Source organism: Balaenoptera borealis (genome assembly GCF_965194805.1).
Source record: "Balaenoptera borealis genome assembly, chromosome: 15".
Taxonomy (NCBI): Eukaryota; Metazoa; Chordata; class Mammalia; order Artiodactyla; family Balaenopteridae; genus Balaenoptera; species Balaenoptera borealis.
Genome location: NC_138871.1, coordinates 67,269,095 through 67,393,265, shown reverse-complemented (window position 1 = coordinate 67,393,265; position 124,171 = coordinate 67,269,095). Strand labels below are relative to the sequence as shown.

At 44.2% G+C, this 124,171-nt stretch overlaps 1 protein-coding gene across 1 annotated transcript; it reads right to left on the bottom strand.

Annotated features, from left to right (window-relative positions):
• Nucleotides 1-3,187: 3,187 nt before the first annotated feature.
• Nucleotides 3,188-57,456, bottom strand: CAPN13 (calpain 13). Its single transcript, XM_082357364.1, is given in 23 exon segments — nt 3,188-3,900; nt 5,880-5,948; nt 7,573-7,631; nt 7,726-7,783; nt 11,003-11,046; nt 11,049-11,064; nt 12,461-12,757; nt 14,814-14,825; nt 15,575-15,778; nt 17,005-17,137; nt 17,139-17,169; nt 19,276-19,421; nt 20,460-20,534; nt 24,556-24,641; nt 29,725-29,799; nt 30,732-30,848; nt 30,851-30,908; nt 37,187-37,320; nt 42,460-42,486; nt 42,490-42,575; nt 43,734-43,812; nt 52,587-52,627; nt 52,630-57,456. Coding segments are annotated over 23 exon segments (2,340 nt in total). The 5' UTR covers nt 52,784-57,456; the 3' UTR covers nt 3,188-3,561.
• Between the last annotated feature and the right edge of the window lie 66,715 nt (nt 57,457-124,171).

Here is a 124,171-nt window from a genome sequence, read left to right as displayed (position 1 = left end):
CAGAGAACAGGAGGTAAGGGGGGGTTGGTCAAAATGGGTGAAGGGGTCCAAAGGTGCAAACTTCCAGTTATAAGATACAGAGGTTTTGGGGCTGTTAACATACAGCATGCTGACTATACTGTGTTGTAGATTTGAAAGATGCTAAGAGAGTAGATTGTAAAAGTTCTCATCACAAGAAAAAAAAATTGTAACTATGTGAGGTGATAACCAAACTTGTCATGGTAATCATTTCACAATACATACATACATCAAAGCATTATGTGGTACGCCTAAAATCAACACAGTGTTAAATGTCAATTATATCTCAATAAAAAGAAATTTTAAAAAAGAATTCTAAATCCCTCCCTCATAACCTCCAGGCCACACTCTCTCATGGATGCCCCTTGTCCTACATGACTTGGATGAAATCTGCAGCATTGGCCTTGAAACTCATGGGCCAAGCAGCTGAGCCTTGGCTCACATAGAGAAGGGCTCTGCAATCTCTGGGGAGGCTGCCCCCAGGGAGAGAGTCTTGTGTGCAGTTCCTGGAGGGGAAGATGCATTGTGCCCCTGGGAGGAAATGATTCTAAAGCTGCATCGTCTTATCTGGGCTCTGGGGTCTGGTTCATCCAGTGAGAAATAAGCATCCTCGTTACAACCCAACTTTAAACTAGTTAGCTTAACACAGAGCAGGGCAAATGGTACCCTCTTCCCTTGAAAGATCTCAGTCTAGTCTCATCAACCTTTTCCAGCTAATTCCAACCCAAGCAGGAGGTCTCAGCCCTCTATTACAGCATATCTTCCGCTGCTCCCTGAATAGCCAGGCACTGAGAGGGACAGCTGAGGTCAACCAGCTGGCTGGGCCAGGAGGCTCTTTCTAAAAACTCACTGGGAGTAAGTTTAATGTACAGTGAGCTCATGGGGCTTCCCTGGTGGCACAGTGGTTAGGAATCCACCTGCCAATGCAGGGGACACGGGTTCAAGCCCTGATCTGGGAAGATCCCACATGCTGTGGAGCAACTAAGCCCGTGCGCCACAACTACTGAGCCTGCGCTCTAGAACCCGCGAGCCACAACTACTGAAGCCCGCGTGCCTAGAGCCCGCGCTCTGCAGCAAGAGAAGCCACCGCAATGAGAAGCCGACGCACCGCAACGAAGACGCAACGAAGACCCAACGCAGCCAAAAATAAATAAATAAAATAAAAAAAATTTAAAAACCAGTGAGCTCCGCAGGTGTTCCTTAGTTCCCTCTTGGATTTATGACTCCCACACAATCCTCTGCTTTATTAAGCTATTGGAAAAAATAAAATCTGTCTGCCAGGATCCTAAAGCAGCCTTGGCAGCCAGCAATATATAAAGGCAGTAATTGGAGGCAGGGGGTCTGGCAGCTTGGCTGGCCTTTGACAGACTGTTCAATAACCTCAGAGAGAGAAATGCCCCCTGGAATCAGGTGAGGAGAGGTAGCCTGGGGTTGTGCCCTGTCTCTGGGAGGGGAAGGTACCTCACTTCCATTTCTGTCAGGTAGAGTCCTTTTCCATCCTCGGAGAGGTTCTGGAACGCTTCTAGGGTAAAGAGGAGGAGAAGAATCAGGACAGGCCTGGGCCCACGTGCGATGAAAGCCAACGTGGTGATTCTGTGCGAAGCCCTGGAGTGTGCTCGGTCTCCCCTCCATTCCAGCCAAACGTGGGACAGCTCAGGCTCAGCCCTCAAAACAGCCTCCTGACTGCTCTGCGCCACACGCCCCTGCCCCCTGCAGCTTCCTTGCACTTTGTACTCTCCACACTTGGCTGTGGGGATGCGGGGGTTTGTTTTAGCAGGTATCTCGGGGCACCTCCCTCGTCCAGCTGCGAATTCTCTGGAGCAAGACTGTGCCTCTGGCTTCTCCTTTACCCTCCCGGCGCTCTGCTCTCTCCACCTTGTTAACTGCCTGACTCAGAGCTGTGGGGTTAGTGCCACATGGCAGGGGCGGTGCAAGGACGTGAGTGGAGGCCAGATCCCACTTCGACCTCAACCACAACAGCTCCATTTGGAGCTATATTGTGGCTTGGGGTTTCACGTGAAATGTCATTTTAAACAAAGGGGTGTGCTGCTAAAAAGTGTCAAAACCTCTGGCCTACATCGCTGGATTTCTGAGGCCTTGGGGGGGACCTCCTGCTCCTACCTACTCGCTGTGTGTGCAACACTTCAGCAGCGATCAAACCATTCGTTGCATGACTAAAGAATAGGTTTAGGGCTTCCCTGGTGGCGCAGTGGTTGAGAATCTGCCTGCCAATGCAGGGGACACGGGTTCGAGCCCTGGTCTGGGACACAGGGGGAGCCAGTGAGCGGGGAGGAGGCCGGGAGTTGGGGTGGTCCTGTCCTCAGAGCAGAGAGCTCAGGTGGTGGCCTCAGGTGGACGGGAGAGAGCTGCCTCACCCTCTTCGAGTCCTGTGATCGTGCATGTCTAGTTGTGAGCTCCAGGGGGGCACTGACCACAGAACCAACAACGGCAGACTGAAAACCAGGGGGGTCTGTGCACCCCGGTGAGCCAGCAGAACACTGTACACCAAACCATCCATCAAGGGGACAAGACTGGTGGCCTGTGGGCCCCATACAGCCAGAGACACGTTCCGTTTCTCCTGCAGAGCTAATAAAATGTGAATTTGAATGCCTTTAGATAGGGCATGCCTCTGCAGCTTGCATGTTCTCAAATTGCCCCCTCAAATCACATCAGCTCTGTTGCCCCTTTCAGTTACCGGACTGGCCCCTGCCAGCTTTTCAGCCAAATTCCAACTATTCTCTTTCTCCCTTTTATTATTCTGGAGTCATTAGTGAGGTTCTCCTTTAAAGGTTTCACCTTTCACTGGCCATTCAGTGGTTCTCAGAGTGTGATTCCCCAGACCAGGAGCTTTGGCCTCACTAGGGAACTCGTCAGAAGTGCCAATTCTTGAGCCCCACCCCAGTCCTCCTGAAGCAGAAACTTTGGGCAGGTGGTGAGGCTCACCATCTGCACTTTCACAAGCCCCGGGGGGTCCTGACGCAAGTGTGAGAACCACAGCCCTCGGCTGTGAAAACGTAAGGCGAGGAAAGAGGCTGGAGCCGGGGCGGGCGGCAGCTCAGGTTTCTACCCGCTCAACAGGCTGAGAGCCCCTGGGAGGGAGACCCATGGAGGCTGCCCTTCCAGCAGGCGACCTGCAGGAGCCTGATTTTACATTTTATTCAGGAAGGCGGCAATTTCCTGACTTACCCTTTTTGTGAGCCATTTCCCCCATGGGTACAGTGAGGATAATGACTCCTGTCCTTCCCAAGTTCCAGAGCTGTTGAGACAATCAAATGAGGTGACGTGAGTGCAAGTTCTTGCTGAAATATGAAGCATCTGCACCCTGCGGTGTTATTATCATTCTCCCAGGACTGAAAGCTCTTGCTTCCTTGAAGCAGACAGAGGCCATCTGATTTCACTTAGCCCCAGACCCTCTGTAAAGAGAGCACATCAGCCCACCTGTGGGTATTTAACCCTGATGGCCCGGATGCTGAGATGGAAGCATCTTCAAGGCAAGCTAGATTTCTGGTAGGGTACCAACCATGCGGGGTCATTTTTACACAATTAGAGCTGCGCTGGGGAGAGAAGGCAGTCAGGAGAATTGACTGGCAGGCGAGAACTCGGGCGGGGGAGGGTGGAGTCTGCGTCTGGAGCCAGGAGGCTCAGGGACCCAGTGCAAACCAGGGGAGGGCACAAATACTGTGCTCTGCTCTCCCCGCCCCTGCCCGGCACCTCTCTACCAGCCTTGCCTACAGCATGCTGGGGGCGAGGGCAACACACACACACACCCCACCAGTCATCACGGCTCAAAGGGTCGCCTGCTTTACCTGTGTCCTTTATGGCCTTCCACAAATCCGGACTCGGGAAAACTCCAGAGCTCTTCCGGGAGTTCTGGAAAACACTCTGATATGGGAGAAAAAGCAAGAAGCCCGTGTGAGCCCCAGTGTCCACCTGGAAGAGGATGTCCTGGGTACCTGGGTAGAGGGAGTGCCCGATAAATCTCGTTCCCAGCCCTGGAGGCTGCTTCACTAAAACACGAGTGGGCCCAGCTCAGAGGTCGGCAGGGTGCATAGCTGAGGCCGGGGGGTGGGGAATGGGCTCTGCTTGATAAAGCTGCCTGCCTGGCCCTCAGGTGCAGGGCGGCGGGTCCCTCTCCCAGGCCCGCACCTTCCCCCCCGCTCCCCCAACCTGCTCTCCTTCCTCTTCCTCACCCCCTAGACTGGGCTCCTGCCGCCCCAGGAGGCTTCCTACTTTCTAGGGAGGTAGAGAGCTCTCTAGAATTTGCCTAGGGTGGGGTTAATAGCACAGACGTTACAACCAAATTGTTGAGTATAAATCCCAGCTTGACTATGTACCAGCTGTGTAACCTGGGGCAAGTGACCTAACCTTTCTAGGCCTCAGTTTCCCCCTCTGGAGCACAGGGCCAATTACAGTACCTACCTCACAGGTTCGCTGCAAGGAGTAAATGAGCACATCTTTATAAAGTGTTTAGGAGCGTGCCTTGCACGATAGTGAGTGCTGTGTAGGCAGCTCGGAAGGCACGTGAGCATTGCGCCTGGGACCAAGCACGGCCGTGGTGTGGAGTCACCTGAACACCCCGATTTTGTACAGGGCGGCTCTCCGTTTGCCCGAGACTTTTCTCCCTCTCCCTAATTCTCACTCTAACCCTGAGGCTCCTCCTGCTTCCTAGGTGAGGACACAGGTGGGTGAGTAACTTGCCTTGAATGAGGCAGGCAAGCACCGCAGGACTGAACCCGGGACTCCTAATGTTGGCCTAGGCTCAGCTGTTGCCCAGGAGCTGTTTTAAAGCAAAATACCCCCAAGCAGGTGTGCAGCTGAGGCAGATCGTGGGAGCCGATCACTGTGAAACAGCGGCTTAACAACTTTTTTCTGGCCTTAGTTGGCTTTTGTGAGTTCAGAGACTTAGCGTGTTCTCAATTAGGTACGGACTCATTCATTCAGTCATGCATTCGTTCGGTCGTTTGTTCAGAACTCTTGAGTGCCTTCTGTGTGCTGGACACTGTGGAAGGCCCTGGGGAAAAGGATGAATATGAGGGATTCCTGCCCTGGAGGACCCTGCAATCTAATGGGAGGACTGTCAGCCATTGCAGTGCCTGGTGAGAAACCAAATGACCCCAATCAGGGATTAGGTGATATAAATAAATAATATGTAAACAGAAAGTGTTTTTATTTCATTGTTGTGGGTTCAAGTGTTAGGAGCTGAAGGGGGACTAACTGGGTCTTAGGGGGGCGGGCAAGGCCCTCAGGGGAGGCCCCGCGGGGAAGGAGTTTTGGGGCTGGACCCGCAGGCTGGGTGGGCATCAGGCAGGCTCTGAGTGCAAGGAGTCTCATAGCTGGGGTCCGATGGAGGGAGTGGGATGAGGGAAAGGGCTTCTCCTGGACCCCAAAGTGGGTCCCAACTCAGAGGATCTCATGTATAGCTGATGAGTTTCGACTTTGTCCTGAGAACAACAGTGGGGCCACACTGAGGCCACAGACCACAGCTGTGATTCTGATGTGTGTTCCGGCAGATGGAGGGGAAGGGGATGGGGTGAACCAGCGGCCTAGGGGATGCTGCGGTGGGCCTGGGGGGAAATGACGAGGGCAGAGCTAGCTGGCAGTTTTAGCTACAGTCACTGTGACCCGTTTCTCCTCCAGCCTCCTAGAGCCGTCCTCAGCCCGCCACCTGACCGGGCCTCGCCTCGTACCTTCTAGTGGTGCGTGTACAGCTCCCCAAGCAAAACAGGGGCCCTCCTTGAGGGTGGGGGTGAGGTTCCTCTTCTTTCATAGCCCTCAACCCTGGTGTAGGATCGGGCTACCCAGTAAACATATGCTAAACCAGACAGAATAAGAGTGCTCGTCAAAAGGGAACACGCAGGTACCTGGCAGTGAACAAGACGGCTCCACAGCCTTGAAAACTCCTCTTGGTCAAGCCGCCCGTTCACCTTTAGCTGGTGGGGAGTTGAGAGTCAAGCAGTCCTTCGTGCAGTGAGCGGAGGGGCTGCAAGGATGGAGCAGCTCCACCCACCACCGAGCAACACAGTCAGTCCAGCGTCACCTGGATGTGGCCCTACGCCAGCCGGCTCTCGCTGCATCTGAAAGGGACCTGGCTTAGATTTATTTCACAGCGAAAACAATCCATTGGAAGGAGAAGGCAGCCCTGAGAAAGGAGAGCCAACATCACTTGCGCCCAGGGGAAGAGAGCGAGCCCCAAACACAGCCTTCACCAGTTGGGGTGGGGCCCCTGGCAGGGGGGAGTGGGGAGCAGCTGGGGGGAGGAGAGCGCCTTGCAACTCCGGAGGCAGCATGAGAGGTGAGCGCGCCCGCTAAGCGTGCGCCAGTGGATGCACCGCGCTCTGTGTATTCAAGTCAGCCCTGGTCACTCCATACGATGGGTTTCATGAAAACTAGTGAAAAGAATGGATCTCTGAGGAACTGGAGGGGAGCTGGTGGGTGAGCAAGAGGAAGGGTAGAAAAGACCTGTCTGCTTTGCAGGGGTCCTGCAGACATGACCTCCCCTAGGGTTGCCTGCCCCAGGACGTGGGGCTGCCGTGGGCCATTGGACTCATCCGCAGGGATGAGCAGTGTCTCTGGGTGATTCCAAGCCACAGCCAGCAGAGACAGGGCCTGACTGATGATTTCATCAGGAAGGCCTCTTGTTTGACAATGGCTGGCTTCACATCCCCAGTCGAGCCTTGTTAGGAGTGAAAGAGCCGGGGGATCCGTGTCACCCCAGGGAGACAGTGCACACCCGAGGGAAGAGCTGCAAGGCAGCAGCTGGGGGATACGCCCACGAGGCGCCAGAGGGGAGATGGGGCGGGCAGGGGAGAAACGGCTCAGGGGAGAGTGGAAGTCAGGACGGGAGGCAGGAGACCCGGGGCTGGGTTCCAGCCCTGCCACTTGTGGCCACGGAACGTGGGCAAGTCACTGCACTGTCCCAGCCCAGTCTCATCTGCAAGTGCAGCACAACAGTAATAATGGGGTGTAACTGTCGTGCAGACCGCAGAGTTCTCTACAAGTGTTGGTGGTTGTTATCTTTATTGAACTGGGGGCTTGTTGAGCAAGGAATACATAGTGAGGACTCCTCCAGTGGTAAGGAGAGGGGTGTAAGGAAGATAGTTCCCATTGGTGCTACAAGAAGGCAGTGAAGGATAATGTTAGAACACAGACTTTGGAGGCTGAGAACTCCAACTTCAAATCCAGGCACAAATTCTGACTAGCTGTGCGATCTGGGTTGAACCCTTGTTTCTTCCATTGTATCATGGGACAATACTTCTTATATCACAGGGGTTATCGCAAGAATTACGAGGAAAAAAATATCTATCAGTACAGTTCTTGGCACGCGGTAGACGCCTGATAGGTGGTAAGTTTTGTTATTGTTGCTGTGGTGGTTCTGGAGAGCGAGTTGGTACAGAATCCCCAGAAGCCCAGGCTCTTTGGTGAGCCCTTAGAACCAAGAAAGAAAATAATGAGGGTGAGAAAAGTGTTCCCCAATGTCCTAAATAGACCCCAGGGGAAGCCCACGAGTAGAGAGGCGCTTAGAGCTGGGGGAGGGGGAATGACTGCAAAGGATACATCCGTCAGAGCCACCATGCTCCGGAACTCATCCAAAGAGAATGTGTCCTCTGGAGGTCCTGAGGGGGAGAACAGGAAGGACTGAAACGTCAGAGAGGGTGGCATAGGACTGGCGTGGCCATGCGGATGGGGTTGGGGCCAGCAGGTTCTTACCTTTTAGGAATTCCTGGTTGAGAAGCCTCTGAACCTGGGTAGCATCAATGTCCAGCCCCTGATCCAAACAAGGAAGGGATGCAGGAATCACATCGGTGCCCAGGAGCAGAGGGGCACACCTGCCTGACTATAAAAGCACTGGGATTTCTGAGCACTTGGTTCCCATCTCACCTTTGCCATGAAGCCTTCCCTCCCTCCCTCCCTCCCTCCCTCCTTCCTTCCTTCCTTTTTTTTGGCTGCGCAGCGTGACTTGTGGGATCTTAGTTCCCTGTCCAGGGATTGAACCCGCACCCTCAGCAGTGAAAGCGTGGAGTCCTAACCACTGGACCACCAGCGAATTCCCATGAAGCATTTCCTGATTGCTCCAGGCCCTGGTGATAACTCCCTTCCTGAACATCTGTAGTGCTGATTACTCCTGACATTTGATACCTGGTGTGGGTCACCTTGCATTTCTCTCTTTATTCATTACTGGGCTGAAAGCTGTGTTTGCTTCCTCCCCACCATACCTGGCACTGGGGAGCCCCTCAGAAGTATTGTTGAATGATCAATTCAGCCCTGCAGGTGTGTTCCCCCATCTGCTTGCAGAAAGGAAGTGAGAGAAAACATGACATGTGTGTGTGTGTGTGTGTGTGTGTGTGTGTGTGTGTGGTGAGGGGAGATAAAAACACCAGGAATCCAGGCTAAGACAAGTTGCTCTAATTGAGCACATAACGTAGTATTAGTCTTCCCAGCCACGGAAGCAGAAAGGGAGACATCATGTTTTTCCTTGGATAAAAAACGGGAAGCAGCTGAGGTTGAGGGGAGAGAAACTTTTCCTGGCCTGAACTTCTGAAGGTGTTAACCACCTTCACTTTTCTGTTGGGGACACCGACCAGTTTTATGGGCAGCAGATTCTGTGACGATTTGACAGAGAAGCAGAGCTGTTCTCCACGCAGCTGTCTCTTTCACCCAGCCTGGTAAAAACCTGAGGGCATGATGGGACATCACCACCCTGGGGAAGCTTTCCCACAGGAGGAGCTGGAGTGAGGGCTCCCAGCAGGTGGCTTTGTAGAGTGGCACTAGGTCAGGCGGAAGGAGGTGCCTCTTTGGGGTCTTCTGAGAACGAGCACCACACAGACAACAGATAAGCAGTCCCCAGGGTGGCCTCACCACCCAGAGCAGAAAGCAAAAGCAGCCCTACAGTTTGTCCTTACTGGAGTCCTTTAGCTGGAAAAATTACCCCCAGTGATGTCACCAGTGCAACACATCCTGTCAGCATCTGAAATTGGCCCTCAGGTCATCCCTCCAACGTCTCACTCGGTGGTTACATCAGGGAAGTTGGTGTTGTGTGCCCGCCATGAACTCAGTTTTTTCCTCGAAAGAATAATGGTACCTCACTATAAAGAGCGGTTGCCATGGTGAGGAATGCCAGCTTACATGGCGTCACAACGAGAATGTAAGCAGCTGTGGCGCACGGATCACATCCCCCACCCTGGGACAGCCCCTGACCTGGTCCCTGCGCCCAATAAACACCAGAATGTTGGAAAAGATGAGGCTAGGAATGGAGATAAAGGTTGCCTGAACAAAACGCCCAAAGAATCACACGTTGGCCTCTACCACCTCAATGGAAGATGCCTAAGGACTGATGCTTTGCTTTCCTAAAGCTGAGCAGAGTCTTGGAACATCCTAGGGTATTTGTACATGTTTGCTGATTGAATGATAGATGATGGATGTGGCCTGTCCCAAAGGCCAAGTGTGTCCTTCCTTTTCCCACAGGCGGACCATGGGTTAGGGTACCACCACCACTACTATGGCTGATAGAGGGGTACAAGAGACTGGGAGACAGGACAGAGTGAGTACATGGACGAATATTTTGCTCTCAACTTTCTTTTGAGGACACAGCCTCTGGGGATAGTTTGCAGGTTGTGCAGAATGATGCCAGGTTGGTCCTGCTCAAGGGTGTCCACCAAGGGGTGAAAAGAAGTTGGAGTCCAGTCTGGGTTCTGCTCTCGAGCCATGCACCTTGGCACAAAGCTCCATCTCTCTTCTATTCTAATTCCTGCAAAAGCCTCATACGGACTACCAGTTACCCTCTATGAGAAGACATTTGGTTGTTGTTTGGAAAAGTCCTGATTAGAGAATCTGTACCATTTATCATATGACAAATTATATTTTTTATTTCAGAGGTACAGGTTCACGGACCACGTTGAGGATTTTGCCACCTGCCCCTGAAGGAAGCTTGGTCTCAGGTATCCTAATCTGGTCCTGCCGATCACCTAAGGGGAAGTAACCTTAGCTAGAGCATCTGCTCTGGGGAAATGAATCTGTCTTAATTCAGTGCAAATTGATTGAGCACCTTCTCTGTGCCAAGGACAGTGATAGTTATTGGGGACAAGGAATGCATACGATGTCATCCCTGCCTTCAGAAGCTCACAGACTGGGGACATTCACCATAGTAGATCCTGTTTTGCATCAAGTGAAGTGCTTTCTGAGTCAGCCCAGATGCGGGCCTGAATCCTGGGCTAGTGCTGATTTCAAGGAGGTTCATACTGAGCTGTTCCCTATAACAACATGTACTCTCATGCCAGCCGCATTCTTCATCTCCCCTTATTTTTATCTCTGGGCCCAGGCTACCTGAATAACTTCCCTTTGGGCTGCCTCCTGGTTACCAATGCCCTGTCAGCCTTCTGAATGCCTCGCATCTTCCTGTCCTTGGCCCCTGCCTGCCCGAGGCCGGAACAGTACACACGATCATCTATATGGCTTTCCGCTTCCCACACCGACATGACGACTAATGGTAAAAGGCCCATCGTGCAGAGCCCTTGGCAGCTGTTTTTTTCCCTGACAAGTCAAGGAGTTCTTTATAACGGCTTATTAAACCATTAAGAAAATCCCCTGTGCACGTAGGTGGCTTGGTAGGAAGAAGGCTGTTGGTGCTTTCTGAAGCTGGCCAGCTCCAGAGAGGAAGGATGCCAACGTTGGTGGGAGGTGGCAGAACAGGAGAAGGAAAGATTTCAAGGGGTATTGCCAATTGCTTATTTAAAGATTTAAAAAGCTCACTCCCCTATAATCAGGCCCTTACTTTCCAAACTACACTTCACCCCAGATGTCACCCAGGTGGGGCGCCCCGTCTCTCCAGATCAGTTCTGGACATGCAGGGAGAGAGGCTGACATGACCACCCATCAAGTCATCTTCCTCTCTCTATCCTGATAAGGACCTGGGAGAGGTTTCCTTCCCCCTGGCCCCTCCATCACCCGTCCTATGTAGGGCCTCTTGCCGTCATGCTAAGTACTGTACCTGCTGAGCATATTTGTAGAAAATGCTTCGTTGGGAGCCATTTCTGGAAGACTTGCCTGGATCTAAGGAAGAAGAGCCAACATCAAATTTCTGGGGAAGGAGGCTGCCTGTCTGATATGGTGAGGGCCCAAAAATCTTCCACCTGGATCTGAGACAGAGGCTTCATCCAGCAATTGGATCAAACCTTTTTGGGGAATGGGAAAATGGAAATTTGTGGAAGGAAGATGGTTGGGTCCAGCCTGGCCTTCAAGGCCTGGTCTTCTTACCTCATCCCTGCCCCTTTGAGCCATCACCAGCCCACTGTGGTATCTGTGCTTTCATTGGTCAGTGGTGAGGCAAGAAGGAAGGGGATAGAAGCTCTTGGGGAGGGGACGTGACCCAGTGAAGTTTGCCAACCAAGCCTTGCCACGCACTTACCTGCAGTGGTCTGAGGTTGAGATTATCGTCCAGGTTCCCAGAAAATCAGGGGGACAGTGTGACAAGGATGACCAGCTCACTATTCAAAGGAGGCTCACGCTTACATGTGGCAGGCACCCCTGCAGGCATTGGGCATCTACGCCAAGGACACACGTGGAGAGCCCTCAGCACAGCAAGCTGTGAAGCGGGCAGCCATGGCAGTCAGCAGACAGATGAGCATCGTGACCCCGTGTCCAGTCTTTCGGGCGGCCCTCCCCTGGTCTTCAAACCATTTGTAAACTGTTCCTTTCACAACCAGATATACGTGTATCGTAACCCCCATTGCCAGGATGGCAAATAAGATTTGTCTTAGGTTCCAACTCTGAATGGTGGCACAGTGACCATCTGGCACGCTGGACTGAGAAGCCCTCGTCCATGCCCAGCTGTAAAGACTGCCATGACTGTAGCGATGTCTGCCTCGGGGCCAAGAAGGCATGAGGTGCCCAGCAGGGTGTGTGCTTGTTGATCCCAGTCTTGACTGCCGACTTGGCAGTGGAGACCCTCCACCATCAGGCTCTATCACTCAGGCCCGTCTCTCACTGTCTCCCTGATGATGTACCCCACATTCTGTCCACATTTCAGACAATTGCCGTGCATGCCACGTACCACCTTCCTGTGTGTACGGACCACATCGCTCATTCTTCAACGAGCCCCATGCTCACCCACTTCCCTGCTTCTGCTCATGCCTTTTTCCTCCACCTGCACTGCCTTCCCCTGGGAAACACTGTTAGGTTTTCCATCAAGGACTAGCTCACATTCCATGTCCCCCAAGAAGCCTTCCTCTGTCCCTCTTGCCAGAAGGGAATCCCTCCACTCTGTCCTCCCACTCTGACCCCGCACTTCCATGAAGCAACGGCCCCATCCTGTTTGTGGTCTACTTACTGGTCCACAGACTCTCTCGCCTCCACTTGTGCTGAGCTTCTCGAGAGCGGGGGCCGTGCTGTGTCCCCTGCTAACAGAGTGCGTTGCTGCACAGAATGATGCAAGGTGTTTTTATAAAATTAAGTAGAAGAAAACGTTTAGAATCCCAGAAGTTCTGTACCTGTCACTGTCTGGCATCTTTAGGAAGATTCGGAGCAAGAACTCAACTGCTTCTCTGACTGCGGAGACAACCACCACATAGGTCCCAGGGCTCAGGCTGAAGCACTCTGTAAGGTTGCATGTGGTTTCAGAAACGATGTCCTTCTCAGCAATTGTGAATTTGGAAAAACAAGGTGGACGGCAATCTCTCTCTCGGAAATGCTGGAACTGGAAGAGACGTGATGATGGTGAGAAACCCCCTCTGTGCATGGGCCCCAGCTACCAGGAGAGACCCCTACCTCCCAGACCCCTGTCCATCCACCAAAACAGCACTACAGGCCCTGAAAAGGGAGACACTGCTTACCCGAAATCTCGAAATGCAATAGAATTCAGACTGTTATTTAATATAGATGCTAACACTACAATGAATGTGGGGAAATATGATACATGGTTTTACCTCATTAAATCTTACAAAATCCTGGGCTTCTGGGTTTATCTCTCTGCTTATATACAAAGACGAATCATGAAAACTAGTGAGATTGTTCCAATACTGAATTAATTCAGTAATTCAAAACGTAATTCAGTATTGGAATTTGGAGCCCCTAAAGTCCCTTCTCTCTGGACCCTTTTGCAAAGCACTCCTTGGACCCCTGCAGCACCGCGGGGCTGGAGTCCTTTCACTCCCTCCATTTCTTCCTTCCAGTAAAGCCCTGAAATGCCTTCTCACTGGAGAATAATAGGCCCTGATCATTTTCCTTTTATTTCAATATTTTCTTAGAGATAAAACAATAAATATCATGCAGTTCCTATTACCGGACGTCACATACATATTACATGATAAAAACCCCTTACTAAATAAATTTTCCCCAACACAATTGAGATGGGGATTCCATTTAGAATGGTCACGCAGCATGAAATGATTGCTTGTGAGCTCTGCCTTGGGGGGAAACAAGGAGGCGGGGAGACAGTCTTTTCAAGGGGTGGGGACCAGGCTGGGCTGCAGCGGGGCGCGGGGCAGAGTCTCCAAACCGATGCTGCTGACATTATCAGCAACCCCAGTGTCTCTGGAGCCTGACTTGCTTGGCCCTTTCTGGCAAAAGCAATGACGAGATCAGTTCTTCTCCAGAGAGTCAGCACTGTTCTGTGTGTGTGTGTGCGCATGCACACGTGTGCACATGGGGAGGCACTGTGTACAGACGGGTGTGGGCTTTGAGCCTCCTACAATCACAAGACCTGACCCTCTATTTCTAGGGATGCGGCTCACGCCTTTTGTTCGATCAAGTCCTCACCTCGTTCTCCAGGTCTGGGAACTAGAACCCTGACTCGTTCCTTGCACCTGACTGCTTCCTTTGAAACCCTTCCAGAAGTTCTCATTCCATGACTGGTGTGATGAGAACCAGAGTTGGATCCTAAACCCAGCTCTGTGGCTGGGCCGCCGCTGTGACAGGCAGACCTCCTTGCTGTCTGCTTTCTGCCTGGGCTTCTGTGTATCCCCTGCTCAAGGACCACCTGTCCCAGCCTCTGTCTCCCTGTTGGGGGACGTCTGGAAGGCCCGGAGGAGCTTCCCTGGACCTGCCAGCAAGCTGCAGTCACCACCTGTTGGCTGTGGCTACATCCGGCTCCCTCCCTCTTCCCTTCCATCCTTGTCCTGGCACATGTACCTCCCCTTGGGCAACAGCCGCATCACAGAGTTCACATCTAAGGGGGTTTGAGTGCCTGTGAGGTTAGGTTTCCCAAACTCCGTCTTTCCTTCTCCATCCTTACCCATATTTTGGTCACCTTTCACCCATGCCAAGCCAGAATATTTACTGGCCGGGGGTGGGGAGGGGCAGGTGGTAGGGGGTGGCAGGGAGGGTGGGGAGGGAGGGTGGTGGCAGTGAAGTGGCTGTAAGAAGAGTTGGAGGATGTGCCTTGAACTTGCATTTGCATTGCATGCATCCTGCTTGTGGTGGGTTTGGGGGCTGACAAAGAACACAGGAGGCTAAAGATCCACCCCCCGCCCCACCAGGGACCCATGAGCCCTGTCTCTCATCTGAAAAGGAACCGGCAGCGTCAATCTTATCTACCAGGGGATAAATGCTTGAGGATGGTTTCATGGCTGCATTCCCTCTGGAACGTCAAACCAGAGAACAGCCTAAGGGATCCAGCTTTAGACAAGGACAGCTGAAATATTCCCTGCATTCTTGACCTGTTTGGAAGTTCTAAGCTTGTATCTATTACAGGACATAGCAAGACTGAACTGGCAGCCACGGAACAGCGAGAGACACGTTGAGGTCAAGGGTGTTGGAAGAGGCGTAACAATACCGACTGACGGCAGCGGGGGTGGTGGCCATACCTGACAGTCGATCTGAGGGAAGAGAAGAAAGGCAGGTTCAGGAACCCAAATTAAAACCCAAAGGCGAGCAGATCTGAGCAGCCTGGCTCAGGGCCCTGCGTTCCTTTTTGTTGCACTTTCAGCCTGTTTCCTGGAACACCTGGGCGTGAACAGGGACCATCACTCATTCTCTGTGCAGAGCTGTGACAAGGGAAACCCAACTGCTGTAGGGAGCATGAAGGGGAAAGGAAATTGAAGGGGGAGGAAGGTGTCTGAGAAAAGGAGACTCTCCCTTCCTCATCTCAGCTTGGTAACTCTTCACAGCAGTGATGATAAAATTGGAAGGAAAAGAGACAGTGATGGGAACTGGAGGTAAGACAGAACTTGGATCAAATGTAAATTTCCCAGAGTTGGAGCTCCAAGGAGAAGGAAAGTGTTATTCCATCAGACCACTGTAAAGCACGATGGGAATTTGTTCTAGCATTCCCCTCCTCCCCATCACTGTACCTCAGTGTTTGTGGGATGTATGTGAGTGTCTGAATGCGGAAATAGCTGTTTCAGTCTGTCCATGTTGCATAAGGAAGCACCGAAGATGCAGTCCCATTTTTAAGCCACTTCATGGTTTGCAAAGTATTTGCATGTAATGTGTTGAGTTGTCATAGTAATCCTAAGCATATGCTAGGCTCCCTATTTTATGGGTGTGGAAACTGAGGCTTTGCAGTCTCAGTAGCAGAGGTGAGAATAGAGCAAGCTGTGTTGCTTCCTTTGTAATTAATACCCACCACCTCCATGCACTGTCTTCCACGGTTGGCATGGGTTTCAGTTCTATCCCACTGCTGATCCTGGGCTCCACGTAGGTGTACAGGCCATTTGATTTGCCTGGGCAGACTTATCTGGAGATCAGGAATGAGCTGCACCTTGGGCAGGTCATTCACGCTCTCTGACTTTTGGCTTCCACATCTATAAAAGCAGGGGTACCGGGGTTTCTGAGACAAGGAATGTGAACATGTTTGGAACTCTGAAGTTCTCTATCAGTGAGGCCTTCATATTAGAGTGAACCACAGCCAGCGCACAGGACTGTTTCAGGACCCGGGAGTCCTGCCCGTCCATGAGGTGTCTAAGGCCCTAGCTGTGAATGTTGCCTTAGTCTCAGTGAACATTCCTGGGATCCTTCCTAGAGATGCTGTAATCAGAGCTCCAGCCACACAAGTGATGGGTGTGTTTCACTGAAGGCTCGAGGGACATCTGGCACCCAGTCCCCAGCTCTGCCATTAACTCTGACTGTGTCACTTCACGTCCCTGGGCCTCAGTTTCTTCACCTCTAATATGGGGACAGGGGATCCCAGCATTTGATGGTTGCACAATCTTAGTTATCCATGTTCGTGCAGAGAGGCTGTGGGGTGTATGATTTGAGAACCCTTCACTTTATCTGTGGGATGCATTAAACTATTTGGGAAAGGAGCAGGGAGCACAGGTATCAGATTTTCTTTTGTAACTCCTTTCTTTTGCATGGTATTAAAACAAAACAAAACAAAAAAAAATAAGGAATTCCCTGATCACCTACTCACAGTTAGGGTGTGTGCAGGTGAGTGTGTGTGTTGGGAGGTGTGCGGCGGGATGGCCCCTTAGGAGCTGAAGGGCTGGCTGAAGAGCCATCAGAGGGAAGGGGAGGCTAGGTGGAGAGGAAGACCTGGCCTTGGATGAGTGGCCAAGCAGATGCTCGTAAGCCAACCATGGAGCTTTGACTGATTTTGGTGTAAGCATAAGAGAAAAACGTACCTCCCGGCTGTATACCCAGGATTGTTTTGTTCCTTAAACTCCTCCCAGAGTTTAGCCAATGATTCTCAAACATTTCTGTGTGTAAGCAGTTGCTGGGGAGCTCATTACAATACAGATTTTCAGGCTCTGTCCATGGCGAATGGGACTCAGAATGTTTAGGGGTGATCCCAGGAATCTGCACTGTTGCAACAGCTGGTCTTGGACCAGACTACTTTTTAAGGAACAAGCATTAGAGTCTGCACCAGGAAATGCTGACAAGGGCAGGAGGTGTGTCCCACTGTAATTTCCTTTGTCAGGTTTTCCTGCAAATTTAGAGTTGGACCAACTGAACTCTATCACCCATTGGGTTTTATTTCTGAGTCTGCAGCTGGGTGAAATCTCCCAGCCTAGCTGGTTGCTTTCTCCAAGGTGTACAGAAATGTCCTCAAAGGGCAAGCCCAGAAGCATGCTGCCTTACCTTGAACACCTCGGACTTCAGTGGAAATGTCCTGTCTTTTGCCTTTAAATTTTGTGGCATGACAAAATTGAAGGACATGATGACATTGTTGTTTTCCATGCTTTCTGGCAGAGAAGATGTACTGCATGTCCCTCTGGGGTCCTGCAGGAAAAAGGGAAGTAATTGGACTTCAGCTCGTCTCTGGCATTCCAGGATGGGACCGTGACCACTTCAGAGAGCCAGTTCAATGGGTTGTGATGGAAACTCTGGATTTGGGCTAATAGACCTAAGGCCCGGGTCCCAGTCCCCACAGTTACTAGTTGTGACACAAGCTTCTTTGTGAGCCTCAGTCTCCTCCTCTTAAAAATAAGGAGGGAAAGTATAGTTCCTACTTGGTGAAAATGTTTCTTACACTGTAAAGTTGAGGGCTATTTTTATAATAATAAGTGGAATTCCAGAGGCCTCAAGTATGCATTGGTGACAACCACAGAGCCATGAAATGATGTCAATCCCCCAAGCATCAATGGAGACAGAGGAAGAGAGGCAGAGAGATGGCAATTCATAGAACTCTGCTACCCAAGAGTCCTCACCAAAGCCAGAGGGAGACAACTAACGTGAAAACCATTAGATTCAAATGCATGAGAGGTCGGGACTTCCCTGGTGGTCCAGTGGTTAGAAATCCGCCTTCCAACGCAGGGGAGGCACGTTCAATCCCTGGTCGGGGAACTAAGATCCCACATGTCGCCGGGCAACGAAGCCCACGAGCCATAACTGCTAAGCCCGCGTGCCTCAACTACTGAGCCCGCGTGCCACAACTACTGAGCCCACACACAACTAGAGAGCCCACGTGTCGCAACTACTGAGACTGTGCACCACAGCTAGAGAGAAGCCTGCATACTGCAACAAAGGGCCTGCGTGCTGCAATGAAAGACCCGACACAGCCAAAAAAAGCAAAACAAAAAAACACAACCAAATGCATGAGAGATAATGTATGAAAAATAAATGAAGATGAGTCAAGCTAGAAATGAATTAACAGACATCAGAAGGTTGGGGTACAATTGGGAAGCTCTGAAAGGGGAATAGAGAGACATAGAGACCATCTCGGTCATCAGCTTTTTGTGAGGATCAAACAAGATGACACACTCAGGTGCACTTAGCAGCACAGAGCAGGTGCTCGCTGGCTGCCTCCCTTCCCTCTCTCCCTTGTAAGGAATTACTAAAGATGGCACCAATGTATAATTTTGGTCAGTTCATCGATCTGCACTAATATCTGGGGGTGTTGGCCCACAGTCAGACAGGTGCAGCTCAGGAAGATGAATCAGTAAACCTGCTGCCCGAGCAACTCAGTGGTTTCTTAGAATCTGTCCGTGGTCTCCTGGTGACTAGGTTCTCTGACCAGCAGAGTGAAGAGCCTGGAGGCGTGGGGTCACTCAAGCATACCATTCTCGACAGGCTGGTGCCAAGGAGAGGGAATGCATGTGTCGAGGTGCACACACACACACAGACACACACACAAACACACACGCACAAATATGTTGTTTGCATAGCTTTTCCTATCCAGGATGTGTGAGCACACTCAGGTTCATCTTCAGAGGGTGATATTTCACTCAACCATGTCACAGACGGGGAGCCGGAGGTGCCGTGAGAGTATGTCACTCACTCTCTTAAAATCACATCAATAAGAGTCATCTCTCGGGAGCCCAAAGACAGGTTCTGAGGTGCCCACCTCTGAGATCTCAGTATGGTGCTGCAGGATACATCAACCAACATGGGCAGGAATATGCTCCCTGATGCCTGGATGGTGCTTTGTGGCTTCAAGGGGCAGGTAGAGATGACTAATTCCACTATTTACAGTTGGGGAGACTGAGGACAGAGAGACCAGAGCCACAAAGCCAAAATGTGGCAAAAACAATGGTTTAACCCAGGCCCTGACTTCTGTCCAGTGTTGTTTTCATAGCTCCCCCAATGTCCTGGATAATTATTGAAGAGCAGTGGGCCCGTTCTACTCTTGGGAGGTGGGTGGAGCTTGGTAGAAGGACAGTGGGAAAGCAAGAAAGCAGGGGATTAACACTGGAGATTCTCCAGCCCACCCCCCTCCCCCAGCAATCATTTCCCCTGGAGAAGTATAGCTGTCCCTTTGGGCTGACAAAGTCCTCTTCTTCTTCAGGCTGATGGTCTAGAATCGAGGGCCATTGAGAGCTGAAGCTGGGATAGGGCACAGGCTGGCAGCTTCCCATCTGGCAGAATAATTACCAATGTCATAACTACCTTCGGCATTTCCTGGAATTAAGTGGTTCTTAAACATCAGTTGGGAGCATCTTTCAGGGAGTGTGTTTCCATGGTCCAGGCTGACTGGAACTTGGTTACATATAAATAGGCAGAAGAAGTTATCTCGGAAATCTTGACATGACATCCTGTTATAAAGAGAGACACATCACTTAATGACCACGGGTTTGTCCCATAACTTCACCGTACCTTTGCCTGTCAACTATAGTATCCATTGATTTGCCACTGTCCTACCCAAAGGCCAGAGCCCCATTCTGGTTCATTCGTGGTCAGATACACTTTTGATGTCTCCAGTGGTTGGGAGGACCAGGACAGAGTCAAATTATGAGTTCTTCAGGTCCCTCTCATGGCCAGCAAGACGACTGCCAGTCTCTTTCTGTTCTGGGTCCTACACACTGCTAAGAAAATCACCTTTCCCTAGGGCCCTTTGCCAAATGCACTGTTGGGGTCTTATCAGAATACAGTGGATTCAACACCTAAAATCACACCTGTGATTAAAGTTGCGATACTGGAAATATTCTTCCTCCTAATTTATATTTGTCTCTCTGATTCTTAATTACTTAGACCCAGTCTCTTTTTCACACATGCTAAATTTTATTTAAGTATGTCATTGAATAAACCAGACAACCCTTCAGAGAAAATGTCCATCTTATCCTTTAAGATGTGAGCATAGGGCTGGGAATGTGTTGTAAAACATCTAGTCCTACATAGCTGCTGGGTGATGACACCGATGTCTCACCCAGAACTCTAGAGTCAGGGCTGGGAGATTAACCCCCATGTTCCTCTTTTGCGATTCATGCCAGGAAAGACTGTGGCGTTCTAGGGCTCCAAAAAAGATGGCAAAAGAAGTTACAGGCATGATAACCATGCATCCTGGTTTCCAGGAAACTGTTGGTTTCAAAGCTTTGGTGCCAATATTCCCTTTTACCATTAACATCTCTTGCAAGTTCTAACATTTCAGAGAGGAAATACCTTTCAGGCAAAGAGAGAACACACAATTTCCTTTTCAAAGCTTTTGTGTCTTGGTGGAGAAAATAGCCTCCTTCTACCTAGGTCTCTGAAAAGCGAATCTTTATTCTCACAAAAGTTTAGGGAAAAGGGTGGGGATTGAGGGTTTGGGCAATAGTTAAAGATTTAAAATCTAATTTTGAAAAAAGAGTAAGTACCAAAACTCGCCGTCATCCTTATTCTCATACAGCTGGCTTTTCCGTTGGTCGTGGGTTTCCTGCCACTCCAGAGACCTGAGCATGGAGAGACAGACCATAGGATGAGACTTCCTAGGATGTTTCATCTCAACCACACATGGCCCGACAGGGGCCCTTTGCACAGGCCTCCAGTAGTTTCCGGGTGCGAGTGGACAGTGTCGTTCTACCTGGTGATTCTAAGCTGATGTCTTCCAAGCTGTCCCCCAGCCCCATCCTCTTTCCTGAGCTTTAGATGGATACATGCTATGGTCCATTTCTTGTCTCCACCAGAGCCCCACCGTGACCTTGAAATCAACGTATCCCAAAATGTACTCATCCTCTGCCTCCTTCTATTGCCCAAGTGAGAACATGAAGGGTTATTCTCTCTCATACCCTCCACGTCCAAGCCATCACCAAATATTAATGATTTATTGATTCTACCTCCTAAACCCCTCTCAAAGCCATCTAATTATTTCCATCCTTTGCTGTTTTCAAGTTCAAGAACCCTTATCTCCTTCTTGGACTTCTCACCCGTCTCCCGGAACTCAGTCTGGCCCGCTTTCCTATTCATACTCCACACCTCCAATCAAAACAATCTTTCTAAAACAGAAGTCTGGTGAGGGCACTTCCCTGCTTAAAACACATCAGTGCTGCCCTTTTACTCTCAGGATGAACTTCAAACTCTGAAACAGAACTTGGCCTCTGCCTACCTCTCCAGGTTTACCCGAGCAGCTCCCTGTCCCCCTGCCCTTGAACTGTACACTCCAGCAATAATGAACATCTTCGTTTCCTTAGAAATACCTGTCTGTCTGGTGGCAGTGGCAGCACCCAACCCCGACCCACCTTGGCCTTCACCATGATGCTCCCTCTGCCTGGAATACACTTCCTCCTTTCAGTCCTATAACCCAATAACTTGTACTCATCTTTCCTCCTAAAGGCACTTCTGCTGGGAAACCTTCCTCGTCCCCCCTGTGGTGCCCTTCCTTTGAGCCCGCATGGCACACTGTACCACTCCAATCTCAGCACTCAGCACCCTGTGTTACTAGTGCTTATTTCTTGCTGTCCCCCATTAGACTCCCAGTGCCATGAGATCAGTGACCTTGCTCACCATTATATCATCCGTCATACGGCTTTAACACAATGCCTTGGCACACAGTAGGATGCCATAATTTTTTGCTGGCTTAATTAATTAATAATTAAAGCTGTCTACTTCATTGGGATAATGTGTTCCAGAAGCTAGTCCTAGAGTCTGCGGTGAAGGAGGGAGACCTCACGTGCAGAAGGGAGCATCTGTCACTTCCCAGCCTACTCCTGAAAATGGAGGCACATTCATAGGCGACGGGCCGCCAAGGCACAAAAGTGTAATGAGATCCTTCTCTGGGACTGACTTGCATGGAGGGCCTGGGTCACCTCTGTGCCGGGAGAGCAAGGCAGGGACCACTCAGGCTTCTGGCTGCAGGCTGAGCCAGTCAGATGTGTTATTGTAAAAAGACCAGTTTATAATTAAGTGATAATTACATTTTCTGCAGTGTGTAAGGGAAAATAAATGTAGTGTAAATCAATACACTATTGATTCATGCAAGTTTGTCTTTAAGTGTGTGTGATTGAAATTTCCATTATAGTTGAGATTAGACCACCCCCCCTCCCCATCCGTCTCCACTCCTTAAAACTTAGGGAAGGGGCTTCCCTGGTGGTGCAGTGGTTAAGAATCCGCTTGCCAGTGCAGGGGACACGGGTTCGAGCCCTGGTCCAGGAAGATCCCACATGCAGTGGAGCAATGAAGCCCGTGCGCCACAACTACTGAGACTGCGCTCTAGAGCCCGTGAGCCACAACTGCTGAAGCCCCCGTGCCTAGAGCCCGTGCTCCACAACAAGAGCAGCCACCGCAATGAGAAGCCCGCGCACCGCAACAAAGAGGAGCCCCCACTCAGTGCAACTAGAGAAAGCCTGCACGCAGCAACGAAGACCCAATGCAGCCAAAAATAAATAAATAAATAAATTAATTAATTAATTTTAAAAAACGTAGGGAAGAAATCGACCAGTGCACGGAGACAGTGATGATGCGGCCATATCGCTTCCTTCCAGCCTGGTTGCTGGTGGGGAATGGGGAGCCTCAGCCCTCAGCTGGGGTACGTGATCCTCCAGAGTAGGTGTGGAGGGTCCATCCCCCGTCCCTGCTCTGCACACTTCTCCTCCCTGCTCGAAGGCCTTTGTGAACCCCCATGCCTGTAGGTACAAACCCAAACCTCTCAGCTGGCACCAGGCTCTCTGGCTCCAGCCCCCGACACATCTCCCCCAGGTTGCTCTGCCTCAGGCCAGCTTCTTGGCCCTGAACACACTACAGATGTTCCCGGCTCAGCGCAGCAGCCGACACTTCCCGCCTACCTAGGGATGGCTTTCAAAGTGAGTCATACTTTTTTTTTGGTTGAACTCCAGTTCAACCCCATTCATGAAGCCTTCCCTGAACAGGCCCGCCCATGGGAAGCTTCTCTTCCCTGACCTCTGGGGTCCCTTATTGCCTTCACTGGTCATTTGATCTTTAGCCCGGGGGACGTGGGCAGAACGTCAGCTCACGTGAATTTCTTGCCTCTTCTACTCAAGGGGGCTGTGCCTCTGACATCTGCCCTTCCTCCACTCCTACTGCAACAGCCAACCCCGAATCAGGGATTCTGGCTGATCGGATCTGCCCCCCCCCGCCCCGGGCCATATTGGGCAGCTTGGGGTGATGATTGCGAAGGAGGGCCATGGATATCCCCAGGGAGGAAGAAACACAGAGGCAAGATAAAAGGAGAGAGTGCGGCGGGGAGTAAAAATATTGTCCAGTGGTTCGTGGTTTTGCAATTTCATTCCCCTTCTGTGCGGGAGGAGGGGATTCAGCTGCCCTGCTCTCCAGGGGGCATCTGAGGGAGGTCACACCCAGGTTTATTCTAAGAATTCATGTCTCTCCCTCTCCCTCATATTCCTACCCTCCAGCCCCACCCGTGCAGGCACCTCGGCTGTTGGGCACCGCCCAGCCTGGGGCATCAGGCTCAGGGCAGGGACAGGAGAACTCTGCATTAGCCTCCAGAACACGCTTCTCCCTGTATTGATTTCCACCGCCGGCTGGGTCCTGTTCTCCTGCTTGAACGTAATGTATTTCCTTTCAGATCATGTTCTCCTTCGTGCTAAGCTGCCACGGCTGGCCAAGGTGTCTCGACTCTTTCCGTGGATCTAACACAGGCCCTCAGAGACCTGCGGGCAGGCTGGGCCTCGCTGACTGCCGAAAGGAGCCAGTGCCCTGTGGCTGGCCTGCCATCCTTCTCAGGACTGCCATCTCGTTCTTAGTCAGCAAAGGGGTGGGGACCAGGGGTCAGTCCTCCTGGCAGCTGGGAAACACCAGCCCAGCTCTCCAGGAACTACAGACCACACAGCGGGGGCCCCATAGGTCAGCTGGGTCAGCGAGCAACTGCCTGGGACACGGCCAGCAGGGGCATCTGAGGCCCACTTAGCTTTGTTCACTCCTACCACCAGCAAGGCATCGGCTGCTTGTGGGAGTCTGGACCAATAGGGCAGGATGGACGACACAGGTGGACTGAGTCAAAAAATCAGCCAGATCTTTGCCTCAGCTCCCCAACTCCCCCTAGAATGAAGTCTTTTCTATCCTGATGACATGGCATCATCTGGATCAGAATCCCATGGGATCCTTTTATGGAAGGCGACTCCTTCTCTCCATCTCTGTCTGCCAAGTAGAACTTGACTCCTGCCCTACCCTACCCCTCTTTTAATTTTGTACTTATTCTAGGAATATGGGTTCATCGCTCAAGACTGTTCCCTTCTGGAGGACAGACACTGTCTCTTGTCATCTGTATGCATCCCACAGCACCCACCCAGCACGGTGTACTTAGTCCAGAGTACACAGCAGGTGTTTAAATGATGCTTGGTGAATGGCATCATGGGAGTGTGAGTTCGACTGAAAGTCACACACAGGTGTGAGCTGGACAGACCTGCAGTGAGATCCACCTGCTGCCCTCATGGGCCAGAATGCTCTCCAAACACCGGGTCTCCATGAAGGAGAGAGAGAGGTTTCCAGAAGCCATACCTGTCACTCCTGCACCCTCTCCATTCGCTCTTGCTCCAGGGGTTCCACAGGCGGATAAGATATTCCCAGCCGCTCCTGTACTGAATCTGCAAAGAACAGAAAAGGAAAACTGTCAGTGTTCTCCAGCAAAAGTCAGCAGAAGGGATATGAGTGCAGCTGCTTTTCACCTCCAAGGACTAATTTAACTTCTGACCTCATTTGGCTGCAGCCAGGGAAAAAAAATGGAAAGGCAAAAAAGTCAATGTCTCTGCCTGTGTGGAGTTGGAATGAGACCGAGGAGAAAACAGTCCTTTCTGTGCAGCACCTTGAAGGGCAGGTGCAGCTTCCTCAGTCTGTACGACTGCATCCTAAAACCTGCGCCAGCTGAGACAACAGCAGATAAATAGATGGTGCCATGGGCTGCAGAGGGGAGATCTTTACGGGTCTCCAGCCTCCTCCATGCCCTGTCACAGCCGGCATCTCTATTCCACTCAAATAGCTGTTTCCTTGCTGGAGGCCCCTTGGGAGCTGTGCTGGGGTCTCTACAGCACTGTCCTGAGCAAGGCCAGTAGGAGGCTGATTTGAGCAAGACAGGACCTTTGAGGCCTGGGAGTGGAGCCCTCCTTGCCTGTGGCCCCGGGGCTGCACCCGGCCCCCCGGCAGCCTGCCTCTGTCAGCGAGCAGGGCATCTCCGTGGCCTGAACGTTCCTTCCTTCCCCGGGCGATCACATCATCATCTGTCCTAGATACAGAGGCCGGCACACTTGCTCCTTCAGACCACTGAGGCCAGAGGGCAGAACTGTTTGTTGAAAAGTTACAACAAAACAATCACAACCCTTTGAACTTATGTTCCTGGATCCAGGAGGCCGCCGCCTGGTGAGAGGAATTAAAGCATGATTGAGTTGTAGCGGCAGTATTGATCTGTGCTAATGTCATCTGAGGAGACAGAGGCCTGGAGGGGTGAGGAAGGGGCGGACTTGTTCACTGATTCCAGGTCACAGGAGAAAGTCCCGAGTGGAATATTCCCACGTGGAAAAGGAACCCGTGGGTGGAGGCAGGGCTTGGAGACAGGCCTGGCTGAGTGTGTGACGTGCACTACGGCCTTCAATCCTCTGAGGTAGATATTCATATAATCCTCGTCTTGCAGAGGAGACTGAGCATCAGAGAGGTTAAGCAACTTTCCCAAGGCCACAGGGTAAGTGGCAGAGGAGGAATTCTGATCCCAGCCACTGTGAGTCTCCAAAGCCCAGGCTCTTAATTTTAGAATTGGGAGTGGATAAAGGATACAGCTGCTCCAGGGCCCAGCTCATTCTCACATGTGGATGAGACCCTGACCTTGCACGTAAACCCTGGGCCAGCACGTGATCACCAGTAGGGCAGTGCCATGAAGGAGCGATGTGGTCAGACAAGGGCCCAAGAACCCAGCTTGGGTATCGTTCTTTTCTTGTCTACTTCTGTCTAGCTGACACTGCAGTGGAAGGTACTCTTTTAATGCCACATGGGATGGGGGTGCCCCCTCTGACCCCACCAGGTACCCCAGGCTTTGCACACAGTGTATTATTAACTGCCAGCACGTGACGGAGCCCATGGAACAGGGACGTGAGAAACGGTCGCCTGGTGGCCCAAAGAGCTTAATGAGCCACCCTCAGTGCCTAAGGGACAGTCAGGGGCTCAGGCAGGCACAGGGGAGAAGAGTGGCCAGTGGCGGGAAGGGGCTGAGAGCGGGGCTAAATGAGGCATGCAAAGAAACACGCACCCCTGGCCCCGGGGAGTCACTGACCCAGCGAGGTGCATGGTATAAAATGCCAATTTCATTTATCTTGTTGTCTGTGTCCCACCCAGAGGGTGGATGTGCAGATTACAAAGCACACTGCGTTTATGGGCTGGTTTAATCTTAGCACTTGTGGTCAGAGTTATAACCTCCTCTTTCTGCAGGAAGAACCTGTAATCAAGTTCTTGGGCTCTTGTCTGACCGTGTCACTTTTTTTTTTTTTTAAAGGAACTCCTTTAATTATTTATTTTATTTATTTATTTTTGGCTGTGTTGGGTCTTCGTTTCTGTGCGAGGGCTTTCTCTAGTTGCGGCGAGCGGGGGCCACTCTTCATCGTGGTGCGCGGGCTTCTCACTATCGCGGCCTCTCTTGTTGCGGAGCACAGGCTCCAGACGCGCAGGCTCAGTAGTTGTGGCTCACGGGCCTAGTTGCTCCGCGGCACGTGGGATCTTCCCAGACCAGGGCTCGAACCCGTGTCCCCTGCACTGGCAGGCAGATTCTCAACCACTGCGCCACCAGGGAAGCCCATGTGTCACTTCTTTTTGACAGTGCTCTGCTGGTGATCACATGGGCCTTGGCCAAGTGCCTCAGGGGTAACCTTCGAGGCCAAGGTCACAGCTGCATCTGAGAATGGGCGGGCTTTCTTGCTTCACTCTCCTGGCTGCTGACGGTACCCTGGCCCTGGTCAGATCTCTCAGAAAGGGTGCCACTGGGAAGAGGTGATCCAGGTTATCTATCCTAGGATAATAATTCCTTGAAAGTATTCTCTTGAAGGCAAGTTGCAGAGGCAGTTAATTGTTACTCCTAGAAAAAATAAGGTTTCATGGCTAATGGTAGATTAAAACCAAGCTGTACTTATATTGTTAACACAGGCCTTCTCAGAGCCTTTAAAACGTTAATATCCAAATACCGCTTTCACAGAGCATCTCAGCAGGCCGGTGCTCCTTAGAGCACAGGCTGGGAAGTGTCAGCAGCCACAGAGTGGCAAGAATGGCGGGTCACGCGGGACACACGGTCTTCATCACCTACGGTCACAGGAGAGTGTCCTGTTTAGATTGCTCAGTGTGTTATAAGAACAACTCAACGTGTGTGCTGTGGGGCAGGAAACATCGGGCTGTGGATAGAATCATTGGGAGCCCAAACCCCAGCCAAGCCCACACTTCCACTCCCCAGTTCACCTCCATGACCTTGGCCCTAGGTGTTTACTTGGCTGCTCTATAAGCCGGCAGTCACTGCCATCCCCACGCCCAGCCTCTGCGGGACTCACATTCCGTGGCCGTCTGGACCTCTGGATACACAAGTCCCTTCTCCCCTGCATTCAGAGGAGAAAGAAAGGCCGTCTCAACGTATAAAAAGGGCCTTGCCAGGAATGGCCAGCACATCACGCAGGTACCATGGCTCCTTCCTTCCATGCCCAGCACAGATATCATTCATTGATCGCAGCTCTCTTTTTCCAAATCTGGAAGCAGAGCCAAAGTCTTGTCAACACAGTAATCCAGGCAGCATTGCCTGGATGAAGGCTGGCACACAAGAAAGCTGACCTTCTCTCCCTAACCTAGACCTGTCCACGTCTGGGATGGGGAGCTACGGCGAGCAGAACGTCCATCCGTGGCCAGATGTGATGATGGTATTGCCTGTCTCCACTGAGAATTCAGGGAGGGGCATGGGAGGTTCCAGAGGAAGAGCATCTGGAGCCCCTGGGACTGGGATCTCCTGTGGCTTGGGTTTATCGGGGCCTCTTCCTTGCTTGTGGGAAATGTCATTTGAGCTCCTCACATATTCTATGATGGAGAATCCGTGATGTCACCCTCATAGGCCAAGGACAAATGCATTCATTCACTCATGCAAGCACACTCACCCATTGATCCTACAGGCATTTATTAGGTGCCTACTCTCCTCCACTTGCTGTGCACAGGAAGCATTCTGGTACTGATTTCCTTAGGGAGGAAGGCGGGAGACAGAAAATATTGCCTCTGTTTTTTTTTTGTTTGTTTGCTTTGTTTTGTTTTGTTTTTTAACATCTTTATTGGAGTATAATTGCTTTACAATGGTGTTAGTTTCTGCTTTACAACAAAGTGAATCAGCTATACATATTCATATATCCCCATATCTCTTCCCTCTTGCATCTCCCTCCCACCTTGCCTCTGTTTTGCAGATTGGAACATTCACCCAAACACAAAACGATGGAGTAACTGCCCTTAGGTCAACGGACAGGAGAGACAGATTGACACGCAGAGAGGGAAGGCAGGTATGAGAAACATGCCATAAATAGAAGCTGATACTCTACGTTCCTTGGCCCATAAATACCTGTGAAAAATGGACCCTGGGGTTTGCGACACTGTCTCTTATGACCTAGAAGACATTATCAGACCTCGAGAGTTGTGAGAACTACAGAGATGGGGGAACATTTGTGGGAAATCATCACAAGGCCAGGAAGTGCTGTCCCTGCACGGCTGCGTGATAAGCATAGATGGGAACTGAGGAGTCGTGGTGTCTGGGCCCAGCCATTTCAAGCAGCTGTGTCACCCTGACCTTCCCCTCTCAGATGTTGGCTTCTCATTTATGAATGGAGGAGGCTGGACTTCAGTAGTGTATTCTAGACCAAACGCTACTGCACACACTGATGATATGCATTTTTGTCCACCCAAAGTCGGTTGTTGATCAAGGGGAAAGACTGTCTCCCAATAGCCATCCTCCCCTCATTCATGGGAATAAAGTTCTAGCTGGGCATATGGCAGCCCGGCTAGATGGTATGTTTCCCAGACAACCTTGGGCCTCAGGGTGGCCCATGACTAGGTCCAGACTCCTGGGATCTGAGAGGAGATGGTGTGTGCCTTTACTGATACGTGCCTTCCTTAGGGACGTATAAGTGTCCCCGGCCTCTTTCTCGTCCCCCGGCTGGGAAATGAGGGGACCTGAGGCAGCTACCCTGGGCTCACAGATAGAAGCCCCATGTTGCAGATGGCAGAACCAGCTACCAGCTCTGGAATCACGTGCCTAGCTGAGAAGTGAACTTGATCTTGTTTGAGCCCCTGTATCTTCGAGTGTCTTTGTCAGAGCAGTTTAGTTGGTATGTAACAAATAAAACCCTTTCGGGGCAAAATTTCCTCCCAAGTCAATTGGGTAGTTAATTCTGCTTTCTTTTTGGGCTAATCCCCCAGCCTACTTAGACACTCTGCCTGTCTGAGGCCATTCAAGGATATTAAGATTTCTGGTGGGTCCCTGGGGGGTGAGGATACTGGGTGCCAGAACTTCTGAATGAAGAGAGGGAATGGGGTTGTCCATGACGGGCCTGGACATGGTGGAGGCAAGGGTGATCACTACTTGTTTCAGCTTGCTGGGCTCACTGAGGCAAGTGATTCTGACTCCTGTGTAGGGGAGCAAAAACCCTGGGGCACCGTGTTCATGGGGAGCCTTACCTGCTCGGCGCCAGTCACTGTGTAGGCACGCCGACTCACCAGTCCGTTTGCCATCCTCGTGGACTCACTTGTCGGCTTCAAAGGAGGAAAGCAGACCAAGCGTTAAACATTCACACATTCTTCAAAAAGATAGAAAAGCACTATTCAATCAGCAGCTGGGCCGTGGCCAGATGAAAAGCATCCCACTGACTCACGTTGGAATGGCATGTGTTCCTGGATTTCTTTCCTAGAGAGGCAGAGTTTGAAGGCTGTAGGGTGCTTGAGGCCCCAGCATTTCACACCTCAGGAGACCACCCCATGACAGACAGAAGCCCACCGAGTCCTGAGGACCTGGGCTGCTGGCTTCTCCAATTACTTGCTATCAACGAGACACAACACAAGACATAACTTCTGGGCACTTTGTGGGAGTCGGGAAGACCTACCACCTCCAGGCTATGAGGAATTGGGGTTTAAAGTGCATTCTGGTTTCATGTGGCATTTCAGACTAGGGCTGTGTGACTCAAAGCCCACATGGTTAAAGAGTGAAGGAAGTGTCCTCAGGGATACGGTGTTGGCTGTCTCAGAACAGACTCAAATAATTTGGAGGATCATCCAGGCTTTTCAGAATGGGGCACTCTGCCTTTGGGATGCTGCCTTTAAAGCCAGTGAGAATCAAAGGGCCCCCCGATCACTCTGGACCCCACTGCTTCCGGTCGCAGGGAAGCACTAGGCAAAGGCTTCAGTATCAGACAACAGCATTTGAACCCCTGCTCAGCCACTCACTGGCTGTGTGATGGTAAGCATTTTACTTAGTCTCTCTGAGCCCATTTCTTCTTCTGTAAGTGAATTCTGCAATCCCTATTTCAGATGGAGGGCTACTGTGAGGATTAAATGAGGTGGTGTCGGTGAAGCACAGCATCAGAGCTCTATGATGGTCACTTGGCCATTCCCCTGAATGGGCCAGTGGCTGACCGCTCCTGGGTGAGGAAAGGCTCGAACCAGTGCAGCGAGATTCCTGGTCTACTCACCCCGGCCAGGGTGCTGCAGGTCATCAGGGAGCCCGCCTCGGCTACCATCTTCACCATTGTCATCAGGTCAGATGAGGAGGAATGCAGGCTGATGTTGGTGACCACCCCTCCCGTGACTGGTCCACCAGGGCATCAGGGAGGTAGCCATAGTGCAGGTTGACACAGGACGCATGAAACCTGGGAGGGAGAAAGGCAGATCAACCCCTGTGGTGACTTTGGTGCCCCCAGAAAGGGAGGTTGTACCTGGACCTCTGCATATTTCCCAGGAAATGGACTTCCCAACCACCCCCGGGCTATGGCAACCTGCCCACCTTCTGTTCTCCTGGATAAAGAATCTAGCGATGTGCCACCATTACCACTTCCTTCCCCTGGTCTCCTGGGTCTGGGGAGCCCCACAGGTGGCATTATTGTATAGAGCTTAGGAATGCAGGTGCTGGAGCCACAGGCCAAGGGTTCAATCCCAGTCTCACCAGATATTTAGCTGCTTGACCTTAGACAAGTTACTTAACCTCCTAGGGCTGGGCTTAGCGTAGTGCCTGCCACATGGGAAGTCTTTAATAAAGACTGGCTATTATTATGATAAGGATCCACTGTTTCAGTACGGAGGTTCCTTAAAAAACTAAAAATAGAACTACCATACGACTCAGCAATCCCACTACTGGGCATGTACCCTGAGAAAACCATAATTCAAAAAGAGTCATGTACCACAATGTTCATTGCAGCTCTATTTACAATAGCCAGGACATGGAAGCAACCTAAGTGCCCATCAACAGATGAATGGATAAAGATGTGGCACATATACACAATGGAATATTACTCAGCCATAAAAAGAAAAGAAACTGAGTTATTTGTAGTGAGGTGGATGGATCTAGAGTCTGTCATACAGAGTAAAGTAAGTCAGAAAGAGAAAAACAAATACCATATGCTAGCTAACACATATATATGGAATCTAAAAAAAATAAAAAAATTAAAAATGGTCATGAAGAACCTAGGGGCAAGACGGGAATAAAGACACAGACCTACTAGAGAATGGACTTGAGGATATGGGGAGGGGGAAGGGTAAGCTGGGACAAAGTGAGAGAGTGGCATGGACATATATACACTACCAAACGTAAAATAGATAGCTAGTGGGAAGCAGCCGCATAGCACAGGGAGATCAGCTCAGTGCTTTGTGACCACCTAGAGGGGTGGGATAGGGAGGGTGGGAGGGATGGAGACACAAGAGGGAAGATATATGGGGACATATGTATATGTATAACTGATTCACTTTGTTATAAAGCAGAAACTAATACACCATTGTAAAGCAATTATACTCCAATAAAGATGTTAAAAAAAAAAAAAGATCCACTGTTTCCTGTTTAACAACAGTGGTAAGTATTGGCTGTGTGCAGGGTACCTTGCTAGGCACTGAGCGTTCACAGATGGATGAGACCCTGTTCCTGCCCTCCAAAAGCCCACAGTCAACAACTGTGATGCTCGCTGTGGCCATAAGCAGCCTCTATTCTTACTCTGTGCGAAGCTTGACCCAGAATCCCCATTCCCATCCTCAAAACTAACCCACTCCCCCCAGAATCATCAGGGAGGTGATGTCACTGAAGGTAACACAGGTGAGGGTGAGGCTTACATAACACATCCCCAAAGCAAACCACCTAGAACTCTCAGACCTGTTCTCCAAAATGCCTCTTCCGGGACTTCCTTGGTGGTCCAGTGGTTAAGACTCCATGCTCCCAATGCAGGGGGCCCGGCTTCGATCCCTGGTCAGGGAACTAGATCCTGCGTGCCTCAACTAAGAGCCCACATGCCACAACTAAAGATCCCATATGCCACAACTAAGAGATCCCGTGTGCTGCAATGAAGATTCCGCATGCGGCAACTAAAGATCCTGAGTGCCACAACTAAGATCCGGCTCAGCCAAATAAATTTTAAAAATAATAAATATTTTTAAAAATGTCTCTTCCCACCCTCCCATGGAGTTTCTGCTTCTGGACCCACACCCTGAGAAATGCCCTGTCTTATTGCCCTATCTTGCCCTCCTCCCAGTTCTCCCCCCGTCACCTATTAGACAGGCAGATAGTCTCCAGATTCAAGAGTCAACCTGCTCAGCCCTACTGCTGGCCTCCCCTCTCATGAGCTCTCCTCTCGGGCGGGAGGCTGAGCTTTTCAAGGCCCCCTTTGCTCCTCTGGGGAATGGGCTCTTGCGGTCGTGCTGCCAGGTGAAGCGCGCACAGCATGGGGAGAGGGTCTGGCTGGTGGAGGTGTGCTTGCTGTGAGCACGATCAGGACAGCAAGTCCACGCTCACCTGCTTCTACCGCCACACTCGTCCACCCCTCCACAGCAGCGCTCACCACCCACATGCTCTCCCCTTAGAAGGACACGTCGGGCTGCTTTGCCTTCCTTGGGTGTCTATTTGCTGTGAGAGCGCGTGGATCACCTTGGAACAGAGAGGAAGTAACTGGGGGTCCCGGGAAGGCTTCTGAGAGGTGGCACAACTCTGAACTGAGTTTTATCCAGGTCCGGACAGTGGGACGGACATCCTGGGGAGGAAGGATCAAATCAGGGAGGCTCCAGAGCCAGAAGAGCGTGGTGGAGTGGGGTTGATGATGGACTGACTGGTATTCCCGGGAGAGAGGGAGGATGGATCACTCACACGGAGAACCACTGAAGCAGGGGCCAGAGGAGGTCAGATTTGTTTTGAGAACTCAAGTTCCTGTCGATGGGGTGAACTGGAAAGGTTCCCATGGGCTCCTAAAATATAGGCAGGGCAAACCCACAACAGCATGGAGCTGAGCCAGGCCAGGCAGGAGACCCTGCCTCTTGGTGTCAAAGCTGTCCAGTGGGCATGTTCCAACACCGCCTGGTCACTCGGGCCTCCAGCCGGGACCTAAGCTTTCCTGTCCCTGATGGGGAAGCAGAGGCCAAGCCCCATACAGGTTGGTAGCCGCAGGAAAGCTCCAGCTGCAGCTTGCTTTCTGGTGATGCAAAACCACGTGGGGGTCAGGCGTGGGTCCACCCTGCTGCCGCCTCTACTGGGGCCCGAGGCCTCAGACAAGACCCCTCCCGGTCCTCGGCCCTTCACCTGGATCAGCTCTGGGGCCCCTCAGACACCCCTCTCTCACCATACTTCCACCTCTGCAGTTCTCTCCTCCTGGGGTCCCCCAGAATTCATGTAAACTCACTTCAGCAAATACAGATCAAGAAGCTGCTCTCAGCAGGACACCTTCCCAGGCACAAACACCATGGACAGCTTAAGAGAGTCTTGCGTTAATGAAAGCAAAGGATCCACAGAACCCAAGGGCCATTCTACAGGAACCAGGTGGCAGATGGATCTCAACTTGTTATTTAACTCGTTCTAAACCTTATGTTTCTGTCTCTCCCTCTCTCTGACCAGGGTTGTCTGGTATTAGACTCTTATCTCTGCAGTGTTTTTAGTCAACTGCAAAGCTTCCCTTTGGTCACGATCGTGCCTAGGTAGGTCTCAGCGTCTGACTCACTTGATTTTCCACATGTTTTCTGGCTCTGGGTCCTAGATTAAGAGGACTTTGCTGAGGGTGCTGGAAGATCACCAAGACTAGGGTTCTGGAACCCATTCCAGAGCCCACCAGCATGACCTCCCATGTTGCCACACCCCCTTCTGGCTTCAAATAGAGCTTCACCAGAGCCACACCAGGAAAGCAGCTGTTGGCTCTGCCCCGTCACTTCAGGGCCACTGCCTCAGTGTCTGCGGGCCTCGTCTGATGGTCTGATGTCATGCACCCCCCCACCCCACCCTCTGCAGTCACCACAGAGACACCCAATGCAAGGGGAGGGACCCATGGCCAGTGCCCCCCTCTCGGTGTCTTCCACAGCCTTCTCTCGCTGCGCCTCCACGATGCCCACGAAGCCTGTCCCGGCAGCAGCGGGGTGTTTAGACAATGAGCTCTCCCTCTCTGCTTTACAAACACGAGCTCAGAGATCCTGCTCATGCTTCAGGGACAAGTCAACTCTTCCTAGCTCCCTTTGCTGCCAGGAAATAGAAAGGGAGGGAGAGAGAGCCCTGTGTTCGCCACACCTGTCACTACGCGTGTCACCTGAACCCAGGAATTCTGAGAGCGCCTTGTTCTCAGCCCTCGGCTTCAGCCTCATTTTGGGGAAATGTCTACGTGCCTGGCAATGATATGAGAGAGGGAAGAATTCAGATGTCAAATCGGGATCCAAAAAGGACGCTGAAAGTCTATAATTCTGAGCCACAGAGATTCCAGAAAGGATGCTAGGCAGCTTACCAGATCTTGTCTCCCACTCTCCTATTTTATGACTTCTGGGGAAAAAAACCCTGCAAACAAAGATTTTTTTTCCCTCCACATCTGACTCACTTGACCAATTCATTTCTGACTCCCCAGCTGCAAGAATGGTTGAAAGTTTGGGATCCACATGTTCACTGGGTATTGCCTACACCCTTGGAGGGAAAGAGGACCATCTCCACCTGGACAGGTGGGTCCTCTGTGCTCGTGCTGTGGTCCCTCTGTGCCAGACACTGAGTTCCAAAGAAGCAAAAAGACAAATCATTTTCCTCTAGGACTGACAGTATCAAGAAATGATGGAAAAGCACGTGACTGGGGAGGACAGACCTGATCCCAGCTTGGCCTCAAACACGGTGTGACCTTGGGCAAGTCATTTCACCGCCCACCGCCCCCCCCACCCCGAGCCTCAGTTTCCTCATCTTTCAAAGAAGGTAGGGTTTGATGCTGACAGAGGCTCCATCTAGCTCTGATGGGGTATAATTCTATTTGATTTCCTCCTGCATTCTATAACCCCCTTCTTTGGATGGAGGGGAAAGCTTTTAAATAGCTTTGGAGTTTGAAACATTTTCTCCTGCACTAGATTTCTTCAGGCAGTGGAATGTGGATTCTGGGTCCAGTTTCTCATTTCTTTTCAAGCTGAATGATTGCTTTAGGTCAGCTGTTAACAAAATCGGGTCAAAGTCATCATTTCATCTGCGAGCTTTCTAATTCTCCAAGTGAACTGCCATGCTCCCCCCTTTTAATAAGGAAAAAAACGAGGCCCTGGAGCGGTGAGCACTGAATCCACCCCGGAAAGATAATGGCAGTGTTTGCATAAGTAGCTTAGAAGTGAATTAACCTCCCCAAACATATGGATTGCTTCATCCACTCGCCTGTTTTCTGGGCTTCATTCTCAAATGCTAACGACCAGCTCTTCCTGACACTGGAAATGAGCAACAGCTTTAGTTTTGCACAAGCTGGCTCAAAAGAAAGAACGCACAAAAAGAGCCCTTGAGATGTGCCTCCAGAAGGACAGGGGCTGGGGTAGTCTGTGGGGTCGTAACCACTCCACAGGGCCCAGGATTGGATGGGGCGGGGTCTTCCGTCTTGCCAAATGATGTCACCTGGTCAAACGACCAAAAACCTCAGGAGACTCAGGTTAATCGCTTACACCTGCCATCATATCACTATTCAGAGACTTGGCTTCCCCATTTGTCATTATGAGGCATTGGTTAGGAAGATCTTTGGGGAACCTGATTCCAGGACACTCTCCACTATTCATTTTTCTCCTGAAATGTGTGGTCCCCTGACCTTTTGTCTCCTAGCATTGATTTCCAGCTCTGATGTGTCCCTCACTTGTGTGGGTCTTGATGACAGCGACCTCTTACACACACACATACTCTTGCACACCCCACCTGAGCTGGCGTGAGCGTCTCTTCCAGCGCCCAGCACGGTGCCCGGACTATGATTAAATGCACCATACACATCTGCTGAATAAAAGCAACCCAAATTGTCTAAGTGAAACAGGTGACTTGGGGAGTTTGTAAGTCCTCGAGCTTGTTAATACCAGAAGGTAGTCCCTGACTCACGGTGTTTGGACCATATAATAATAAGCAGCTCCCGCCCTGCCCCCAGTCATAAATGCAATCTCACGGTAGCCACACCAGGTCCCCACGTGTCCCGCCCGGGTCACTGCTCAAATCACTCCCCCCCCCCCCAATATCTCCTCTCTCTCTTCTGAAATCCTACCCATCCTTCAAGGCCTAGCTCAACGCCACCTCCTCTGTGCAGCCCCAGCTGAGTCTCTGTGAGTCAGAACTGCTGTCTCTCTCCTCTGCTCTCTCTCTCCTCTCAGCAGACTTTGAACATGATACTACATTTTATTTGGGCCTATACACCAGCCCTTACAATAATACCGTTGTCAGTGCCCATCTCTGTCCAGCTCTGCCCTGCCCACCCCTCGCCACGTGTCTCCGGATCCCTCCACTGGCTCCAACTGAGCCTTGCGCACAGTGATTATTTACAGAGGATGCCCAGCGAGGTGGCAAAGGCTCTGGAGCTCCCAGGGGCATCGCGTGCATTGAGCAGAGCTGCCAAAAGCCTTAGCGCTGGCTGGTGGGGAGCATCAGTCAGGGCAAGTGGCTGGGCAGGCAGGGCCAGCATCCAGGGCCTGGGCAGAGGGGCGGGCCCATCCTTACCTGGCGCAGGCTTTCTCCAGCAGGCTCGGCCAAAACTCTTGTTTGTTGCGAGGATTAACAAAGAAGTACTCATTGTTCAGGACAGGTAGGCAATCGTCAATCACCACTTCCACCCACTGGCCACACTGCCAGAACTGGAGGAGAGAGAGAGGAATATACACCCTAGTAGAGTTGGGGCAGGAGGGAGGTGCTGGCCCCCCGACCCAGGCCAAAAGATAACCACCATCACCACTTGACCACCACAGCGCAACAAGGAAGTCTATCCAGACCAAAATCCCAGCCCAGGTTGGCGGACAGGGGACAGGACTGTCATCTCCACTGACAGGTGAGTCACAGATCAAGTTAATCAAGGAAAATACAGCAGGGAGGAAGGAGTCTTGGGCTCTAGCTGGACTTTATGGCTAACTCCTGCCTCACTTTGGCAAGTCCCTTGTGAGATTCAGGCACACTGAAGACTCTCCGGGTACATCTTGTATACAAAATGGCAGTAGGGGGAGCAGATGCTGAATAGCAAAGGAGAATGGGAGATACAGAGTGTCGTGACGGGGAAGGAGAGCCTTTGGGGAGCTGAAGGCTTGAGAGAGGAGGCAGGATTCCAGCAGGTGGCGAGGAGCAGGGAAGGCAGCCCAGAAGCGGCGGCGACAGTGTGGGCGGAAGCCTGGGGGCCGAACGGTGAGGTTGCTCGGGAGGACTGAGCACTTACAGGCTCGCCCTGGGCCTCCTCTCCTCACGTCCAGCCGTCCCTGCCAGCCGAGCAGCAGCCATGAAGCGGGCTGGCACTGTCACTGCTAAGAGTGCAAAGGAACCAGATGCTCCTCTCCAACACAGAGTGCTTTAATCGTCAGCATTCAACTCTTAATGGTTCACCCGGGGGCACTGCCAAATGAGGATAATTGATAACAAAGCCAGCTTTTTGGAGTTGGTTTGCTGGTCTCTGGATCAGCAACAGGGCTTCTGGCTCCAGGCCTGCGTCTTGACAAGACTCAGGCAAGCCTCCGATAGCTGGGCTTGGAGTAAAGCTGGGTGGATGCAATCCATCATCTGCTCGGTGGTGACAGGGAGCCTGGCCCACAGCTGGATGTCCCAGATGTCGGGCTTTTGCATACAGATGAGGATGCACTTTCGAAGCAGGGAGGGAGACCAAGACAGAGATGTCAGTGGAGACAAGACAAAGAAGATGTCCTCGCAGTCTTTAATGAACCAGCGCACTGGAGCTGGTGTTGCCCCAGCTGTGGATCTGCGTCCCGACTACAGTAAGATGCACAGGAGGGTGAGTCTGGGAGCCAACAGGGATGCTATCACAGTGAGATCGTGAGACCTGGCTGAAGCATCAAGGAAGCTAACTCTAGCTCCTTGAAGGAGGATACTAGAAGCACAGACCCATCTGGATTTTGGGTGTAATTGGATAGCAAAGTGGAGTAGGCGGTATCCAGTCAGTGGAACTGTGCTCCAGTCTTGGTTTTGTCTTTTTGTCCTGAGCAATAGATATTGGATAAGACACTTAATTCTCTGTGATTCAGTTTCCTCATCTGTCAAATGGTGGTAAGAGTAAGAGCTACCTCCTTCTGTGATGGGATCAGATGAGTGTGTGAAGGTGAGATCACAGTTTTGAAAGTAAGAACTGTTTTTCGATAGGCTTTTCGTTCAGCACTTAGGACAGTGCCTGGCACACAGTAGGCCATAAAGAATGAGTGAGTCCTGGCTTGAACGAGATCCTCTTGTTGGTTCTACCCTCACTCACATCTTCCCACACCAGTAATGCTGACCAGACTTGTTCTCCCTATACATAGGGAACCTCAGATAAGATCATCGTTCCCAAAAAGGATGAAAATGGCCTGACTGGTGGTCAAGAAATGAGGCCACCGATCTGTGTTTCCTGGTTCACTGCTCTGGGTGAGGAGGGCTGGCACCTGGATAATGTCTGCACCCTTCAAGAAGCTGGCTGGTGCCATTTAGACAGCACCCAAGTGTCTGAGGGAAACCAGAAGTGTTTTGGGCAAAGCATGCAAGTTGCCCAGGCACTGGGCCCTTTCCAGAGAAGAGTGCCCAAGCTCAGAATGATGAGATGTACAGAGGTCAGCACTTGTAGCTATTTCTGGGGAACTGTGGGACTATCTTCACCACCCAGAAGGGCAAAGCATGTCCAGCCTGGGCCTCAGTTTGTCCTGACTACCTGTCACCCCACCAACACTTGTACCCTTGAGGTGAGCCCAGACACAGCTAAACACTGCACCCTCTGGCTAACTCCTCAGTGTGACCCTTGGACCAGCAGCATCATCTGGGAGCTTGTTAGAAGACCTAGCATGCAAATAATTGGACTTCAGGAAGAGAGAGCAGGATAAAGAAGGACACCCAGAAAAAATGGAGGGAAACAGCTGAGCAGAAAAAGGAGGCAGGTCTTCAGAACGAAAGTGCTCACTGAATTCCAGGCAAGATTAATCTTGCCTGGAATTCATACATCTGGACATTTCTAGAGAAATTTCTGAGCCAAGGAGAGAGATCGCCTCATATAAACTTGCAATTTGAGAGAATATGTCGCATACAAGGTCAAGAGAATAGATTAGCATTGGATTTTTCTTCTGTAACATTGGGGAAGGTACAGACAATGGAGAAATGTTTACAGATTCTTGAGGAAAAGGAATGTAATCCAAAAATCCTAAACCCAACCGAAATATTGTTCTTAAGTAAGAGCAAATGAAAAATACTCATGTAATCTGAGGAAACTATTCAAGGAACTACTCCTACCAAATGTGGATGAAATTAGAACAAAAATCTTAAGAGGAAATGAAGGCTGAAAGAAACAATGGTGAGTAATGAGTTTTGAATATGCTTTGGACAAGAAATATACTGGTAATGTAGTGAAAATGAAATTGATAGTGAAAGGATGAGCAAAGATATAATAGGGAAATGTAAGTAACAGGAAGCTGGAGTAGCAATGTGAATATCAGATAAAGAGGAATTCAAGTTCAGAAGCATTAAATATAGCAAAGAGGGATATTGTGTAAGCTTTATTGCAACAACTGGAGAGCAAGAACATAAATATTTGGGCACCAAAGAATATAGCAGGAAAAGTATAAAGCCAGAACATGAGGACCCCTCCAAGCTATAACTTTGGGGAAGAACTTTAACTCACTTCTTTTAGAATATGACAAATCAAACAGACAAAAAATAAGCCAAGATAGAAGAGATAATTGCAGATTATACAATCTGCAAATCAGAGAGCTTGATTCCATATATCAGGGATATATTATCTTGGATAATATATACTCTTCTCATATGTCCATGAAGCAACTATAAAAACTGTTGTGGACCTGGCCATGAATAAAACTTTAATAATTTCCCCAAATGTGAGAGTTTATGAATTATATTCTCTGATCATCATCTAATAAGTCTAAAACTCGACAATCAAGAGATGATCCTCTATAAAACTTAATCAAAACTAAAAACATCATAAAAAACCTAAAAACATATTAACTTAAAATTAATAAGACATTTGATATTAAAATCGATGGATACAGATAAGATCTGCGAAGGAAAATTTTAGTCTTAAATCTTTTATCATGAAGAAAAAAAAGAAAGAATATTAAGTGTATAGTTTCAGAAAACAAAAAACCAATAAAATTGACCAAGAGAAAGTAAATGGGAATTAATAAAAATAAATTGAAATTAATTATATGAAAATCAAAACCCTAAAAGAAAAAGAATAGAAAGAACAATGAAAATTGAAAGTTGAGTCATTCAAAAACCAATACAGTAGATTGGTTGGATTAAGAAGAGCTGGATTAAGAAAAAAAGGAAAAATAAAAATATAGTTTAGGGATTAATAAAGTTGACTTAATCACAAATTAGAAGAAATAAAATAAATTTTCAGAGAATTATATAAGCAACTTTGGGGCAATAAATTTGGAACTACAGAAGAAACAGTTGGTTCTCTTCGCAAAATATAAATTTCAAGAATTAACTCTAGAAGAAATAAGAGGCCCAAGCAGATCAACAGCTATTGAACACGTCAGAAGAGTTTAAGAAATCATATTTAAAAAGGAGATAGGTCCAGATGATTTAACTATTGCCTATTTTACTTTTAAAGAACAGATAATCAATGGTTAACAACCGTTTTACAAATTATTTCAGATCAAAGTAAATCTCAATAGGTTCCTATTAAAAAGCAAGCATAACTCCATAGTAAAAACAACAAACAATGGGAAGCCAATTCTACATGTGATATAGATGTAAAAATTCTAATAAAAATTTTAGCAAATTTAATCTAACAGTGTTTTTAAAAGAATGACAAACCAGGAAAGTACGTCACTAAAACCAAGAGACAGCAGGATTTTGCTTGTCACTCTTATTCAAAATTGCAAACTTCTAATTAATGCAACAAGGCAAAAAAGCAAAATAAGCTCTATAAATAGTAAAAGGAGAGACAAAATTATCTTTGTGGATAGTATTAGATAACTAAAAAAAAAAATCCAGACACTACTAAAGAAAAAAATTAGAACTAATAAAAGAATTTGGTAAGGTGGCTAGATACAACTTAATATAAAACAAGGAATAGCTTTCCTCTTTTTAGCACCATCTAGTTAGAAAAATCATTCATATTAGCTACAAACTTGTAAAATATCTGAGAATACATTTACCAAGAAAGGTATAGCATGAATATCAAAACATAACTATAACATTTTACTGAAGGGCATAAAACTAGTTCCAAATAAATGGAAAGATATACCATCTTTTTGGAAAGGAATAACTACAATAATAAAAGTTTGATTTTTCCAAATTAATACATAAATTTAATGCTGCTCTATTCTGTATCACAGTGGCTTTTCTTTTTAAATAGACACAATGATTTAAAAATTCTCATAGAAGAATAAATGTGCAAGAATCACCAAGATAAAATATTTTTGAGGCAAGGATAATGAATAATGAAGGAGAACCTATGCCACCAGATATTACAACTCATTCTAAAACTACTGTAATCAAAATAACAAGATATGGCATGGGAATAGACAGACAAAATCTCAATGACGTACAGGGTTCTTGATGAATGACTCTTTTCTTTTGCTGATTGTTACTGCCATTCTTTACATTTACATGAAAACATTTTAACTCTCATCCTCCATATGTGTCATCAGGTCACGAGCCAACACAGAGTAACTAACACATAAGTGTCTCTTCCACATCTCGGGCTGCCAGACCAACAGAACTTTCAAGACGGTCGCCTTCCTGTGCTCACAGAGAATCCCATTTAAGGAGCATCCCAGCAGCACACTTACCGGAAAACGGAAAATCCCCGCATATTGTTATGAAAAGCTTTGGTCCATTCGGATCTTCTGCAGGTGCTGTGGGTTCTGTGTCAAGGAGCCCAGTGCTGCCAGGAAGCAGCAATCTCCTGGGAGGGGACATAAGCCATGAGAGCTGACTGGACACAGCTGGAAGCCCCATCCCATGTACTGCACAGAGTCAGCATACCTCCTTCTGAATAATGTATTTTTTTCTGTCTGAGAGAGGAGAACTGGAAGAAAGATTCACTGGGTTCAGTTTCAAGCAAAATAGAGAAGGTGATGGTAGTGGTTATGGAGATAGTGGTAGTGGTGAAAGGGGTGATTGGGGTAGAGGTGGTGATGGGGTGGTGGTGGTGGTGATGGGAGTGATGGGGGTGGAGGTGGTGATGGGGTGGAGTAGTGATGGGGTGGTGGTGGTGGTGATGGGGTGATGGGGGTAGAGGTGGTGATGGGGTGGAGTAGTGATGGGGTGGTGGTGATGGGAGTGATAGGGGTGGAGGTGGTGATGGGGTGGTGGTGATGGGAGTGATGGGGGTGGAGGTGGTGATGGGGTGGAGTAGTGATGGGTTGGGGGTGGTGGGGGTGGTGATGGGGTGATGGGGGTAGAGGTGGTGATGGGGTGGAGTAGTGATGGGGTGGTGGTGAAAGGGGTGATTGGGGTAGAGGTGGTGATGGGGTGGGGTAGAGGTGGTGATGGGGTGGAGTAGTGATGGGGTGGTGGTGGTGGTGATGGGAGTGATGGGGGTGGTGGTGGTGATGGGGTGGAGTAGTGATGGGGTGGTGGTGGTGGTGATGGGAGTGATGGCGGTAGAGGTGGTGATGGGATGGAGTAGTGATGGGGTGGTGGTGGTGGTGATGGGAGTGATGGGGGTGGTGGTGGTGATGGGAGTAATGGTTTTACCGAAATAGCAGATACAAAGTATCTAGCACAACCTTGCAGAAGTTCAATTAATGTTTGCTTCCCTGATGCTTCTCTCTACTCAGTGCTCAGATTAAACTCTGTGTCTATTTGCTCATTTTCTTTGATAACTGCTCTCCCCAAAGGGCTCTGCACCCCCACTGCTGAGCCGACTTCCAGGCTGAGGGTCTGGGCGTGCATAGTCCGTCCACAGCAACACTGAGGGTGCCAGCCTTGCCTCCTCAGAAGATGGGGCAGCATTCTGTGGGTCTGGGTGGGCACTGCTCTTGACCACCCCCTACTCTGAGGCTGACTTTGGGCAGCCTGCCTCAATCCAGGGCTGGGAAGGAAAATGTTGAGTTCTTACCTGCCTCCCCCTGTTGGATGTCAAAACTGCTCGCACCTTCCAGGATGAAGTGAGGCTCTGATTTACCCTTCAATAAATCCTTAGAAAAGAGGGAGAAAAGCCATAAGCATCTTTCATTCCTCTATCTCCCAGTGTGCTACCCAAGACATCACTCTCCTTGTCTTTGAGGGGTAGAGGTTACTTCTTAAATAGGTGTTTAAAATCTGAGCTAGGAAAGCTGCCCTCATTCTTCAGGTTTTATTGCTAACAGCAAGGCAGATGTCAAAAGGGTGTATCTGTAACTGACCAAATAGGCAATAAATGCATAAGCAATCTGTGCCAAGAGATAAGGACTCAGGATCCTTACATCAAATGATCAGCCATCCTGGTACCAAAAGCACTGTTTCATTGAGAGTTTATAAACAACCAAAAAAGAATAGGATGCATTTATTAGAGGAAACTTTTATAAGCATAACGACGCTTTCCTTGTGAAATGTCATCTCTCAGAAGTCAGCGTAGACATTCTGAGCTCCAGGTTCAAGTCTAGCCATGCGCTGTACAGGATAGAGGATGTGCATTACTCAGGTCTTTGTCCACTCCCTGGCTAACACACAGACTGATTCTGGAAGACCCCAAGCAGCCTCTAGGTTTTCCTGCTACCAGGAGCCCACACGATTATCCTCAGCATCTTCTCTGTGCATCTCTTCCTGGATTTCCACTGCGTGGATTTGAATAATTTGGTAACTGTTCCTGTATCATTTCTTTTCACATTGACAAATAAGTTCCCAGAGAGCAGGGTGGCAAAGTAGATTCATCTACTCAACAGCCATGAACGTGTGGAGTCCTGTATCTTGTGAGACCTGTCAGCCCTTCGTATACTGCCGGCCAGTTTCCTGGTGGAGCCGCCAAGGGGCAAACAAAGGCGTGCGTGTCTGCAAACAAGTCAGCCAGCCCACCTCACCAGGTCTCCTCCCACCATCTTCTCTGCACATAACCAGCCCTCTCTGATGGCCAGGGCAGGGCGCTCAGCCCCAGGCCCTTGCGATGGAGGCATGCAGCTGACCCTCTGCCCTACCCTTGGCTGCTCAGAACTCGGGGTCTCTCCCAACACCAGCAGGAAGGGCAGCTCTCCGCAGGGCCCTGGATGGAGCGACTCTCCCAGTGTCAAAGCAACTTGGGGCACTTCAGTGGCTTTAGCTGTCCCCTCACCTTCTACTGGAAAAGGGAACTCAAGGTCTCAGTGGAGGCTAGCTGGAGAGCCTCCACTCAGGAATTAAAGAAGAGGGTGGGGCCATCAGGTTTTTGGATGGGGTAGAAAAGACAGTGTGGCTCAGCTTTCTTGACCCAGCACAGCTGTAGCTTCTTCGTCGTTTACCCCTGGTTTACCCCCATGATGGGCAGAGGAGGGGTACGTGTGCTCAGAGTGAGGGAACCGAGCCTGGTGTGGAATCCTGCCTGCATTGTTCCCTGGGTGACCTTGAGCAACTTTCTTTACTTTGCTGAACCTCAGTCTCTTCATGTGTAAAATGGGAGTCAAATGAGAAAGCCATTGGTGCCCTGGCTGCTGTTACCAAACCCTTGCCGAGGACTAGATGCTCCATTCGCAGTGGTCGCCCGACAGAGCTGCAAAGCAGGAGTCTTTGCATTTTACAAAAGAGGAAGGATGTGAAATACTTAGTGTAGCATCAGACGAGGGACCTGTTCAATAAATATTGATTCCCTGCTTCTGTAATATTTGCAAAATTAAAAAGACCACACTCACGGATAAACCCAGCATCTCAAAGGCATTCATTATTAAACGAGAGAGAATAAAAACGTGGATAACACAGTCAACTTTTAGATATTAGAAAGACAAAAAGAGCCTCACAAACATAGGCAGAAGGAAATGATAAACAGAACAGCTGGTGAGTTACAAAATAGAAACACAGCAAGATCAGTAAAGCAAATATTGAAGACATTGTATTTGGGGAGAAGGTTTACTTAGACCCAACCTTTGGCTAATATGCTAGAGAAACCCAAATAAAATTAGAAATAGAAAGGAGGTTTTAGCAGTATAAAAACATGACGTAAAATTCTATACTAATCAGTTTAAGCATACTGATGATTTTCTGACCAGAATTAACATGGCCAAAATGATCCAACTTGGTAAATAACCTGAAAATCAATAACCTTGAAACAGTATTTTTAAATGATCAAAGAATATCTCCCTATTATCTCTGTCAAGGCTTCTAAGTACACAAAATTTTCTTGCTGAGTTCTCTCAAACTTTCAGGAAATAATTCCTGTGTTGCTTACAGTTTCAGTGTTTAAAAAAAGAAAGAATCCTGCCACCGTTTATTTTAAGAAGTTAGCACAGCCTGGATGCCCAACCTGAGAGAGAGAAACACATACGCGCGCGCACACACACACGTACACACACACACACACGTACACACACACGTACACACACACACGTACACACACACATACACATACACACACACGTACACACACACATACACATACACACACACGTACACACACACGTACACACACACATACACGTACACACACGTACACACACACGTACACACACACGTACCCACACGCACACACACACGTACACACACACACGCACACACACACGCACACACACGTACACACATACACACACGTACACACACGTACACACACACACACACACACACACACACACACACACACACACACCACATCACAGACTGATTTCATCTATGGAAGTATACTGAAATAAATACCTGGCAAATGAATCAACGATAAATTACACGACTAACCCACTATCATTAAGTAGGGTTTGCCATAGAAGTGCAGGATGCCAGGATGGTTTCCTATCGGGATATCTAATGGTATAAAATACCATTTACATGGGCCAAAGGAGAAACAGTTGCTATCTTTCCAATAAATGCCTTGAAGGCATTTGATAAATGCACAAATTTCTGATTTACCAAAATAACAAAATCGAAAATGAAAAAAACCAAAACTTTAGTTAATTAGGAATAGAAAGATACTTTAATTTATGAAAATTAAAGGATAATTATTTCAAATAAAAAATCAATTGTCAACATCAAATTTATGGGCAAACACTAGAATTGTGTGCATAGAAGTTGGGCACCAAACTAGCATTTTTTATCTCCTGTCCTGAGCTGCCTGTTCCTTCCTCACTCTGGGCTTTAGAGGGGTCCTGGGTGATCCAAAAAGAGCAAAGGTAGAAGGAGACAGAAATTATACCCAGAAGCATTTCAGTCTGCCGGGCTGACTTTCTGAGACCAGGCCCACAGAGAAAATAGATCAAGATGGTTGGAAGATGAAAATCCCCTGGCTCTGGGCAGGTCCCCTGTCACTAGGTGGGCTGGGCACACCAGGGCAGTGAGAGAGTGTGGTAAGGCTGGTGATGGGCAGTCTCTACCCCGAGTGTGACTCAGAATCACGCAGGAGCTTCGCAGACATGGAGACTGCTGGAGGCCGCCCCCCATGACCTGGATTTAGTAGGGCAGATGGAGGTAGAGTTAAGGATCCACACAGCTCCTCAGGTGATTCTGAGGCCCAGCCAGGGCAAGGAGCAGGTTCAGAGAGGTTGAGTGATTTACCCTAGGTCCCACAGGAATCAGGCTGTGCATCAGGCCCTCCGCTCCCATAATGCCTTCCCCATGGCCCACACCGGCAGGCAGGGTCTTCAGTGTTTTCTGACTCTGTGAGATGGATTGGCCCTTTGAGGTCTCTGCAACATCATTTGTACAGAAGGAAGCTGTGATAGTTCATTTTATGTGCCAATTTGACTGGCTCATGGGGTACCCAGATTTTTGGCTACACATTATTTCTAAGGAGTGTTAGCATTTGAATCAGTGGACTCAGTAAACAAGATTGCCCTCCCTAACATGGATGGACATTATCCAATGTATTGAGGGCTTGAGTAGAACAAAAGGTAGAGGAAGGGAGAATTCACCCCTTCTCTGCCTGACTGCTGAGCTGGGACATTGGTCTTCTCCTGTCCTGGGACTGGGAATTACATCATCAGCCCCCTTGGTCCTCAGGCCTTCCCACTTGGACTAAACTACACCATCAGCTTTCCTGGGTCTCCAGCTTGCAGATAGCAGATCTTGGGACGCCTCAGCCTCCATAATTATGTGTGCCAATTCCTCACGATAAATAAATCAATAGGATATATCTATATAGTTCCTGTTGGTTATGTCCTATAGGAGATCTCGACCTCTCCCCCTCCTCCTCCCTCTTCCCCTCTGCATCCACACCCATAACCCATATCCGAAGTGGTACCGAACCAGGCACTGCCCTGCAGTTGTCTCTGGAGGTGTCCCTTCTAACACGGCATCACTTCCTATGTTTTGGACAGTGATTCCTGTGTTCTTGTCAAAGGCTCCTCATGCCCTCCCCCAGATGGTGTGCTGCTCTTGGATGAGGAAACACCCGGTTTAGCGTGTTGGTCTTCAGACACAGGCCCTTTCAGCTGGTGGCCAGAATTCAGGCTGGGCCAGGTGGCAGCGTCACTCCCTTTTCTATTTTTGCTAGAGAACTTTGCTTTATTGGAATCAAAGTTCTTTGGCTCAGTGGCAATTGGCTGTTGGCGTGCTCTCTTTCTGTCACTTTCTGCTACCTGTTGCCTTCACAACCTACATTCAGAGCTCCACTTTGTTAACCCCTTCCTTTCCGGAATAACTCATGCTGAAACCAAGGTGAATCATTTATAGCAAATGATCCTTTCAGAAACTCTGCTCTGGCTACTTGGAAGATGAACATCGGTGTCTGGGTAGGCAACACTTCATTCTGGGATGGCCACAGGCCAAAATCCACAGTGGGGCTGGGTGCTAAGTCCTGAACATGTTTTGGGCCCCCAGCCCATTCTTCAGTTGAGAAATGAACATGTTTTTCACTAAAGAATGGGGACAAAGATGAAATTTCAATCCCTCAGTCTGACACAGCGGCAACTCTGCTGTGAAGATCTACGTCTACAATTCTGTGTCTTCCAATATGGTAGCCACAAGCCATATTGGCGACATACATTTAAATAAAATAAAATTAAATTAAATTAAATCAAATCTTCAATACCTCAGTCACACTAACCCATTTCAATTGCTCAATACCAACATGTGACTAGTGACTACTGTACTGGCAGAAAGGACAGTTCCATCATTGCAGAAAGTTCTATTGGACAGTGCTGATCTACTAAATGAGGATAATAATATTATCTACCTCATAGGCTGTTATGGTAATTAAATGAAATGTTGTATGTAAAGTGCTTAGATTAATACCTAGCATAGGTACATGATTGATAAATGGAATTTGTTATTATTCATGAAATAAAATCTTTAGAAGAAAGTGACTCTAAGTGCCAAATTCAGTTCAGGGAAATATCACATAGAGTCTCCAGGTATAAGCGTAATTCTCAGCACTGTCTCTTGCTGAGGCTGGTGTTGCAGAAAGCATAGAGGAGGATGAGGAGCTGGATCCTTTCAGTGCCATTTGCTCCAGGCACAGTCACAGGCATTTCCAGAACCTGACTGCCTGCTGGTGGGGGGAGGGGAGGGTGTGGGGAGTGGGTTACCAATTCCTCAAACCCAGAAAAGCTGAAGGAAGCAATAGAAGGAGCTTGTACAGCAGCAAAATGGATTAGGGTTAATTGTTAGAGAGAGGGAAGATAAGAAGGAGGAAGAGGTAGGCAAAAGGAGAGAGAGAGAGAACATGAACTATGGGATGCGAAGCAACTTTTCTTCTTCATGGGGCGTAGAAAGCTGAGCCTAGTTTCATGCCCCTGACTCTTGCATTGTTGTTGAACCTACCTAGCCTAGATGAGTATGCGAGGTAGAATGATATCCATGATGGTTTAACAGTTGCCTAGAGTATGAAGCTTTCCCATTATCTAGAAAGGCCTAGAATGCAGAAATGGCCTAAGGAGCCTTGGTGCCACCTCAGCCATTATATAATTGAAGTTTAGGGGATGCCAGTCAGGCCTCTGGTCAGGCACTGAGCAAGCTTTAGATTGGGAGGCAACCTTCTAATAGTGATAGGCGGCAGAATGTGCGAAGAAAAGCACTATGCACACTCCCGGCCAGGCTACCCTGGCCTCCCCAAACGCTTTCCTCTGACCCACATTTCTCCTTAAAAGTGTTTGCTGAAATTGGCTGAAGACTGAAGATGCAATGACTGGACAGTGAAAGCCCAAGAAGTCCCAGAGGATGGCCCCTGGGGCTGCTACTCTATGCCATCCCTCCCAAATTAGTCAGAGTAAAAATAGCTAGTGTTTAGTAAGTGCTTACAATGTGCTAGACAATGTTCTAAGTATTGTCTTCATTTATTCCTTAAAATAATCTTGTTAGGTACTGGTACCATTTTTATCCTCATTCTTTTCACCTATAAAAATGGAAAGAAGGGCAGAAGATAGACAGGGATTGATTCCTGTTACCCAGACAAAGTAGGAGATTCTATTGGTGCACAAGATATTATTAGCAGCAAACAGGAGCCTAAAATACATCACGAGCTTATGATGAAGCCTTACAGAAGGCGATACAGTTGTGGTGTTAGGAATATGTCTCAGAGCCAGACTCCAGGGTTCAAATCCCAGCTCTAACACTTTAGGCAGGTCACTTAATTCTCTGTTTCTGTTTCTCATCTGTAAAATGGGGCTAATAATAGTACCTACTCATAGAGTTATTATGAGGATTCAGTGAGTCAAAGCACCTAAAGCCAGGCCTGCCATGTGGTCAGCACTATCTAAGTGTTGGCCATTACAGGTAGGATTGTTCCATGCTGGCTGGAGCTTCTCTTTCAAGGCTCTTTTTAGTCGCAGCTGTGAGCTGTGGCAGTTGAGGACGTCACCATGTTTAAGGGGTGACTACATCAGCTTTCTCCTCCACCATCTTACTTGGAAAACAGGTCAACTCAAGAATTCTCTATTATACATGTAGAGCTTGAAACCCATTTCAGGTGCCTGTGGACAGAGTCATTCATTCACTCACTTATTCATTCACCCAAATCCTAACAGAATCCCGTGGGGCACACAATCTTATGTGAGGAATAGTACAATATGTGGAGTCAGAAATTTTAGTTTAAATCCTGGCTCTTTCCCTCACTAACTGTGTCACATTGTGCAAGTCACATCACCCGTCTGAACCTGTTCTCTCATAAAACTGGGAAAGAACGTGAGACAAAGTAAGAGAAGACACATGGAAAGCTCTGGAAAATACTATACAAGCGTAAGTGCTGCCAGTTGTGATAAGGGATACAAAGAGATACGACATATCCACATATACATTTTAAAAGAAATGTTGGAATGAAAAATGACCCCCTGGTAGAGCTTTTGGATGGGTAAGCTTTCGGATGAGAAGAAGAATGGGAGTAAAAAGTATCTGGCCCCTGGCTGCCTCTATTTTGGGTTCCTGGAATGATTCTGTGTGAGTCATTTCATTTCTGTTTGCCTCAGTTTCTCCTGGACCTCAAAAGACATCACAATTTGAGATGTTGCTAGAATTAGAGAATAAAAAAGTCTCAACCCTTTCTAAATAAAAATGTTATAAAAATTCTTTAACACTATAAATATGATCTCACATCTATTGCTCAGTACCTTGTGAAAAAAAAAAAACATTCTAAAAGAACCTCATCTGAAAATAACAAAGGGAGAAAAATATAATCCTTCCAAGCTTTAAATAGAGTTCTCTGCTCAGCTCTCCGTAGGAGTGAAGTCCAGAAGTAGGGAGTCATTGTTGGGGACTTACTGCCTCTGGATGGTAAGATGGATTCTAGAAGCTTGGAGCACCCTCATCTTAACTAAGCAGCATCCTAAGCCCCACCTGATCCCCACTCACCCTCCCCTTCCCCAAAGCTACAAATTGGTCCTGAGTTAGGACAAGAGTTCTTACCTCCAGAGTTTCCGTCTTGTTCTACGTCATCAGAAAATACCTATTCTGCATAACCTAACCTGGCTTTATTGAGTGTGTTACACAGAGTGCTTGGCCGTTCATTCACATTCAGTAATGCTTGCTGATATTATAATCATTAGCTTACTAGACATTATATTCTTTCCTCTTATTCTAGGTTCTGCTGGCTGCTTTTGGAAGCATGAACAGGAGGTTTGAGCAACAGGGCCCTCCAAGTGGCCCTTAGCCAGGTCCTTTGCATCAGTGAAAATGATATTATGAGAATGCTTAGTGGGCTGAGAAATTTCCCTTGGAGCTTCATGCCCTGAAACTGAGATAGTTCTAGAAAAACCAACAGGGCTCACCTGGCTTCAAGGTGGAGTTAGTGGTCGTCTACTGGGGTGGGGGAGTCAGGGGGTTTGAATATTGCCATGAAATACCTCCCTAATTTTATAGCTGATGTTTACAACTCTTTTATAGGTGATCAGCCTTTACAAGATTGAAAATACACATATACATGACAGAGGCAAGGCAATTGTTGAAATTCATCCTATTGTATAAGTGACTGACATGTTATCTTCCCTTCGAGTAAATTCTAATAAGGAAAGAAAAAAGATAAAGACCGTAATACCTGACAGAATAAAGAATGATGAAGACTGACAGAGGGGCTCATTTACGGAGATTGAAGAGACCCCACAGCTACTACTACAATCCTCCTACCCATGCATTCCCATTTTTAATGTGGGAATCCTAAGGCATGTAATCTAGTGACATGCTGTCTTAGAACTGGGATCCTGCTTCCTGGTACAGGGTCATTCCATCCCACTGTGGATACAACACTATAGCTGAGGGACCAGATGAACTTCAGTCTCCTTCCAGTTTAGTTTGGGCCAGCCCTGAAAACCAGGTCTCAGGCCCGTCATTTCAGGGGGAGGTGCCATGGGAGGCACCATGTCAGAGGGTCCAGGAGCTAGAGAGGAGGCTCGCTTACCTTTGGCCGCATCCAGCTTAGGCTGGAGAGGTTTTTCCCTTGAGCAGCTGTAGACCTATGGAATAAGTCTCAGCAGGGAATGTCTCATCCTCAAACAGCAGGCCTCTGTTTAGGCAATAATCCCGCAAGGAGTAAAAGTCCTGTTGCTTGAACTTGGTGATGGGGGTCTTGGCTAGAAGTTCCTGGTTGTGTGCCATGACTTTTCTTGGAAGAGGTATAAGGTCTTTCCCTTTCAGTGAGAAAAAAAGATATTTTTAGGGGCAAGCCATCAAGTCCTTTGCATCATTAGATGTGAACCCTTGAAAGGCACTCAGATGTCCCCCACTTTTACAAGTGAGGAGACTGAGACCCAGATCAGTGCTGTCCCTGGTGACACAGCCAGTTGGTAGGTGAGCCCAGACTACAATCCAAGCATCCTTCCTTGTAGTTCAGTTTTCAGTCTGTGGTACTGAACAGCTTCTCAGGATGCTCTTACGTGCGTGAGAGACTATTCATACATTAATGAACATTTATTGAGTACTGACTTTATACCAGGTACTTTTCTGAATGCCGGCAATCCAAAGATAAATATGACATGATCTTTATCCCCTGGGGGCTCATTATCAAGTGGGAAAAATAGATTAGACATTTCAACAACTAGCTCTCATTCAACAGAAACGGTCTAATTAAAAATGTGTACAGAGTCCTGTGGATGGATATAAAGAGGAGGAGCTAGGAACTGCCAAGGAGTGTCTGGGGTGGTTCTCCCACAAGCAGTGACATTGGAATTGGCCTTGAGGGAAGAAGAATCTGCCAGGTGGAGAACTGGCAAGTAGGTTAAGAAAAAAAAAAAAAAAGTCCCTCCAGGTGCCCTGAGTAGCTAGTACATGGAGGACCAGGAGCTGGATTGGAGAAGTCATGGGTGTTAGAGGGGGTGGGAGGGGCTGGAGAGTCAGTGGGGTGAGGGTTGGGAGTAGAGAGTTTTGGCAGACAAGGCCAGGCCAGGAAGGTAGGTTGGAAAGTTGGATTGTTTTCGTTTTATACCCTGCAAGCACTTCAGGGCCACTGAAGAGGTGGATTATGATCCAATCTGTGTATGGGATTGTGGAGCAAGTTGGAGACCACACAGGGGGATGGGGAGGGTCTGAGACAGGGCAGAGGCTTGGAGGCTGCTGCATATTTGTCCACGGGAGAGACAGCATTAGAGCAGTGGTAGTGAAGATGGTGGAGAGACAGATTCCAGAGTCACTTTTTAGGTAGAACCCGTAGGATTCGATGATGAATATAGGGGCGGGAGGTTGAGGATGTGGGGGAGGAAGAAGAAGAGGCAGTGCAGTGAACAATCAAATGAGCTTTGAAGTTTGCTCTCTGCTCTCACCACCTACCTACCAGTTCTGCAATAGTGCGTTAGTATTCAAGCCTGTGAACCTATCTCTCCACCTGTATGGATTAATGATACCAACCTCAGAGGGTTTATTGCTGTATTAAATGAGGTTGGACCTAACAGACTGAACAGAGTGACTGGCAAACAGTAGCCACTCAGTAAATGTTGGCGCCCTAATTTCTCTAAAGAGCAGTCAAGGTAGCCTGGGTTTTCTTGTCCAGGAAGCCACAGGGGTGTAACTGATGCCATTTACCAAAATATGCATCACATCCTCCATCTGCAAGGCAAGCTGGCTTGGATCTGAATCCTAATCCACACTTACTAGCTGTGGGACTTGAAAAACCTCCTTAGCCCATAAAGTCGTGCTTTTCAGTCTTCTTTGACCAGGGTCTATAAAGGTGACACAAAAGACCGAAAGGTCCGTATGTCCTATCCATACCCACTTCACAGCGAAAAAGGAATCAGGTAATGCTAAAGAACTGGAGAGGAACATGAAAGAACAACTCATAAAGAAAGAATATGAGCTTACAATCAGGATCTCGGATCACAGAAAAAATATGCAAACTTAAAAAATAACTTACAATTTTCTTACGATTAACATATAATAGTAGTATGTTGCAAATTATTTAGATAACACAAATTCATCGGCAAAATAGCACCAATAAGTATCATTGTACACACATATTTGGAGGGAATGATGCATACAATTATCTAGCAAAAGAGATAAGAATAATTTATATTTGAACTATTAGGTTGGACCATATGAAACTGTCATTTTTATAGGTCAAAAATGGTTGAATATAGTCAGTATCATACGGTTTAACCTAAGGTAAAAATGATTGAATATGAGCAATTTCCTTTGGTTTAGCCCAGTATGATATATACAGTTCTTCAATCTAGTTCTTGGAAAATAACAGGTGAAAATATGTCAGTGTACCTCACCACTCCCTATAGGGTTAAGAGGAGCACCTACAACAAACTACATAAATAGTGATAAAGCTGAAATAACAGTAAGGTATCGTTCAAGAACAAGAAAATGTTAGTAGAAATTGGCTGCCAATTGAAGACAATGGCAATGACACCTGATAAGGGAGAGTTGTGAAAACTGTGGGTCCACCATCTGTACACATACTTAGGGATAGCGGAGCCAATACCGCACTGCCAAGCCACCCACCTACAATTACGAGACTGTTATTAAGCAGCCCTTAACTGCAGGTAAAAAGGAGTCTGAACAGTTTGGCTTGACTTCTCTATCAGAATCTTGCAAAAGGGCCTTATATTTGGGGATCAGTTCCCAGGCTCATCTGCAGGTCCCCCACTGCCCACCACTGGCCAGTGCACCAGCTGACTTTAGGAATTCCCCTTCTAAGACTCACTTCCCTCATTTGTGAAATGGAGATGCCATTAATATGCATGTTATAGAGTTGTTGGAAGACTCAGACAAAACCATGCCTGTCGAATACTTAGCACCGTGACTGGTGAGCAGAAAGCAGTCAATCAACAGTGGTTATTAGTATAATTAACATTCTTATCATTCTGGCCATGAAAGGATGGTGCAGAAGCCCCACACCCTCTAAGAGGAGGACCTGCACTTATGAATGACAGGCCAGGCTCAGAGGGGCCTGCAGGGGTGAAGGCCAGGGGTGGGACATCAGACCTGTGCCCTCAGCTCTGCTACTGCTCTGAGAGCTCGGAAAGGAAGGAGAAGGCTCTGGGGGACAGGAGGCAGGTCTGGGTGTCCACTGCTGGAGGAGGTGGTCTGCTGCTTTGGGAAGGAGGAGAATCTTGATGTGGAAAAGAGAAGACAGGCTGGAAAGGCAGCCTCCACCTGCACAGACCTCACACCTACTGGGCCCACCTTCTTGCTCTCCAAATTGCTAATGGCTTTACCAGGGAACAGCCTGTAGACTCACTTTCTCAGGCAGGAAGGGTTTACATAATTTGACAACATCTTGCTTGTGTGTGCAGCAGAAAAGGCCAAACAATTTTCCCACCTGTCACTTTGGGGAGGGCTCTTTGGCTTATTTCTTTCCTTCTATGTCCTACTCGCCTCACTTTGCAAAAAAAAACAAAGGCAGGAGAAGACTCTGCTCTCTTGATAAAGAAAGAAAGATAGAAGGTCTACCTGATATTCAGGATAAAAACCAGTCTTGCTGCTGGGGTATCTCTTGGGTCTAGTGAGAAAAATGGCACAGGAGGAGCTAGAAAAACGGCAAAAAGAGTTGATATCAAGTTATTTTTTTAAATTGAAGTACAGTTGATTTACAATATTGTGTTAGATTCAGGTGTACAGCAAAGTGATTCAGTTATATATATTTATATATATATTAGATTCTTTTCCATTATAGGTTATTATAAGACATTGAATATAGTTCCCTGTGCTCTACAGTAAATCCTTGTTGCTTATCTGTTTTACATATTGTAGTTTGTATCTGTTACTCTCATACTCCTAAATTTATCCCTGCCCCCTCCCTTTCCCCTTTGGTAACCAGTTTGTTTTCCATGTCTGTGAGTCTGTTTCTGTTTTGTATATAGATTCATTTGTATTAATTTGTAGATTCTATGTATAAGTGATATCTTATCACTTAATATTTGTCTTTCTCTTTCTGACTTACTTCACTTAGGATGATATTCTCTAGGTCCATCCATATTGCTGCAAATGGCAATATTTCACCCTTTTTTATGGCTGAGCAATATTCCATTGTATATGTATATATCTTCTTGAACCATCTGTTGATGGGCACTTGGGTTGCTTCCATTTCTTGGCTAATATAAACAGCAGTGCTATAACAGTGGGGTACATATATCTTTTCGAATTAGAATTTTCATCTTTTCCAGATATATGCCCAGGAGTGAGATTGCCAGATCATATGGTAGCTCTATTTTTAGTTTTTTAAAGAACCTCCATATTGTTTTCCATAGTGGCTGCACCAATTTACATTCCCACCAACAGTGTACAAAGGTTCCCTTTTCTCCACACCCTCTCTAGCATTTATTATTTGTATACTTTTTGATGATAGCCATTATGACCAGTGTGAGGTGGTACCTCATTGTGGTTTTGATTTGCATTTCTCTGATTAGTGGTGTTGAATATCTTTCACGTGCCTGTTGGCCATCTGTATGTCTGCTTTGGAGAAATGTCTATTTAAGTCTTCTGCCCATTTCTTGATTGGGTGTTTTTTTTTTTTGATATTGAGTTGTATGCAGTTTGTATATTTTGGATACTACCTGTTAAAGTTCTTAAGGTGAGAACTGTGTGACCTAATGAATCAAGCCTCAGAACTAGGATGAGAAGCAGGTAAGAGGTATATAGTTGGTGGTTCAAACCTATTCTTCTGCTCCCATCAGTGTCTATAAAATGAGTTTGATTCAGTCCTTCCCTCTGTCCTCTACTGATATGGGCAACTGTGTTAGTCTGCTCTGGATGCAACAAAATGCCACAGACTGGGGGGCTTAAACAACAGACATTTTCTTCATCACAGTTCTGGAGGCTGGAAGTCTAAGATCTGGAAGTCTAAGATCTGGAAGCCAGCATGGTCGGGTTCTGGTGCAGACTTCCTTCCTGGCTTACAGACGGCAGCCTTCTCGCTGTGTCCTCACGTGGCAGAGAGTGGCAGAGAGAGAGGGGGACCTCTCTCTCTCTCATTTTCTCTTCGTATAAGGCCACAGGCCTATTGGAGTAGGGCCCTAGCCTTATGACCTCGTTTAACCTTAGTTACCTGTTTAAACGCCCTTTTTCCAGATACAGTCACATGGAGGGTTAGGACTTCGAACCGAATTTGGGGGAAACACAATTCAGTCCACAGCAGTGACTAACCCCAGGCTGTACAAACAACTCTCACGACCCCAGCTGCATATTTCAGGGAGTGTGTGGATCAAAGAGGACCTGGGGGCCTACCAATACTTAGATCTTAGTATCTTTGGTCTGCCAGCACCTCGTGCCAGGCCTGGCACACAGTAGGTATTCTATAAAATTCTTATGAGTGTTGGTGGAATGAATGTCACATGTCAACTATTCTCAAGCGTGTTCTGTGGAGAAGCCTCCATGAATAACAAATTATGAGGTCAAACTGTTTTGGAAAATATTTCATATTGAATAGACTTTATGAAGATTCACAAAAGACTCCAAGAAGTCCTTCAATAAAGAAACTAATTTAAGTTTGCTTTCAGTGTTTCAGACATATATAACCAGCAAGTCTTTTTATTGGAAAGTTCTTATTAATGTGTGGAGAAGATGGACAAAAGTTAAAAGACCTCAGAAGAAAAAAAAAGCCCCAAAGTTAAATGACTGCAGAAGATCCCAACTCAAGTCCTTATTCTGCCCCTTAATAGCCATATGAGCCTGAGGAAGTTTTTTAAGCACTTAGAACTTCAGTTTCCTCTTCTGTCAAATGGGTACAATGATACTTTGTTGAAAAATAAAATGAAAAATATGTGGGAAGGGATTTAAATAATAAAGCATTATACAAAGATATTATTTATTTCTCTGACTCCAATAATCTTGTTCTAACCTTTCTTGTATTGCTCCCACTCAGAGGTGGATAGTTGTTAAGAATACACAGGTGGGGGCTTCCCTGGTGGCGCAGTGGTTGAGAATCTGCCTGCCAATGCAGGGCACACGGGTTCGAGCCCTGGCCTGGGAAGATCCCACATGCCGCAGAGCAGCTGGGCCCGTGAGCCACAATTACTGAGCCTGCGCGTCTGGAGCCGGTGCTCCGCAACAAGAGAGGCCGCGATAGTGAGAGGCCCATGCACCGCGATGAAGAGTGGCCCCCGCTTGCCACAACCTAGAGAAAGCCCTCGCGCAGAAACGAAGACCCAACACAGCCATAAATAAATAAATAAAGAGTAAAAGAGAGTCAAAAAAAAAAAAGCTAAGACTACACAGGTGGATGATCCAACTACTTCTGCCTGGACACAAGATTAAGGGCATTTATCCCACAGACAAGACGCCCCCCCCACACACACACACACAATTGTGTTGGTGTTCTACATGGAAATTCCAGACTGGGTTATCTTTGGAAATGGAGAAGATAAACATGTATGGGTGTGTGTATAAATGCTCTTACAAATAACTTTTTTTTTTTTTTTTGAAGAGTAGTCATCGTCCTCTCAAGACAAGTGAGCTTCAGACATATTTAAAAACAGGATTTTTTTCCCCCAGTGGGTCTCTCAGTTAATAGAAATCTTCCTAAGGATGGTTTAACAATAGGTAACCAAACTCTTTAAACTATACAAACCAACACATTCTTTAATTTTTAAATTAGGCCACTTTTGATACATATAAGAGAATATGTAAGCTATATAGGTTATAAAATATCATAATCTCATGAACACCCATGAGCCTACCACCAAGGTTATGAACTTACCAATACTTAATGAAGGTACCTGTGATTTCCTCCCTGATGCCACTCCCTCACCTCCCCCAGAGGAGGCCAACACCAGAATGTTGTGTTTATCATTCTTTTGCTTTTATTGAAAAATAGCTTTATCACATATTTATGCACCTCTACATTGCCTTGTTTTAATTTTGCTTGCTTTTCAGCTTTTAAAAATTATACAGGAGTTCCAATTCCTTTATGGCAATGTAAGAAGCCCCCTATACAGCCCTCCTCTTGAGCTGATTATAGCTATAACCTCTGGAAACAACTACCTGAGAATCTGAAAACAAAGGCTGGCAAATCATATGGGGGAGTCAAAACTTGGAGAAGAAACAAGCACGAAGGTGAATTTCCAGGTCTTTGATATTTGTCTCTCACATTTTTGCCATGAGGGTGGGCCCCAGTCATGAAGTGGCCTGGTGCAGATGACTGAAAGAAACCCTGCCATCTTTCTGGGAAAGGAGTTCCTACAGACCTCGGGGGAGAACACCAGGGGAAAGAAGCAGAGTAGAGAGGGCACCAGAGAATGAGATCCTCTAATTATGTAAGTAAACTTGCACAAGTCTTGGCCTAACCCACCTGTATTACAGATGTGTGGTATGTATCCAAACCAGCACAGCAGAGGCTTAAAGAAACGAATTGAGATTGAATTACTTCCCACAGAAGGTGAGCTAGAATGCATAGTCTGAACTTAATCAGGTTGATTCCTGCTTTAAAAAAAAAAAAAAAAAAATCAACATTCCCCAGAGGATTATAACAGAACACAAAGTCTACCCAACATAACATTCACTTTGTCCAGGATATAATCCCAAACTTCTCAAAATAAAAGAGTAAGAAAATGTGACCCATTCTCAAGAGAAAACACAACTGACAGGTGCCAACACTGTAGTGACCTAGATGTAGAAAATTATAAGAAAAAGATTTTAAAGCAGCTACTAAACTATGCTCCATGAGATAAAGGAAAACACACTTGAAATGAATGAGAGGATAGGCAATCTCAATAGAGAAACAGAAGTTATAAAAAAGAAACAAATGGAGACTTTGGAGTTGCAAAATATAAAATCTGAAATAAAAAAATTCACTGGATGGGCTTAAGAGCAGAATGGAGGTGACAGAGGAAAGAATAAGTGAAACGAGAGGAAAGAATAAGATCAATAAAAAGTATCCAAGTCAAGAACAGATTGAATAAAACATTGAAAATAAAGAATAGAACCACAGGGAGACACGTGATGTGATATCAAAAGGTCTGACTTATGTGTAATTGAAGGTCCAGAAGGAGAGGATCAAGATATTAGGGCAGAAAAAGTATTTGAAGACATAATGGCCCCAAACTCCCCAAATTTGATGATAAATTTATGAATTCAAGAAGCAAGTAAAGTCAAGAAAACCATAACTAAACACATCGTAATCAAGCTGTTGAAAATCAAAGATAAAGAAAAAATCTTGAAAGAAAGTAGAGAAAAATAACACATTAAATAGAGGGAACGATGGTGACAATGATGACAAATTTGTCATCAGAAGCCCTGGAGGACAGAAAACAGTGGAATAACTTTAAAGCACGGAAAGGAAGAAATGTCAACCTGGAATTCTATATCCAGTGAAGATTTCAAGAATAAAAGTAAAATAAAGACATTTCAGATAAACAAAAACTAAGAGAAATCATGTAGAGACATGCCTCAGAAGAAATGATAAAGGAAGTTCTTTAATTTTTTTTAATGTGGTGGAAAATTATTTTATTTTTTTCAGTTTTACTGAGCTATAATTAACAAACAGCACTGTATAAGTTCAAGGGGTACAGCATAATGACTTGACACACATATATTGCAAAATGATTACCACAAGAGGTTTGGTTAATGCTCATCACCTCATACAGTTATAAAAAATGATTTTTCCTTGTAAGAACTTTTACTATTTGCTCTCTTAGCAACTATCAAGTATACCACACAGCAATGTTAACTATAGTCATCATGTTTTATATTACATCCCCAATACTTACTTATTTTATAACTGTAAGTGTATACCTTTTTACCACCTTCTTCCAGTTCCCCTAATCCCATCCCCTGCCTCAGGTAACCACAAATCTGGTCTTTTTTCTATGAATTTGGTTTTATTTATTTTTAGCTTCCACATATAAGTGAGATTATTTCTCTGTCTGACTTATTTCACTTAGCACAATGCCCTCAAGATTCATCCATATTGTCACAAATGGCAGGGTTTCCTTTTTTTATGGCTGGCTGCAAAATATTTCATTATAGATATGTACCACATTTTCTTTATCCATTCATCTATCCATGAACACTTAGGTTGCTTTCATGTCTTAGCAATTGTAAATAATGCTGCTATGGATGTAGCTATCTTTTCAATTTACTGTTTTTGTTTTCTTTTTTTCATCTTTATTGGAATATAATTGTGTTACAATGTTGTGTTAGTTTCTGCTGTATTAACAAAGTGAATCAGCTATATGTATACATATATCCCTATATCCCTTCCCTCTTGCGTCTCCCTCCCACCCTCCCTATCCCACCCCTCTAGGTGGTCACAAAGCACCAAGCTGATCTCCCTGTGTTATGCGGCTGGTGTTATGCGGCTGCTTCCCACTAGCTATCTATTTTACATTTGGTAGTGTATATATGTCAGTGCTACTCTCTCACTTCGTCCCAGCTTACCCTTCCCCCTCCCCGTGTCCTCAAGTCCATTCTCTACCTCTGCGTCTTATTCCTGTCCTGCCCCTAGGTTCTTCAGAAGCTTTTTTTTCTTTTTAGATTCCATATATATGTGTTAGTGTATGGTATTTGTTTTCCTCTTTCTGACTTACTTCACTCTGTATGACAGACTCTAGGTCCATCCACCTCACTACAAATAACTCAATTTCGTTTCTTTTTATGGCTGAGTAATATTCCATTGTATATGTTGTATACATATATACAAAGAAGATATATATAAAGAAGATTGTGCCACATCTTCTTTATCCATTCATCCATCGATGGACACTTAGGCTGCTTCCATGTCCTGGCTATTGTAAATAGAGCTGCAATGAACATTGTGGTACATGACTCTTTTTGAATTATGGTTTTCTCAGGGGATATGCCCAGTAGTGGGATTGCTGGGTCATATGGTAGTTCTATTTTTAGTTTTTTAAGGAATCTCCATATTGTTCTCCATAGTGGCTGTATCAATTTACATTCTCACCAACAGTGCAAGAGGGTTCCCTTTTCTCCACACCCTCTCCAGCATTTATTGTTTGTAGATTTTTTGATGATGGCCATTCTGACCGGTGTGAGGTGATACCTCATTGTAGTTTTGATTTGCATTCCTCTAATGATTAGTGATGTTGAGCATCCTTTCATGTATTTGTTGGCCATCTGTATATCTTCTTTGGAGAAACGTCTATTTAGGTCTTCTGCCCATTTTAGGATTGGTTTGTTTGTTTTTTTGATATTGAGTTGCATGAGCTGCTTGTATATTTTGGAGATTAATCCTTTGTCAGTTGCTTCATTTGCAAATATTTTCTCCCATTCTGAGGGTTGTCTTTTTGTCTTGTTTATGGTTTCCTTTGCTGTGCATAAGCTTTTAAGTTTCATTAGGCCCCATTTGTTTATTTTTGTTTTTATTTCCATTTCTCTAGGAGGTGGTTCAAAAAGCATCTTGCTGTGATTTATGTCATAGTGTTCTTCCTATGTGGAAGTTCTTTAAGTTGAAGGGCAGTAAAATGGGAAAACTGAATTTTTGGAAATGGCATATAGTAAATACCTGAATAAACATATAAGACTATTTTTCCTCTTAAATTCTTTAAAATACACACATGTGTTTAAAGCAAAAATTATAACATTGTCAGGAGAGGTTTCAAATATATGCAGATATAATTCATATGACAACTATAATGTAAGGAACAGTAGGAGGGAATTAAAGGGACCTATATGGTTTCAAATTTTCTGTATTTTACAATGAAGTGGTACAATAGAATGTGAAAGGTAAGGTATGTGCATTCTAATTCCTAGACAACCACTAACAAAACAGGTAAGTTAAAATGGAATACGAACACATATTCAAATAATCAACAGAAATCAATTAAGGCAGAATAGTGGATAAAACAAACAAAATGGACCTAAATCCAAGCATATTAATAATTAAATGTTAATTTAATTCCAATAAAAGGCAGAAATTGACAAAATTGATAAAAAAGCAAGACTCAACTATATGCTGCCTATGAAAGACACGCTTTAAATATAAAGGCATAGGGGCCTCCCTGGAAGTCCAGCGGTTAAGACCTCACGTTTCCAATGCAAGGTGTGCAGTTTCTATCCCTGGTCGGGGAACTAAGATCCTACATGCTGCATGGTGCAGCCAAGAAAATTTTAAAAATAAAATAAAATAAACAGCTGTTTAAAAAAAATATAAAGGCACAAATAATTTGAAAACAAATAGATAAAAAGAAATATACCATACAAACAGTAAGCATAAGAAGGCTGGGATGAACGTTAGTAGATTGATTAGTCAGACTTCATAACAAAGAGTGTTACCAGGGATAAAGTGGGGCATTTAATACTGGTAAAAACACATCAGGAAGAAATAAAATCATAAATCTGTAGGCACCTAATAATAGAACCTGAAAATATATGAACCAAAACTTAACAGAATTAAACGAAGAAAGGAACAATCCCACAATTGTAGTAAGAGATTTCAGCATGCATTTTTCATCAATTAATAGACAAACTAGACAAAAAAAAGTTAGTGAAAACATAGAATATCTGAATAACACTATCCATCACCTCAATCTAATTGACACATATATTGATACTACACTACATCTATAAACTGCAGTATATACTTTCTTTTCAGATGTATGATACACATTCACCAAAACAGACAATATGCTGGGCCATAAAACAATATTATTTCCAAAGATCAAGTCACATAGGGTATGCTCTAACCGCAACAGAATTAAAATTAGAAATCAATAACAATATTTAAGAAAACCCCAAATATCCGGAATTAAACACACTTCTAAATAATCATGAGTCAAAGGTGATATCATAAGGGAAATAAGAAAACCTGAAACAAGTAGAAATAAATAAAGAGCAGAAATTAATAAAGGAGAAAAACAGTAGAGAAAATTAACAAAGCAAAAACTGTTTCTTTGAAAAGATCAACAAAATTGACAAACCCAGAGTCAAACTAGGCAAGGAGAAAAGAGTGAGAACACAAATCACCATTATCATCATTGATAAAAGAGTTATCACCACATATTTTATAAACATTAGAGATCTAATAAGAGACTACTATGAACAAGTTAATGCCAACAAATTTTGTAAGTTATATGACATGGATAAATTTCTTGAAAAATATAAGCTTACCAAAGTTGACCCGAGAAGAATCTGAATAACCTTATATCTGATCAAGAGATTGAATTTGTTATTAAACGTTTTCCAGGGACTTCCCTGGTGGCACAGTGGTTAAGAATCCGTCTGCCAATGCAGGGGACACGGGTTCAAGCCCTGGTCCGGGAAGATCTCACATGCTGCGGAGCAACTAAGCCCATGCACCACGGCTACTGAGCCTGTGCTCTAGACCCCATGAGCCACAACTACTGAGTCCACATGCCACAACTACTGAAGCCCGCACACCTACAGCCCGTGCTCCGCAACAAGAGAAGCCACCGCAATGAGAAGTCTGCGCACCAAAACGAAGAGTAGCCCCCGCTTGCCGCAACTAGAGAAAGCCCGCATGCAACAATGAAAACCCAACGCAGCCAAAAAAAAAAACTAAAAAAAAAAAAAAAGCTTTCCAAAAAGAAACCCCCAGACCCAGGTGGTTTTACTAGTGAATTCTATTATACCTTCAATGGAAAAATAGCACTAATCTTACACACTCTTCTTCAGAAATTAGAGGAGAAGGGCAACACTGCTGAATGTATTTTATCAGGTCAGCATAACACTAACAACGAAGCCTTATAAAGGAATCCACCCCCACCCTGCCCCGAAAAAAAATTATGAATCAGAGTCCCATGTGAGCAGAGATGGCAAAGATCCTTAACAAAATTTTAGGAAACCAAATGTAAAAAAGAAAAAAAACAAGGATAATACATCAAGACTAAGCTGGTTTTATTTCAGGAATGTAAGTTTGGTTTAATCCCACAAAAAAAAAAAAAAAAATCAGTGTAATTAGCCATATTAAAAGGCTAAAAAGAAAACCAATAATTGAATTAGGATTATTTGACAAAATTCAACACATACTTATGATAGAAACTTTCAGAGGAGAGTTACCTGAAAGAGTAGGTAATATTCTCAAACTGATGAAGGACATCTATGAAAAATCTACAGCTAAAATCATACTTAATGATGGAAGAGTGTGGTTTTTTTCCGCTATGATCATAATTAAGGCAAGAATGCCTGCTGCCACCATTTCTATTTCACATTGTACTAGAGGTCCTTGCCAGTTCAATAAGAAAATAAAGAGTAAAAAGATGTGAAAGAAGAAAAAAATGGTCCCTATTTGATATTTGGATTGTAGAAATGAACTACTAGAATTAATAATTGAACGTAGCAAGGTCACAAGATACAAGCAGCAAACAATAGGAAAACAGTAGCATTTTATTAAAAATGCTTGGGGAAAAATCTAACTAAAGACATCCAAGCTCTCTATATTGAAAACTAAAAAACACTGCTGTGAGAAATTAAAGACCTAAATAAATGGAGAGATAGATCAAGTTCATTGCTCAGTATTGCAATTCTCTCCAAATTAATCTATGGATTCAATATAATCCCAACCAAAATTCTAGCATGCTCGTCTTTTAGAAATTGACAAGCTGATTCTAAAATTTATATCTAAATTCAAAAGATCTAGAATAAGCAAAGAATTTTGAAAAAAGAAAAAGAAAAAATTGGAGGACTTAGCCAACCTGACTTCAATACTTGTTATAAAGCTATACTATTGGCAAAAAGATGGATGAATAGATCAATGGAGCAGAGTAGAGAATCCACAAATAGACCCAAACATATATGGTAAGTTAATTTTTGACAAGGTTCCAAGGCAATTCAATGGGGACAGAAACATCTTTCAAAAACTGATGCTGGAGCAGCAGGATATCCATGTGGAAAAAAGATAAACACGAACCCTTACTTCATACCATATACAAAAATCAGTCAAAATGATCACAAACCTAAAGATAAAACTTAAAATTATAGCACTTTTAGAAGAAAACATAGAAAATATTTGCGATCTTGGGGTAGGTAAATGTGTCTTTGATAGAACACAAAAATGAGCCTTAAAAGAAAAAAAAAATGGATAAATTAAACTTCATGAAAAGTGTGAAAGACACCATTAACAAAAAAGCAAACGATGGACCAGGAGAAAATATTCATATGTAGCACATATATTAGGCAAAGGACTTGTATCCAGAATATATAAAGAACTCCTATAAATCAATAATAAGAGGAAGACCACTGATCCAAAATGGTCAAAAGATTTGAGCATTTTACCAAGAAATATATAAAAATAGGCAATAATCAACATGAAAAAATGTTCCACTTCTTAAGTCGTCAGTGAAATGGAAATTAACACCACGATGAGATACCACCACACAGGCAGTAAAAAGACTAAAATTAAAAATACTGACTACACTAAGTATTGGTGAGGCAATGGAATAGCTAGAACTTTCATTTACTACTGGTGCATATGGGAAATGGCACGACCACCAAGTACCAGTGGTTTAGCTTTTGCATATATTCAACTTCACTAAATATACCACAGTATTTTCCAAGATTGTATCAACTTATAATCTCACCAGCAATGTAAAAGAGTTCCCAGTGCTCTATCTCCTTGCTAACACTTGGTATTGGCAGGATTCTTATTTGTATGCATCTGGTGGGTGTAAAGCGGCAACTCCTTGCAGTCTTAATTTATGTCCCCTTGAAATTACTGGTAAGACTGAGCATCTTTCAATATAATATTCTTCATTCACATTCCCCCTTGTAAGAAATGAATATTCATATCTTATGCCCATTTGTCTGTAAGTTATCTTTTTCTTATGGACTTGTAGGAATTCTTTATTTACTCTGGATATTCATATTTTGTTGGTCATATGTGTTCTAAGCATCTTCTCCCAGTCTGTGGCTTATCTTTTTACTTCCTTTACAATGTCTTTGGATGAACAGAGATATTCTTCACTTTATACAAATATAAATGTGTTATGAATCTTTTCTTAGAAGTTTCATTTTTATAAGTTGAGCCAAATGTTAATCTTTATGGGAACTTAATGTAAGAAACTTTGTGATTCTCTTTTTATAAACAGAAGGCTTATTTGTAATTTACACATTCATTCTCCCGAAGCATTGGTTAAAATTTTTTATAGCTCTATAATAATATTTTTAAGAAGTATGATATTCATAGCAAAATTCTGAAATGGACTTGCAAAGAAACACTGAGTACTTAGGAAATGATGTGTGTATTTCTAGAAGCAAATATAGCCTTACCAAAATAAGTTACTTAACTTTCCCGCTCTTTTTTTTTCTGATTCTAAAAATAGAGTTCCAACTCCAGAGGAACAGGAGAATGCCATATATATGGTCATATGTATTGATTTATATAAATACAGATAGATAAAATATCTTGATTTTTAAAAAGTGTTTGATAAAATCACCCTTTATTCCTTATATATAAGATGGTAAAACCAAACAAGACCACTAGACTGGGTAGGTTATATCCCACAGTATTGTACATAAGTACAGTGTAGAGTAGCACCATAAAGTAAAATACAGTAAATATAATTCACAGTTTGAACCAGAGATCATAGATTAATGATTCTGGATTATCTTAGAATCATCATACTGTAATAGTCACAGAACTCTGTCCTTTGCACTAACATTTTTAATCTTGGTCCTGGATGAAGATGTTGAAATGAAAACGAAGTTACTTTTCAACGTTTTCATCATTTTTAATGATAGAAAGAAAACAAGAACAATTAACCACGCAGATGGCAGAATCCAAATTCTAAAGGACCTCAAAACCAGGAAGATGGAATTTAACCAAAGTAACTGCAAATCTGTCTTCACATTTAAAAGTTAACTGTGCAAGTGAATAGTGAGTGGGTTCTGCCTTGGCTAAATTTCATTTCAGAAATATTTTGTGTGGCTTACTTGAGTTCCTCCTTTAAATGAGGCAATGTGGTGAAAAACTTGACACAATCTGAACTGCGATCACAGTAGTAAGGGGTTGCTCTAGACAGGATAGCTCCAGCCCCCTGTACAAAGCTGCTCGACACCACATGGACTGTTCAGTTCCGGGGGCCACATTTCAAGAGGTACATCAACAACCTCAGTGGTGCCCAGAGAAGGTATTAAGAGTAGCATAGGGCTGCTTGCAAGGATGGTTTCCTGGCATGCGGTTATAGCCACCGGGAAAACGTGATGACTTTTTCTAATTGGCACAAACATGCCATCAGCTAAGCATGCAAGGAACCTAGAGATTACTTCCTGGGAAATTGGAAATCTAGAAACGTTTATAGGGAGAAAGACAGACTGAAAGACTTACAATGACTGTCAGAGCCAGCCCTGCAATCCTGATCCCCAGCCCTCTACAATAATCCCGGTCCGAGAGAGCATGGATTTAACCACCTCTGGTCCCACAGTTGGGCTCCTCCTTGCTGCTTCTCTAACCCCCAAGGTAATACTGCCTTTCGGAAAACTGGGCTTTGCCTTGTCTCTTAAAAAAAAAAAAAAAAAGACATCATGGAATGGTGGTCAAGAGCATGTGGAATCAGGCTGAAACTTTGGTTCAAATCCAGTGTGGCTTAGTGACGGACTGACTGAGCAATGCCAAGCCCTTAATATCTCTGAGCCTCCTTTTCTTACGTATAAAATGCACTGGAGGTGGTCGTAGTAAAACCAGCCTTTTAGCACTAGGTGGGTATTAAAGGAGAAGCTTCTTGTAAAGGGCTTGGCATGGAACATAATGAAGTCTAGGTAGGTAGGTCTCGTGACCATCACCCTGTCAGGATCTCCCCAGGTGCCCACTGCCCTGTCCCTGTGACAGGTGGAAGCACCCCAGGCATTGGCCAGTTACTCCTGGACTTCCAACAGGTCTCCTCAGGTCCCCAAAGTTGAGTCCAATAGAGTAGCCACTAGCTACATGTGGCTTTTGAGCACTTAAAATACGGTAAATGCAACTAAGGAACTGAACTTTAAGTTTTATTTAATTTTAATTAATTTACATTTAAATTTGAATACCCATACACGGCTAGCGGCCACCTTATTGGACAGAGCCGAGAGTAAGAGCTGCTAATGGCAGCCATGACCACAGAACGAGGAGGGCCCTGAGCACCCTTCAATGGAGATAGTCAAGCTGAGGTTGGATGATTATTAAAGGGGGGTGCAGAAGCATCCCTGAATTAGACAGATCCTTTCACTTTGACCTGCTGGGGTTCTCTGCACTCAGCTGCTTTTCTTCAACATGATATTTTTGCCACCAAACCACCCAGTTGCTTTCTGTCAGTGACACGACAGGACAGACCTCACAGTGACAGGTGCAAGGCTTGCCCTGGTGACCCGGCCTCCAGGCTGAGCTTAGAACATCCCAGCCAAAAAGGGGGATTCTCTTTGCATTTTGTTTTCAATCCGCTAAGAAACAGGAAGCAGCGTTCAATTGTTCCCTGCCCCGGAATGATGCACACCGCTCTCTCCTGGCTGGTGTTTTCCAGAACAATGGAAATAAATCTGATGTAACGTAGCAGAACACGACAAGGGACAGTTTTCCCCTTAACAAATACTCATTTGAAATGGTGCCCACACCCTGCACGAGGAGCGATCTATTTCCCACAACAGTGTTCCGGCAAAACCCATTACTAATTCCACAACTCAAATTAAAACTAACAGAGCTTGAAGGCTGGGGCTAATGTGCTCCCTGCCAACAAGGAGCGAGGAAGGGTGGGGGGGAGGGGCCCGGCGCATTTCGTGCGTATGTGTTTAATTACACTGTTTAAGCATCGAGAATAATTTAGCCACCGGAGTGGAGAAAATAAGGCACTTAACTGCTCTCTGGAGGAAAAAAGCCCCGTGCAAACCACTCTCAGCTGTGTGATACCTCGCACACCTCAGGGCTTTGGGGGGCGGGGAGAGACAGAGGAAGAGAGAGAGGGAGGGAAGGGAAGGAGAGACAAAGAGAGGGGAGAGGGAGGGAGAGAGGGAATTTTGTGCATGTGCAAATCTACTCTGAGTTGGGAGGACACGTGACGATTTCTCAAGGAGAGCTGGTATGCGGTGGTGTAAAGGTGAGAATGAACATATGTTTTAGGTTTTAAAATTCAACTTAACACCTAGACCAGTGCTTTCCCTGGGTCACTCTCCCACTTCAGAATCATCTCAGTGAGATTCCCTGCCTTGGTGGCCTGAAGGCCATGAGTGAGGTTTGTGGCCCCCAAAAAGGCAGTCCTCAGAGGAAGTCTACCCAGGGCTCTCTTTGCAGAAGGGGAAACTGAGGCTTAAGATCAAACAAGAGGCGTTTGGACAGTGCTTGGAGTAGACGGCTGTCCAGCCCCCAGCTTCAAGGCTGGTGCCCTGCCCTGGACGCAAAGCTTGTCCTAGTCCCTGCCAAGGGGCACCTTACTTTCTGTTTCATTAGGGCTGAGAGGGGTCTGAGAATCTCTGATCCAAGGGCCACGGGAGAGGGAGTAACGAGAGAAGCCTCTCACGTGGCTTCAGATACACAGTGCCGCAGCGCCCCCGATGGGGAACAGGTGCCAGAGAAGTGAGTGCTCAGAATAGAACTATCCATGGCCTGCCAGTGACTCTGGGTTCAGGGCCAGCCCGACTGCCAAGGAGATGAACAGCCTGGCAAGAGAGAGGCAAAAAGCAGAAACCGCTTTGCATGGCCCACAGATGATGCAACCCTACCCTGTTCTCTCTGCTGGCCTCACCATGTGCACCCAGCCTCCTTGGGGACTCATGGCCTAAGGGAGCTCGGAGACCTCAGCTGATGGGTCCCGCCCAGGCACCCTATGGGGTAACAAAGAGAACGCCTGCCTGGCAGAAGGGAGTCTGCACTGCTCCACTAAATTTGTGAGCCGCGCCTCTCCTCTGGCCTCAGGTTCCCCGTTTGGAACACTGAGCAAGTTGGATTTACTCTTCCAAGTGCTTTTCAGATGTAATGTTCTGTGTCACGGGAACTGAGAACGTGAGTTCTTACGCACCCTACGTGATACTGTTGAGCAGGCAGTGAAACAGGGATATAGTATTCCTTTCAGTTAGGTTCGCCATGTGCAAACACAAAAAATCAGAACGTCTTTGCATGAAATATTCTCCTTACCATCCCCAAAGTGCTTTGGTATGTGTCATTCAATTACAGAAGAGGCCTAGAAAGTTCCTGAGTAGACTGTCAATGTATTCTGAGAACAAGGCAGAGTGTTCTTTCTGGGTTCTATAATTACATGTGTCCTAGAAACACCGTGTAATATTCGGTATGATCTTGGATTTCTGGGCATGTTTCTTTTTTTTCTCCCCATCTATAAAGAGAGGATATACTTACCATTTAGCTAATTCAAGCTCCCTCTTAAGCTAATTAGGGGGATTTAGGAAGTTGGGGTCTGTCATGTATCAAATGATAATCTGGTCTTAAGAGCTACTATTTCCAACCCATCCTCCCCAGGCCGCTCCAGACGGCTCACCTCCCAGCGGCAGGAACCAGAGAGGGCTAGGCAAGCACCGTGCTCACTGAGTTTAGGGCCTTTTAAATAATTTCTTTGGAAGGCGATACCACATTTAGACAATCAGCATATTCTCAAACGATTTCCTCTTGGCCTATCTTCTTAGGCTTTCAATGAAATGAGACAGAGAAAGAGAAAATGGATAAAACAGAGAGACAGGGACAAAGAGACCCAGACAGACGGGGGCAGAGAGACAAAGACAGAGACAGCCAGCCAGCGGAGACGGAGATGGTGATGAAGAGAGTGGGAGGAACAAGATGGCCAAGACATGGAGAAGGGCAAGTCCACTAATAAAAAGCATCCATGTGCAATGCCAGCATACGACTGTGCTGAAATCACACCCAAACATCACCATGCTTTCTCACCCCTCAGACGTGAGCACTTGAGGCACACCTGGAAAACAGATGTGCAACGGCTGAGACTCCCTGGTGGAGCTCTTTGAAGTTCCCTCCTGCTGTGACAGAGCCACACGGGGAGATCCAGGGGATCACCCAGGGGAGAGAAAAAGGCGGACAGCAGCAGTTGGACCTCTGGCCAGGTTACCTCGAGCATCCCGGTCTGTACCCGGCCACCCCTGGGCATCTCAGGCCTGTGGAGGCCACAGAGGTGAGTGGGCAGAGCCTTGGACTTGGGCCTGCTTCTGGCTCTGCCAGTGTCCACTCCTCACTGTGGTGTGAGGGTGCAGGTGGGGAGAGAGGTACACTCGCACCAGCACCCAAGCACTGTGAGGGAGAGACTCCCTTTTCTGACCAGCTCAGGGACATAAGATGATGGTATGTCCCCAAAAGGCCCAGGCCAAGCTACTTGGTCTGAGACTTTTCTGAAAGCAGGCTTCCATCCAAGTGGATGGAGTCATGCTTGTGGGGTTGGGGACAGGGTACGGGTCAGCAAAAGGGGAGAAGTTTTTTTGAAATTAAGAGTTTTCTGAGGGACTTCCCTGGTGGCGCAGTGGTTAAGAATCTGCCTGCCAATGCAGGGGACACGGGTTCGATCCCTGGTCCGGGAAGATCCCACATGCCGCGGAGCAACGAAGCCCGTGCGCCACAACTACTGAGCCTGCGCTTTAGAGCCACAACTACTGAGCCCGTGTGCCACAACTACTGAGCCCGTGCACCTAGAGCCCGTGCTCCGCAGCAAGTGAAGCCACCGCAGTGAGAGGCCCCCGCTCACCGCAGCTAGAGAAGGCCTGTGCACAGCAACGAAGACACAACGCAGCCAAATAAATAAATATTTTTAAAATAAAAAAAAAGAGCTTTCTGAATTAATTATGTTAAAGAGCATCACAAAAGAGAATGAACTTAGAACACGACTCTGTGTGTGAGCATGTGTATAAACGTGTGTATAAGCGGGTGAGTGAAGCAGTTTTGAAACGCAGGTTGAGGGGGGTTTTAAGCCTCTCAGGGCTCCCATACTCTTTTCTTCACTCTTAAGAAGCAGAGACAGTAGGAAGAGAGAGGAGCAGAAATGGTCTAGGAGCCTGCTTGGAGGCGGGGCCGAAGAGGAGGTGGTGGGAACGACAGGCCAGGTGGGAGCGGGACCGCGCCTCCATCCCTCCAGCGCCTCCATCCCTCCAGTGGAAGACAGAATGCAGACGCTGCCACAGGAAACCTCGGCCTCCCTTCCGCTGCCTGGGCTGCAGGCCAGAACAGGTGAGGGGGGCAGGTGAGTCCTGTGCCCATCTGGAGGAAGCGACCTGGTTGAGGAGGTAGCCAGGGTCCTCAAACAGCATCAGAGGGGGACAGCGTCTGGATCAGGACAGACTCCGAGGCATGTGCCTGCGGCCCAGCTGCTGGCCCGTCCTGAAGGCCTCTGCCCTGAAGTTCTCCCCCCAGCAATGCCATTTGAAAGTTTCTTCACTTTGGTTCCTGAAAAGAAGCCGAAAATTTCAGACATGGAGCGTTATGATGTAGCTCGGCTGGTGGGCAGCCTCTTCTCATTAAGGATTAGACTGGGGAGAAAACAGAACATTTGGCTAAGAGACCCAGGGAACAATTCCTGTGACCTCTCCTACCTCAGGCACTTGAGAACCAACTGGATCCAGATGTGAGTCATCGGCTGTGCCTCCAGAAGGCAGATGTGTGGTCTGTCCGGATGGAGACAAGCCCCCAGGGTCTCTAGTCCCCAGGCTGTGATGGGGTCTGGCTCAATTCTCTGAGCTGTGTGGGAATTCTTGGTCAGGCTGGATCCACAGGCATGGCAGGGCGGACCTAGCCAGTGATCAGAGGGCAGAGTACTGCCCAAGGGACCACTCTTTCAGAGAGAAGTCAAAGTTCTTGGCCACTTTCAGTTTTAAAGGTCCCTTGTGGCCGATGTGGCGCAGTGAGAAAGTTAACCCCAGTGCTGCAGCTCTCTACCAGCCCAGGGACTCAGAGGCAGCCCATCACCAGGGTCACTCCCCTTAGTACACAGTACTTCTCTCATCTTAGAAAAACTCTACCAGAGGGGGCGGCAGTGGGGCAAGTCTTCACTTCCACATCATCGCTTCAAATTTTGCATTTGTTTATTAGCTAAATAGGTCATCTCTGAGGCAGCTCAGGAGCTGGATGAGATGACCTTCAGCTGCCTTTCAACATGATCCTCACAGATTACAACGGTTTGGAAGGCTCCTTAGGGAGCATCTTATTCAACTACCTTAATAATTAAGATGAGGAAATTGTGTTTGGCCGAGATTTTCCTGGTTTTTTATTGGGAGAACAAGCTTTGCAGACTAGTGAGCACGCATGGTAGAGAAGAGCTTCCTGAGAATTCAGGGATAGAGACAGAGAGAGATGGAACCCAGGGTCGCTAGGGTCCAAAGCAGTGCTCCCGACCGGTGTTGAGTATGGGAATTGCTGATGCACTCAGTTCAACCAGTTTCTTTATTTTGCCTTCTCAGAGCCTTTTATGTGAATCTGAGTCATGACTCTCCCAAGAGGGGAAGGTAGGAGGCAACATTCACCCAAATGTTTGATCACAGAAACTTTATATCAAGGAGCTCCCAGCAATAGTTCCTAGAAGTAGTGTTCCATGTACCATGCTTGCCCAAGAGATAGAGTCCCCAAAGGTAGCAGAAAAAAAAAAAAAAAAATCAGCATTCGGCTCCTGATTCTGTTCTGCTTTTTTGCACAGCCGTAGACTTTCTCACTATCAAAGGATGCTCTGCCTTATAAAGGTTTGGGAAAGTGAAGGATGTACTCAGTCTGACCTCTTCCAAACACTGAGGAGAGATGGGATAGACCTGAGGACTCTTTCATGGTTGTCTCATGGGAGAAAGGGGGAGGTGACTCCCTAAGATCAGGAAACATTAGTGCCTTGCACAGTGTCCTGCAAATAATAATGATAATTTGATCCGTATTGGACTAATCTTATGTGCTGTCTCAGGTCCTCTTGGTCTCACCCATCTCTGGGCCTCTTTCCCCTCTTTGGGTTTCTTTGACCCCAGGAAAAGAAGTGGCTCTTCTCACCACTTCTGGACTCAGATGAGGTGCCAAGCCTCAAGGAGTAGGATCTGGATTTCCCAGTGGCTGCCAAGGGGCCAGATGGCACAAGCCAGAGGTTCAGAAGCATTAATTCCCCACGGGGCAAACTCTGAGCAATGAGAGATGGGACACAGGAGGGAGCCCACATGTAGATTTCCTCTCCAACCTCTCTCGTGTGGACTATTCAAGACCCAGCATTTCTGCAAAGCTCGTCCACAGGTGTCCTGCTTTAGCCAAGTAGCTGGCTATATCTCTTTGTGAAGAGAGGTGGGTGACACATCATATTATATTGCGTCCCATCCTCCTCTCCTCATTTCCCTCACTCTCACTGCCCTGGTATTGCAACTCCCAGTGAGGCATTAGCACTTAAGCTTTGCCTCAAGCTTTGTTTTGTAGAGAACCCAGGCTCAAATAATATCAATAGTAACTACTAAAATGTTTTGAACACTTACCATGTGCCAGGCACTGCTAAGTACTGTACATATATTATCTCATTTAATCTAATTTATTGTTATATTCTAGTGATGAGGAAACTGGGACTCAGAGAGGTTATGTAACGTGCCCAGATGATAGTATCAGACAGCACACATGGTAGCGTCAAGCGCAGTGCTAGACATAGAGTAAGCCCTCAGGGTCAGTAGGTGGATCATTAATTTGTGTATTTCTCACTAGCACCTTTTCTTCTAAGGCATTCTTTCCAGTGAATCACTCACTAAATACTACCAGTGAAGAAATCAAAGAGGAAATCAGAAAATATGTCAAGACAAAAGGAAAATGAAAGCACGACACTCCAAAAATCTATGGGATGCAGCAAAAGCAGTTCTAAGAGCGAGGTTCATAGCAACACAGGCCTTCCTCAAGAAACAAGAATATCGCAAACAACCTATTGATAACTTACCACCTAAAAGACTTAGAAAAAGAACAAAGCCCAAAGTCAGCAGAAGGAAGGAAATAATAAAGATCAGAGAGGAAATAAATAAAACAGATCAAAAAGACAATAGAAAAGATCAATGAAACCAAGAGCTGGTTTTTTTAAAAGATAAACAAAATTGAGGGCTTCCCTGGTGGCGCAGTGGTTGAGAATCTGCCTGCCAATGCGGGGGACACGGGTTCAGGCCCTGGTCTGGGAAGATCCCACATGCCGCGGAGCAACTAAGCCCGTGAGCCACAACTACTGAGCCTGCGCGTCTGGAGCCTGTGCCCCGCAACAAGAGAGGCCGCGATAGTGAGAGGCCCGCGCACCGCGATGAAGAGTGGCCCCTGCTTGCCACAACTGGAGAAAGCCCTCGCACAGAGACGAAGACCCAACACAGCCAAAAATAAATAAATAAAAATAAAAAAAAAAAAAAGATAAAATTGATAAACCTTTAGCCAGGCTCACTAATTAGAAAAGACAGGACGGAAATAAACAAAATAAGAAATGAAAGAGGAGAATTAATAACTGATACTGGAGAAATACAAAAAGTCATAAGAAAATACTATGAACTATGAAATACTGTTCTATATGCCATCAAAGTGGACAACCTAGAAGAAATGGACAAGTTTATAGAAACAGCATGCCAGGAATAATATAACTATTAACTCAGTCATTTGCATCTTGCTTAGTAGCAAGTGGCTCACCAGGTACCTTTCTTATTCCATCTACAAATTGGGAATAATAAGCTTATGTTACATATAACTCTTGCTTATTACACAATTGGTAGATTATTATATTCTCAACAACCAATGTGCTAACTAGAGTCCTCCTGCAGCTATCACCCACAAGAACAAAAATTAGGTCCAGTTGGGTACAAGTGGGCCAATTCCAGAGAATTGCTGACTGAATATTCAGGTAATGCCATCTGGGGGTCATCAAAATTCTGTTTCTGTCCCAGGACAAACAGGGTAGTTGGCAGGTCATAACTGTAACTGCAGAGGAAAAATGTCTGCACTCGTTCTAATCTGGTCAGCTTGGGTTCAAGCAAAATAGCTGTGGCTCTGTCTCCCCAAGTACAGAATCACATCTCAGATTCCACAACATTTGTAGCCATGGAGGCACATGCATTGACCAGGAAGCAGCTCTAGGGGTATAGGAACCACCTGAATCTCTGCAGTCGTGTTGACCAGCCTTTGGGGATTAACACAGATTTTTCAACTTGGTATAATTATTAATCTAGATCATTAGAAAACAAAAGGCAAGCCCTGGGCCCCATTCCTCCAGCAAATATAAAACACCGACTATGTGTCAGAAACTATACAATGGTGAACAAAGACATGGTTCCTGCCATCAGGGTATCCCTTATGACAATGTAGCCCTCCAGGTTGTAACTAAATGAGCAGAAAGCCAAGGTGACGCAGTGATTAAGAGATCCTCTCACCGCATGAAGTGTGCAAAGTTTAGGTTATCTTCTCTTAGGGAGTCAACTCACCCTTTGCCCTAGTTTTTCTTAAAACTTGTACTTGGACCCTTTGCATCAGAAACACCCACTTTTCGGAGCTACTGGGGGTGGAGATTTAGATCTACAGATTTAAGACTGTCCCTGAAACATTTATGTGCTCACCAAAGTTTGGAGCACTGTCTTGGTCCGAAGCCCTGGGAGGTCACCACTCACATCCTACCTGTTTCAGAGGCAGGTGGTTTGAAGGAGCCTAGTCAGCAGGATTCCCGTGGGGAGCTGAGCTGGGACCGGGCGAGTCCCACAGACTCGGTGGCAGTAGCAGCTCTGCGGGATGGAGAGCGGCATAGAAGACTGGGGGTGGAGGACCGCGGCAGTCCCTCCGGCGAAAAGGCAGGCTGAGAGCCCCACAGCGCAGGCGTCTGCTTGCTTCGTCTCCTCGGGCTCTTCCTTTTACAGGCACAGTAGGTACCGCCCCACCTTAGTTAAACAATGACTCCAGCCTGGCGCCTGGCGCCTCCCTCCCGGAGAGAGGATATTGGATTTAATTGCAAAACTTCCCCAAAGATGCTCCACCCTAAGCCTGTCTCCACCTGATCCCACCTCACTTCCTGGAGCCCCGAGCTTTCGACTTCTTGGCTGCCTGAGTTCTGGACATCCGTTGTTTCCAGATAATTCAGTTGCTTTGCAGGGAAGTGTCCTTCCTTGGTGCCTCATTCTCACACCGGCAGTGCCTTCGCCAGGTGTTGCACGTCAAGAGCAGATGCTCAAAGTAAATCACACCACCTGGGCTTTCTGCAGGGAGAATATCTTCTTTCCACAAATATAAATGGCAGACCCCATGAACCCTTGGGCATGGAGAGACCCGGGGAACGTCTCCGCATCATCCCTGCTTAACGGATCAAGGAGAAAGGGATGAGGCATGTAAAGCAGGCGCTTCCTGACTCCAGACTCCCGATAGCATGGCTCACCCTACGTAATAGGTGTTGACTGAAAAAAAATGCACCACCTAAAAGCTGAGAATTATTAGGACTTCAAGCCCAGGAGGCAGCCTCTCACACAGCTCTGAGGGACGGTTCTGAAGAGGTAAAGGAGGAGCCAGGATACACAGGAGTTTTTGCAACAAACACCAGGTAGTTGGAACATCAAAAGGTTACTGTTAATTAAAGAAAACCAGACATCTCAAGTTAGGGAATTTAGAGCTTTTCTGTGTTTGGGAAGATGCAAGAGCCTGGACTCACTGCAATCATTCCTTTGATATGCACCTTAGCTATCTACAGCCAGTATCCTGTTCTTTCCCATCCTGAGTCCCCTGCGGGGTGGGCGTGCTGCGGTGCCTGAGGGCTTGGCAGTGGGCAGCCCTGTTTGTCTCCATCCTGAGTTCCCTCAGGGCTCACCAGCGGGGGCTGCTTTAGTGGCTGATGGCTGCAACATCCTTTGTCTGCTGATATGGCAGGCAACATTTTTCATTCGCAGCCTAAAAGAGGGAAACCTCTTCTCTACCGATGAGTCATGGGAGTGATGGAGGGTGGGGAGCCTGCCAAGAGAAGAGGTTGGTGATGTGGTCCAGGCAAGGGTGAGCAGAGTGAGAAAGTACAAATACCAAGTGGACAGCTTGAGGAATTTGCAAGAAGTGAAACCCAAATCACCAGCACCCAGATAAAGAGACAACATTACCAGTACCCCAAAGCCCACTTGGGACCCACCCTTCCCATCACTATCCTCCAGGATAGCCCCAAGACAAACTATCCCAAGCCCCCCCGTGCATTTTGATAAGCTCCATCCTCTTCCTCATTTTTAAGAAAACAGATTCAGTGTTTTGTCCATTATACCCCAATAAAGCTGAGAAAAAAAACCAAAAAGAAAAAGAAAAAACAAAAAAAAGGAAAAAAAAAAAGAAAACAAATTCAGTGTTGATTTAGGGGATTAAATCAAATGTCCCTGCAAAATATGACGACGGAGACTAGTGCGGTAGGGCAAACAGGTGTACAGAGTATTTGCCATGTAAGCAAATGGCCCATCTAACAGATTTCACGTGTTTTTACATTCCTCTCTGGGTGGAAAAAGTCGTCAACAAAGTGAGATGATTTTTTTTAGTGCCAAGCAGTGTGAAGTGCAGGCTCACCCAGCTCCGGTACTGTGCTGTGGGCTGCATTCTGGACGAATTAGGCAAGTCATGTTCTTAGAATCAGAGCAGTAGGTGACAAATCGAACAGTATCTTCAAGAGAAGCATTATAAACACTCAAGTTTTCAAACCAAAATGTCACCACTTACTTATCGTGGGATTTTGGACAAGCAACTTAACGCTAAGCCTGTTTCCCTAACTCCAAAATAGCGATGATAATTGAATCTAACTCATCAGCCATTATGAGAATAATAAAAAAAAAAAAAACGCAAAGGCAGGTGAATTGCTTGCTACTAAGTCTGACACATAGTAATTATGCAACAAAGGGCGGCTATTATTTAGTAAAGCCAGACATAGTACTTGGCTGGTGGGAGTTTAGGAGAACTAAGTCAGAGAGAGGCTGGGACTTCTAAGGTGGAAACCTTGGACTCTTTTGGGAAGGATAAAGGTGATGCCCGAGGCTAGAGAAGTAGAGCCTTACACTGTTGGAGAGAAAGTCTGGAAAGGGAAATGAAACTTGTCTTCATTCATTTCTTAAAATTCTGTTTCAGTAACAAGTAAATCTAACCTAATTGTCCGTCAACAGAGGAATGGATAAAGAAGATGTGGTACATATATACAACATATGGCTTTTTTACAGCCATATAAAAGAATGAAATAATGCCATTTGCAGCAACATGGATGGACCTAGAGATTGTCATACTGAGTGAAGTAAGTCAGAGAAAGACAAATATCATATGATATCCCTTATTTATAGAATCTAAAAAAAAGGGTACAAACGAACTTATTTACAAAACAGAAGTAGAGTCACAGATGTAGAAAACAAACTTATGGTTACCAGGGGTAAGGTGGGGGAGGGATAAATTGGGCGATTGGGATTGACTTTGATTGACTGATATGTTGATTGATATTGATTGATATGTATAGTAGTAGTGTACATACTACTATATATATAACACTGATAACTAATAAGGGCCTACTGTATAGCACAGGGAACTCTACTCAATACTCTGTAATGGCCTATATAGGAAAAGAATCTAAAAAAGAGTGGATATATGTATATGTATAACTGATTCACTTTGCTGTACTGCAGAAACTAACACAACATTGTAAATCAACTATATTCCAATAAAAATTTAAAAACAAACAAACAAAAAATAAACAAACCAAAACCAAGTAAATCCACATAAGTATTGCCTGAAGAAACCAACAGAGACCAGCATGATGTGTTTGTTTCTGGTGTTGCCACATGTTGCTGACCTGAGAAAGACAGAGGCATCGGGCCAAGTAGAAAGGAGCTCTGCTACCAAAGTGGAAACCTTCGTAATGAGGGGGCTAAAAGGAGATGGACCCCTTTCCCTGCCTTCTGATGTGGTGGCCATGGTGAAGGGAAACTGGGGAAACCCACATCTTGCTTGTGCTGAAGGAGCAGGAAGCCAGCACCCTGAGAGATGTGTGTCTGTGTCGGGGCATGGTCCCTGGGCGCTGCTCTGGCCCTGTCAACGTTCCAGCATCCCTCAGGGTAAGCTCCATTGTTGGACGCCCATTTCCACAAAAGCACAGTCTAAGGGTGGTCACTGTCATTGCAGCCTGAGGAGGACACATGGACCAGAACTGCAGAACTGTCCTGAGACTACAGTATGGGTGAGGATAGAGGACTGTTATTGCTGCTTCCTTCTTGGGTTACATCCCCAGTAAAGAAGTTCTCAGAAACTGGAGGCAAGAAGGCTTAGGTCAGCCAACACACGTGGGTGGATTAGGGAGGATTAGAGTCAGCTGACTCCCTACTTTCATTCCTGAGCGACCCCAGAGGACTGTGGAAAACTCTCCCTTCTTCCTGAAAGGTGACAAACGGGGTGGAATAGGAACAAGTACAGATAAGAAGGGTTCAAAGTTGGTGCAGAGTGGCTTGAGACGAAGGGCATTTGGTAACCGGGCTGGGAAACACTGCACTTGCCCAGAAAGGTCAGTGACTGACCTTGGAGGTGAGCAGACCTCAGGGAGGAAGAGGCAGTGTGCCCAGGACAAAGGATGACAAGCAGGTTCTTGCAGGGACTGGGAATCCATCTAAACTGGTGGCAGCATCAACCCAAACTCACGTGGGGCTACGGCGGGCTTGCTTAATTTTGAGTCATTTGCCTGAAAAGACACTCTCAGTCCTGATGGCAGAGAGCTCCAGGGAACCTCTAAGAAAACGATCCTGCAGAGCCTGGTCAAGCCAGTGCAGCTTCTGCCTATGGATCTCTAGGCTTCCCCATCTGTCTCCCAATGTGATGGACAAGAAAACTAATTGAAAAGGATGCTTATGCTCACTGGGGAGACAGAAGGCTCCGTCTAAGCCAGTCTTGGGGTGACCAAAGGAACTACCACAGAGCAGATAAATGAATCCCCATGAAAAAAGAAGAGAGAGCAGGGGGGAGCCTTGGAGAAAAAAGAAAGGGGAAACCCTGGGTCTGAACCAGCAGAAAATCTGCACTGTGCTCTTTATGGGGCTGCAAACTGTCCACTGACACACTCTCTATGAAAGATAATCAAAATAATTTCATTATTTTGGATGCAGCACCCTCACAAAGTAACTAAATGAGGATGTTAAACTGCCCAGTACCGTGTATAAGGAATACACAGAAGTGCCTCATAAAGATGGGGCTTCAGTCAAGCTCAGATATACCGGTTTTGACTCCCAAAAGCCAAGATGGGAGGTCAAAGAAATAGTTGTGCCTCTTTGATGAGAAGATGCTACTGGGGGGTGTGGTGTGTACAAGCCTATGAATATCTAGTTTTATCCACCTCAGGGCCGTACTTAATCTTGAGAGCGCACTCATTAGACAATGGGCCGAGCCTGAAGAGAAGTTCTGGGTGCTCAGTGGCAGATCTGCCTCCGAACAATCAAGCTTTATTCATTTCTTGTTTGCTCACCATGTTAACAGTTTATTATGCAAAACTGTCGACTCAATTGCAGAATGCCAAAAAAAAATATTTGGGCCAATTCACAAGCCATGTTTACCATAGCTGCTAAAAGGAAGAAAAAAAAAAAAAAAAGAACTGGAAAGAATTTGCTGAAGAGGATTCTCAGGCTCTGCTCTCAGATCCTCACTGGCAAGCTGATCTTGTCCTCCAGGGACCTGACTGCCTACTCCAGTGTGCGTTAGAAAACCAGGAGCAGGCCAGCACTCCTTTGCTGCAGAGAAAGCAAAGCTTTCATATCAGCAAACTGGTGCGTAAGAGAAAGTTCCCTGGAAGTGAGCTCTCAGTAGCAGTTCTCAAACTTAGGTGCACAAGATTCACTGGAGGGGGTAGGGGTGTGTTTAAAATGTGGATTTCCAGGCCTCACTCCAGAGATTCCTATTTAGTAGGTTTGGGGTAGGGCCAGAGAATCCACAGGTTTGACAAGCATCTCAGGGTTCGGATTAGGATTGGGCATTGAGAATAAATCCCTGTAGTAGCCTGGTTGGGGCTGGTCCCCTGCTTAGAAAAAGCAACCCCCTCATCACATGCACACATGGGCCCTGCTGAGACATGGGTGCTGTCAGAGGGGCCTTCCAGCCTTCACAGGGTCAGGAGGTGGGGCTCCCCTCTGTGAGTTCATCCTGGGGCCCAGGAAGTGGTGAGTCAGGGTTCGTTTAGCAGGGGGCAAAGTAAACTTGCAGAGTAGATTTTAGGGGACGTCTTTAGCCTTCCCTGCCTGCCCACCTCTGTTAGCCAAATGATTCTCCATCCTGCCTATGCATTAGAATCACCTGGGAAGATTAAAAAAATGCTTAAGCCTGGGCCCCACCCCTCTTTCCTACCTCCTGGGTCCCTTCTCTTCTGTCTCCCTTGTGGGTTGGGGCACTTCCAATAGTTCAGTGCTCAGACCACACCCTCTGGCTGCCTAAAGGCCCCTGTTCTGCCACCCCATCCAGGCCTGCTCTTTCTCGGAGCACCTGGGCACCCGCTAAACACACTCCTGTCTTCCCTCAGCGTGGTGCTGGGCGAGTATGCCAGGCTTCAGGAGTCCTAGAGGGAAGATGTGCATTTCTATATCCCCTTCGTCCACAGTGTGTCAATGACTAATGGTTTAATGGTCTCAGGGCAAGTTCCAGAGAAACAGACTCTAAGAGATTTATGTATACAAGGTTTATTGGGTACTGTTGCTGGGATCACTGCTTGCCAGGTAAGGGAATGAAGGAAGAAGTACGGAGAGAGGGAGGTTATGGATAGAAGTAAAGGGATAGAGGCCATTGCAGCAAAGGTCTCAGCTGACCCCACTGGCAGGTCTAGACTCTGGATGGCCCTTCAGAATTATCCTACTTTACGGGCAAGAGGGCAAGCCCTTTAAATCCCCCAAGTGGACCAGTAATGGGATGCAGGCTGCCTTTGGGGAGGAGACATGACCTCGGATGAGGTGATTCTCTTCAGTCAAGGACAATTCAGGGAAATGTCTGGAGAGGGACTCAGTTGAGAGCCATCAATTGTTAACATGCCCAGAAGGAAGGGAATGATATTCAGGACCAAATGTCTCAGTCCTGAACCAGGGTCTACCTGCCACACCACATCACCCACTATACCAAACATACCCAGGGTCTTTATTTTTTGAGAGAAGCCTGCCAATATAAGAGAATACTAGTTAGTTTCCTCAAGGAAGGGAGGCTTCTCAGTGGCCTTGAGAGGCAACTTGAGTGTGTTATAAAAACTTTGAATTTGGATTGGAATCCCAGCACGGCCCCTTACTTATCTCGGGCAACACCTAAAAGCTCTAGGTCTGCATTAATTTGTCTTAAAAGTGGGGCTGATGAATGAGTATCTTGTGGAGTCTCTGAGATTAAATGTAATGGGTGGTGGGGGAAGGATAAATTGGGAGACTGGGATTGACATATACAAACTACTATTTATAAAATTGAGAACTAATAAGGACTTACGATATAGCACAGGGAACTCTACTCAATACTCTATAATGACCTATATGGGAAAAGAATCTAAAAAAGAGAGGATAGGGCTTCCCTGGTGGCGCAGTGGTTGAGAATCTGCCTGCTAATACAGGGGACATGGGTTCGAGCCCTGGTCTGGGAAGATCCCACATGCCGTGGAGCAACTAGGCCCGTGAGCCACAACTACTGAGCCTGCGCGTCTGGAGCCTGTGCTCCGCAACAAGAGAGGCCGCGATAGTGAGAGGCCTGCACACTGCGATGAAGAGTGGCCCCCGCTTGCCACAACTAGAGAAAGTCCTCGCACAGAAAAGAAGACCCAACACAGCCAAAAATAAATAAATAAATAAGTAAATTGGAAAAAAAAAAAAAGAATAGCATTCTTCTTAAAAAAAAAGAAAAAAGAGAGGATATATGTATATGTATAACTGATTCAATTTGCTGTACACCTGAAACTAACACAACATTGTAAATCAACTATATGCCAATAAAAATTTAGAAAGCAAGAAAGCAAGCAAGCAAGCAAGAAAGAAGTGTAATAGGTGGGCAAGTATCTGGGGCAATGGAGTATGTGTGAACTGAGCCTTGCCCACCTGGGCTCTCTCTCCCCATCTCTGACCCCACAGGACACTTAGGACAAGACTTAGGAGCCACTTGTCTCCAGTTCATGCTGCCTGTCCTGGTGGCTGAGATGCTGAGAGAACACTGGTAATGTCCCTGGAGGGACTGTTGCCCCATGTTTGGTCCTAGACCTCCTTGATTCTCAGATCCCCACTTTTCTCACTGGAGTACCAAGCAGTACCTTGACCAATTTTCCTTTAACTGGTGGCCTGGCAAGAGGGGGCTTGCAATTTGCGAAGAGTGTTATAATGGTAAATAAGACCCCCCAACCCTCCCAGACCTGAAGAAATCCCAAAGTCAGTGTGGAGGACAACCACCAGTGGAGCCAAAGAATTGACTCAAACTGGATTTCTGCTTCATCAATGGGTTGCCAGTCTCCCAGATAATATTCATTATGAAGTTGATTAACAACCAGCCTTAGCAAAATGCTATGAGACTATCAAATGGAAAAAAAAAGTAAGGCTCAAAATAATATATTCAATAAGATTTCAACTATGTTAAACAATGGTTCAGGAAAATTCTGGTAGCAAGAATGCCAAGATGTCACATAACTGCCTCTGTATGGCAAGATTGTGGCTGATTGCTTTCATGCCGTCTTTACATGTTTCTATAGTTTTAATCTTTTCCACAATGAGCAGAGGGTGGGGAAAGAAAACTGAAAATGCACTCCCACCAGGGGAATGCACATGCCGACATTTCCCACTGGTTTCCCCCACAGGTGACAACGGGCCTGAAAGGGGCATGCAAAGCTGGATGTCCATCTTACTTTCCCAGGCTCAAGTGTCTGTGTGAGGAGATGTTAGCAAAGCAGAAACTTGTGGTAATACGTGCTTGGAGTTTGGCTGCTGAATGTTTTTGGGGTACCTCATTCTTAGCTGCAGGCTGCCTGCTGTGTGGGGTGCGTTTCCCAGCCCTCACAGGATAATTTTGTCACCAAGGACAACATTTGTAGTTCTGCATGAGCAGCTCTCCTTGTGGGATAGAGAGGGAGACTGCAGCTCAGGTATTAGGGCCGAGGTGGAAGTGTGAGAAGGCAGGTATACCAGATGTCTGAGGGAATTGGAAGCTGTAAGTAGAACTGAAGGGCATTTGGAGGCCCATGGTGGTGGGAGCAAGCTTTGATGGATCCTGGTAAGTCCCATCTGTCTTCAAAACATATTCTCCCTCTGATAGTCCACTGCTCACCCAGTTCTTATAAGCCTTGCCTTGGGACCTTTGGGGCAAACCAGTTGAGCTTGATTCCTTAGTTAACAGCACTTGGGAGCTTCTTGGGGTCTGTGAATGACACCTGTCTTTAAAATTCAAGAAAGAACAGAAGCAAGTCCAAATCTGATTTTATTTTATGACTCAGGCCTGAACTCTTCTCCAAAGAGGACATGCAGATGGCCAACAGGCACATGAAAAGATGCTCAACATGGCTAATCATCAGGGCAATGCAAATCAAACCCACAATGAGATATTGCCTCACACCTGTCAGAATGGCTATCATCAAAAAGAACACAAATAATAAATGTTGGCAAGGATGTGAAGAAAAGGGAACCTTCCTACACTGTTGGTAGAAATGTATTGATAAATTGGAGCAGCCACTGTGGAAAACAGTATGGAGATTTCTCAAAAAACTAAAAATAGAACTACCATATGACCCAGCAATTCCACTACTGGGTATATGTCCTAAAAAAACAAAAACACTGATTCAAAAAGATACATGCACCCCAATGTCCATAGCAGTGTTATTTACAATTGCCAAGGTATGGAAGCAACCTCAGCCTCTATCAACAGATAAATGGATAAAGAAAATATGATATATATGTATACACACACACACACAATGGAATACTACTCAGCCATTAAAAAAGAATTAAATTTTGTATTTGCAGCAACATGGATGGACTTGGAGGGCATTATGCTAAGTGAAATAAGTCAGAAAGAGAAAGACAAATACTATATGATATCACTTACAAGTGGAATCTAAAAAATATGACACACTAGTGAATACTGTATAACAAGAAGCAGACTCACAGATATAGAGAACAAACTAGTGGTTACCAGTGGGGAGAGAGAACGGGGAGGGGAAATATAGGGGTAGGGTATTAAAAGAAAGGGTTATAATGGGATTATATGAAATCATGTTTGTGAAACTTTTGAAACTCATAAAGCACTATAGAATTTAAAGAATCTTTTGTTTAATTAAAACAAAAATCCCTGGGGATATAAGGTACAGCATGGTGACTATAGTTAGTAATACTGCATTGTATATTTGAAAGTTGCTGAGAGAGTAGATCTGAAAAGGTCTCATCATAAGGAAAAACATTGTAAATATGTGCGGTGATGGATGTTAACTAGACTTACTGTGGTGATTATTTTGCAATAGATATGAATATTGAATCATTATGTTGTACCCCTGAAAAACTAATATAATATTATATGTCAATTTTACCTCAAAAAAAGAGGCCTGAAATAGATCTTCTTGAGTACCTTCAGAGGGAACATGGCCCTGCTCACACCTTGATCTCTGACTTCTAGTCTCCAGAACTGTGAGGAAATAAATTTCTGATGTTTAAGCCACTCAGTTTGTGATACTTATATTACAGCAAATCCTGGCAAATTAATACAGAAGATTTGGCAGAAGAAGGACTTACAACATTAGCCCTGTTGGATGGAAGAGGAAAATCTATGAATTCAGTCATCTATGCCAACCCTGTACCTCACGACCATTAACAACGAGACTGGAAAACTCATAGACAAGCTAGATTATTTGCTGCAAAGTTGGAAACTCAGCTGATCACTCAAGGACCTAAGAAACGAAATACTGTCTGTGGTTTGGTACAGCCACACACAACACGTCCATCAAGAGATTGTCCCGGGGCTTCCCTGGTGGCGCAGTGGTTGAGAATCTGCCTGCCGATGCAGGGGACACGGGTTCGAGCCCTGGTCTGGAAAGATCCCACATGCCGTGGAGCAACTAGGCCCGTGAGCCACAATTGCTGAGCCTGTGCGTCTGGAGCCTGTGCTCCGCAATGGGAGAGGCCGCGATAGTGAGAGGCCCGCGCACCGCGATGAAGAGTGGCCCCCGCTTGCCACAACTAGAGAAAGCCCTCGCACAGAAACGAAGACCCAGCACAGCCATAAATAAATAAATAAAAAGCCAGACCCTTAGCTCTTTAAAAAAAAAAAAAAAGAGAGTGCCCTGGCTCTAGGGAAGGTGGCTGACGCTGGACCAGGACAGAAGAGCTCAGGTCCGGGTCATGAAATAAAAGATTTGGACTTGCTTCTGTTCCTTCTTGAATTTCAAAGGCAAGTGTCAGTCACAGACTCGATAAGCTCCCAAGTGCCATTAACTAAGGAATCAAGCTGAATTGGCTTGACCCAATGACCAGGTGTGTTAGCATGAAAGCCTGGAGAGGGGCTTAACACACTTTGACATAAACCACAGCAAGATCCTTTTTGACCCACCTCCCAGAGTAACGGAAACAAAAACAAAAATAAACAAATGGGACTTAATTAAACTTAGAAGCTTTTGCACAGCAAAGGAAACCATAAACAAGACAAAAAGACAACCCTCAGAATGGGAGAAAATACTTGCAAATGAAACAAATGAAACAACAGACAAAGGATTAATCTCCAAAATATACAAATAGCTCACGGAGCTCAATATCAAAAAAACAAACAATCCAATTAAAAAATGGATGGAAGACCTAAATAGACATTTCACCAAGGAAGACATACAGATGGCCAAGAGGCACATGAAAAGATGCTCAACATCACTAATTATTGGAGAAATGCAAATCAAAACTACAATGAGGTATCACCTCACGCCGGTCAGAATGGCCATTATCAAAAAATCTATAAACAATAAATGCTGGAAAGGGTATGGTGAAAAGGGAACCCTCCTGCACTTTTGGTGGGAATGTAAACTGATACAACCACTACGGAAAACAGTATGGAGGTTCCTTAAAAAACTAAAAATAGAACTACCATATGACCCAGCAATCCCACTACTGGGCGTATACCCTGAGAAAACCATAATTCAAAAAGAGACACGTACCACAATGTCCATTGCAGCACTGTTTACAATAGCCAGGACATGGAACCAACCTAAGTGTCCATCGACAGATGCATGGATAAAGAAGATGTGGCACATATATACAAGGGAATATTACTCAGCCATAAAAAGAAATGAAATTGAGTTATTTGTAGTGAGGTGGATGGACCTAGAGTCTGTCATACAGAGTGAAGTCAGAAAGAGAAAAACAAATGCCATATGCTACAAATGCCATATGCTAATGCATATATATGAACTCTGAAAAAAAAAAGGTACTGATGAACCTAGTTGAATGGCAGGAATAAAGATGCAGACGTAGAGAATGGACTTGAGGACACGGGGTGGGAGGGGGAAGCTGGGGCGAAGTGAGAGTAGCATCGACATATATACACTACCAAATGTAAAATAGATAGCTAGTGGGAAGCAGCCTCATAGCACAGGGAGATCAGCTTGGTGCTTTGCGATGACCTAGAGGGGTGGGAGAGGGAGGACGGGAGGGAGGCTCAAGAGGGAGGGGATATGGGGCCATATGTATGCATATGGCTGATTCACTTTGGTGTATAACAGAAACTAACACAGTATGGTGAAGCAATTATACTCCAATAAAGATCTATTAAAAAAAAAAAAGAGAGGCAGGTGATGAATAAAATGCAAGAAATATCATTTCTTTCCCATTATTAATCACAGTTTTCCTTGAGTCCCTTCAGTTCAGCACCTGAATTCTTTTTTTTAAGTAAGAAGTGAGGTGTAGGGACGCATGGCTGTCAGAGATGCTGTCTGGCCAGGACCAGTCTTGGAGACAAGGGGGTCAGACCAAGAGTGCTTTCTCTCCTTTCTTTCTTTACCTTGTACGTTGCATTGGAGCTCACAAAGCAGTGAGGGGCCCCTGGATTAGAAATTGCCTTTTTCTCAGATACCTTTGTTTCTAGGAATGTGGCCTGAAATTCTAATCTGTTGACACCTTGTCAAGTACACTGATTTAGCTGGAAAAATGCCATACCATCATTATGGGGAAAGATTTATCTCTAATGATTAAAAAGCAACTTGGAACTTGAAGGTGTAACTGCCTGAGGATGCAACTGTGTATAAGGCAATGCAAAACTCTGAAATAGCCCTGGCCTAGAAAATGGGAGATGAAAGAGATTAGCCATTTTGAAAATATATTTTTCTTAAAAAAGTCAGTGGAACTGTTTCTTTAAATAATTATCAAAGAATTACAAAGAGATAATATACCCATTCTTAAGAAATTCACCGTCTAAGGGGAGAAGTCTATCACAAGACTACTCTTACTAAGAAAACAGCTTAAGATTTGAGAGCAGACACACCCTAGGGACTTCACTGGTGGTCCAGTGGTTGAGACTTAGCCTTCCAATGTAAGGGTATGGGTTTAATCTCTGGTCAGGGAATTAAGATCCCACATGCCTCGGGGCCAAAATACCAAAACATAAAACAGAAGCAATATTGTAACAAATTCAATTCTTTAAAAGTGGTCCACATTAAAAAAAAAAAAAATCTTAAAAAAATAAATAAATAAAAATAAAGCAGACACACCCTGTTCCTGAGAAATGCTTATGTATTAATAGAGGTGTGTATATACTTTGAGTCTGGTTCACTATTTAGATAAATGTTCACTCCTCAGATAACCATATTGATCACAGCAGGACCTGCCAACAGTTTGATCTCAGGTTCCTGGCTGAACCTGAGATACAATTGGCTGTGACATGGGACCAACAGAATTTCTCTTAGTTTCAAATTTTTATGTGAGACTGTACCTTCTAGAAGATTTCATATCAAGGATTTTTTAAAGAGCTGTGATCTAAACCCTTCTGAAGGAAGCTTATTTTATTTTATTTTACTTTGTTATTTTATTTTATTTGAAAAGCTTAAGTAAGATTTTGCTAGATTGAATTTGGATATGGCTTGGAATCCTGCCTGTTATGATAGAGATATAGTAGGCAGATTTCCCTATGGGCAATGTTTCATTTCTGAAACTTGTTTTAAAATGTGTTTTTAATCTAGTTGGTTCCTTGGGAGAATGATATGCAGACAGTAAGGTATAGCACTGGTTGACATGCAGGCAATCTCCTTCTAAACGTCAAACTATCTGCTTTTGTGATGATTCCATGTGTTTGGGGCTGTCCACATGTATAATCCCTTACATGGACAATCAAAGAGCACTTTGTTTTGGAGAACCTTAATTTGAAGGGAGTTTGTAATTCAGGAAGGTAGACTCGGTATTATTTGTAAAATCTATCTGGAAATTTATTTCTCTCTGTTTATCATTGGCTCTCAGTGTTTGTGTGTGTATTTAAATGCTAACTGGATCAGAAAGTATTAAGGTGGATCATGTCAAGTGGGATCAGTCAGGGAAAGCTTCCAGGAGGAGGCAAAACATGTGAGCAGTGATTTCAGGAGAAGAGTAACATGGTTCAACAGGGAAGAAAAGGGGAGGACTTTCTAGAAAAGAGGGAAGCCCATGGATGGTAGGTAGAAAATTGATTTGTTTGAATCAAACAGGGTCTAAACGCAGTGGGAATAAAGGGCCTTGTCTAAAATCATGAACACTGGGAGGTCAACCAAGATGGTAACATAGAAGTTCTTGGACTCCCCTCCTCCTACCGACACACTGAATGTACAGCTACACACAGAACAGTCACCTCCGAAAGAAATTCAGAAACTAGCCAAGCAACTTCTACACATAAGGTGATTGACATAATACTCACATTGAAATGGATAGGAAAGGCTGAGACACACGTTAGTCATAAACCCCATGCATGGCATAACATCATACAACTGGGAGGGAACTCCTAACTCCCAGCTTTTCTGTGAGGTGTGAAGGGTTGGGACCCCACATTTTACTGCTCCAACTTTTAAAACTGCCACCTGAGCAATAGACCCCCAAAACATCTGGCTCTGAAAGCCAAGGAGGCTTGTATCCAGGAGACTCACAAGACTATAACAAAGGGGCAGCTGTTAATGGGCATGCAGGCACTCTCTAGGATCAGTACAGAGGGAGCAGAGAAAACCGCCCATGTCCCAGTCTCTCCTTGAAAGCAGTTCATCTGAAAACTTTCAAAGCCGCTGCCTGAGGGTCAGGTTTCTAATTTAGAACACATCCAGGGGCTGCTATGATCTTCCCCAGGGGCTGGATAGCTGGCAGACACCTCCCCCATTGTCTCCTTATAACTTGCTCCAAGTCACCAGTTTCTCCTAGAAAGAAGCTTGGGCACACATTTGCACCAAAGCTTTTGTAGCTGTTGCCCAAGGTACATGTCCCCAAATTGCCTGGGTCTCATTGCCAATGGGGCTTCCATTTATGAATTCCACAGGACTATACAAATCAAAGAAGGAGTTTTTAACTGACTCAACACAGAGGGGACAGACAAAATGCTCATCTCCCAGTCTTCTCCTGAAAAGACTTCATCTCATACTTTAAGAGCTGCTGCCAAAGTGTCAGCCTTCTAATTTATCATATATCTAGGGGCTGGCTTGGATCCTCCCTAAGGACCAGGGAAACTGGTGGACACTGCCACTGCTATCTTCGTATACTCTGATCCAAATTGCCAGTATCTACCTGAAAGAGCTTATACACACCTCCATGCTCTACATTTTGCTGCTGTCACACAGGAATGTGTTCCTGGATCCCATGACTCCAACAGCCAAAGAGACTTCCATTCATGAGTCCCATAGGGCTGTAGCAATCAAAGAAGCAGTTCTTAATGGGTGCAGGAACACCTGCACCACAGCTATACACATGGGCTCAGTCCAGAGGGAGCAGACAAAACTACCTATCTTCCCGTTTATCCCTGGAAGGGGCTTAAGTACATACTTTCCCAGCTGCTGCCTGAGGATCTAACTTCTTATCAGCCTGCATACAATTTACATATTATAGAGGTCCCAGAAGGAGAAGAGAGAGAGAAAGGGGCAGAAAGCTTATTCAAAGAAACAATGACTGAAAACTTCCTTAATCTGGGGAAAGAAAGAGACATCAAGACCCAGGAACACCATAAAGTATGAAAAAAGATGGACCCAAAGAGACCCGCACCAAGTTACATTATCACTATATAATCAAAAGTTAAAGATAAGGAGAGAATCTTAAGAGCAGCAAGAGAAAAGCAACTTGTTATGTAGAAGGGAATCCCCATAAAACTATCAGCAGATTTGTCAGCAGAAACTTTGTAGGACAGAAGGTAATGGTTTGATATATTCAAAGTGCTGATAGAACAAACAAATCCTGTTAACCAAGAATATTCTACCCGGCAAAGCTGTCCTTCAGAATTGAAGGCAAGATAAGAATCTTCCAGACAAACAAAAGCTGAGGCTGTTGATCACCACCAGACCACTCTTACAAGAAATGTTAAAGGGAGTTTTTCAAGCTGAAATAAAAGGTCACTAGTTAGTAATATGAAAACAGATGAAAGTATAAAACTCATTGGAGTAAAAGAAAATATATAGTTAAATTTAGAATACTCTAATGTTGTAATGGTGGTGGGTTAATCACTTATAACTCTAGTATGAAGACTAAAATGCAAAAGTGTTAATATAACTATTACTACCATAATTTGTTAATGAATACACAAGATAAGATGTAAATTGTGACATCAAAAACATAGAATGGGGGAGGGTTAACAATGTAGAGCTTTTATATGTGTTAGGAGTTAAGTTGTTATCAGCTTAAAATAGACTGTTACAAATACAAGATGTTTTATGTAAGACTCATTGTAACCACAAAGCAAAAACTCATGTAGGATACGCAAAAAATAGAGAGGAATCAAAGCATACTACAACAGAAAATCATCAATTCACAAAATAAGAGAAAGAAAGGAGGAAAAAAGGAACAAAGGAATTACAAAACACCAGAAAGCAATTAACAAAATGGCAATAGTAAGTCAATACCTATCAATAATTATTTTAAATGTAAATAGACTAAATTCTCCCATCAAAAGACATAGAGTGGCCGAAAGGAGAAAATAATAAGACCCAAATATATTCTGTTTACAAGAGACTCACTTTAGCTTAAAGGACACAATGGACTGAAAGTGAAAAAGATATTCCATGCAAATGGAAACCAAAAGACAGCAGAAGTAGTTACATTTATATTAGACAAAACAGACTTTAAGCCAAAGACAGTAATGAGAAATAAAGAAGTCCATTATATAATAATAAAGGGGTTAATTCAACAAGAAGATATAACATCAGTAAATATTTATGCATCCAACAGAGGAGCACTTACATACATATATAAAAGAAATATTAAAATATTTAAAGAGAGAAATAGACAGAAATACAATAATAGTAGGAAACTTCAATACCTCACTTTCGTCAATGAGTAGATCACCTAGACAGAAAATTAATAAGGAAATATTGGACTTAAATAACATGTTAGATCAGACGAACCTAATAAACATTTACAGGACATCCCATCCAACAGCAACAGAATGCATATTCTTCTCAGGCACACAAGGAACATTCTCCAGGATAGATCATATATTAGGCCACAAAACAAGTCTTAATAAATTTAAGAAGATTGAAATCATATCAAGCATCTTTTCTGACCATGATGGTATAAAACTAGAAATCAATTACAAGAACAAAACTGAAAAATTAACAAATATGTGGAGATTAAACAACATGTTCCTCAACAACAAATGCATCAAAGATGAAAACAAAAGAGAAATAAAAAATCGTGATGTGTGATAATCATTTCATGATATATGTAAATCAAACCATTATGCTGTATGCCTTAAACTTATACAGTGATGTATATCAATTATTTCTCAATAAAACTGAAAAAAAGAAAAAATACTGTAAGACAAATTAAAATGCAAACACAACATACCAAAAGTAGTGATATGCAGCAGGAGCAGTCCTAAGAGGAAAGTATACAGTGAAAAATACCTACATTAAGAAAGAAAAGGGCTTCCCTGGTGGCGCAGTGGTTGAGAGTCTGCCTGCCAATGCAGGGGACGCGGGTTCAAGCCCCGGTCTGGGAAGATCCCACATGCCGCGGAGCAACTAAGCCCGTGAGCCACAATTACTGAGCCTGTGTGTCTGGAGCCTGTGCTCCGCAACGGGAGAGGCCGCGATAGTGAGAGGCCCGCGCACCGCAATGAGGAGTGGCCCCTGCTTGCCACGACTGGAGAAAGCCCTCACACAGAAACGAAGACCCAACACAGCCATAAATAAATTAAAAAAAAAAAAAAAAAAAAGAAAGAAAGAAAAAAAAGATCTCAAATATGCAAGCTAAGTTTATACCTCAAGGAACTAGAAAAGGAAGAACAAAGTAAGCCTAAAGTTAGGAGAAGGAAGGAAATAAAAAAGACCAGAGTGGAAATAAATGAAACAGACAGTAAAAAGACAATAGAAAACATTAATGAAACCAAGATCTGTTGTTTTGAAAAGATAAATAAAATTGACAAAACTTTATGGACACTTAACAAGAAAAAAAAAGAGGATTCAACTGAATAAACTTTTAAATGGAAGAGAAGACATTACAATTGATACCACAGAAATACAAAGGATTATAAGAGAGTACTATGAATAATAATATGCCAATAAATTGGAAAGCCTAGGAGAAATGGATAATTCCCAGAAACATACAACCTTCTAAGATTTAATCATGAATAAACAGAAAATCTTAACAGATCAATTACTAGTGAGGAGATTGAAACAGTAATCAAAACCTCCCAACAAACAAAAGTCTAGGACCAGATGGCTTCACTGGTGAATTCTACCAAACATTTAAAGAGTACCAATCCTTCTCACAATCTTTCAAAAAATAGAAGACAAAGGAACATTTCCAAACTCATTTTACAAGGCCAGCATTACCCCAATACAACAGCCAGACAAGTAAACTACAAGAAAAGAAAATTATAGGCCAATGTTCCTGATGAACATAAATGCAAAAATCCTCAACAAAATGTTAGCAAACCAATTTAAGAACACATGAAAAGGATTATACAACACGATCAAGTGGGATTTATTCCAGGAAAAGAATAATGTTTCAACATCCACAAAGCAATCAATGTGATACATCATGTTAACAAAATGAAGGAGAAAAATCATGTGATCATCTCAATAGAAACAGAAAAAGCAGCTGACAAAATTCAACATACTTTCATGATAAAAAAAACTCTCAAGGACCAGAGGGCAGACAGCAGAAACAAGAACTACAATCCTGCAGCCTGTGGAACAAAAACCACATTCACAGAAAGATAGACAAGATGAAAAGGCAGAGGGCTATGTACCAGATGAAAGAACAAGATAAAACCCCAGAAAAACAACTAAATGAAGTGGAGATAGGCAACCTTCCAGAAAAAGAATTCAGAATAATGATAGTGAAGATGATTCAGGACCTTGGAAAAAGAATGGAAGCAAAAATCGAGAAGATGCAAGAAACGTTTAACAAAGACCTAGAAGAATTAAAGATCAAACAAACAGAGATGAACAATACAATAACTGAAATGAAAAATACACTAGAAGGAATCAATAGCAGAATAACTGAGTCAGAAGAACCGATAAGTGACCTGGAAGACAGAATGGTGGAATTCACTGCTGCGGAACAGAATAAAGAAAAAAGAATGAAAAGAAATGAAGACAGCCTAAGAGACCTCTGGGACAACATTAAACGCAAAAACATTTGCATTATAGGGGTCCCAAAAGGAGAAGAGAGAGGGAAAGGACCAGAGAAAATATTTGAAGAGATTATAGTTGAAAACTTCCCTAACATGGGAAAGGAAATAGCCACCCAAGTCCAGGAAGCACAGAGAGTCCCATACAGGACAAACCCAAGGAGAAACAGGCCGAGACACATAGTAATCAAATTGGCAAAAATTAAAGACAAAGAAAAATTATTGAAAGCAGCAAGGGAAAAAACGACAAATAACATACAAGGGAACTCCCATAAGGTTAACAGCTGATTTCTCAGCAGAAACTCTACAAGCCAGAAGGGAGTGGCATGATATACTTAAAGTGATGAAAGGGAAGAACCTACAACCAAGATTACTCTACCCGGAAAGGATCTCATTCAGATTCGATGGAGAAATCAAAAGCTTTACAGACAAGCAGAAGCTAAGAGAATTCAGCACCACCAAACCAGCTCTACAACAAATGCTAAAGGAACTTCTCTAAGTGGGAAACACAAGAGAAGAAAAGGACCTACAAAAACAAACCCAAAGCAATTAAGAAAATGGTCATAGGAACATACATATCAATAATTACCTTAAAACTGAATGGATTAAATGCTCCAACCGAAAGATACAGGCTGGCTGAATGGATACAAAAACAACACCCATATATATGCTGTCTACAAGAGACCCACTTCAGACCTAGGGACACATACAGACTGAAAGTGAGGGGATGGAAAAAGATATTCCATGCAAATGGAAATCAAAAGAAAGCTGGAGTAGCAATACTCATATCAGATAAAATAGACTTTAAAATAAAGAATGTTACAAGAGACAAGGTAGGACACTACATAATGATCAAGGGATCAGTCCAAGAAGAAGATATAACAATTATAAATATATATGCACCCAACATAGGAGCACCTCAATACATAAGGCAACTGCTAACAGCTATAAAAGAGGAAATCGACAGTAACACAATAATAGTGGGGGACTTTAACACCTCACTTACACCAATGGACAGATCATCCAAAATGAAAATAAATAAGGAAACAGAAGCTTTAAATGACACAATAGACCAGATAGATTTAATTGATATTTATAGGACATTCCATCCAAAAACAGCAGATCACACTTCCTTCTCAAGTGCACACGGAACATTTTCCAGGATAGATCACATCATGGGTCACACATCAAGCCTCAGTAAATTTAAGAAAATTGAAATCATATTAAGCATCTTTTCTTACCACAATGCTATGAGATTAGAAATGAATTACAGGGGAAAAAACCCATAAAAATCACAAACACATGGAGACTAAACAATACGTTACTAAATAACCAAGAAATCAGTGAAGAAATCAAGGAGGAAATCAAAAAATACCTAGAGACAAATGACAATGAAAACACGACAATCCAAAACCTATGGGATGCAGCAAAAGCAGTTCTAAGAGGGAAGTTTATAGCTATACAAGCCTACCTCAAGAAACAAGAAAAATCTCAAATAAACAATCTAACCTTACACCTAAAGGAACTAGAGAAAGAAGAACAAACAAAACCCAAAGTTAGCATAAGGAGAGAAATCATAAAGATCAGAGCAGAAATAAATGAAATAGAAACAAAGAAAACAATAGCAAAGATCAATAAAACTAAAAGGTGGTTGTTTGAGAAGAAAAACAAAATTGATAAACCACTAGCCAGACTCATCAAGAAAAAGAGGGAGAGACCTCAAATCAATAAAATTAGAAATGAAAAAGGAGAAGTTACAACAGACACTGCAGAAATACAAAGCATCCTAAGAGATTACTACAAGCAACTCTATGCCAATAAAATGGACAACCTGGAAGAAATGGACAAATTCTTAGAAAGGTATAACCTTCCAAGACTGAACCAGGAAGAAACAGAAAATATGAACAGACCAATCACAAGCAGTGAAATTGAAACTGTGATTAAAAAATCTTCCAACAAACAAAAGTCCAGGACCAGATGGCTTCACAGGTGAATTCTATCAAATATTTAGAGAAGAGTTATCACCCATCTTTCTCAAACTCTTCCAAAAAATTGCAGAGGAAGGAACACTCCCAAACTCATTCTATGAGGCCACCATCACCCTGATACCAAAACCAGACAAAGACACTACAAAAAAGAAAATTACAGACCAATATCACTGATGAATATAGATGCAAAAATCCTCAACAAAATATAGCAAACTGAATCCAACAACACATTAAAAGGATCATACACTATGATCAAGTGGGATTTATCCCAGGGATGCAAGGATTCTTCAATATATGCAAATCAATCAATGTGATACACTATATTAACAAATTGAAGAATAAAAACCATAAGATCATCTCAACAGGTACAAAAAAGCTTTTGACAAAATTCAACACCCATTTATGATAAAAACTCTCCAGAAAGTGGGCATAGAGGGAACCTACCTCAACATAATAAAGGCCATATATGACAAACCCACAGGAAATATCATTCTCAATGGTGAAAAACTGAAAGTGTTTCCTCTAAGATCAGGAACAAGACAAGGATGTCCACTCTCACCACTATTATTCAACATAGTTTTGGAAGTCCTAGCCATATCAATCAGAGAAGAAAAAGAAATAAAAGGAATACAAATTGGAAAAGAAGAAGTAAAACTGTCACTGTTTGCAGATGACATGATACTATACACAGAGATTCCTAAAGATGCCACCCGAAAACCACAGAGCTAATCAATGAATTTGGTAAAGTTGCAGGATACAAAATTAATGCACAGAAATCACTTGCATTCCTATACACTAATGATGAAAAATCTGAAAGAGAAATTAAGGAAATATTCCCATTTACCATTGCAACAAAAAGAATAAAATACCTAGGAATAAACCTACCTAGGGAGACAAAAGACCTGTATGCAGAAAACTGTAAGACACTGATGAAAGAAATTAAAGATGATACTAACAAATGGAGAGATATACCATGTTCTTGGATTGGAAGAATCAATATTGTGAAAATGACTATACTACCCAAAGCGATCTACAGATTCAATGCAATCCCTAACAAATTACCAATGGCATTTTTTACGGAACTAGAACAAAAAATCTTAAAATTTGTATGGAGACACAAAAGACCCCGAATAGCCAAAGAAGTCTTGAGGGAAAAAACCAGAGCTGGAGGAATCAGACTCCCTGACTTCAGACTATACTACAAAGCTACAGTAATCAAGACAATATGGTACTGGCACAAAAACAGAAAAAAAAGATCAATGGAACAAGATAGAAAGCCCAGAGATAAACCCACGTACCTATGGTCAACTAATCTATGACAAAGGAGGCAAGGATATACAATGGAGAAAAGACAGTCTCTTCAATAAGTGGTGCTGGGAAAACTGGACAGCTACATGGAAAAGAATGAAATTAGAATACTCCCTTACACCATACACAAAAATAAACTCAAAATGGATTAGAGACCTAAATGTAAGACTGGCCACTATAAAACTCTTAGAGGAAAACATAGGAAGAACACTCTTTGACATAAATCACAGCAAGATCTTTTTTGATCCACCTCCTAGAGTAATGGAAATAAAAACAAAAATAAACAAATGGGACCTAATGAAACTTCAAAGCTTTTGCACAGCAAAGGAAACCATAAACAAGACGAAAAGACAACCCTCAGAATGGGAGAAAATATTTGCAAACGAATCAACGGACAAAGGATTAATCTCCAAAATATATAAACAGCTCATGCAGCTCAATATTAAAAAAACAAACAACCCAATCCAAAAATGGGCAGAAGACCTAAATAGACATTTCTCCAAAGAAGACATACAGATGGCCAAGAAGCACAAGAAAAGCTGCTCAACATCACTAATTATTAGAGAAATGCAAATCAAAACTACAATGAGCTATCACATCACAACAGTTAGAATGGGCATCATCAGAAAATCTACAAACAACAAATGCTGGAGAGGTTGTAGAGAAAAGGGAACCCTCTTGCACTGTTGGTGGGAATGTAAATTGATACAGCCACTATGGAGAACAGTATGGAGGTTGCTTAAAAAACTAAACATTGAATTACCATAAGACCCAGCAATCCCACTACTGGGCATATACCCAGAGAAAACCATAATTCAAAAAGACACATGTACCCCAATGTTCATTGCAGCACTATTTACAATAGCCAGGTCATGGAAGCAACCTAAATGCCCATCGACAGACGAATGGATAAAGAAGATGTGGTACGTATATACAATGGAATATTACTCAGCCCTAAAAAGGAACGAAATTGGGTCATTTGTAGAGCCATGGATGGATCTAGAGACTGTCATACAGAGTGAAGTAAGTCAGAAAGAGAAAAACAAATATCGTATATTAACGCATATATGTGGAACCTAGAAAAATGGTACAGATGAACTGGTTTGCAGGGCAGAAATTGAGACACAGATGTAGAGAACAAACGTACGGACACCAAGGGGGGAAAGCCGCGGGGTGATGGTGGTGGTGGTGGGATGAATTGGGAGATTGGGATTGACATGTATACACTGATGTGTATAAAATTGATGACTAATAAGAACCTGCCATATAAAAAAATAAATTAAATAAAATTTAAAAATTAAAAACGAAAAAAAACTCTCAAAAACCTGGTAATGGTGGAAATGTCCCTCAATATAATAAATGCCATATATGACAAGCTGACAACTAACATCAAACTCAATGGTGAAAAGCTTAAATCTTTTCCTCAAAGATCAGGAAAAAGACAGGGATGCCCACTCTTGCTACTTTTAATCAACATAGTACTGGAAGACCTAGCCCAAGCAATTAGGCAAGAAAAATAAATAAATGGCATCCAAATTGGAAAGGAAGGAGTAAAACTGACTCTTTGCAGATGACATGATATTATATATAGAAAATCTTAAAGGTCCCACCAAGAAACTGTTAGCATTAATAAATGACTTCAGTAAAGCAGCAGGATACAAAATCAATATACAAAAATCAGTTTCATTTCTATACACTAACAATGAAGTATTAGAAAAAGAAATTAAGAAAGCAATCCCATTTACATGGGATTTAAAAGTACCAAAAGGAATAAATACTTAGGAATAAATTTAAGAAGGTGAAAGGCCATATGAAAACTAAAAGACATTGGTAAAATACAATGAGAAAGACACAAGTAAATGGAAAGGTGTTCCATGCTAAAATGCCCATATTACTCAAAGTTATTTACAGATTCAGTGCAATTGCTATCAAAATTCTAATTATATTTTTCATTGAAAAAGAAAAAAGATCCTAAAAGTTGTTTGGAACTACAAAAGACAATCTTGAGAAAGAATAAAATTGGAGGAATCATTGTCCTGATTTCAAACTACAGGATAAATGTATAGTAATCAAAACAATATGGTAGTGGCAAAAATATAGACATATAGATCAGTGGAACAGTAAAGAGAGCCCAGAAATAAACCCATGTTATATGGTAAATTAATTTTTGATAAAGGAATAAAAAATATACAAAGGGGAAATCATGTAACTCACAGTTAAATGTTCATATGGTCACTTAAAGTATAATTACTCAAATTAACTACTTAAATACAAAATCATCAAAATGATGATTCATCAAAACCAAAAACCAAAGCCACCTATAAATTCAATGCAATCTCTATCAAAATTCCAATGGCATTTTTCATATCAATAGAAAATATCCCCCAAATTTCTGTGGAACCACAAAGACCCTTAATAGCGAAAGGAATCCTGAAAAAGAAGAACAAACCTGAAGGTATCACACTTACTGATTTCAAATTATACTACTAAGATATAGTATTCAAAACGGTATGGAACTGACATAGTAGACACATTGACCAATGGAACAAAATAGAGAGCCCAGAAATAAACCCATACAAATATGGTCAACTAATACTAGACAAGGGAGCCAAGAATACTTAATGGGGAAAAGATAGTCTCTTCAATAAACGGTGCTGGGAAAACTGGATAACTACATGCAGGAGAATGAAATTGGATCCTTGTCTTACACCATTTACAAAAATGAACTTGAAATGGATTAAAGACTTAAATGTAAGAATTAATACCATAAAACTCCTAAAAGAAAACATGGGGAAAGCTCCTTTGACATTGGACTTGCCAATAATTTTTTGTATACAGTACCAAAAGCACAAGCAACAGAAAGCTTCTATACAGCAAAATAAACAGTCAATGAAATGAAAAGGCAACCCATGAAACAGGAAAAATATTTGCAAATCATGTATCTGATAAGGGGTTACTATATAAAGGATTCATACAAACCAATAGCAAACCCCCCAAACAATCCAGTTAAAAAATGAGCAGACAGGTTTTCCTGGGGGCGCAGTGGTTAATAATCCACCTGCCATGCAGGGGACATGGGTTCGAGCCCTGGGCTGGGAAGATCCCACGTGCTGCGGAGCAACTAAGCCCGTGCACCACAGCTACTGAGCTTGCACTCTAGAGCCCGTGAGCCACAACTACTGAGTCCACGTGCCACAACTACTGAAGCCCATGTGCCTAGAGCCCATGCTCCACAACAAGAGAACCCACTGCAACGAGAAGCCCGTGCACCACAACGAAGAGCTGCCCCCACTTGCTGCAACTAGAGAAAGCCCACACACAGCAACAAAGGCCCAACGCAGCCAAAAATAAAAATAAATTAAAAAATAAAAATAAACAAAATGAGCAGAGGAACTGAATAGACATTTTTCCAAAGAAGACATCCAAATGGCCCACAGATATATGAAAAGATTCTTGACATCACTAGTCATTGGGGAAATGGAAATCAAAACCACAATGAGATATCACTTCACATCTGTTAGAATGGCTATCATCAAAAAGACTAGAGGCAAGTGTTGGTGAGTTTGTGTAGAGAAAGAAACAATTGTGCACTGTTGGTGGCAATGTAAATTGGTACAGCCACTATGGAAGACAGTATGGAGGTTCTCCCCAAAATTGAAAACTGAACTACCATATGATCCAGGAATCCTACCTCTGGGTATATATCCAAAGAAATGAAATCGGGATCTTGAATAGATATCTGCATTTCTATGCTCATTGCAGGTTTATTCACAATAGCCAAGATGTGGAAACAACTTAAATGTCCATTAAGGGATGAATGGATAAAGAAGATGTGAGATATATATATTCAGTAGTCAAAAGGTGGAAGCAATGCAAGTTGCCATACACACACACACACACACACACACACACACACACACACACACACTCCACAGTGGAATATTATTCAGCAATGATAAAGAAGGAAATTCTGCCATTTGTGACAACATGGATGGACCTTGAGGGCATTATGCGAAGTGAAATAGGTTAGAGAGAGAAAAATACTGTATGATATCACTTATGTTTGGAATCTAAAATAGACAAGTTCATAGTAACAGAGAGTATAATGGTGATTACCAGGGGCTGGGGGCTGGAGGAAACAGGGAAATGTTGGGCAAAGTATACAAACTTTCAGTTACAAGCTGAATAAGTTTGGGGGATCTAATATACAGTACAGTGATTATAATTAACAACATTGTATTATATACTTGAAAGTTGTTAAGAGAGTAGATCTTAAATATTCTCATCACAAAAATAAATGATAATTATGTGAGTTGATGGAAGTATTAGTTAATACTACAGTGGTAATCATTTCACAGTATGTAAGTGTATCATATCAACATGTACATCTTAAATTTACACAGTTTTATGTATCAATTATATCTCAATAAAGTTGGAATAAAAAGAATTTTATACAAGAATAATTTTAATAGATACTTTTATTGATCTAATTTAGCTATGTCCTATAAATAATGAAACATTTATGCAGTGGGATACTGTATAGCCATTCACGCACATACACGCATATTTATCAACACTTTGAAATGCTCACAATATAATGTGGAATAAAAGAAAAAAAAATCATAATTTTATAGATAGTACTATCTAAATAATTCTGCTTGAAAAACACAAATAAAATCATCTGAGGCCCATAAGGGTAAAGTTACAGAGAACAAAGATTGGACAGAAACATTTCAAAATATAAACATAGGTTATCTCTGAATGATGGTATTATGAGTAACTTTTATTTTCTTTTACAGTCATTTCCATATTTTCCAAATTGTTCATAAAGCATGTATATTATCCTTAAAATTAAGGAAAATATATTAAAACTATTTTTGCCACTATGAAAAACAGCATGGTACTTCCTCAAAAACTTAAATATAAAATTACCATATGATTCAGTAATTTAATTCTAGGTGCATGCCCAAAAGAATTGAAAGCAAGGACTCAAACAGATGTTATCACCCCCATATTCATAGCATTATTTGACAATAGTCAAAAGTGGAAGCAACCCAAGTATCTACTGATGGATAAATGGATAAACAGAATGTAGTGTAAACATACACTGAATTGTGTTCGGCCTTAAAAGGAAGGAAATCTGCCACATGTTACAACATGAATGAACCTTGAGGACATTATGCTAGGTGAAATAAGCCAGTCACAGAAGGACAAATACTGTATGTTTCCACTGATATGAAGAAACTGGGTTAGTCAAATTCACAGAGACAGAAATTAGAATGGTGATTACCTGGGACTAGGGGAGAGGGCAATGGGGAGTCACTGTTTAATGGGCACAGAGTTTCAGTTTTGCAAGATGAAAAGAGTTCTGGAGTTGGATGGTGGTGATGGTCCCACAGCCATGTGAATGTACTTAACATCACTGAATTGTACACTTAAAAAAAGTTATAGTGGTAAATTTCATGTGATGTATATTTTACCATGACTTTAAAAAGTTTATTTTCATCTGATTTGAATTAAAATCCAGATAATGCTAGGTCCTAGATAAAGTGATAAAGTTGCTGACAAAGCTGAAAGGCAGTGGGCCAAATGGTGGACCAGGGCCTTGACAGCCCAGCTGAGCTGTGACATAAGAGGAGCTATGGGAAAGCGACACGGAGAGAATGGGACTGCAGGAGAACCTGTCACTCTCAGGATGAACTAAGCAGGAGAAGCAGGAGAGGAGAAGGAAGCCAGAAGTCACCAAAAGCCTGTTATATCCTGGATGCTCTGCATATGCCTCCATACTGATGGATGAGGAGATGAAGCCTAAGGGAGACTTGCCCAGGGTCCCAGAGGTAGCAGGTGGCAGATCCCTGTCTTGAGCTCAGATGTCACAGATTCCACATCTCTGCTCTGTTCTTCACACCATGCTACTTCTCCCATATATTATAAGTGAAAGAAAGGAAGAAGAATGGTGGGAGAGGAGAAGAAGACAGAGAGAATGGGAAGAAAGTAGAAAAAGAGAGGAAAGAAAGGGGATGCCAGGAGAAAGGAAGAGGAACTTCAAAGCTGCAAACAAGAGCAAACTGTTAAATAAGCCCCCAAGTCTGCATTGAACTTTTGACAATTACGTTTTGTCAGCATGGTAACTGATTCATAATTATTTCATGAGATTTTAGCAACTCTCTATGTAACTGTCTTGGAGCAGTTGCAGAGCTGTTAATCCTGAATGTTTATTACCCACCATTCAATAAATAGCTTAATAAATCTAAAGAAGTCCAATTTATGGGGATGGTTATAGCATGCTATTCAAATTCCAAGCAATTACAATAAAACCACATCTATTGATGGTAATGCAGTTTTTTAAATTTGATACTGGAGGATGCTAGAACCTGACATCCCTTTGAGCTATTCTTTGTTCTGTGTCTGGGCCACGGGGGCCAGAGCAGGACAGAGGTCAGAGGCTGTCTCTGGGTTGCTGTTTGCCAAGGTGACAGAGTGAGATGGGACATATGTTCATCAATTTGAATGATGTTTAGGATCTGGGTTCTGGGTAACAGTGACATTTCAAGGCTGTTTGGTTCTCCGTTCAGGGCTCACCTCTGACCCTGGTGTGGTAAAGTATGCCATAGCCCAGGTTGGGTGGGCTTTGGGCATCTTCTAGAAGGTGAGTGACTTGGGAAGAGCCAGAAGTGATGACTTCTCTCCTCACAGATCCTGTCAAGATCAGAGACTTCTCTGCTCATTTCCAGGAGCCCAGTGCAGCCACACAGAGGCCTGTATATAGCGTAGAAAGGAGGCAAACACACAAAACACACACACACACACACACACACACACTCTCACATACACACTTGATGGACCCCATGGCCCATGGATTTCCTTTCACTCTCTGACACTTTTCCTTCCATTGTCTCCCATTAGGGTGACAACTGGTTGAAGGTGGTGCAAAGAGGGAGCAGAGAGAGAGAGTCAAGTGGGAAGACACTGTCCTAAAGAGAACTGTCCTAAGGTGCCCTGGCCGTGGCTCTTATCCTTGCCATGTAGCCTTGGACAAGTCACTCCATCTGTGGGGCCTCAGTTTCCCCTTCCAGTTCTGACATTCTGTGGTTCTATACTTCAATAAAAGAGAACGGCAGGTGAGCTAGAGAGGCAGGCAGAAGAAGTGCTCCACCGAAGAGGACGCCTGTCCAAACGGGAGATAAGATTTTACATCATCTATTACCCCACGCCTGTTAGAATGGCCAACATCAAAAAGACAAGAGAAAATAAATGCTGGCGAGGATGTGGAGAAAAGGAAACCCTTGTGCACTGTGGGTGGGATTGTAAAATGGTACAGCCACTGTGGAAAACAGCATGGAGAATCTCAAAAAATTGAAAATAGAACTACCATATGATCCAACAATTCCACTTCTGAGTATTTATCCAAAGGAAACAAAAAACACTAACTCAAACAACTATCTGTACACCCACGTTCATAGCAGCATTATTTACAGTAGCCAAGACATGCAAACAACCTAAATGTCCACTGACAGATGAATGGATAAAGAAGATATGGTGTATATATACAATGAAATACTATTCAGTCATAAAAAAATGAGGAAATCCTGACATTTATGACAATATGGATGGAACTTGAAGGCATTATGCTAAGTGAAATAAATCAGACAGAGAAAGATAAATCCTGTATGATCTCACTTATATGAGGACCCCCCCCCAAAAAAAACCCCAAAAGCCAAATTCATAGAAAAAGAGATCAGATTTCTGGTTACCAGAGGCAGGGGTTAGGGGGAGAGAGAATGGGAGGAAGGTGGTTAAAGGTACAAACTTCCAGTTATAAGATAAATAAGTACTAAGGATGTGATGTACAGCGTGATGACTATAATTAACACGGTTGTGTAATACACAGGAAAGCTGTTAAGAGAGTAAACCCTAAGAGTTCTCACAAAGACATTTTTTCTTTTTTCCTTTTTTCAGTTATATCTATATGAGATGATGGACGCTAACTAAACTTATTGTGATAATCATATCACAAGTCAAACCATGATACTGTACACCTTAAACTTATACCGTGACATATGTCAATTATATCTCGATAAAACCGGAAAAATGTAAAAAAAAGAAGACACATTTTTAAAATAAAAAGGCTTAGAAGTGAATAAAAAAAAAAGACTCTACATCATCAAAAGGCAGACACCTTCTTTCTGCTCACTTACCGAGCACCTACCCATTCAGTGTGAAGTTCAGTGTTTGAAACTGTACATGAGTGAGACACATTCCTCTCCCTCCAAAGAGTCCAAATTTACTGAAGTTGGAGACACACATTCAAATAATTGTAGTACAAGGAGGTAGATGCTAAAACGGCACTTTGTAGAAAATGTTATAGGAGCCCAGAGAAGAAAAGTCACTCGTTTTGAGTTGGGGAAGGTTGTGTTAGGTCAGACTTGATGGAGAAATTGATATTTGAGCTAGACCTCGAAGGATGAATGAATAGACACTCACCATGGAGAACAGAAGGGAAGCGCACCCCAGGTGAAGGGAGCAGCAACGGTGCAGAAGCATGGAAATATATCCATCCGCCTGTGAAATGCCAGGGATGGTTTCAGGGTACTTGGAATATAGTAGTTAATAAGACAGTCTCTGATATCATGGAGCTCACAGATAAGCGGGTAGGGACAGGTATTAAAAAGTCAAACATATCAATGAATAAGGTGGTTTTAGGAAATAAACAAGCCTGTGTGCCTGAAGTGTGGGGTGCGGTGGGAAAAAATTGTACATGAGCTTGAAAAGATACAAACTTCAAAGATTGTGGAGGGTCTTGAGCGCATTGCTAAGGAGTTTGTACTTTGTCCTTTAGGTAGTGGGGAACCAACAAAGATTTCTCTAGTGGAGAAACAGTACCAGATATATGTTTAGAATTAAAACCAAGTAAAAACTACATTAGCGGGAAAGAGACTGGATGCTGAGAAAGCAATTAGAGTGTTATTACTATAATCTAGGAAAAAGAGGATGAGAATGGATGCAGGGCCATATCCATGGGAATGAAGACAAGGGGAGAGATTTGAAACACATTTCAGAGGCACAAAGAAGATTTGGTGACATGAGCAATGATCGAGAAAGAGGCAAATATACAGTTTACAGATTAAGTGACTTGGGAAATAGTTACGCAATTCTTGAAGATAAGGAATACAGAAGAAAGGAGAGGTTAAAGGAAAAACATGCAGCTGAAGTTAAGGTGCCTATGGGACAGCTTGTAAGCTGATGGAAGTGTCAGCTTGGATCTCATAAGTCCAGGCTGGAGCTAGTGACTAGAGAATCTTCAATCTAAAAGTGTGAATTTATAAATAAAGAAGACATTTCCCATCTTTCCCCAGGGGAATGCATGAAGCCACTCAGAAAAGAATGAAGAAGAAGACTAAGCCACACTGATGAAACTCATGCAGAAGGAGGTAAGTGAAGAAATTTAAACTACATGCTTAGGGAGAATGCTGCCCTAGAATCAAGGGAGGGAAATAAAAAGATGAAGGGACTTCACAGGAGAAATGCTCCCTGAGGCCAAACAGAACCAGGGGAAAAGGGGGTCACTGAATAATTCAGCAGCGAGAAGGCTAATGGAGACTTTGGGTTAAGCCATTTTATTGAAATGATGGGAGCAGAATGCATTATGTAAAAGATTATGAGGAATCAGAAGTCCAGAATGTAGAGAAAGCAAGCATATAAAACACTCTGATAGAGTATTCCAGCAAAGAAGGACTCGAAATGACTGGATATTACAGTCATGGCATTCATTCACTCATTCAATAAACATTTTTTAAGCTGATAATACATTCCAGGTACTGAACTGGCAGTCATTATAGAAACCAGTAAGATATAATTACTGCCTTCAAGGTGCTCATAGTCTCGTAAGAGAGGCAGATGCAAACACTGCACTAAAATTAACAGTGGAGTGTACAGAGGTGCAGGTGTAGCTCAGAAGAAGAAAAAATTGTTCCACCTGGTGGAGAAGTTGGGGATACTTCCTACAGAGATGCCATAAAGCTGGATTTTTTTTTTTTTTTGTAAAAATCATCTATTGTGCTTTTTTTTTTAACATCTTTATTGGAGTATAATTGCTTTACAATGGTGTGTTAGTTTCTGCTTTATAACAAAGTGAATCAGCTATACATATACATATATCCCCATATCTCCTCCCTCTTGCGTCTCCCTCCCATCCTCCTGATCCCACCCCTCTAGGTGGTCACAAAGCACCAAGCTGATCTCCCTGTGCTATGCGGCTGCTTCCCACTAGCTATCTATTTTACATTTGGTAGTGTCTATATGTCCATGCCACTCTTTCACTTCGTCCCAGCTTACCCTTCCCCCTCCCCCTGTCCTCAAGTCCATTCTCTACGTCTGCGTCTTTATTCCTGTCCTGCCGCTAGGTTCTTCAGAACCACTTTTTTTTTTTTTTCAGATTCCATATATATGTGTTAGCATACGGTATTTGTTTTTCTCTTTCTGACTTACTTCACTCTGCATGACAGACTCTAGGTCCATCCACCTCACTACAAATAACTCCATTTCGTTTCTTTTTATGGCTGAATAATATTCCATTGTATATATGTGCCACATCTTCTTTATCCATTCATCTGTCAATGGACACTTAGGTTGCTTCCATGTCCTGGCTATTGTAAATAGAGCTGCAATGAATATTGTGGTACATGACTCTTTTACATAAAGCTGGATTTTGAACAATTAAAAGGAGCTTGCGGGGCTTCCCCGGTGGCGCAGTGGTTGGGAGTCTGCCTGCCGATGCAGGGGACGCGGGTTCGAGCCCTGGTCTGGGAAAATCCCACATGCCGCGGAGCAACTAGGCCCGTGAGCCACAATTACTGAGCCTGCGCGTCTGGAGCCTGTGCTCCACAACAAGAGAGGCCGCGATGGTGAGAGGCCTGTGCACCGCGATGAAGAGTGGCCCCCGCTTGCCGCAACTAGAGGGAGCCCTCGCACAGAAACGAAGACCCAACACAGCCATAAATAAATAAATAAATAAATCCCATTTAAAAAAAAAAAAAAAAAAAAAAAAAAAAGGAGCTTGCCAGGTGGAAGAAGATGGGAAATTCATTCCGGAGAATGGGAAGAGTACATGCAGTAAAATGAAGGCAAGGAAGAGAATGTAATGTATTTTGGGAATTCAAGCAATTAGGTATTACTGAAGCATGAATTGTACTGGGGAGTGGCAACTGATGGGGCTAAAAGGCAAACAGGTACTAGACCATAAATGGCTTCAGGTGCCATGCTTTAGGCTAAGAAGCTGGTCTTCACCTTGTAGGTGGAGATAAAACATATAAGCAAGGAAGACTTGGGGTTGAAACAGCTCTTTGATTTTAATTTTTTCTTTACTGATTCTTTTTTTCCTGATTGTTTGGTTTATTTCACTGTTATAGTTAAAGTGAGCCCTTGGTTCCTTTATTTTTCAGTGTCCTTCTTTAAATAATTGCGTACTGCTTTTATAGTGTCTCGTATTATTTTTGTATAAAGTGTTATATTTTTCATTGGTATGAAGCTAGTAAGTAATTTCTTTTTTAATTTCTTCTTTGAAATCAGTGAAATGGAAATTTTAAAAATAGAAAGGATAAATAAATACTAAATCTAATTCTTTTGAGAAAAGCAATAAAACAGATATACCTCTTGCAAGCCTCATTAAGGGGGAAAAAAAGAGAGCATAAACATAGACAAGATTGGAAATGAAAAAGGAGACATGCCACTACTACGTGCTTGAATTATATACTAGCAAAATTTTAAACTTAGAGTAAATGTATTAATTCTAGGTAAAACATTCCTAATTAGAATTAAGAGGAAATGAAAATGTTGACTTGATCAATTACTGGAGAAAAAATAGACAAACTGATAAGTGAATTATCACTGAAAATGTCATAGGCCTACAAGCTAAGATTTTATATAACATAAGAATGGGTAATTTCCATTTAAGTGTTCCAGATGATAGAAACTTGCCAAAACAACAAAGAAGAAAAACTATATCCCGATATCACTTATAAGTATAGGTACAAAATTCAAATTGAAATATTAGCAAATAGAATCTGGCAATGATCTAAAGAAAAACATATTGTGATGAAGTAGATTTTATACTAAGGGTGGTTCATTATGAGAATATCTATTAAAACAATCCGTTATGGGGGCTTCCCTGGTGGCGCAGTGGTTAAGAATCTGCCTGCCAATGCAGGGGACACGGGTTCGTGCCCTGGTCTGGGAAGATCCCACATGCCGTGGAGCAACTAAGCCCGTGAGCCACAACTACTGAGCCTGCGCGTCTGGAGCCTGTGCTCCGCAACGGGAGAGGCCGCGACAGTGAGAGGCCCGCGCACCGCGATGAAGAGTGGCCCCCGCTCGCCACAACTGGAGAAAGCCCTCGCACAGAAACGAAGACCCAACACAGCCAAAAATAAATTAATTAATTAAATTAATAAGAGGATTCCCAGCCATTGGTCACTGGGGATGCTTTAAAAAAACAACAACAACAACAATCTGTTATATCATTATGTCAATATACCATTATATAAATAAATTGAATATGTATGTGTGTTTACACACATATATGATGTATATTGTTTGTATGTATCATATACATGCATAACATTATACATTTATATTACATACAGGGTATTTATGCATTTCTATATATATTAACCTAGGAGACTGCAATCTAAGGTTGAGCAGACTCTGCTAATGAACAGTGGACACCCAGAATAAATAAAATAAAGCAGAGATATATTTAACTGTATACAAATTAAAGTAAACCGTTACAAGAAAATACAAATTAAAATTAACTTTTACGTGAAAAAAAGATATAACAAAGACATCAGTGAAAATGGCAGAGTAAGAACTTCCAAAAATTCTCTGCTCCAAAAGGTAATAATAACGCTAGCAAAAATGTTCAGAATCAAGGATCAACTTTTTCAGAACTCTGAAAATTAACAAAGGTTTGCAGAAATCCAAGGGGCATTTATACAAGAAAAATGGCTGAATTTTTGATAAGAACAGTTGACATACAGCAGTTTAGCTTGTCCTATTTTCATCTTCTCTCACCAGCTCTGCAGTTGCGCTGAAGACCAACAGCTCACAATCTCAGTGAAAACAAGCAGCCTGGCAGCCACCAGGGCAGCTCCTACTTTGAAAATAACTAAAAAATATATAGTAAAAGAAGTGACAAAGGACTTAAGGTGAACTATTAGAAAATATTTAACACAATGACACAGTACGGAGGACTGGAGTAACAAAAAAGACATAAGATACGTAAAAACAAATAACATAATGGCTAATGTAAATAATATCTCATTAGTGATTGCATTAAATGCAAACATATTAAGCATTAAATGTAATCATTAAACTCCAATCAAAAGGCAGAGATTGGCAGAATCCATGAAAAATAATCCCACTCTATGCTGTCTGCAACAGACACACTTTAGATTCAAAGACATACCTAGGTTGAAAGTGTAAGGATGGAAAAGATATATCACACAAACAGTAACCAAAAGGGAGCTGGAGTGGCTATACAGACACACCTGTCTTATTGTGCTTCACTTTATTGTACTTTGTAGATGCTGTGTTTTTTACAAATTGAAGGCTTGTGGCAACCCTGCATCCAGCAAGTCTATTGGCATCATTTTTCCACCAGCAGTTTCTCACTTTGTGTCTGTTTTACATTTTGGTAGTTCTTATAGTATTTTTTTTAAATTTATTTATTTTTATTTTATTATTTACTTTTGGCTGTGTTGGGTCTTCGTTTCTGTGCGAGGGCTTTCTCTAGTTGTGGCAAGTGGGGGCCACTCTTCATCGCGGTGCGCGGGCCTCTCACTATCGCGGCCTCCCTTGTTGCGGAGCACAGGCTCCAGACGCGCAGGCTCAGTAACTGTGGCTCACGGGCCTAGCCGCTCCGCAGCATGTGGGATCTTCCCGGACCGGGGCACGAACCCGTGCCCCCTGCATTGGCAGGCGGATTCCTAACCACTCCGCCAGCAGGGAAGCCCATTCTTACAGTATTTTAAACTTTATTGTTATTGTTATATTTGTTATGGTGACCTCTGATCAGTGATCTTCAATGTTACCATTGTAATTGTTTTGGGGTACCATGAACTGTTCCCACATAAGATGGCAAACTTAATCAATTGCTGAAATGACAACAAAGGATTTAGAATATTACATAAATTTAGTTGATAAAACAGCGGCAGGGTTTCAGAGGATTGATTCCAATTTTGAAAGAAGTTCTACTGTGGGCAAAATGCTGTTAAACAGAATTGCATGCTACAGAGAAGTCATTCATGAAAGGAGAAGGTATTCATGAAAGCAAAAGTCAATCAATATGGCAAATTTCACTGTTGTCTTATTTTAAGAAATTGTCACAGTCACCCAACCTTCAGCAACCACCACCTTGATCAGTCAGCAGCCATCAACACTGAAGCAAGACTTTCCATAAGCAAAAAGATTATGACTTACTGAAGGCTCAGATGATCATTAGCATTTTTGAGTTAAAAAAGTATTTTTAAATTAAGGTATGTATATAAATTGTTCTTTTTAGACATAAATCTATTGCACACTTAATAGACTACAGTATAAACATAACTTGTATATGCAGTGGGAAACCAAAAAATTTGTGTGACTCATGTTATTTTGATCTTTGCTCTATTGTGGTGGTCTGGAACCAAGCCTGAAATATCTTCGAGGTATGCCTGTACTTTTTAAAATTTTTATTTTATTTTTTTTGGCCACACCACATGGCTTGTGGGGTCTTCCCTGATCAGGGATTGAACGCAGGCCACCACAGAGAAAGCCCGGAATCCTAACCACTATGCCACCAGGGAAGTCCAAGGTATGCCTGTACTAATATCAGAAAACAGACTTTAAGACAAAAATTGTTACTAGAGACAAATAAGGACATCAAGAAGATATAAAAAGTATAAACACATGCACCTAACAACAGAGTTCCCAAATGCAAGAAGCAAAATATTATATGACAAATTGAAGGGAAAAATAGACATTTTAACAATAATAGATTGAGTCCTCAATATCCCACTTTTAATAATGGCTAGAACAACTAGACAGAAAATCAATAAAAAAATAGAATACTTCTATATATAGAACAACAACACTATAAGCCAACTAGACCCAATGGACATCTATAGAACACTCTACCTGACAAGAGCAGAATAGATATTCTCAAGTGCATATGGACATTCTCCAGGATAGACCATATGTTAGGCCATAATACAAGCCTTAATAAATTTAAAAGGATTAAAATCAGACAGTATGTTCTTCATCCACAATGGAAGGAAATTGTAAATCAATACAGAAGGAAATTTGATAAATTCACAAATCTGTTAATATTAAACAACAAACTCCTAAATAAGCAATGAGTCTAAGAAGAAATCATAAGGAAAATTAGAAAACAGTTTGAGAAGAATGAAAATGAAGACATGATTTTCTGAAACTTATGGGATACAGCAAAAGTGGTGCTTGGTAGAAAATTTATAACTGTAAAGTACTATATGAAATAAGAAGAAAGATTTCAAAACAAAATCCTGTCTACCCGAATTAAAAAACTAGACAAATAAAGTAAACTAAACTTCAAGCAAGGAGAAGGAAGGAAATAATAAAGATTAGAATGGAAAGAAAAAAATATAGAATAGAAAATAATAGAGAAAATCAATACAATCAAAAGTTGGTTCTTTGAAAAAAATCAACAAAATTGTTTAATTTATAACCAGATTGATAAAAAAAGAAAGAAGACTCAAATTACTAAAATTAGGAGGCATTGCTATTGACCATATAATAAACAGAATTATAAGGGAATAGTATGAACAATAGTGGGCCAACAAACTAAAGGACTTAGATAAAATGGATGTTTCTAGAAAGTTATACATTAATTTCAGGAGAAACAAACAATGTGAATGACTTATAACAAGTGAACAGACTGAGTTAGTACTAAAAAAATTTCTCAAAGAGAAAAGCCCAGAATCTAGTTTCTTCACTGGTGAACTCTACCAAAGCTTGAGAGAAGAATTAGCGCTAATCCTTTTACAAATTCTTCCAAAAAATAGAAGAGGGGGCAAGTTGAAAGCTTCATATGTTACTGGTGGAAATGTAAAACGATGCAGCTTCTTTGGAAAACAACTAGTTTGGCAGTTTCTCAGAGGTTAAACATGGAGTCACCATGTGACTCAGCAATTACACTCCTAAGTATAGACTGAAGAGAAATGAAAACACATTTGCACAAAAACTTGTATACGAGTGTTCATAGCAGCACTGTTCACAACAGGCCACAGGGAGAAGCAACCCAAATGTCCATTAACTGATGAATGGTTAAACAAAATATGGTATATCCATACAAGGGAATATTGAGCCATGGTAAGGAATGAAGTTCTGATGCATGCTACAACATGGACGGACCTTGAGAACATTATGCTAAGTGAATGAAGCAGACACAAAAGGCCACATATTGTATGATTCCATTTATATAAAATGTCAAGATTAGGCAAAGTCATAAAGACAGAAATCAGATTTGTGGTTGTCGGGGACTGGGGAAAGAGGGAAATAAGGAGTGACTGCTAACGGGTACAGGGTTTCTTCAGGGTGATGAATATGTCCCAGAATTAGATAGGAGTAATGGTTGCACAACCTGTGAATACACTAAAAGCCAGTGAATTGTACACTTTAAAAAAAGGTACATTTTATGATATGCAAATGTTATCTCAATAAAAAATTTACTTTATGCATTCTGGCAAAAAAGAGAGGGCAAAGATAATATACATACAATACAGCCATAAAAATGTTTGTAATTCAGATGGTAGATAAAGTGTCAATTCCACTACTACACAAAGAGAAATGATAAATTGACAAAAAGACTAAATCACAATAAACAGAACAAATTATATCAAAATACAATTCATAGAAGGGCATATGCAAATGGCACAAAATGTACTCAGTTCGCTGATAGTCACAGAAGTCTAATTTAAAATAACAATGAGGTATATTTTTGCACCTATCAGACTGGCGAAAATTAAAAAGAACTATCATATCTATTGCTGGCAGGGATGTGGAGAATAAAGAGCGTTCTCATACATTGCTGGTTGGGACAGTGATATAGTTATAGCTATTTTGGAAGCTAGCAAGCAACAATCATTAGTATTCAAAGTACATATATCCTTTGAACTGGCAGTCCCACTTCCGTGAATCTAGCCTATATAAATAAAAAGAATAGTTTCTAAGGACACAGACACAGGTGGAATATATATATATATATATATATATATATATATATATTTGCTGAATTGGTTACTGATGTTTATAGTGGCCCCAAACTGAATAGACTGGTACATCTATACTGTGGATTATTATGTAACCATAAAAAAGTATGAATTGGAGAACTACCAGAAGACTTAGAGGAAATTCCACGGGCTTTACTGAATGAGAAAAGAAAGATACAGGAGGGTCTGTATAATATAATCAATCCCCTCTTAATAAAATAATTACAAAGAACAATATATGTATATATGCATATATTAAATACATAAATCTATATATGATTATACTTTTAATATACCTATAAACACAGAGGGGAAAAGGATAACTTTGGTGGTTCTAGCAGGGAAGATACTTGAAAGGAAGCAGAAATGGATGGTACAGAGACTAGGAGGGAGGCTCCTGCAATGGTCCAGGAAAGACACGATGAAGACCTTGACTAAATCAATATCAGAGCCCCGGGGATAGAGCACGTCTCCAAAGTGCTGCTGGGACATCCTCCCTGGGGCTGCCTTTTGGATACTGGAGCCCCTGTGTGCCTTTCCTCCTGCAGGCCGGGTGACAGGCCTCCTGGGTTTCTGCTCTCCAGCCACCACCCACTCCATCTCGGATTTTCTTTTTTCCACAAGGTCAGTGAGAATGAAAGCATCTTCACAGCTTCTCCCTACACCCACCCCTGCCGCCTCATGGTCCTGAGCATGCCCTCATATCCTTCTGATACTCTGCACGAATTTGGACCATGGAATCCTCCCAAAACACACAGGGTCAACAATAAGACATCCAAGATGATATCCTAATGGCCTTTTCCCATATTTATCCTCAGTCTATGTGGATAATAACATCGAGCTGTGACCTTTCTTCACCTCTTCCCTGCCCTCTGCACGTTTTCTGTCTTCATTCTCCTGGGAGTCAGTTTCCCTTTTTTTTCTTTTTTTTTTTTTTTTACTATCTAGAGCTTCTGAGTTCTCCCGGAACACCATGTACTCCTCCATTCCAACCCAATGCTCCTGTCTTCAGACCTAGACTAGAGATTCTCATGTTGGGGGTGGATGAGTTTATTAAATCCTGTGGGGAAAGATTTTCAAAATACACACGCCTACCACTCTCCATCCTGCTTCCCTCCCCCATGTGTCATAGGTTCCTGAAAAATGAGGCTTTTTTTTTAAATGATAGTAATAAGATGGTACCAGCCACTATCTCCATTTTGCAGATTAGGAAACTAAGGACCAATGAGATTAAGTGATATTCCTACTATCTGACTCTAGAGCACATACTATTTCTATTGCACTCCCAGCTTTTTAGGGGAATTCATCAAAGACTCGGAGGAGGTACCTTTACTTCTCAGAGGAACCCTTGGGAGTCTAATGCCCAATAGCTTGTTCGGGTTTTCACTGTTCTGCAAACAATTATTGAGCTTCTAATATGTGCTAGGCATTATAGTAGGTCCCTGGTGTTAGAGGTGAGGAAGTTCGAGGAGAGATATGGAAACAGAAAGATGAACAAAACAGAGCATCTGCCTTTGATAAGCTCATATCCAGCGGGAGAGTAGATCAGTGCCTTATGAGAGGCACTTAAAATCAATGTGATTAGCGCCTTTACAGGCTAGAGAAATTTGGGATTTATTTAACCTCTGAGTGCCTGAGAAGCTTCCCAGTGAGCAGGTGTTAATCCACTTAATGTAAATGGACCTATTTAGACTCAGCTGTTCATAAAAGGGAGTAATCCTGTCCTCCCTTAACAGAGTCTACCATTTCCCATGATTTCCGAGGGCTGTTCATGAACCAGGATGTCATGAGAGTTTTTGTTTTGTTTTGTTTTTAAAGATTCTTTTTGATGTGGACAATTTATAAAGTCTTTGTTGAATTTGTTACAATATTGTTTCTGTTTTTGTGTTTTGGTTTTTTGGCTGCGAGGCATGTGGGATCTTAGCTCCCCAACCAGGGGTCAAACCCACACCCCCTGCATTGGAAGGCGAACTCTTAACCACTGGACCGCCAGGGAAGTCCCATGTCATGAGGTTTTGACAACAAGTTCTTTGGATGCTCCCCAGCCTCGGGCAGACAAAATAAATGCATGAAAGAGCAATAAAGTGAGTGGGTCTTTAGAGTGTTTTTTAAGAAGTGAGTGTGATTTTATAGGAAAAATTAGAGGTTCATCAGGTGAAGGAAAAGAAGAGATGAGAATTCTGAACAGATGGAGGAGTATGAGCAGAGGCAAAATTTCAAAACGCTTTTGATTTCTGTTAAAAAAAAAAAATGCTTTTGAAATTTTGCCTCTGTTCCATGGGCATGTTCTTCATAGATCATGGACTATGGAGCTAGCCTGCCTGACTTTGAACCCCAGCTCTGCCACTCTCTAGCTGTGTGGTCTTGGGCCACTTATTCAGAAGGAGAAGGACATTTCTGATTCTGAAATAGAGAGAAATTTGGAGGGAGGGTGTGGAGGAGGTGGTGGTGCTCCCAGTAGGTTGGTCCAGACTGTAAGGATCTTACTTGAGTTTGGGCCCGAGCTGGGGGAAACTGGGGGCTAGAGTAGATTTTAAAGTGAGCATTGCAAGGTCAAAAAAAATTATTTTTGATCATTTCTTCATAACTCCCCAGTGGTTTTCCTACCTGGCAGGGATTTCTGTGAAGCATTTGAAGAATGCCTGTGAGTGAAATCAGCCACAGAGAGATGGCAAGAGAACACACATCTGACATGGGCTGAATCACATATCTCTTCAAAGCAGAGCGGAACCAAGGGAAGAAGGGAGGTATCCCAGGTGAGAGAGTGGGAGCAGGTCCGCAAAGCCAAATGTTTGTGCAGTTTCTGCCTCTGGGGCCGAAGAACTCCTGAAACCTTTGCTCTCCTTCTGTGCTTTCAACCTATAAAAACTGCTTCTTTGATGTAAAAGAAAAAAAATGGATTCAGCCTCTGGGTTAATGTTGTTGGCTAAGTACTTCAGAGAGGCTGCATGACTTAAGCATGAACAGAGAACACGGCATCGGAAGCAGCAGCTGTGGAATAAAGGCAGTCCACTTAACCTCTATGAATCACAGTGTTCTCATAAAAGTAGGACCCCTGTCCTACTTTCCTTCCCGAGGAGGGGACACAGGAGGTCATACAAGGCAAGTCTCCTCATCAGATATCTGTTGCCACATTAGTGATGCTGAACAAAACCCTCAAAACCACAGTAGCGTACAGCAGTAAACACTGAATTAGGTCAGGAGTCTGTGGGGTTCAGCTGATCCGTGCTTGGCTGCTCCCGATTTGCTTGCTTGCCCATGTGACTGTGGTCAGCTGCAGGTCACAGCTGAATGGCTCTGCTGATATGAATGGGCTGGGCTCATTCATATTGCTGGGAATTGGCTAGCTATTGCTGATCTAGGATGGCCTTGGGACAATTGGGATGCCTTGCCTCTATTCCATGGGCATGTTCTTCAAAAGGCGATGGCAGAGGGCAAAGATAAATGTCACGTCTTCTGAGAACCCATTAGCCAAAGCAAATCACATGGTTAAGCCCAACATGCAAAGTTACAAAGGCATAAGGTGAGGATGCAGGGAGTGGTGAAGAATTGGGGCCATTTCTTGCCATCTACCATGGCCCTATACACCATAAGCTATGCAAATAAATGTAAGGTAATATTACTATCCAAACGTAATTTAATCAATGTGTTCTTGTTGAATTGATTTATATGGCCATTGGCCTGTCTCAGACCTGATTACTTCCACAAGTTTTTCCAATTGCACCATAGTTTTTCATAGCCAGAATAAAACTCCATTTAAAAACTATCTGCAAGTTTTTCTTGGACAGCTGAAGCTCTCTGCTTTCTCTCCGTCTGATACTACAGTGCGTGTATGTGTATGTGCTGGGGTGGTAGGTGTTAGTGGTGATTTTGTGTTTCCATTTAGCTTAACTCATCAGCGGTAACTTTAACTTGGCAGTTTCATCAGGGCGCTTTCTAAATGTGCTGACATTTCAATTAAATGTCAGTGGCATCATTCTGTTTACCAGCTGGAAGATTTGTAATGGGGAATATTGGTAGTGCCAGAGACTATAGAGATTTCCATTTGGTGAAATGCCAGCCAATGTCTTTGTCTCTGCTGTACCCCGAGGGTCCTCTGCATGTGTGTTTTGACAGACTGATTGTTCCTTCAGTATGTCCCTGGTGCTCTAGGTCAGGAATTTCAAACTGTTCCCCGAATCCTAATTGGGGTGCTTCAGGGGCGAGGTTATCTATTATTTTTTATTAGAACATGGAATAAGACTTCTCTGCCCTCCCAGTTTAATTAAAGAATAGCCCGAGATTGCAGGGCAGGCAATTAAAAAGTTATTCTTTACAACTACATATTTATATATATTAGGCTTTTCATTGGGAGCAGCAGAAGCAAATAGTTATTCCAATCCTGGACTATAGCGTTGGCTGCCTGGGTTTGAACCCCAGCTCTGGCCACTCCCCAGCTGTGTGATTTTGGGCCACTTAACCAGATCTCTGGGCCTCCATTTCCTCCCCTGGGAATGATAATATAATCTGTTAGAGTTCTGAGGCCTAAATGAGTTAAAATGTTTGAAGCACTCAGAGCAGTGCTGAAGTATTAGTTATTATGCATTATTAATACAATACACCCCAAATAAAATACAGATATAAATCAGATGCTGAAGCTGATATAAAAAATGCAACTGTCATCTGCAGTTCCTGATTTAATCTTATTTGTTAATCAAAACAACCTCAGTACTGTCACAGATTGACTTTGAAAAAGGTATTATTAGTTAGAAATTATAAAATAACCACATAAATTCCAGACGAGATTTCATTTGGGGAAAAAAATCCTCTGCTGCTCAGAAATTTTGAAAGCCACTGTTCTCAGCTATCACATATGATTCTGAGTTAGGGGCTTAAAAAGCGATTCAGATAAGGAGCCAGCTCCCAACCTATGTGGCCTTGGAGGACAGATTCCAGGTCGAGTGCTTAAGTATAAAAGTACAGAGCTGAAATCATTCCCTCATGGTTTCCACTAGCACACACAGTTGAACCAAATAATTTGTAAGAACATTTGGTGACAATAATCTTCTATGAAAATATGTAGTAGTAATTGCCTTGTGCATTGACCAGAGTCTGGAAATGGTCCTCTAAATGGTTGCTAAAGCATGAGAAGTCCCGAGGGTATGTGTGGCTATTACCATCATTGCTGTTAGGCCCAGTTCTAATATTCTGGTTCAGCAGAACCCACAAATACAGCAGGGCCCCAGGGGGAGCCATGGTGGGTCCACGCCTCTCCACGCCTGCCACCGTGTGGACAGACCGCTGCACATCAACTTGATTCAGGTTATGGAAGAACCTGCTGGGCGGGCAAGTCCAGACAGCAGCGGTTGGCCCCCTCTTCTGCCAGGGTGCCATGCTGAAGCTGCCCTCACTCTCCCTGTGCTTGGAGAAAGCCCTGAACGACGGAACAGCAGGGAGACACGCTCCTGGGAGTGCTAGCGGCTACCAGTTGTGCTCAACACAGCTCCTCAGTAGATGGACTCCTCCCCATTTTACAGATGAGCACCCTGAAGTCCCAGTGACCCAGGCGGGCCTTGAACTAATGGTCTCTGACTCCAAGTCCATTGCGGTTTTTATTTTCCCAGCTACCTCAGGCACTGCTCCAAGGAGAAGCTGGCAAGTGCTGGAAACTTTAACTTAGACATGAATACAAAGCTTGATTCACTCGCATTATCACTGTTTTTGTTGTTATTATTATCCTGGGGTCCATGCCAGCCATTTCTGGTTTTGCTCATATACAATATGCCCAGGATGCCTCAGGGAGAGAGACTTGCTCTTCCTTTAGCTATGACCATTGTGGGGAGCCAAATGCTCCCCTGTCATGGGCTCCTACTTCCATTTCAGCGGCTATTTACTAATCTACAGAGTTGAAATAATTTTTTCTTAACATTTCGGTTATGGTTGACCATGTATGTTGTTTTTACTTTTACTGTAATGTATATTGCTGTAATAAACATCTTTGTGTTTAATGCCAAAACATCTTTCTCAGTATACAGGTATGTAATTTGTATGTGTGTGTGTGTGTGTGTGTGTAAACATATATATATTTTTTATTGTGGCAAGAAAAACAGCTCAATTCTGAGAGTGTAGAAGGAATGCAAGTATTGGACTTGCTCAGACACCTCACTTGACTGAGTAGGGTTGGGGGATGGTGCACGGAAGGTTGACCAAATTGTTGGGGGAGCTTGGATGGCAAATGAAGGTATTGTGACTTTTTTATGGGGAAAAGGATACTGCTAAAGAGGAAAGGAGGGTGAAACGTGGAGTGTGGGACTGTAAATCTGAGGTTGAAGGGTAGAACTAAATGGAGCACAAAAACACGAGGTCAGGCCCTGATTGCTGGAGTTCTTACAACTCTCTGGGTCTCTGTTTCCTTGTCCATGAGATGATTGGA